Raw genomic sequence first — 144179 nt, 5'->3', positions numbered from 1 at the left:
ATCCATCATGTTGGAAGTACATCGCCATTCTGTCATGCAGTGAAACTTCTTGTAGTAACATCGGTAGAACATTACGTAGGAAATCAGCATACATTGCACCGTTTAGATTGCCATCGATAAAATGGGGGCCAATTATCCTTCCTCCCATAATGCCACACCATACATTAACCCGCCAAGGTCGCTGATGTTCCACTTGTCGCAGCCATCGTGGATTTTTCGTTGCCAAATAGTGCATATTATGCCGGTTTACGTTACCGCTGTTGGTGAATCACGCTTCGTCGCTAAATAGAACGCGTGCAAAAAATCTGTCATCGTCCCGTAATTTCTCTTGTGCCCAGTGGCAGAACTGTACACGACGTTCAAAGTCGTCGCCATGCAATTCCTGGTGCATAGAAATATGGTACGGGTGCAATCGATGTTGATGTAGTATTCTCAACAACGACGTTTTTGAGATTCCCGATTCTCGCGCAATTTGTCTGCTACTGATGTGCGGAGTAGCCGCGACAGCAGCTAAAACACCTACTTGGGCATCATCGTTTGTGGCAGGTCGTGGCTGACGTTTCACATGTGGCTGAACACTTCTGTTTCCTTAAATAACGTAACTATCCGGTCAACGGTCCGGACACTTGGATGATGTCGTCCAGGATACCGAGCAGCATACATAACACACGCCCGTTGGGCATTTTGATCACAGTAGCCATACATCAACACGATATAGACCTTTTCCGCAATCGGTAAACCGTCCATTTACACACGGGTAATGTATCATGAAGCAAATACCGTCCGCACTGGCGGAATGTTGCGTGATACCACGTACTTATACGTTTGTGACTATTAGAGTGTGACTATCACAAAGCGAAAAAAGTGGTCCAACTGAAACATTCATATTTCTTTAGGTACTACACGAATATGTAATAAAAATGGGGGTTCCTATTTAAAAAAAAAAACGCAGTTGATATCCGTTTGACCTATGGTAGCGCCATCTATCGGGCCAACCATTGCGCCATCTGGTTTCCCCGTTCAAGCTAGACGAGTTCCGTTCTTTGTAGTTTTTTCGTTTGATGCTTATTTCGTGTGATACTTGGCCCGGTCACTATCAATGTGTGTGTGTGTGTGTGTGTGTGTGTGTGTGTGTGTGTGTTTGTTTTTGTCGGTGTCCAGGATGCAGCTGTAGAAATTAATGTGAGTCGACTAGGATGAGACGGGCTGAGGACAGTAGATGTAATAATCACTGATCTGCCGGGTGACAGAGTGAGGTATGTGAGAGGCAGGAGACATACCTTGGGTTTGACGGTCCAGAGCTGCCTGGGCAGAAGTTCTACCGGCAGGTGGCTCTAGATCAGCCTCGGCGATCTGGAGTTCTTCGCTATGTCGATCGAGTGGACGGACGGCTCATTCACGCCAGTGATGATCGATGACAACCTGGAACACATGCTATGCGTCCTAAGGCTGTTGCTGAACACGGCTTCCGTATTCGAGAAAATATTGGAAAAAAATAAACAGAAAATAAAGGCAGGTCTCCTTTTTTGGGAATGTAGGTCCGGCCGTGTGACAGAGTGACTCTAGGCGCTTCAGTCCGGAACCGCGCTGCTGCTACGGTCGCAGGTTCGAATCCTGCCTCGGGCATCGATGTGAGTGCTGTCCTTAGGTTAGTTAGGTTTAAGTAGTTCTAAGTCTAGAGGACTGATGACCTCAGATGTTTAGTTCCATAGTGCTTAGAGCAATTTGAGCCATTTTTTGGGACTGTAGGCTTTCTCAGAGAATTTCACTCATGACGTGCTCTCGGATTCTGTCTGTGATGTACCTTGTCATTATCGGGTCCTTTATTTGTTCTTTTCTTAAATTTTTACTAATACACATGTACTACGACATACAGTAGCTTACACTGTTGCAGAATCGTAGCAGCATGATGTTCCCATGGCTGGAGGCAGGTTCAACAAAACATATGACGGCAAAATGGTGCTTGTAATGGGTCGGTGGTGTAAAAAGCTGTTCGCTACAAGAGAAGATGTATTACAGGCTGACACACACTAATGATTAAAAACGTTATGATCACGTGCTTAATAGCGTGTTACTCTACCTGCGGAACGCATTAAAGCAGCAACTCTGCATGGTGTACATTCGACAAATTCGTGGGCACCACATGACTATGCAAAGCTTCATGGGTACGGAACCAGTGTCTGATAACGTCAGAGACGTGTACTGTTCGGATAAGGCGTATTTGGTGGCCAACGCATCCACGAGAGCCCCATATCATGCTGCTCAAACCACTGTAGCGCGATTCTGTTCTTGTGACACGGAAATTTATCCTGCCAGACGGTGACACAACCGTCGGGGTGAACATGAAGCATAATGGGGTGCAGATGGTCCCAAAAATAGCCACAGCTGCCAGAGTGCCTTCGCATACTACCACAGGTCCCATGCGCCCAGGGTATTGTCCCCTGTCGCAAAATACCAGCCCCATTGGCCTGTAGTATGTGGCGCATTTAGAGCAGCGGATCGTTTGGATGGCGTAATATCCAGAAATCATCAACAGCCAGGTACAGCAAGAACCGTGATTCATCCAAACAGGCGATACGATTCTATTGATCCACGGTCCAGTCTCGAGGATCCAACTCTAGCTGCAATCGTAACTAACGATATTATTGGGTCACCATGGGAACACGTAGGGGTCCTCTGTCGCGAAAACGCTCCCCCTCTCCCTTCCACCCCTCCCCCCAGACAAGGTCTGCTGAACGGTGTTACTCGAAACACTAGGGCTTGCAACAGAATGTCTTCAGGCCTGCCAAGATCGCAGCCTACACTGCTTCACACAATAGAAAGCCTCTGACCTCCAAGTTCTGTGATGAGCCGTGGACGTCCAGCACTTTGTCGCCTATTCGCCGTTTCACCGCCCTTCAACTACTGTCCATAGATGCTCACGACAGTAGCACGCGAACATCAAACCAGCATCGCTGTTTCTACACATTCGTTGCAAAGACTTCAGGCCATAACAGTCTGCACTGTGTCAAAGTGTCTTACATTAGTAGATATCCTCATTTGTGGCCCCTACATTCTATAGACTGATTCCACGTGTCAAGTACTTCTCTTAATTAATGACTAAGGTGCTGTATTTACCATAGAGTGCATTTAGACATTAGCTAGTACCCCCTCTTCTCCCTCCCTCAACACAACGTCCGTCCCCCCCTCCATTCCTCCACATTATCACCAACTTTAACACCTAACTAAATTGTAGAATGAAAGACTATTCTTGGAACATTTTTATATTTTAAAATGATAGAAGATGTCTGATATTCAATTTGTGTGTGTATGTGTGGGGAGGGAGTGTTAGAATGAATGACGAAGGAATTCGTGGTGCATCGCAAATGCTACCCATGTGTCCTTCTGACATAAGAAAGCTAACTACTCGTAGTGAGGATAGACACTTGTTTCAAAACTTGCTTCCCCTGGATTACTCCACTCCGCTGTGGCACTTGCTTGACCTGCTCACTGCAGCCCCACTTAAAATCAACCATGTTAAAATGTGTGCACTATTCTTACTATTCGTAAATCGCTTGATTGTTGTACTCCTTACTTCTGAATGGGTAGAAATTGGAAGACTTCAGGCTGTTAATGCTTTGTGTCTAACCACTGCCACCAAGAGTAATAGTAACAATAATACTAACATATAGTAGCCCATATGCAGTTACTGCTCTGTCATGCTGTCAGTTAATTCATTCTGTTTCGAAGTGAGTAATGAAGCAATTTCTGGAGTACTGCAGGTACTATGAAGGTTGTTCGGAAAGTAAGGAACGATCGGTCACGAAATGGAAAGCATAGTGAAAATAAAAACTGTTTTATTTTCACATTTAGCTACCCCTTTCAGGTACTTCTCTACATAGTCGTTGCTCTGACTTAGACAAATTTCGGAGCGTTATACGAAATTTCCAACACCATCGTCATAGAAGGCAGCCGCCTGTGCTTTCGGATAATTCTCTACGCTGGTCTATAGCGCGTAGCCTGCGCCCAGGTGTTGTCTTCGTATCCAGCGTTTCATGTGAACAGAGATGATACTCAGGACGAGCTAATTAGGGCTGTGTTGCGGGTGATCGAACACTTCCCAACGAAAACGCTGCAGTAGCGTCTTCACTGCCCCTGCAGAGTGCGGCTGAGAATTGCCATGAAGAAGGAAGTGCGTGGCAGTTGTGTTAGGTGGGCTGCATTCATTAAGGCGAAGTCTCTCAGCGGTACGTCCTACTTAGCGGGAGATATTGTTTTTCTAGGCAACTTTATTCGCTCACAGTGCGCTCACAACTGAAAAGAGCGTCTTGATGCGATCGACAGGCATACTAGAGGCACTGCCCAAAACATCTGTGAAAAGCCCCGTCGGATTTTCACAGTGGTTTCCATTTCGCGACTGATCGTTCCTTACTTTCCGAATAGTCCTCGTATTTACAACTTGGAGAAGACGTTTTCTATTTAGCATTGGTTCTGTTTAACATCAACGATGTACGTGACAAAGCACGTCATATGTGCGCAGTGGGTTGTGAGGAACCTGTAACCTCGACCGCACTGAAATGAAATGTCATGTGGCGAGGGCCTCCTGGCGGGTACACCCGATCGCCTGGTGCAGGTTTTTTGAGGTGACGCAACTTCAGTGACGTGGGCGTCGAAGAGGTTGAAATGATGATGATGAAGACGATGCAAATACCCAGTTCCTGGGCGGAGAAAATCACCAACCCAGCAGGGAAACGAATCCGGGCCACCCGCTATGACAAGCTGGCGCGCTATCCACTCAGCTACGATGGTGGATTCGATTGCATTAATGCTACTAACTGAGTAAAACTAATTACTGAAGACTTATATGATCAGTATTAGTGCTTCACAAAATTGTGATAGTAATAATGATCTTTTAAGAGTAATTTAGTTTCTTGACCGAAGCATAATCGAATCATTTAGTTCTTACCCCTCAGAAAATTTCATTTTAACCCTCAGGGGTTCAGTTTCCGGGGCTTCTGTTTAGTCACGTCTCATCACAGTTGCGGAAGAGGTACTTACCTGTGGCTTGTTTGTGCCCTCACTGTCCATTTAGTAGGGTCAGTGGCCGTTTATGGCGGTCTCTCTGATCAGCATTCGTTATTGCCGGATGAGTATGTTGCTTGAACCTCCTGTTCACCTTTGGAGCTTGGCGGTATTGGTTTCAAGACTGTCGAGGAGTTCTAGCAGTTCAGCGACATCGTGTAGGTAGCGCTCTGTGGAAGGTACGAAAACATGAGCTCCTGTTCTACGACGTATTAAGTCTCTGAAGATGAGTCGTCCCTCACATAGTGTTTAAAAAAGTTTCGAGATACATCCAGGGAGACATTCGCGCAGAAATCCTTGTTTTTTAAGATCAGGGTTCGCTTCTTCCACGATGCGAAGTTCAAATGGCTCTGAGCACTATGGGACTTAACTGCTGAGGTCATCAGTCCCCTAGAACTTAGAACTAGTTAAACCTAACTAACCTAAGGACATAACACACATCCATTCCTGAGGCAGGATTCGAACCTGCGACCGTAGCGGTCGTGCGGTTCCAGACTGTAGCGCCTAGAACCGCTCGTCCAGCCCGGCCGGCCACACGACGCGAAGTAATTGGTGCAGTGCATGGTGACGCTGTAGTTAATACAAAGCTTGGTCTTTTCATTAAAGAGTATGTACAGGGTTCCAAGCCTCTTGGAAATATTGCTTCGCGCTACTTGTACCTGTTGCTGCCAAGTGAAGATTAGGTCGATTGTGATTCGAAACTACTACACGACTGTAGTCCTTCAACTGGTTGACTGAAGAGATCCACTTTTGGGGTGTGTAACGGAACTGAAATGATGGTGGGTTGACAGTAATTTGGAGCCCGCGCGTCGGAAACGGGCGCGCTGGTGTGAGACTGCCAGGGAGTGCACCCTGATGCCATCTATTGGCGAAACTGGGAATTAGCGCTGCCTGTCAGACAATGCACTAAGCTCTCGGAGTCAAATGTATTCATTTTCTTGGTAATTATAAGTTATTACTGTATGATTTAATGTTATAAGGCGCTAGTAGTAAATTATTATGACTGGTATGAACTCCAGGGTAATAAATATAAATATTCTTAAATACTAAATGATTTCGGTGAAAAGGTGGTAGGGGAACACCCCCACTCTTGATGATACGAGCGTAGCTAGAGGTAGCTGGAGACACAGGGACTGAACAATGGAATGGCTTGGGGAGTGTTGACGTGACCGGACGTGCGTAACTGTGCTCACGCAAAAGTGATTGTGCAACAGCGAAGAGGCGAATATCGTCGCCGTTTGTGGAGTGGAACGCGACGAATGGTAGTCAAAGCCGTCTCTATGCCGCTGGGGCTGATTGTAAGAGTTTCTGCTCCCAGATTTTATGGCGGACGTGCAGTAGCTTATACGGGTGCTACAGCTCGTAGTTCCAGCCGCCATTGAGGGCATGAGGCGTGAAGAGCTGCGTTAGCCACATGCATCTCACCACCAGCACCGACACGTCTACCCAAGGCAAGACTGCTTGCAATTGTTAAGTCGAACTTTGTATACATGTAAAAGGAGAATACCAGTTTTCTTTTATGCAAGTGCAGAGGACAGAATATAGTAATGAGTAAAATTACGACGCATGTTGTTCATTGTAAAGTGTAGTAACCTCAAATATAGTGTAGTGAAATCAGACTGAGGCCACCATCGCCTCTTTCATTTACAATTCTTTTGGTAGTAGAATACTTTAGCGTATAAGAATGTTGAAAAGAGCAATGGTCACACCAGAATGAGTCGCCTATTTATAGTTACTTAAATTTTTCTGAGTAACCTTTCAAGTAAAGTCACTTAACTAATTCTATAGCAATTGTCCAAAGAGTAATATCCAAAATCATTAAATAAGTTGAAGGATAGAATTTCGTTAACCTAAGTTGCATAAATTGTCTTGGTGGTAATTACCAAGCCAACTCACAGAAATTGAGAGAGTATTTGCTTTGTAGAATCACCTAGAATGATCAGAAATAGTAATATTCAGAATTAAGTTTAAATTCAACTCAAGCCGTTTCACTTTGAAACGAGCCAAAAAATTGATTTATTCTTTTGCTCCTTCAGAGCTGGCGACTGTAGTTATAAGTATTTTCAGGAGGATTCGACGGTAAGTCTGCTGCTCTCGTCGTGCTGATAGGATTATCCACTGCTGCTAGCAGTGGTGATTGGATACATAAGCTCACTACCAAGTTAAGTGGGTCAGGTAGGCAGTGTTACCGTGTGAACTGTAGGGCACTGTAGGCCGTGGATCGAACCCGTTCAATCATCACAGCTCTTTGGGAAATAGTCCGGTTAGGAGTGTACTAATCATTAGGTAAATACTGGCGAGTAACGGTCAAAAATGTATACGCAAGTGAATTTAGCAAGGTCCATGTAGCACCTAGTTAATGTGGTGCAATGGCGAGGGTAGGAGTGGAGTAAAAGTGAGCTGAGCTTGTGGCAGCCGTGCTGTCTTCAAAGATTAATAACGTGAATTCACTACTACCTCTTACCATTAGGGCTGAGCTATTTATGGTTAAAATACATAGCAGTAAGCGCAAAGGCGTGACAGCTACAAGTCCGTATTGGTTTTATACATACGGAAGTAGGAAGCGGGTCATTCCGTCAGTGGAGGGGTTAAAACAACCGAGTCAGTTGAGAACATACCCCATTTACTGATGGAAAGATTCGGCGGTTCGGTCGCATGTGGCGACCGTGACAGGACTTACCAAGTTTGTAGAATAATGGCTGCAATAAAAGTGTTTTATATAAACTTTTAGTTTCAAGAAAATTTTAAATTTAAAATTCTGTTGTAGACAAATATACCACAATTGGTAAGTTCAAGACGACAACCTGCAAAGCAGCAAAAGAAAGTCCAATAGTAGGAGTTAAACAAGTAATACTTGGTTTAATAAACATTTCTACTAGGCATGAAATACAGCAGCATAAGATGGAGTCGAGTAGTAACAAGCAAGACGAAAACATTACAAGGTCAGACCCAGAATTAGGGACCATAGATACTGTTGTAGGGTTGGAAAATCTTATAGATGAATCCACACCCACAAGACAGGAGGAACGGGAAGTGAAACCAAAGGTAGTGAAAAGTGAACCCAATGTATCTGTGGATGCAAGTCACAAGGGAGAGGATATGGAATTAACAAGTTTGTTAAATAGGATGATGGTGCAAATTCGAGAAGGGAATGCTAGTTTGAAAGCAGAAATGGCTAGTCATATATCCCAATTGGATGAAAACCTATCTGGTAAAATAAAAGCCAATTTAGATATTTTGAATACGCAAAGCCAGCGTATCACAGAGGTAAACAAATCAGTAAATAGCATTAGGGCAGAAAAAAAAATGTTCAGAGAAAAGTCACAGAAATAGAGAAAAGATTTGATACCGAAATTCAGAGAATAGAGAAATCAGTGGAACCTTTGGTTAGTGAAAAATTAGAACCGATAATTGAATGTAAATTACAGGTAATAGTACCAGTTGTAAAGAAAGAGATTGTTAAAGAAACGGCAGCTGATATTGAAACACTGCACAATACCATGTTGAGTTTTGATGCATCTGTGCAGGAGCAGGAAAATACACTGCATAATGAGATAAAATTGTTAAGTCAGCAAGTTCAGAATCAGACGTTACTTAACTGTAGTGGTATCGCATTGGTAATGCAAAAATCGGAAATACTGAGTAGGGAGGAAAAATACGATCCTCAAAAGAAACAAGGTGGATGGCATCCAATGGATTTTATAAAAAATTGTGAACGTGTCTTACCAACAGACATGTCGAATAAAGAAAATCTTAATTTAGTAATAGACGCTTTAGCAGGTCATGCTAAACGTTGGGGATTGAATTTGGATATCGACAATTTGAAGTTTACAGACTTCAAAGAAAAGTTCCTTGAGGAATTCTGGAGCACACAACAGAGAGATAGGTTGTGGAGAGAATTCGTTGTCGCCAGAATGCCAGAACATGGGCGTGGGTTCATGAAAGAATACTGTGAAGGATGGTTCAAGCGTTTGGAGTATCTTAAAGATCGTAGATCAGAATCGGAGATAGTGTGGGAGTTGTGGAAAAAGCTACCTGACGATTCAAAGCGTTATGTAGGAGGCACTCATCGAACATTCGATGAATTTTTAGAAACAATCGAGAATGAAGATAGGTGGCGTGAAACTAGAGAGTTTCGAGGCTTCAGAAATCAGAATGGAATAGTAAAATGTGGTAGGAATGAACCGCAAATTAACATGATGAGAGGAAGAGGTCGAGGAGGTAACTCTCAGCGAGGGAGAGGACACTATCAGGGAAACGGGATGCATTATCAAAATCAGGAAAACTAAATACCGCGCAGGTCAAGGGCCTAACGCGCGCGGAAAGAAAGAAATGGCCCAAATATAGGGAAGATCGGAGTAGTCAGTACTATAGTAGGATAGTGCGTCGTTCGCCTGAAGAGCAGTTACATAAACGAAACTTTGCGAAGTATAATGCAGGGATACAAACAGAGGAGAGAGAGCAGGGAGGAATTATTAAGGGAAATGAAGTAGGAAAAGAATATCGGTCGGATGTGAAGGCTCACGTGAATGAAATAAGTACAATTCGAGGTCAGAGTGACGAATTGATGATGGAAGAGTCAGAGAAGGCGTTGTTTGTCGGTAGGGATGGCAACTGTGCAGAGAGGCAGGGGCAAGGTAGGAGTGATGTGACTTATGGTAAAAGGTTCGTACGAATAGTCGACGAATCGCATCGAGAAGTAATTAAAGAGGGAAGGGTGGATAAGAAAAAGGGGCATAGTGCAGAGACGCATGCCGATTCAGAAATTACCTCGTATGCAGAATATGTACATCAGCTCAAAAGCCAGCCAGCACAATTAGAAAGATCTTCCACTCAAGTGATTAATTTGGACCCGAATATGACAGTGTTAAAGAGCCATACCGATTATGATGTGTACCTAGTGACAGCAAGAGTACATGACTGTGAAGAAGATTCTTTTAAGGAAATTAGAGAAAGTGTATCTGACCAAGAGAAAGAGTGTTGTGATCCCTGTAGTACTGAAGCAAATGAGTTGAGTGTGACTGGAATTCCATTAGTAGGGGAAAATAATGAAAGTAAGAGTGGCGAATGCACTATCCAACAAAGGGAAAGTAGAGAAATGGATTATAATTTGCAAGAATTATATGAATCCGAAGAAGGTCATATTTCTAAGGAGGAGGAATTATCGTCAGAATCATCAGAAAGCATCCAGGGAGAAAAAGAAGTAGAGGAAGTTTCCGATTCCGCAACCGAGAGTTCAGGAATGACAGATTCGAATGAGAACGAGATGACATTAAAGAGCCTAGACGAAGGACTATTGGAAAAAGTGGTGAAAGAATTTAGGATGGAAAGGAGAAAGAAACCTCCACATGGAATGGTCAGTATAAAAACCGGAAAAATAATATGGCAAGACTTGGCGGTGGAAAAGGATTTATTATGGGAAGATAAAGAAAGTATGAAAGAGGACAATAGGATGCAAACAATCCTGCCCATTAATGTATGTGGGTACGATTTATATGTATTGTTGGATATGGGTGCTCAAATAAGTGCTATTTCGCATGCATTTTTTGAGATGATCAAAGAGCAACGAGGAGTAGTCATGATGCCAGTAACAGGTGTTAAAGTGATAGGGGCGACAGGGAAAGGTAGTAAACCTGTTAAACATCAAGTGATGATGGAATTTAAGATAAAAAACAAGCAATTTTCGAATGCATTTTTAGTAGTTCCAGAGCTCAGTGCCGAGATCATTTTAGGCATTGACTGGTTAATAAAACAGAAAGTAATTATAGATTGTGACAAAGGGATAATAGTTTGTAAAGTTGATAGTGCGGTATTAGAAATACCATTTGAATCATCTAGAGTAATGGAAGAGAACCAGCTGAGATGGGTAGAATTTAGAGATGATCATGATTCAGGAATAGGTCAAAAATTCGATTGGTTTCTGGTGAGGCAGATAGTTGAAGATGGAAATAAGGAGACACTCCTTCGAAATGTAGTGGATAAAACGGAAGGACTATCTGATGCCCAAAGGGAGGATCTATGGCAAATTCTGAAAGAAAATCAGGAGGTATTTTCGGACAAACCGGGACGAGTGATAAATTATGAGTACTGCATGGAGGTAGAGGAGCATGAACCTTTCTTTAAACCACCATATGATGTACCCTTGTCTAAGAAAGAAGCAGTTCAAAAAGAAATAGATAAAATGGTTTCATGTGGGGTCATTGAACGGAGTTCTAGCCCATATAATAACCCACTGGTGATAGTAGGTAAGAAGGATGGAAGTGTACGAATAGTGATAGATGCTCGTACTCTGAATAAAGTAGTGAAGAGGGAGTTGGATCGTCCAGAGAACATAGATAATTTATTGCAGAAGTTTAATGGTGTAAAGTACATGACTAGTTTAGACCTAACTGCAGGATACTGGCAAATCCCATTAAGTGAGGAGTCTAGGAAGTACACGGCATTTTTATTCAATGGCAAATGCTACCATTTCACAGTGGTACCATTTGGCCTAAATACTTCCGTTTCAGTGTTCATTCGGGCTTTAGACAAAATTTTAGGGAGTGAACTTAGTTCGCTAATCACGGTTTATGTAGATGATCTGTTAATTGCTACAAGGACATGGGAAGAGCACATGGAGTTATGCGACAGGGTGTTCAAAGCTTTAATTAAAGGAGGAATGACCCTGAACCTGAAAAAATGCGAGTTTGTGAAGAAAGAAATAAAGTTTTTAGGTCACATAGTAACACCAGAGGGAATTGAAAAGGATCCCGATAAAGTCAAAGCAATAAGAAATTGTCCGGCTCCCAAGAACAAAAAACAACTAAAGTCGTTTATAGGACTTTGTTCCTTTTATCGTAAGTATGTGGATGATCAGGTGTTCAATAGCCCACATCTGAACAACCTACTTAAGAAGAACAGTGTGTATATGTGGACTGAGGAATGTGAAACAGCATTCAACCGGCTAAAAGACAATATGGCTAAAAACATAAAGTTATGGCACCCTGACCTGTGTGAACCATTCCACATGGCAACAGATAGTTCAGATTATGGATTGGGAGTATCCATATTTCAGGAGGTAATGATAGATGGGGAAAAAACTCATAGACAAATAGCATTTGCGAGTAGAACCATGTCTATGTACGAAAGAAACTATACGGTCTCAGAGAAGGAGGCTTTAGCTATAGTATGGGGTTTTAGGAAATTTCAACTTTTCTTATGGGGACATAAGACTGTGGTCCATACAGACCACAAAGCTTTAATATTTTTGAAGGACTGCAGATTGTTACATAACAGGTTGACCAGATGGGCGCTGTTTTTACAACAATTTGATATAGAGATCAAGTATGTTAAAGGGAAAGAACATGCAGTACCGGATGCTTTGTCGAGATTACCCGAAGGATGTGAGACACTAGAAAGTGTAAAGAATAGGGAAGATGTTTTTGAGGTGAATTACTTCAAAAAAGCGGAAGGAAGAGAAAAAATTAGGGAAATATGTCGGAATATGAGAAGATATCAAAGTGATGATGATGCACTCAAGTCGGTAAAGGTCAAGTTTGACAATCCGGACGCAACTAACATAAGGGCTTCATATAAAATACATAAAGGTGTACTGTATCTTCAAAGATTAAATAATCCAGGGAAGTGGAGAGTATGTTGGCCAGAACAACACACTGAAGTGCTGATAGATTATGTTCACTTGGCATATGGCCATTGTGGTGCACGGAAGTGTACCAATAAGTTAGATGAATGCATTACTTTTAACAACATGGCACGAAGGGTAGCACAGAGGATAATATCTTGTGATCTATGCCAAAAGGCGAAAGTAACAAATGCAACTAATCAGGGGCCCATGCAATCAATAAAACCTGATGAAGTATTAGAAATAGTAGCAGTAGATATCTTTGGACCATTACCGAAAACCATGGGGGGTTTTGTGTACATATTTGTAGCAGTTGAACTTTTCTCAAAGTATATAAAAAAAATGGTTCAAATGGCTCTGAGCACTATGGGACTCAACTGCTGTGGTCATAAGTCCCCTAGGACTTAGAACTACTTAAACCTAACTAACCTAAGGACAGCACACAACACCCAGCCATCACGAGGCAGAGAAAATCCCTGACCCCGCCGGGAATCGAACCCGGGAACCCGGGCGTGGGAAGCGAGAACGCTACCGCACCAAAGTATATAAAGCTATATCCCTTGAGAAAAGCTACTGCCAGAGCTGTGTATGATAAAATGGTGTGTGATTATTTTGTGAAAGTAGGGAAGCCAAAGAGAATACTATCAGATAATGGTGTTCAGTTTTGCTCAAAAATGTGGAAGGATGGGATAACTGAGAAACAGGTAGAAGTGGTACATATCTCAGCTTATCACCCATCAAGCAATCCGGCAGAAGGATATATGCGTGAGATAGGTCGGTTATTTAGGACGTACTGCCATAGTAACCACAAGAAGTGGGGCATGTATGTGAGTGAATTCGAAGAAATCATGAATTCATTAACAAACGAGAGCACTGGATTTACTCCAGAAGAAATCCTGAAAAAGACGAGAAGTAAAAGTCTAGTAGAAGACCTACTAGAATTTCCAGATAGAGTTGAATTAGATTATGATAGTAAAAAGAACTTAGTAAAAGACAAGATGAGAAAATAAGCAGATGCAAGAATTCGTCGTCATGACGAAAAAGTAAGGAATCCTAAATTCAAAATAGGTGATCTGGTTCTTGTAAAAACACATGAAAAGTCAAGTGAAATTAATAACGAGATCAGCAAATTTAAATATATGTATAATGGACCATTTAAAATAGTGTCCATACCCAATGTGAATGCTTATTATTTAGAGTACCCATTAACAGGCAAACGCCTGGGAGTAAGAAACATAGTGGATCTCAAAAGGTATGAACCACGAATTCTACCAGATTGAAAATAAATATATAAATAAATATTAAAAGTAAACCAAAATGTAAATAGTTTTGTTTCTTTTGTTCTATGTGAAAGGTAAATGTTCACTAAAATATGTTGCAGTATTCTAATGAAACTTCTACTTTAAGTAGAGACTAAACAGACTGGGAAAGACTGAGCTTCTAAGAAAGCCTTAATAGATGTGTAAATAAGTGTTGTGGAAGAGGTAGAAAAGTGAGGAGGTAAAGTGAAAAGGACGGGCTATAAAATAATAGGCGCATAACGTGTGTTTTACTTGCCTGAGATAAAAGAAGTGTATTTAAAATTTTTGTAAAAATGATGTTTAAAGCGTACTGTGTTTAGAAGTAAGAAAATTGGAAAGAATATATGTAAATCATTTATGTAATGTTTAACAGGAAAGATAGAAAGAATTGGTGTTTAATATTAACTAAGTAATATAAGTACCGAGGTGTATCAGTAAGAAAGGGAAAACCCTTGGTAAAAAGCTTAACGAAAATTTCAGATTCATTATAGGAGAGACTTCTTATTGAATTATCACCGTTAGATACTTCAATAAGAAGTGGGGCATGTGTAACGGAACTGAAATGATGGTGGGCTGACAGTAATTTGGAGCCCGCGCGTCAGAAACGGGCACACTGGTGTGAGACTGCCAGGGAGTGCACCCTGATGCCATCTATTGGCGAAACTGGGAATTAGCGCTGCCTGTCAGACAATGCACTAAGCTCTCGGAGTCAAATGTATTCATTTTCTTGGTAATTATAAGTTATTACTGTATGATTTAATGTTATAAGGCGCTAGTAGTAAATTATTATGACTGGTATGAACTCCAGGGTAATAAATATAAATATTCTTAAATACTAAATGATTTCGGTGAAAAGGTGGTAGGGGAACACCCCCACTCTTGGTGATACGAGCGTAGCTAGAGGTAGCTGGAGACACAGGGACTGAACAATGGAATGGCTTGGGGAGTGTTGACGTGACCGGACGTGCGTAACTGTGCTCACGCAAAAGTGATTGTGCAACAGCGAAGAGGCGAATATCGTCGCCGTTTGTGGAGTGGAACGCGACGAATGGTAGTCGAAGCCGTCTCTATGCCACTGGGGCTGATTGTAAGAGTTCCTGCTCCCAGATTTTATGGCGGACGTGCAGTAGCTTATACGGGTGCTACAGCTCGTAGTTCCAGCCGCCATTGAGGGCATGAGGCGTGAAGAGCTGCGTTAGCCACATGCATCTCACCACCAGCACCGACACGTCTACCCAAGGCAAGACTGCTTGCAATTGTTAAGTCGAACTTTGTATACATGTAAAAGGAGAATACCAGTTTTCTTTTATGCAAGTGCAGAGGACAGAATATAGTAATGAGTAAAATTACGACGCATGTTGTTCATTGTAAAGTGTAGTAACCTCAAATATAGTGTAGTGAAATCAGACTGAGGCCACCATCGCCTCTTTCATTTACAATTCTTTTGGTAGTAGAATACTTTAGCGTATAAGAATGTTGAAAAGAGCAATGGTCACACCAGAATGAGTCGCCTATTTATAGTTACTTAAATTTTTCTGAGTAACCTTTCAAGTAAAGTCACTTAACTAATTCTATAGCAATTGTCCAAAGAGTAATATCCAAAATCATTAAATAAGTTGAAGGATAGAATTTCGTTAACCTAAGTTGCATAAATTGTCTTGGTGGTAATTACCAAGCCAACTCACAGAAATTGAGAGAGTATTTGCTTTGTAGAATCACCTAGAATGATCAGAAATAGTAATATTCAGAATTAAGTTTAAATTCAACTCAAGCCGTTTCCCTTTGAAACGAGCCAAAAAATTGAATTATTCTTTTGCTCCTTCAGAGCTGGCGACCGTAGTTATAAGTATTTTCAGGAGGATTCGACGGTAAGTCTGCTGCTCTCGTCGTGCTGATAGGATTATCCACTGCTGCTAGCAGTGGTGATTGGATACATAAGCTCACTACCAAGTTAAGTGGGTCAGGTAGGCAGTGTTACCGTGTGAACTGTAGGGCACTGTAGGCCGTGGATCGAACCCGTTCAATCATCACAGCTCTTTGGGAAATAGTCCGGTTAGGAGTGTACTAATCATTAGGTAAATACTGGCGAGTAACGGTCAAAAATGTATACGCAAGTGAATTTAGCAAGGTCCATGTAGCACCTAGTTAATGTGGTGTAATGGCGAGGGTAGGAGTGGAGTAAAAGTGAGCTGAGCTTGTGGCAGCCGTGCTGTCTTCAAAGATTAATAACGCCAGAATTCACTACTACCTCTTACCATTAGGGCTGAGCTATTTACGGTTAAAATACGTAGCAGTAAGCGCAAAGGCGTGACAGCTACAAGTCCGTATTGGTTTTATACATACGGAAGTAGGAAGCGGGTCATTCCGTCAGTGGAGGGGTTAAAACAACCGAGTCAGTTGAGAACATACCCCATTTACTGATGGAAAGATTCGGCGGTTCGGTCGCAAGTGCCAGGATATGGTGGTTTATTGAGTTGAAACCGACACGCCAAATCGATGGCCAGTCATCAATGATTGGCAGGCATGCCACACTCGTCTGTTTCTGGTGACTTGGTGTCGTCTGCGTGGACAGTTCGCGTTACTCTTGCCACGTCCGAGATAGTGAGTAAAGCTCTGGGCCCATTACAAATCCCCGTGCTACCCTGACTCTGATAAGTCGTAGTGTTGACGTTGCATCTCCAACTCCGACGACGTATACTGCTGTTCTTAAGCAGGATGCTAGTAGCTTCACATAGAGTGTTCAAATTGTAGCACAATTTATAGAACAGTCCCTTGTGACAGAAGGGTTCGAGATACGTCCAGGGAGACTTTCCCGCAGAAATCCTTGTTCTTTTAAGGGCAGGGTTGCTTCTTCCACGATGCGAAGTGGTTGGTGCAGTGTGGAGGAAGCTTCCCGAAAACCAAATTGTCCTGAAGGGATGATGTGGTCCTCTCTTGGTTCCTGGGTAAAACTGTTCAGGATGACACCATCAAATACTTCGCTCAGTAATGGGAGGAAGCTGGCTGGCCTGTAGGTTTGGGTTCTGCACGACTCTTCGCAGGCTTTTGATCTGCACGATGATAGATTTTTTTCTATGTCGCTGAGTATCTTCTCTTCTTAATGATGTTGGTGAAGATCCTTGGGATGGCGCCATGTGCTTCTTGTGGCAGCTATTTGAGCCTCTGGGTCAGAGGCTTCGTTGCTGGGTACTCGTCTGATCATAGAGCGGAATTCCCGTGGCGTTACTGATAGGTGTTGTAGATCCTCTTCTTCTTGGTCGTAAGCTGCGAATTAAACTGTGTTTTCCTACAGGCAAATGCGCTGAACGTTTTGGGACTCCACTATTGCTTGGAAAATTAGCCTCAAAACCGTTTCCAAGAGCGTTCGCCCTGTCCATCAGTATGTAGGCTGCCCTGTCTGGCGTCTGTAATGTCGGAAGATGTGTACAATTTTTCGTACAGTAGCAGGCCACATCCCGCACTGACACGTCTGCTTGCACAGTGGCGAGTCTTTCTTGCCGTATCACGTCGCGATCGTCAATAAGTCCAGTTTTAACTTGCCGTGTCAGATGATTTACTCTTTTCTTTTCCAGTGAGTCCCTGTAAAGTCTCCAGTCTTCGTTGGTCCTGTTCCTCTCCCAGATCATGGCAAGGGTTTCAGATGGTAGTGACGGGGGTCTGCCTTGGTTGTTCCTTCTCGACGGAGTTGAAGAATCCGAACAGCTGACGACAGATGCGCTGAGTTGTGGACAGCAGCCACCACGCTAGAGTTCGTCCTCTCGCGCGGGCGGCGTCCAACGCCTCTTTTGAACTTACCACCATTTGTGTTCTTGGTACTAATGTGATGCGTCGCTCGCACTGAGTCTCCCGTTTGTACGAGGTCTGTTCAGAAAATTCTGGAACTTTGTCCACAAAATTTTTCTGCTCTTACCCTTTACGTGTTGTGCATGGTCTCCTTCGAAACACACTCCTCCACAATCGATACACTACTTCCAACGCCGTTTCCACTTCTGGAAGCATTCTTGGTACGCCTGTTTCTTTAATCTGGTCTGTCGTTGCAAATCTTAATGCTTTCAGCGGGGTTTTCGGATCTGGACACAAAAAATAAATAAATAAATAAAACAAATATCCGCAGCCACTCAGGAGGTCATCGACAGTATCGATGTCCCGACACTTCAGCTAGTCATGCAGAATTTCGCTATTCGTCTGCGCCACGTCATCGCCAATGATGGCAGGCATATCGAACATCTCATAATTTAAATGCGAATATCTATAGTTACGTTTACATGTTTAATAAAGTGTGTGCACGCCGTCATTTGCAACTAATTTACGTGTTTTTTCATATAGTTCAATTATTGTCACTCTGTGAAAGATGATGATTGGGAGCACTTGCACAAATAATATGTGAACATGTTGCATTGTGATTGGCTCAGAGCATCACCGCATTGACCCAATGTTGATAATAGGGGGCTGGAGCTCTCGTAATTGGATAAAATACGAAAATCTGTAGAAAATACGAAAAATTGTGAAAATACGTAAAAAATTCGAAAATGAGTGAAAATTATCTAACTTTGGGGAAAATACCAAAAATGTGGGAAAATGTGGATAAACATGTAACACCGTCGAAGAATGAGAGTACAAACATATCTGCCAGGGTGTGGTCTCTACTAATAGTATTAATTTGTTTTAACAAATAGACACGGAGTGATATGAGTCAGTGTAATTTGTTATTAACAAACAGACACTACCTGATCCTCCCCCTATGCTGTACGGTTTCAGAGTGAACTCCACCCACTCAAGTGTCCCACAGATGAAGATCAGGAGAGGGTGCTTCAATCTGATTGGTCAAGGGGGGGGGAGGGAGGAGGAGAGGCAAGAGGGGGAGGAGAAAGTGTTTCTCCTGGGTGACCATGATCAATTCCCAGAGGTTCCCCGGGGGGAGGGGGACTACGATTGTAAGTCACCAAAGTGTGCAATTTGACGCCAGATGTGCAACCCATAACCCCCTATCTTCTCAGTGACCTTGAAATAAGAAACTGGTTGTAATGGATTGTGAGTTGAACTGGTACTGATAACCTACTAATGTTGTCTATCCCTTCTACCTCATTTGACCGCAAATCTAAAAAAATGGCTGTGAGCACTATGGGGCTTAACATCTATGATCATCAGTCCCCTAGAACTTAGAACTACTTAAACCTAACTAACCTAAAGACAGCACACAACACCCAGTCATCACGAGGCAGAGAAAATCCCTGACCCCGCCGGGAATCGAACCCGGGAACCCGGGCGCGGGAAGCGACAACGCTACCGTACGACGACGAGCTGCGGACTGACCGCAAATCTTCCAGAACACTTTTATTTTATGATTAACATTAGATCTCCTATATCTTCCAAGTCAAGTCCACTTTATTCTTCTATAAAGTCATTGTACAAGTCGTTCCATGTATTCTTTTCAACTGCGTTTAACAGTGGCATCCCCATTTGACTCTTCGTGCTACCATTTTGTTTTTAATTTCTGTTGTTTTGACTTTTCTGTATGCTGAGTCAATCCTCCCGACAGTAATTTCTTTTTCGATCTCTTCCCATCTTTGCTGCAGCCATTCCACCTTGGCTGCTGTGCAGTCCCTTTCCACTTCTTTCCTAAGGGTTTTATATAGCTGGTAACTTCTCTTCCCGTGAACGTTTTTGTACTTCCTTCTTTCGTCAATCAATCGAAGTATTTCTTCTGTTACCCAAGATTTCCTTGTACGTATGTTCACTGTTGAACATCGCGATCCGTTTTATAGATGTCCACTTCTCTTCACGTGAACTATCTACTCTAGTGTTCGTTATAACACAGTATTCATATCCTTAACGACGTTAAAGCTCGTCTCATCGTTCCCGAGATCTTCAGTATCCCACTTTGTTCCACACTGATTCTCTTAACCTTAAGTCTACTATCTATGTGGGACACTCACCTGGGATTCCATAACATCTCTGGTAGTAGTCGAAGGCACCATGACAGTTGTGGACTTCGTGAATATTACTGCTGGCCAACTGCATCCCTTCACGCTTAATGTCTTCTACGACGGCCATGGCATCTTCCAGCAAGATAACAGTTCGTGGCAGAATGTCAGCATCGTACTCTAGTGGTTTAAAGTGCAGGACAGGGAACTCGTGTTAATTTTGAGACCGCGTAATTAGCCTGGTCTGAACCTGATAGGACACAAATGGAACGGTATCGGACCTAGCTCTGCACTCACAGGCCCGTAATTTTCGGGAGATGTGAGTCCTATGCGAGGGCATCTGTTACCATATGCCTCCGGTAACCTAGCAACGACTTGTCTAATCCATGCCACAAAGAATCAGTGCTGTGCTGCGTTCGAGAGATGGATCAACAAGCTGTTAGTTAATCAGGGGGCCACAGTGTCTTGCCCCACCAGTATGTCAGCTGTACTGGAGAACACTGACAAGAAAAATAAACGGAAACGTCCTGATGATGGTTAACACCATCCAAACACGTGTGTGTAAAGAGAGAAAAACGAAAAAAATATGCTTTGCTCAAAGTAGACTCCTCAAAAATGCAGATCTACAGGGTGTATCTACACTCCTGGAAATTGAAATAAGAACACCGTGAATTCATTGTCCCAGGAAGGGGAAACTTTATTGACACATTCCTGGGGTCAGATACATCACATGATCACACTGACAGAACCACAGGCACATAGACACAGGCAACAGAGCATGCACAATGTCGGCACTAGTACAGTGTATATCCACCTTTCGCAGCAATGCAGGCTGCTATTCTCCCATGGAGACGATCGTAGAGATGCTGGATGTAGTCCTGTGGAACGGCTTGCCATGCCATTTCCACCTGGCGCCTCAGTTGGACCAGCGTTCGTGCTGGACGTGCAGACCGCGTGAGACGACGCTTCATCCAGTCCCAAACATGCTCAATGGGGGACAGATCCGGAGATCTTGCTGGCCAGGGTAGTTGACTTACACCTTCTAGAGCACGTTGGGTGGCATGGGATACATGCGGACGTGCATTGTCCTGTTGGAACAGCAAGTTCCCTTGCCGGTCTAGGAATGGTAGAACGATGGGTTCGTTGACGGTTTGGATGTACCGTGCACTATTCAGTGTCCCCTCGACGATCACCAGTGGTGTACGGCCAGTGTAGGAGATCGCTCCCCACACCATGATGCCGGGTGTTGGCCCTGTGTGCCTCGGTCGTATGCAGTCCTGATTGTGGCGCTCACCTGCACGGCGGCAAACACGCATACGACCATCATTGGCACCAAGGCAGAAGCGACTCTCATCGCTGAAGACGACACGTCTCCATTCGTCCCTCCATTCACGCCTGTCGCGACACCACTGGAGGCGGGCTGCACGATGTTGGGGCGTGAGCGGAAGACGGCCTAACGGTGTGCGGGACCGTAGCCCAGCTTCATGGGGACGGTTGCGAATGGTCCTCGCCGATACCCCAGGAGCAACAGTGTCCCTAATTTGCTGGGAAGTGGCGGTGCGGTCCCCTACGGCACTGCGTAGGATCCTGCGGTCTTGGCGTGCATCCGTGCGTCGCTGCGGTCCGGTCCCAGGTCGACGGGCACGTGCACCTTCCGCCGACCACTGGCGACAACATCGATGTACTGTGGAGACCTCACGCCCCACGTGTTGAGCAATTCGGCGGTACGTCCACCCGGCCTCCCGCATGCCCACTATACGCCCTCTCTCAAAGTCCATCAACTGCACATACGGTTCACGTCCACGCTGTCGCGGCATGCTACCAGTGTTAAAGACTGCGATGGAGCTCCGTATGCCACGGCAAACTGGCTGACACTGACGGCGGCGGTGCACAAATGCTGCGCAGCTAGCGCCATTCGACGGCCAACACCGCGGTTCCTGGTGTGTCCGCTGTGCCGTGCGTGTGATCATTGCTTGTACAGCCCTCTCGCAGTGTCCGGAACAAGTATGGTGGGTCTGACACACCGGTGTCAATGTGTTCTTTTTTCCATTTCCGGGAGTGTAAATTCCTTTTACAGACTTTGAGCTCAGGTTCCTTACACAAAAACAAGGAAAAAAAATCCAGTAAACATGAGCTCTGAAATGCAATTTTAAAGACCGACTGTTCAGTAGAAGAGCTGTGTTGCACAGTAACGAAGATGAGCAAATGCTCATAGCTTTTGAATTATGCATATCAGGGTCCATTTTTGCTGGACGTTTATTTATGGTTTTGGTCCGTATTACCTCCTCTAAATATGCGGGAAGCAAAGAGATCGCAGTAGAAGAGAAATGTTTCACAGTGTCGAAGATTAACAAGTGCTCACTGGTCTTACGGTATGATTTTTAGAGCCCATGTTTACCGGATATCTTCTTCTTGTTTTGCGAAAGGAACTGTCCTCAAAGTCTGTAAGGAGACTACGAGAATGATGGAAGCTGAAGAAATGAATTAAAAAATGTGGTGTCACCGCCAGACACCACACTTGCTAGGTGGTAGCCTTTAAATCGGCCGCGGTCCGGTAGTATACGTCAGACCCGTGTGTCGCCACTATCAGTGATTGCAGACCGAGCGCCACCACACGGCAGGTCTAGAGAGACTTCCTAGCACTCGCCTCAGTTGTACAGCCGACTTTGCTAGCGATGGTTCACTGACAAATTACGCTCTCATTTGCCGAGACGATAGTTAGCATAGCCTTCAGCTACGTCATTTGCTACGACCTAGCAAGGCGCCATTATCATTTGCTATCTATCTTGTGATGCATGTACCGTCAGACCGATGTTCACCAATTATGGATTAAAGTTAAGTATTCCAGAAGCTACGTACCTTTTTTGCTAGTATAATTACTTTACCTGTTCCAGACCTCACGCCAGCCTGCGTGAGTTTAAACGCGTGCCTTTCGGCTACCTCCTAGTGGCTTGGCTGTCTTGCCAAGTCACAATATAAAATTTGTTCGACAGCTGGGACTCGAACCCGGACCCATGTTTACTGGACGTTCTTTTCTGGTTTAGGTCCATATTACCTCCTTTAAATATGTGGGAAGCAAAGAGCTTGCAGTAGAAGAGAAATGTTCCACAGTGTCGAAGTTGAACAAGTGCTCACAGGTCATACGGTATACTTTTTAGAGCACATGTTTACTGGATATTTTCTTCTTGTTTCGCGAAAGGAACTGTCCTCAAAGTCTGTAAGGAGACTACGAGAATGATGTAAGCTGAAGAAATGAATTAAAATTTGTGCTAGAGCTCGGATTCGAACCCAGGTTCCCTTGTTTACGAGTCAGATATACTAACCGTTACACCATTACACCACAGCCCCACTGGGAGCACCATTGCTGCACGAACTACTAAAGTCGATTGCCTTCCTCAACACAAACTTCAATTCATATCCTAAAGAGAATTTAGTTACAGCCTATATTTACTGAGATAGGCAACCCAATATCAAATGTTTCGTGTTATTTTACGAGAGAATGTGTGTTTCCATAACAAACAGAGTAGAGTCCTTCTAGTGTGAAAACTAAATGTCTGCAATATTCTGGTGGTATTCTCCCTCTATACTCACTCGAGGAATGGAAATCTTTCTGTCAGAGGAGTTCGCTTGGCCTGTTCGAAGTTGAGGTCGTTCATGAGCAGCCACACCAATTCCTGTGTCCACGTTGTTCCTGAAAAGAGGACACAATAATTAGTGAACTTGCGACTTCTGCACTACATTTATTTATCTTTATTGCTGGTACATCACGTACATAATTCATTGGATCGTTTTGATTTTGCAAAGTATTTATGGAATTAGCTGTTAAAAATGTATACATCATAACATTCTATTGAGCTTCCAGCCGCGTCAAGTGGTTTGCATCCTCGAGGTTTCGGCCGAGTACTCCTCAGCCGTTGTCAAGTGGTGACTGTCTTTTGGTTGCTGCTACCGTTCTTATCCCCCCATGAACCATGGACCTTGCCGTTGGTGGGGAGGCTTGCATGCCTCAGCGATACAGATGGCCGTACCGTAGGTGTAACCATAACGGAGGGGTATCTGTTGAGAGGCCAGACAAACTTGTGGTTCCTGAAGATGGACAGCAGCCTTTTCAGTAGTTGCAGGGGCAACAGTCTGGATGATTGACTGAGCTGGCCTTGTAACACTAACCAAAACGGTCTTGCTGTGCTGGCACTGCGAACGGCTGAGAGCAAGGGGAAACTACAACCGTAATTTTTCCCGAGGGCATGCAGCTTTACTGTATGGTTAAATGATGATGGCGTCCTCTTGCGTAAAATATTCCGGAGGTAAAATAGTCCCCCATTCGGATCTCCGGGCGGGGACTACTCAAGAGGACGTCGTTATCAGGAGGAAGACAACTGGTGTTCTACGGATCGGAGCGTGGAATGTCAGATCCCTTAACCTGGCAGGTAGGTTAGAAAATTTAAAAAGCGAAATGGATAGGTTAAAGTTAGATATAGTGGGAATTACTGAAGTTCGGTGGCAGGAAGAACAAGACTATTGGTCAGGTGAATACAGGGTTATAAATACAAAATCATATAGGAGTAATGCAGGAATAGGTTTAATAATGAATTAAAAAAAATAGGAGTGCGGATAAGCTACTACAAACAGCACAGTGAACGCATTATTGTGGCCACGATAGACACGAAGCACGCGCCTACTACTGTAGTACAAGTTTATATGCCAACTAGCTCTGCAGATGAAGAAATTGATGGAATGTATGATGAGATAAAAGAAATTATTCAGGTAGTGAAGGGAGACGAAAATTTAATAGTCATGGGTGACTGGATTTCGAGAGTAGGAAAAGGAAGAGAAGGAAACATAGTAGGTGAATATGGATTGGGGGGAAGAAATGAAAGAGGAAGCCGCCTTGTAGAATTTTGCACAGAGCATAACTTAATCATAGCTAACACTTGGTTCAAGAATCATAAAAGAAGGTTGTATACATGGAAGAACCTTGGAGATACTAAAAGGTATCAGATAGAATATATAATGGTAAGACAGAGATTTAGGAACCAGGTTTTAAATTGTAAGACATTTCCAGGGGCAGATGTGGACTCTGACTACAATCTATTGGTTATGACCCGTAGATTAAAACTGAAGAAACTGCAAAAAGGTGGGAACTTAAGGAGATGGGACCTGGATAAACTGAAAGAACCACAGGTTGTACAGAGTTTCAGGGAGAGCATAAGGGAACAGTTGTCACGAATGGGGGAAAGAAATAGAGTAGAAGAAGAATGGGTAGCTCTGAGGGATGAAGTAGTGAAGGCAGCAGAGGATCAAGTAGGTAAAAAGGCGAGGGCTAGTAGAAATCCTTGGGTAACAGAAGATATATTGAATTTAATTGATGAAAGGAGAAAATATAAAAATGCAGTAAATGAAGCAGTCAAAAAGGAATACAAACGTCTCAAAAATGAGATCGACAGAAAGTGCAAAATGGCTAAGCAGAGGGTCCATACAAGGGCAATGCACTTGAGGACAATATTATGGAGATGGAAGAGGATGTAGATGAAGAAGAAATGGGAGATACGATACTGTGTGAAGAGTTTGACAGAGCACTGAAAGACCTGTGTCGAAACAAGGCCCCGGGAGTAGACAACATTCCATTAGAACTACTGACGGCCTTAGGAGAGCCAGTCCTGAGAAAACTCTACCATCTGGTGAGCAAGATGTATGAGACAGGCGAAATACCCTCAGACTTCAAGAAGAATATAATAATTCCAATCCCAAAGAAAGCAGGTGTTGACAGACGAAAAATTACTCAACTATCAGATTAATAAGTCACAGCTGCAGAATACTAAGGCGAATTCTTTGCAGACGAATGGAAAACTGGTAGAAGCCGTCCTCGGGGAAGATCAGTTTGGATTCCGTGGAAATGTTGGAACATGTGATGCAATACTGAGTCTACGGCTTATCTTAGAAGAAAGATTAAGGAAAGGCAAACCTATATTCTAGCATTTGTAGTCTTAGAGAATGCTTTTGAAAATGTTGACTGGAATACTCCCTTTCAAATTCTAAAGGTGCCAGGAGTAAAATACAGGGAGCGAAAGGCTATTTACAATTTATACAGAAACCACATGGCAGTTATAAGAGTCGAGGGTCATGAAAGGGAAGCAGCGGTTGGGAAGGGAGTGAGACAGGGTTGTAGCCTATCCCCGATGTTACTCAATCTGTATATTGAGCAAGCAGTAAAGGAAACAAAAGAAAAATTGGGAGTAGGTATTAAAATCCATGGAGAAGAAAAAAAAACTTTGAGGTTCGCCGATGACATTGTAATTCTGTCAGAGACAGCAAAGGACTTGGAAGAGCAGTTGAACGGAATGGACAGTGTCTTGAAAGGAGGATATAAGATGAACATCTTCAAAAGGAAAACGAGGATAATGGAATGTAGTCGAATCAAGTCGGGTGATGCTGAGGGAATTATATTAGGAAATGAGACAGTTAAAGTAGTAAAGGAGTTTTGCTATTTGGGGAGCAAAATAACTGATGATGGTCGAAGTAGAGAGGATATAAAATGTAGACTGGCAATGACAAGGAAAGCGTTTCTGAAGAAGAGAAATGTGCTAACATCGAGTATAGATTTAAGTGTCAGGAAGTCGTTTCTGAAAGTATTTGTATGGAGTGTAGCCATGTATGGAAGTGAAACATGGACGATAACCAGTTTGGACAAGAAGAGAATATAAGCTTTCGAAATGTGGTGCTACAGAAGAATGCTGAAGATTAGATAGGTAGATGATGTAACTAATGAGGAGGTATTGAATAGGATTGGGGAGAAGAGAAATTTGTCGCACAACTTGACTAGAAGAAGGGATCGGTTGGCAGGGCATGTTCTGAGGTATCAAGGAATGGCCTTTTTAGTAGTGGAGGGCAGCGTGGAGGGTAAAAATCGTAGAGGGAGACCAAGAGATGAATACACTAAGCAGATTCAGAAAGATGTAGGCTGCAGTAGGTACTTTGAGATGAAGAGGCTTGCACAGGATAGAGTAGCACGGAGAGCTGCATCAAACCAGTCTCAGGACTGAAGACCACAACAAGAAGAACCGTCCTTACACTGCTACGCTGCATTCTGTGATGGCACTGGTGCTCGTTACAGCTCCGTATAAAGTAATCTTCTCGTTGCGCGCCTATCGTACCTATTTCAATCTTCTGGTGGCCGGATTCCAAGCCATGATTAATCCCGATGGCTTCTTTTATGACGCTATCTCAGAAACAATTTGTCCGTGTAATAACATACGTCTCATCGAATGCAATGCGATGTCCACTTTAAAGATCATGCTCTGCTACCTCCGATTTCTCAGGGTAGCGCAAGCGAAAACACCTCTTGTTCTACATAGCGCTGTTCAATAGTACGCACAGCCTGACCGACATAAAACTGCACTCGCTCATACGGAATTTTATACACTCGTGGCATTCTGAGGCCCACATCGCCTTTCACAGGTGTCATGAGTTGTAGAATTTTTGCTGGACTCCTGAAGAGCGAGTCGATTTTATGGTTCTTTAGGAAGCAGGTAGTCTGTTACTGTGCCACAGAACGGCAAACGCGTTTCTTTGTGTCCTCCTCGAGGTCCGTCTGCTTACATGTTACCCGAGAGACTGCTTGCGAAATCTGGCGGTTGTTGTAGGGGTTTCTCGTGAATACTTTCCGTGAGTGACTCAGTTCCCTAGACTGATGTTGAGCATCTAAGAGGGCTTGCGCTCGATGCACCAAGATCCCCAGAACAGAACATTTCTGCGACGGATGGTGGTAGCTGTTAGCGTGCAGATATCGGTCCGTGTGTGCGGATTTCCGATAAACACTGCGACTGAGACACCAGTTTGCTTTACGGCGGACGAGGACGTCAAGGAACTAAAGCACTTCCGTACGAGCTCTGGTTTCCCTTATTTTATTATGATGATAGTCTTTCCCTATCTAGGTCGGCGTCAACAAAATATTTTCGCGTTCGGAGGAGAAATTTGGTGACTGACATTTCGTGAGAAGATTCCGCCGCAGCGAAAAATGCCCAAATCCTGTATTATATCAGTTACACTCTTTCCCCTATTTCGCGATTATACAAAACTTTCTCGATGTACTCCGTTAATCGTGTCTGGTAAGGATTCCACACCGCTCACCAGTAGTCCAAAAGAGGATGGACAAGCGTAGTGTAGGCAGTGTCTTTAGTAGATCTGTTACATTTTCTGAGTGTTCTGCCAATAAAACACGGTCTTTGGTTACCTTCCCCACAGAATTTTATGCTTTCTTTCCAATTTAAGTTGTTCGTAATTGTAATTCCTAGGTATTTAGTTGAATTTACGGCCTATAGATTTGACTGCTTTATCGTGGATGACCTCAAACATTTCATTATTTAGGATCAACTGCCAGTTTTAACACCATACGGATATCTTTTTTAAATCGTTTTTCAATTTGTTTTGATCTTCTGATGAGTTTACTAGACGATAGACAACAGCGTCATCTGCAAGCAACGTAAGAGGGATGTTCAAATTGTCGCCCAGATCTTTCATGTAGATAAGGAACAGCAAAGGGCCTATAAAACTGCCTTGGGGAATGCCAGAAATCACTTCTGTTTTACTCTATGACATTCCGTTCTAATGACGCTCCCTTGGCCACTAGAAAAATTATTAAGTATTCCTGATAAGAGAAAAAAGAACAAACAGACAGGCAGCCTCGAAACATTCCGCTGCAAAATTAACTACTGTTCCCTGCTCTTACCAGGTCCTCTTTCCTTCCTAGTATTAAAAAATTTAAATAAATCTGTCTTTTGGTGTTACTTTTGAATGTGAAAATAGAAATTGACCTTTTCATCAAAAATAAAATATTTAGTGCTGGGGATCTTAATTACTGTCTCCTTCGCTGAAAAAGAGTGAATTATTAATTTTTCAGTAATGCGTGGCGTCTCTGGGGTGTAATCGAGTGCACCCAAGGTTAAAGTTCGTCTTAGCAGCCAGCGTAAGAAATTTCAAGATCCGAGTCGTAATGTTGCTATGAACAATTCTTGAGGCTGTTTTTGAAGAGCAAGTCAGACGGATATGATTCTGAACAACTATAATAGTCTGTGTCGGTAGGGCAAATTCCACAAATTTTCGCTTTTTATAAAAGGGAATCTGTTCATTCCAAAAGACTGTGCTATTAAACAGGGATCGCACAGTACTACCTAGCATTTAAAATCCTAAGTCTTCTTCATGCTTGCGCTTTGTATAGTAATTACTAGGAGAGGAAAGATGAGCATAAAAAAATGTTCAAATGTGTGTGAATTCTTAAGGGCCCAAACTGCTGTGGTCTTCGTTCCCTAGACGTACACACTACTTAAACTAACTTACGCTAAGTACAGCACACACACACACACACACACACACACACACACACACAGATGACGCAGGACTCGAATCTCCGGCAGGAGGGTATGAGCATAATATTCACTTCAGAAATGAGAAAAATTTTACGTTTTAAGGTAACATTTATTATTTCATAAAAACGTTCTGTGGTATCGATAGCAACGATGCCAAGGCATAGGTACAAGTTCATAAGTTGGCACTACTACGAGACACCGACGACAGCGCCCTCTAGCAGGCGCTATTGAGATCTACGAGCTCCGCTGCAGATTCTGCCCATTAGAGATGGGCAAACTGAAACACGTAACTGTTTCGAAACAAATGAAACAGTACAATGTAATGTTTCGATACGCTGTTTCGAAACAGTGAAACAGTTTGTGTTTTGTTATCTAATAAACCTACAAATTTTATCATATTGAATGTCTACTGTATAAGTGATGATGATGATGAGTCCCATGCTTCTTTACAGAGCGTAGGGGGACGATGCGGGAGACCCGCACCGCCTCACTGGGCAAGGTCCTAGTGGAGGTGGTTTGCCATTGACTTCCTGCGACCGTAATGGGGATGAATGATGATGATGAAGACGACACAACGACACCCAGTCATCTCGAGGCAGGAACGTATGTCCATATAAACACAAATGAGATGCGAGAGCGCTAATCATATCGCAGAAAGTATGGAACTATTACTTAGGCGTCTTGGCAGTTTCGTATTTCCTGCAGCAAATGCGCTGGTTTCGTGTCGTGTGACTTTCATACTATTCAATTGGCTGAGGACAGCCGTAGCTGAAGACAGAAGAACCACCACGAACGGAACTGGAGGTGGGAGCAAACTGCAGACACAACGGATATGCTACTGGGATTCCCACATTCCATTAGTATGGGTAATATACCCATCCTGCTAATTTCCATTCACACAAAGGGAATCATTGTGGATAATAGTGACTATAGTCTCACAAATAATGCCAAATAATTCGAATAAATAACAAAATATAACAGAAAAAATTTTCTCTTTCAAGCTGTTTCGAACCGTTACTATAAATTCACCATGCTTGCCAGCCCTTCCCGTTCACCATTACACTATCAGTGATATGTCAAGCAGATTGCTTGCAAATTATACCTACATCAAATTTATGTATATGTCTAATAACTGTCACTCTACGCCTTTTTTTATTCGAAATGTTGTAGGCTTACTTGCGTTTCTTAATATGATTACTGTACATGACCAGGGAAACGTATGTTATAAAAAAGTGTAATTTAACTGAATGATTTTCACACATTTATTATTTTCGATGTGAATAGTATGCGTTGTTTTATTGTTTGGTTAGTGTTTATAAAGCATTTGTTACGCCATTTCGGAATAGGACAGTCAGCTAGAAACGAAGCTTTATTTTCGGGTATCTTAAGCTTCATGCTATTGCTTGTCAAAAGGATTTCGACACTCTTGAAAGTGTTTCACGAAATGGTATGTTGTGTTTCAGTACCTGTGCCGAGCCCGAATCTCGCCCGACACAGAGCGGAGTGAAACACCACTGTTTCGAAACAGTGAACCACAGCCGTTCCGAAACACTGAAACAGTTCCACGTATCGATACACTGTATCGAAACAAAGAAACAGTGGCCAAGTTTACTGCCTATTTGATCAAGAGCAGACAGCTGGGACACTTCGCCAGCTTCGCACCTACGTACTAAGTTATGTATGCCTCTGTGAATATTCATGCACCAGTAAACCACTTTTACTCACTCGCAGTACCGACGTGTTTTACCTCACCTGCTCCTATTCGCTTCCTTCATTCGGCCAACCTTTCAGTTTTCAAGAGAAGACCCACGCGCCGCTTTCCAGGCGGGATACAAAACGTTCTTCTCAGTGCTCAACTATTACAGTATATATTCAGCCTCTTACAACACGCCAGGGTAGTGTAGTCCTGGACTCGGGTAAGCGCGTTGGCCCCGGATCGAATCCGCCCGGCAGATTACCGGCCAGCCTGGATGTGGTTTTTAGGCGGTTTTCCAAATCCCGCTAGGTGAATACCGGACTGGTCCCCACGTTCCGCCTCAGTTCCACGGCTTGTAGACATCTGAACACATTCGCACTCTTCCATGGGTTACACTAGACGCAGACAGTTGGGGTACACTAATTCCTTCCCAGGGGGTACGGCCACCCCTTAACATTAACATGCCACATCCAGTTAACCAGCAGACCCTGCAAGTCGGGATTGGTGCTTAGAAAGAGAGAGATTCAGCTTCTTACAAGAGCGTATATTGACAAAATTTAATATTTTCTGATATCTCGCAGTAATAGCGGCTGTCGTTCCTTTTTTATCAACAGAAGTACACCTCCTTTGTAAATACGCCCTTCTGTAGTCAAGTCTACTATCAGCAAAAAATCCTTAATCAAGTTACAGAGTAGACAAATTTGTTAAAAATCGCGGAATGCTATGAAGCCAACGATGTTATTAACGAGGCGTGTTTTTTAAGTAAGTACCGTTTTGAAATTAAAAAAGATGTGCTAAGATACGTCAATAATTCTATTTTTACATGAAAACCTGTACCTTAATCTACTTTTCTACATAATTTCCGCCAATATTGAGTCACTTGTCATAACGTTGTACCAGTTTTTGAATACCATCCTCATAGAAGTCTGCCGCCTGACTTGTTAACCACTGCATCACCACTGTTTTGACACCGTCTTGAAGACGATGACCGCCCAGGTGTTTCTTCAAGTGCAGGAACAGATGGTAGCCACTGGGGGCAAGATCGGGGCTGTACGGAGGATGATCTAGAGTTTCTCATCGGAAAGATGTGTTGAAATCTTTGGTCTGATTCGCCACATTCGGTCGGGCATTGTCTTGCAGCAAAACGATGCCCTTGCTCAACTTCCATGGACTGTTGCTTTGATTCTGGTGTGACGTAGGCCACCATTTTCTATCTCCCGTATCAAGCTGGCTTAAGAAATTATCACCGTCATTGTGGTACAGCTCAAGGAAAGTCAAAGCACTGTCTAAACGTTCGGTTTTGTGCACATCCGTCGACATTTTCGGTACCCAACGTGCGCACAATTTTCGGTAATTCAAGTGCTCGGTCACAGTGCCGTACAAAACACTACGAGAAACATTAGGTAAGTCATCATGCAAGGAGGAAATCGTAAAGCGTCTGTTTTCTCTCACCTTATTGTCCACTTCCTGCACAAAACTTTCATTAACGACCGAAGGACGCCCACTCCGTTGTTCATCATGCACATTTGTGCCGCCATCTTTAAATTCTCTCACCCACTTTCTTACCATTCCATCACTCATAATGTTTTCTCCGTAAACTGCACAGATCTCACGATGAATATCTATCGCCTTTAGGACTTTAGCAATAAGAAATCTTATAACAGCCCGTACTTCACAGTCGGCGGGACTCACGATTATCGGAGGCATCTTAAACACTCAGTACACAACGTAAACAAGGAAGGATCAGTGCGTAGATTCAGGTACAGGCTTTCATGTAAAAATAAAATTATTGAGAAATCTTAGCACGTCTTTTTTAAATTTCAAAACAGTACATACTTAAAAAACACGCCTCGTACAATGCTGCGCTCTTGCAAGGCCCCAGGAGTAGACAACATTCCATTAGAACTACTGACAGCCTTGGGAGAGCCAGGCCTAACAAAACTCTACCATCTAGTGAGCAAGATGTATAATACAGGCGAAATGCCCTCAGACTTCAAAAAGAATATAATAATTCCAATCCCAAGAAAGCAGGTATTGACAGATGTGAAAATTACCGAACTATTAGTTTAATAAGCCGCGGCTGCAAATTACTAACCAGAATTCTTTACAGACGAATGGAAAAACTGGTAGAAGCCGACCTCAGGGAAGATCAGTTTGGATTCCGTAGAAACGTTGGAACACGTGAGGCAATGCTGACCCTACGACTAATCTTAGAAAATAGATTAAGGAAAGGCAAACCTACGTTTCTAGTATTTGTAGACTTAGAGAAAGCTTTTGACAATGTTGACTGGAATACTCTCTTTTAAATTCTGAAGGTGGTAGGGGTAAAATACAGGGAGCGAAAGGCTATTTACAATTTGTACAGAAACCAGATGGCAGTTATAAGAGTCGAGGGACATGAAAGGAAAGCAGTCGTTGGGAAGGGAGTGAGACAGGGTTGTAGCCTCTCCCCGATGTTACTCAATCTGTATATTGAGCAAGCAGTAAAAGAAACAAAAGAGAAATTCGGAGTAGGTATTAAAATCCATGGAGAAGAAATAAAAACTTTGAGGTTCACCGATGACATTGTAATTCTGTCAGAGACAGCAAAGGACATGGAAGAGCAGTTGAACGGAATGGACAGTGTCTTGAAAGGAGGGTATAAGACGAATATCAATAAAAGCAAAACGAGGATAATGGAATGCAGTCGGATTAAGCCGGGTGATGCTGAGGGAATTAGATTAGGAAATGAGACACTTAAAGTAGTAAAGGAGCTTTGCTATTTAGGGAGCAAAATAACTGATGATGGTCGAAGTAGAGAGGATATAAAATGTAGACTGGCAATGGCAAGGAAAGCGTTTCTGAAGAAGAGAAATTTGTTAACATCGAGTATAGCTTTGAGTGTTAGGAAGTCGTCTCTGAAAGTATTTGTATGGAGTGTAGGCATGTATGGAAGTGAAACGTGCACGATAAATAGTTTAGACAAGAAGAGAATAGAAGCTTTCGAAATATGGTGCTACACAAGAATGCTGAAGATTAGATGGGTAGATCACAAACTAATGAGAAGGTATTGTATAGAATTGGGGAGAAGAGGAATTTGTCGCACAACTTGACTAGAAGAAGGGATCGGTTGCTGGGCCGTATTCTGAGGCATCAAGGGATCACCAATTTAGTATTGGAGGGCAGCCTGGAGGGTAAAAATCGTAGAGGGAGACCAAGAGAGGAATAAGCCAAACAGATTCAGAAGGAGGTAGGTTGCAGTAGGTACTGGGAGATGAAGAACCTTGCACAGGATAGCTGGCCGGTGTGGCCGTGCGGTTCTAGGCGCTACAGTCTGGAACCGCGTGACCGCTCCGGTCGCAGGTTCGAATCCTGCCTCGGGCATGGATGTGTGTGATGTCCTTAGGTTAGTTAGGTTTAAGTAGTTCTAAGTTCTAGGGGACTGATGACCACAGATGTTAAGTCCCATAGTGCTCAGAGCCATTTGAACCATTTTTGCACAGGATAGAGTAGCATGGAGAGCTGCATCAAACCAGTCTCTGGACTGAAGACCACAACAACAATTTACAAGTGAGAGGCCTTCCGTTGATTCCGATACACAATGTTCCTCCGTAGTCGTGCTCAACTAAATAGACTCTTGTACAGTATTTCACTGGTAAATACACAGAACATTATTACTGGGGAACGTCTTTCGAGCCATCGCATCACCGAGGAAAGACTCATGTCACATTATCCGTCATGAAGTGATATTATCTGCCAGTTACTACCTACTGTGACCTTACCGCCAGGAAATCAAGAATCCAGTCGCGTACCTGAGACGATATTCGATAAGTACGCAATTTCAATACAAGCCGCTTGTGCCGCGCAGTGTCAGAAGACTGCTGGAAATCTAGAAATACGGAATCAATTTGAAATCTCTTGTCAATAGCACTCAACACCTCGTGTGAGTAAAGAGCTTGTTGTGTTTCACAAGAACGATGTTTTCTAAATCCGTGTTGACTGTGTCTTGATAGACCGTTGTCTTCGAGGTACTTCATAATGTTCCAATACAATAATGCTCGAAAATCCTACTGCTTATCGACATTAATAATATTCTCTGCATTGTCTCATGTAGTGAGGTCATGTGCGTTGTTTGGTGGTGACCCGTCTGTCAGATGGGGATGCTACGCCCGGTCACCCGCTCCCTGCTATTCCAGAAGACCAGACTATTTGCTGCCACAGGGTTTCAAGTCTCTCCCTTCCGTTCATCCGTAGCAGCGCAAACCCAACACTACACTCCACAAACACGCATAGGACACAACTCTCCCAAATATGGAAGGGAAGGGGCCAATGTGCGTGGAGTATTGAACACTGCTTCCGACAGGCGGCTGGATCTATACGTGGGGTTTGCCAGTGAACAATACCATACGGCATCCACATCCTGTACATTCCAGATTTTCACTCTGCAGCGGAGTGTGCGCTGATATGAAACTTCCTGGCAGATTAAAACTGTGTGCCGGACCGAGACTCGAACTCGGGATCTTTGCCTTTCGCGGGCAAGTGCTCTACCAACTGAGCTACCCAAGCACTTGCCCGCGAAAGGCAAAGGTCCCGAGTTTGAGTCTCGGTCCGGCACACAGTTTTAATCTGCCAGGAAGTTTCATCTTGTACATTGTTTTCCAGTGACACTTTTTGGTCCATACTTCGATTCCACGCGTGATTAAGATCCAGTGGAAATACAGTAATTTCTGAATGATAACGTTATGAATGAAGAAGTGCTATGATAATAATAACAACGCATACTTGCAATGTGACGCTCTACGAAGAATCGTATGTGGACGTTATGAAGCGGAAACTGAAACTATTATTCCGTAGACTCATTAATGGACGAAAACCTTCATGGAAGTGCAACAAGTAACGGATTCAAATGGCTCTGAGCACTATGGGACTCAACTTCTGAGGTCATCAGTCCCCTAGAACTTAGAACTACTTAAACCTAACTAAGGACAACACACACATCCATGCCCGAGGCAGGATTCGAACCTGCGACCGTAGCGGTCTCTCGGTTCCAGACTGTAGCGCCTAGAACCGCACGGCCACTCCGGCCGGCAAGAAGAAGTGATGGTATCCCGTCTTTCCGTGGGCTATTCGGTATTGCAATAATAGAGAATTATTCTAAAGGTGGTTCTATGAACCCTCTGCGAGACAGTGAAGCGTGGTTTGCAGAATATCCAGTTGTAATCCAGGACATGGAGGCAAAGACAGCCGATCAGGGACTTTGAACCATGGCCTCTCCTCTCCTTGGCAGCAAAAATTTTATCCACCACCAGGATTCGAACCGGCATGCTTCTGCGTTGAGCACCACGGCAAAGTAGCGCGTAACCGACTTCCACTACGAAGATGTGTGCTGGATATCAGTATCTTAACTATCCCACTACGTTACAATAAATGCAAGTACCACACTAAAGGTGAGCCACGAGTGCTTGGAACCAGTAGGTAGTTACTGACCATATAAATGAACTGTAAATGTAGTCAGTCGTTGCGGGTTCTTTTTCTTCTTCTTTACTTTAATGGCTGTTACGTTTTCATTAGAAATATCACAAAGAGAAATGATGATGCCCCGGCTAATTGCCATAAAATTGTCAGAAAGCTCTATATGCAAAGAAAATGTTAAGAGGGCTAAGGCAAAACCATCTCCACTGGTACATTACTTAGTAATATATTGAATGACCGCAGCACGCACTGGTGAGTTAGAGGAGATATACAGGGTGGTCCATTGATAGCGACCGGGCCAAATATCTCACGAAAAAAACATCAAACGAAAAAACTACAAAGAACGAAACTCGTCTAGCTTGAAAGGGGAAACCAGATGGCGCTATGGTTGGCCTGCTACATCCCGCCGCCATAGGTCAAACGGACATCAACTGAGGTTTTTTTTTTTTTTTTTTTTAAATAGGAACCCCCATTTTATTACATATTCGTGTAGTACGTAAAGAAATATAAATGTCTAAGTTAGACCACTTTTTTCGCTTTGTGACAGATGGCGCTGTAATAGTCACAAACGTATAAGTACGTGGTATCCCGTAACATTCGGCCAGTGCGGACGGTATTTGCTTCGTGATACATCACCCGTGTTAAAATGGACCGATTACCAATTGCGGAAAAAGTCGATATCGTGTTGACGTATGGCTATTGTGATCAAAACGCCGAACGGGCGTGTGCTATGTATGCTGCTCGGTATTCTGGACGACATCATCCAAGTGTCCGGACCATTCGCCGGGTAGTTACGTTATTTAAGGAAACAGGAAGTGTTCAGCCACATGTTAAAAGTCAACCACGACCTGCAACAAATGATGATGCCCAAGTAAGTGTTTTAGCTGCTGTCGCGGCTAATCCGCACATCAGTAGCAGACAAATTGAGCGAGAATCGGGAATCTCAAAAACATCGGTGTTGAGAATGCTACATCAATATCTATTGCACCTCTTCACAGGCAGTCAGATTCCTCCCAGAGAATGTAGACACAAAAGCTCCATATTTATAAGTCACATACAGTCGTTCAAAGATCCGTACCAAAAGACTGGAAGGTTGTGCCAGTCACACCAGTACCCAAGAAAGGAAACAGAAATAATCCGCTGAATTACAGACCCACATCTCTAACGTCGATTTGCATCAGGATTTTCTAATGTATCACTGTGTTCGAACATTACGAGTTATCTGGAAGAAGACGAGCCAAAACAGATACAGAGGGTATCGTTCTTGTGAAACACAACTAGCTCTGCAATTCAAGTATCATGTCTGTGGCACTATCTCCCCTATTTTGTGATAACACAAAAGGAGCTGCCCTTCTTTGTACTTTTTCGATGTCATCCGTCAGCCCCACATGATGCGGATCCCACACCGTACAGCAATTCTCCAGAATAGGGCAGACGAGCGTATTGTAAGCAGTCTCTATGGTAGACCTGTTGCACCTTCTGCCATTGAATCGCAGTCTTTAGTTTGCTCTACCTACAATATTCTCTCTGTGATCGTTCCAATTTAGGTTATTCGTAATTGTAATCACTAAGTATTTAGTTGAATTTACAGCCTTCACGTTTGTGTGACTTATCGCGTAATCGAAATTTAGCTGATTTCTTTTAGTACTCATGTGAATAACTTGACACTTTCCTTTATCCAGGGTCTATAACCACTTTTCACACCACAAAGATATCTTATCTAAATCATTTTGCAATTCGTTTTGGTCATCTGATGAATTTATAAGACGGTAAATGACAGAATCATCTGCAAATAATCTAAGAGGGCTAGTCAGATTGTCCCCTATGCCGTTAATGTGCCGAGTGATCAAAAAGTCAGTATAAATTTGAAAATTTAATAAACTTCGGAATAATGTAGATAGAGACGTAAAAATTGACACACATGCTTGGAATGACATGGGGTTTTATTAGAAACACCCCATATTGCTAGACTCGTGAAAAATCCCTTGCGCGCGTCGTTTGGTGATGATCGTGTGCTCAGCCGCCACTTTCGTCATGCTTGGCCTCCTAGCTCCCCAGACCTCAGTCCGTGCGATTACTGGCTTTGGAGTCACCTGAAGTCGCAAGTGTATCGTGATCGAGCGACATCTCTAGGGATGCTGAAAGACAACATCCGACGCCAATGTCTCACCATAGCTCCGGACATGCTTTACAGTGCTGTTCACAACATATTGGGGGATTGAAGAATAAAATTGATGAGCTTCTGCTTTGTTTAGAAGATATAGAAACTGAGAATGTAATAGATGTACTATGCCTGTCTGAGCCTCACAATGTCACTGATATGCAAAAGGTTAGCATCAATCGGTACAAATTAGCTGCACATGTAAGTAGAGATAATATGATGAGAGGAGGAGTTGCCATATACGTCAAAAGCTTCCACAGTGTAAAAAATTTAGAAACTAAAAAATTTTGTGTAGAGCAACATATGGAAGCTTGTTCCACTGAACTAAAACTAAATGATGGCACTTTCATAATTGTAACAGTGTGTAGGTCCCTCTCAGGGAATTTTCAGCTATTTCTAGAAAACTTGGATGCTTTGTTGTGCTATCTGTCAGACAGGGGGAAGCAAATTATCATTTGTGGGGATTTCAATGTTGATTCCCTGAAAGAGTGTAATAGGAAGAATGACCTTGTACTCAGTTCTTTCAATTTGAGCTCCGTCACTGACTTTCCTACTCGGATAACAAAGAACAGCAGGACATTGATAGATAACTTTTTTATAGACCAAGATAAGTTTAAGGACATAAATGCTTATCCTGCTGAGAATGGTCTTTCAGATCATGGTGCACAGCTAGTTACAGTACATGACATAGCTCCATGCAGTATATCAAATCAGAATTTCAAAGCAGTGCGTTCAATTAACAATATAAATATTGCAAACTTTAGGGAAAGCCTACAGCAGCTAGACTGGGATGAAGTGTGTTGTGTCTAGACAAGACAGCCTAGACACAATGAGAGGAAGCCGAAAGGCACGCGCTTAAACTCACGCAGGCTGGCGTGAGGTCTGAAACAGGATACGTAATGAATGCTATAAAGAAAAGTACGTAGCTTCTGGAATACTTAACATTAATCCACATTTGTAGAACATTGCTCTTGATGATACATTAACAGAATCTCAATATCAATTGAATACGGCGCCTTGCTAGGTCGTAGCAAATGTAGCTGAAGGCTATGCTAACTATCGTCTCGGCAAATGAGAGCGTAGTTGTCAGTGAACCATTGCTATGAACGTCGGCTGTACAACTGGGGCGAGTGCCAGGACGTCTCTCTAGACCTGCCGTGTGGCGGCGCTCGGTCTGCAATTACTGACAGTGGCGACCCGCGGGTCCGGCGTATACTAATGGACCGCGGCCGATTTAAAGGCTACCACCTAGCAAGTGTGGTGTTTGGCGGTGACACCACAAAGTGTATAAGGAACCCGATGCAAACTTGAAATATAACTTATTTCACGATACATTTTTAAGGGTATTTGATAATTGTTTTCTCAAGAAAGTAGTTAAACATAATTCCAAGAAAACATATAAAAGACCTTGGCTAACTAAAGGAATAAGAATATCTTGCAGCCGTAAAAGAGAACTGTATCTAACAGCAAGAGGGAGTACTGACCCCGAAATTGTTCAATGTTATAAAAACTATTGTGCGGTACTAAGAAAAGTTATTAAAAAGTCCAGAAGCATGTGTATCATGTCTGAGATCAGTAACTCTGATAATAAAATTAAAGCAATTTGGAATATTATTGAAAGGGAAACAGGGCAACCAAGAGCACAGGAAGACTCTAGTGCCATAAAACTGTATAACAAGTGTACTAACAAACAATCACAAAATTGAAAATATTTTCAATAATCATTTTTTAAATGTTGTGGAGAAAATAGGATCTAGATCTTCACTAGAGGAGGCAAGGCTACTAATAGAAGAGGCCATACCTGTGCAGTTTGAAACAACTGTATTTCCACCAACCTCTCCCACTGAAATCAGTAAAATAGTAAACTCACTGAAAAGTAAAAGCTCTTACGGAATTGATGGCATTTCCAGCAAGGTACTTAAAGCTTGTTCCCCACAGATAAGTAGGATTCTCAGCCACATATGTAATAGCTCTTTGGAGCAGGGTGTTTTCCCCGATAGACAGAAATAAGCCATTGTAAAACCATTGCATAAAAAGGGGGATACGTCGGATGTCAACAACTACCGCCCAATCTCTCTTCTGACAGCTCTATCAAAAATTTTTGAGAAAGTAATGTATTCGAGAGTAGCCTCCCATATTTGAAAAATAAAGTACTAACAAAATGTCAGTTTGGTTTTCAGAAAGGCTTTTCAACAGAAAATGCTATATACACTTTCACTGATCAAATATTAAATGCTCTGAATAACCAGACATCACCCATTGGTATTTTTTGTGATCTCTCAAAGGCCTTTGATTGTGTAAATCATGGAATTCTTTTAGAGACGCTACATCATTATGGTTTGAGGGGGGCAGTGCACAAATGGTTTAATTCATACTTAACTGGAAGAATGCAGAAAGTTGAAATAAGTGGTTCATGTAATGTTAAAACAACAGCTGATTCCTCAAACTGGGGGGCTATCAAGTACAGGGTCCCACAGGGTTCGGTCTTAGGTCCTTTACTGTTCTTGATATACATTAATGACTGACCATTCCACATTGATGAAGATGCAAAGTTAGTTCTTTTTGCTCATGATACAAGTATAGTAATAACATCCAAAAACCAAGAACTAAGTGATGTAATTGTAAATTATGTTTTTCACAAAATTATTAAGTGGTTCTTAGCAAACAGACTCTCTTCTAATTTTGATAAAACACAGTATATACAATTCCGTACATTAAATGGCACAACTCCAGTAATAAATATAGACTTTGAATAGAAGTGTGTAGCTAAGGAAGAATTTTCAAAATTTTTAGGTGTGTCCATTGATGAGAGGTTAAACTGGAAGCAACACACTGATGGTCTGCTGAAACGTCTGAGTTCAGCTACATATGCTATTAGGGTTATTGCAAATTTTGGTTATAAGAATCACAGTAAATTAGCTTACTATGCCTACTTTCATTCACTGCTTTCGTATGGCATCATATTCTGGGGTAATTCATCGTTGAGTAGAAAAGTATTCATTGCTCAAAAACGTGTAATCAGAATAATTGCTGGAGCCCACCCATGGTCATCCTGCAGACATCTATTTATGGATCTAGGGATCCTCACAGTTAACTCACAGTATATATATTCACTTATGAAATATGTTGTTAATAATCCAACCCCATTCAAAAGTAATAGCAGTGTGCATAGCTATAACACCAGGAAAAAGGATGTTCTTCACTATGCAGGGTTAAATCTGACTTTGGCACAGAAAAGGGTAAATTATGCTGCCACAAAAGTCTTTGGTCACCTACCAAACAGCATCAAAAGCCTGACAGATAGCCAACCAACATTTAAAAATAAATTAAAAGAATTTCTAGATGACAACTCCTTTTACTCATTGGCTGAATTTTTAGATATAAATTAAGGAAAAAAAACAACTCAAACATTAGTGTCATGCAATATTTTGTGTAATGTAATATCTTGTACAGACATCTTTTATTAACCTGACACGTTCCACATCATTACGAAGTGTCATATTCATGATCTATGGAACAAGTATTAATCCAATCTAATCTAATCTAATCTAATCTAATCTACTACAGCTGTTGTTGAGGAATGATGGTGGACATATTGAGCATTTCCTGTAAAGAACATCATCTTTGCTTTGTCTTACTTTGTTATGCTAATTATTGCTATTCTGATCAAATGAAGCGCCATCTGTCGGACATATTTTGAACTTTTGTATATTTTTGGTTCTAATAAAACCCCATGTCATTCCAAGTATGTGCGTCAATTTGTACCTCTCTATCTACATTATTCCGTGATTTATTCAGTTTTCAAATTTATACTGACTTTTTGATCACCCAGTGGAATAGGAGCAACAGAGGGCCTATAACGTGTCCTCGGGGAACGCCGGATATCACTTCTGTTTTACTCGATGACTTTCCGTCTATTTCTACGAACTGTGACCTTTCTGATAGGAAATCACGAATGCAGTCGCACAACTGAGGCGATATTGTACATGCACACAGTTTGGTTAGAAGACGCTTGTGAGGAACGGTGTCGCAAGCCTTCTGGAAATCTAAAAATATGGAATCAATTTGACATCCCCTGTCGATAGCACTCATTACTCCATGAGTATAAAGTGCTGGTTGCGTTTCACAAGAACGATGTTTTCGGAATCGGTGCTGACTATGTGTCAATAGATCGTTGTCGTGGAGGTAATTCATAATACTCGAACACAGTATATGTTCCAAAACACTACTGCAAATCGACGTTAGTGATATTGGGCTGTAATTCAGTGGATTACTCCTATTTCCCTTTTTGGGTATTGATGTGACTTGAGCAATTTTCCAGTCTTTAGGTACGGAGCTTTCTGTGAGGGAGCGGTTGTATATAATTGCTAAATACGGAGCTATTGTATCAGCATACTCTGAGAGTAACCTGACTTGTTTCTCATCTTGGCAGTTGTTCCTGATTGGAATTCTGGAATATTTACTTCGTCTTCTTTGGTGAAGGAGTTGCGGAAAACCGTGTTTAATAACTCTGCTTTAGTGGCATTGTCATCAGTAACTTCACCGTTGTTATCGCGCAGTGAAGGTATCGATTGCGTCTCGCCACTGGTGTGTTTTATATATGACCAGAATCTCTTTGGGTTTCCTGCCAGATTCCGAGACAAAGTTTCGTTATGGAAGCATGCGCTATATTTCGAACTTCTGGAAAACATTGCCAATCTTGGGGACTTTGCGTTCTTTTAAATTTGGCATGCTTTTTCCTTTGCTTCTGCAAGAACGATCTGACCCGTTTCGTGTTCCATGCGGGATCAGTAGAGGAAATTTATTCTGTATTTGGATCACTGTTTAATTCGCGACTATGTTGCAGCTGATGCCACTTCCAGACTTTCCAAGTCACGTGATCGCAATGCCACTTGACTACATTCTACGTCTGCGTCATTGATCCGCAAGTCGCCAGACGGTCTGTGGGGGAGGGTACTTCCGTTACCATTGACTGATTCCCCCTTGCCGGCCGATGTGGCCGAGCGGTTCTAGGCGCTTCAGTTTGGAACCGCGCGACCGCTACGGCCGCAGGTTCGAATCCTGCCTGTGTGTGATGTCCTTAGGGTAGTTAGGTTTAAGTAGTTCTAAGTTCTAGGGGATTGATGACCTCAGATGCTAAGTCCCATAGTGCTCAGAGCCATTTGAACCATTTTTGATCCCCCCCTTCCTTTTCCCCATCGCCCGTGGCCCGTGGGAAGACAGATTGTAAGCCTCTTTATTAGTTCTAATTTGTCCGATTCTCGTTCTGGTCATGGATGTACCTACAGTCAAGCTCATAAATTAAGGATAACGCTGATACATTGTGAAACAACGCTCTGGTGGGCGGTTTGCGGGTTTAAATCACCTCGGGGTATGACAATGCGGTGCATTTGACCTGCGGTCGTCGCACGGTGGCGCTGGCAGCAGCCCACATACGCAGAGGTATGTTGGTGTATGTCAGAGAACGATGCAGCGAGTAAGTCTACAGACGTTTCCAGACATGCTAATGGTGACTGTGTGTTGAAAATGTCTCAAAGAACACAGGTCATAGCACGGGCCCTCCGTGTGTCACAAAGTGTGATCTCAAGATTATGGCAACGATTCCAGCAGACAGGGAACGTGTCCAGGCGCTACAGTACGGGGCGTCCACAGTGTACAACACCACAAGAAGACCGATATCTCACCATCAGTGCCCGCAGACGGCCACGGAGTACTGCAGGTAGCCTTGCTCGGGACCTTACCGTAGCCACTGGAACAGTTGTATCCAGACACACAGTCTACAGACGACAGAACAGACTTGGTTTATTCGCCGGGAGACCTGCAAGGTGCATTCTACTGACCCCTGGTCACAGGAGAGCTCGGAAAGCCTGGTGTCAATAACACAGTACATGGTCATTGGCACAGTGGTCCCAGGTTAAGTTCACGGACAAGTCCAGGTATAGGCTGAACAGTGATTCTCGCCGGGTTTGCATCTGGCGTGAACCAGGAACCAGATACCAACCCCTTAATGTCCTTGAAAGGGACCTGTATGGAGGTCGTGGTTTGATGGTGTGGGGTGGGATTATGATTGGTGCACGTACACCTCTGCATGTCTTTGACAGAGGAACTATAACAGGTCAGGTGTATCGGGACGTCATTTTGCACCAGTATGTCCGCCTTTTCACGGGTGCATTGGGTCCCAACTTCCTCCTGATGGATGGTAATGCACGGCCCCACTGAGATGCCATCGTGGAGGAGTACCTTGAAACAGAAGATATCAGGCGAAAGGACTGGCCTGCCTGTTCTCCAGACCTAAACCCCATCGAGCACGTCAGGGATGCTCTCCGTCGACGTATCGCTGCACTTCTTCAAACCCCTACGACACTTCAGAAGCTCTGACAGGCACTGGTGCAAGAATGGGAGGCTATACCCCAGAAGCTGCTCGACCACCTGATCCAGAGTATGCCACCTGCATATGGCTGCGTATGTGTGCATAGTGATCATATCCCATATTGATGTCGGGGTACATGCACAGGAAACTGTGGCGTTTTGTAGCACATGTGTTTCGGGACGGTTTACTCAACTCATCAACAATACCGTGGACTTACAGATCTGTGTCGTGTGTGTTCCCTATGTGGCTGTGCTATTAGCGCCAGTTTCGTGTAGTGCCACGTTGTGTGGCACCATATTCTGCAATTATTCTTAATTTATGAGCATGAGTGTAGGAGGAAGTAATATGTTCCCAGAATGAAATTTTCACTCTGCTGTCTGGTGTATGATAACATGAGACTTCCTGGCAGATAAAACTGTGTGTAGGACCGAGATTGCCGGCCGCGGTGGTCTCGCGGTTCTAGGCGCTCAGTCCGGAACCGCGCGACTGCTACGGTCGCAGGTACGAATCCTGCCTCGGGCATGGATGTGTGTGATGTCCTTAGGTTAGTTAGGTTTAAGTAGTTTTAGGGGACTGATGACCACAGATGTTAAGTCCCATAGTGCTCAGAGCCATTTGAACCATTTGGACCGAGATTCGAAGTCGAGAAAGGCAGTATATGAGGAACTGGCGGAAGTAAAGCTGTGAGGAGAGGTTGTGAATCGTGCCTGGTTAGCTCATTCGGTAGAACAACTCCCTGCGAAAGGCAAAGGTCCTGTGTTCGAGCCTTGGTCCGGCACACACTTTTGATCTCACAGGAAGTTTCAAGTAATATTTTCATCGACCCTTCCGGGAAAGCGCTCCCTCGAAATTTCAGGGGTGAATATTTCCGTGATTCGCAATGCCTTCGGAGTACCCCAAGGCAATGTGACAGGACCGTTACCATACATATTGTAAACAGTAACGGTACTATCACACTACCCCTGGCTACTCCGGATATTTAAACTCGTTTTTTTTCTCTAAGTGACAGTGTGTGACTACGATTTGCATTTAAAAAAAGAGCGAACTTTTGAAATAGCGCGCCAGCCGGAAGAGGGAGCTCGCTGCGGCCAGGCTACAAGTCACCCGGAGCGGCAGGTGTAGACATTACCAGAATGAGATTTTCACTCTGCAGTTGAGTGTGCGCTGATATGAAACTTCCTGGCAGATTGAAACTGTGTGCCGGACCGAGACTCGAACTCGGGAACTTTGCCTTTCGCGGGAAAGTGCTCTACTTGGGAGGTAGGAGACGAGGTAAAGCTTTGAGGACGAGGCGTGAGTCGTGCTTGGGTAGCTCAGTTGGTAGAGCACTTGCCCGCGAAAGGAAAAGTTCCCGAGTTCGAGTCTCGGTCCAGCACACAGTTTTAATCTGCCAGGAAGTTTCAATCTGCCATTAGCCTCGTTTCAGTCTGATAGTTAGTAAATGAGCAGCAACTAGTGAAGAGATCAGGTGCACAAACAGCTCGTCGGATTACTGCCAAAGTGACAATGAAGACCTTGAAGAAGAACGTTTGTGTGTGTGTGTGTGTGTGTGTGCGTGAAATTTCGGCACAGACTTGACAAAATGTGCTAGGCCAAGCATATGGGAAGGATTGTACGAGTTCGACGCAGTGCTGTGAGTGAGTTCATCGTTTCCAACAGAACAGAATGACGGTCGGAACAGATTCCAAGCCTGGACGACCCTCTACATCGACAGATGATGACCACGTCGAGAGAGTTCGTGCTGTGATCTATGGAATTCGTTGTCTAACTGTTCGGCAAGTTTCTGACGAATCCTAGCGCACGTGAGCGATGCTATGCGCACGAAGAGGCCTATTGTGGAGAGACATGAGTCACATGTTGCACGACAATGTGCAGGCTCAAGTGCCGCTCCTTGTCCGCAACTATGTAGCAAAATTTCACATTCCCGTTCAACCCCGTCCACCGTATTCTCTTCACCTAGCCCCAGAACACTTTTCCCGAGAATGAGATTGATGTGTTGGTAAATGTGCCAACACCTTGTAGATAGAGGAGACCGAAATGGAAGCTATCTAACGCAGACGGGCGTGAATTCTGGAACAGGATAAGTAGTGAATTCTAATAAGAAAAGTATGCAGCTCCTCGAATACTTAACTTTATTCTATCCTTGTGGTACATCGCTCTTGATAATACAAATAAGACTATCTTCAGATACGGTTAATAGCGCCTTGCTAGGTCGTAGCCATGGACTTAGCTGAAGGCTATTCTAACAGTCTCTCGGCAAATGAGAGAAAGGCTTCGTAAGTGTAGTCGCTAGCAAAGTCGTCGTACAACTGGGGCGAGTGCTATCCCGTATCTCGAGACCTGCCTTGTGGTGGCGCTCGGTCTGCGATCACACAGTGGCGACACGCGGGTCCGACATGTACTAATGGACCGCGGCCGATTTAAGCTACCACCTAGCAAGTGTGGTGTCTGGCGGTGACACCACAGAGATTTTCACTCTGTAGCGGAGTATACGCTGGTATGAAACTTCGTGAGTCATGCTTGGGTAGTTCAGTTGGTAGAGCACTTGCCCGTGTAAGGCAAAGGTCCCGAGCTCGAGTCTCGGTCCAGGACACAGTTTTAACCTGCCAATAAGTTTCATTAAAGCGCACACTCCGCAACAAAGTGAAAATCTCATTCTGGAAACATCCCCCAGGCTGTGGCTAAGCCATGTCTCTGCAATATCCTTTCTTTCAGGAGTACTAGTTCTGCAAGGTTAGCAGGAGAGCTTCTGTAAAGTTTGGAAGGTAGGAGACGAGGTACTGGCAGGAGTAAAGCTGTGAGTACCGGGCGTGAGTCGTGCTTCGGTAGCTCAGATGGTAGAGCACTTGCCCGCGAAAGGCAAAGGTCCCGAGTTCGAGTCTCGGTCGGGCACACAGTTTTAATCTGCCAGGAAGTTTCATATCAGCGCACACTCCGCTGCAGAGTGAAAATCTCATTCTGGAAACATCCCCCAGGCTGTGGCTAAGCCATGTGTCCGCAATATCCTTTCTTTCAGGAGTGCTAGTTCTGCAAGGTTAGCAGGAGAGCTTCTGTAAAGTTTGGGAGGTAGGAGACGAGATACTGGCAGAAGTAAAGCTGTGAGGACCGGGCGTGAGTCGTGCTTGGGTAGCTCAGTTGGTAGAGCACTTGCCCGCGAAAGGCAAAGGTCCCCAGTTCGAGCCTTGGTCCGGCACACAGTTGTAATCTGCCAGGAGTTTTCACACTTTTCCCTGTTTCCCAAACTTAAAGCAACGTTGCAAGGACGTCATTTCCAAATAACAGAGGAGATTCAGGACAATGCGATACGAGTCTTGCGTTCCATGACAATGTGCGTTCCGGGAGGCTTTCCGAAAATGAAAGAAACGTTGGGAACGGTTTATTATTAGCAGAGGCGACTACTTTGAGGCGACAGTGCTTAAAATGTTGTACGACAAGGAACGAAAGTTTAGTTAATACTTCATTTTGAATACACTTTATATATCAAATGCCTTCCTGAAGTCAAGCAATACGGCACCAGCCTATCTGCTGGGTAGTGGCCATAATGTTTTGGTCCCTCAGTCGTATACCGCGTGTTTCCGTGCAAAATTTAAGAGGACATAGAGGATGCTGCAATCAACAATTTGGGGTAAGAGAAACCAGCTTACGGAGATAATAGGAATAAAATGACATTACTGCGTATTTTATTATTTACATGAGCTACAGTTAACTGCAAGTATCGTCATTGACAGAATGACGTACTGTTTGTACTGTATCTTACAAAAGTTGATGAAACTGACGGCCATCAACATCAATGCAAGCATGACATTGGCGAAAAAGATTGTGACGCATCCTGCAAATATCCCTGGTGTGCTCCTCATGTTGCCAGGTCCCTCGTTTCTTCTTTCCAATGAACCAGTCACCCGCATTCGTCGATCGAGAGAACCAAACACTTATTGTGAAGGGTGTCTGTTTCGGAAATCGTTTTTTGTACAGCCTTTCAGCAGCGAGAGTACTGCAACGTAGTTTCCCATACACTAGCTGCATATCACTGAGTTCTGCGAGACTGTGCTGGTACTGCTCCATCGTATTGCACTGTACGTACACTATGTGATCAAAAGTATTCGGACACCGCCGTAAACATACGTTTTTTATATTAGGTGCATTGTGCTGCCATCTGCGACCGGGTACTCCATATCAGCGACCTCAGTAGTCATTAGACATCGTGAGAGAGTAGAATGGGACCCTTCGCGCAACTCATGGACTTCGAACGTGGTCAGGTGATTGGGTGTCACTTGTGTCATACGTCTGTACGTGAGATTTCCACACTCCTAAACATCGCTAGATCCACTGTTTCAGGTGTGATAATGAAGTGGAAACATACAGGACAAAAGCGTACAGGACGACCACGTCTGTTGACTGACAGAGACTGCCGACAGTTGAACAGGGTCGAAATGTGTAATAGGCAGACATCTATCCAGACCATCACACAGGAATTCCAAACTGCCTCATGATCCACTGCAAGTACTATGATAGTCAGGCGGGAGGTGAGAAAACTTGGATTTCATGGTCAATCGGTTGCTCATAAGCCACGCATCACGCCGATAAATGCCAAACGACGCCTCCCTTGCTGTAAGGAGAGTAAAGTTTGGACGACTGAACAGTGGAAAAACCTTGTGTGGAGTGACGAATCGCAGTACACTATGTGACAATCCGGTGGGAAGGTGTGGGTGTGGCGAATTCCCGATGAACGTCATCTGCCAGCGTGTGTAGTGCCAACAGTAAAATTCGGAGGCGGCGGTGTTATGACGTGGTCGTGTTTTTCATGGAGGGGGCTTGCACCCCTAGTTGTTTTGCGTGGCACTATCAGAGCACAGGCCTACATTGATGTTTCAAACATCTTCTTGCTTCTCACTATTGAAGAGTAATTCGGGGATGGCGATTGCATCTTTCAAGACGATCGAGCACCTTTTCATAATGCACGGCCTGTGGTGGAGTGGTTGCACGACAGTAATATCCCTGTAATGGACTGGTCAGTACAGAGTCCTGATCTGAATCATTCAGAACACCTTTGGGATATTTTGGAATGCCGACTTCGTGCCAGGCATCACCGACCGACATCGATACATCTCCTCAGTGCAACACTCCGTGAAGAATGGGCTGCCATTCCCCAAGAAATCTTCCATCACCTGACTGAACGCATGCCTGCGATAGAGGAAGCTGTCATCAAGGCTATGGGTAGGTCAACACCATATTGAATTACAGCGTTACCGATGGAGGGCGCCACGAACTTGTAAGTCATTTTCAGCCAGGTGTCCGGATACTTTTGATCACAAAGTGTATCTGAACAGCAGTGAGTGATCAAAAATGGTTCAAATGGCTCTGAGCACTATGGGACTTAAATGCTGTGGTTATCAGTCCCCTAGAACTTAGAACTACTTAAACCTAACTAACCTAAGGACAGCACATACATCCATGCCCGAGACAGGATTCGAACCTGCGACCGTAGCGGCCACACGGCTCCAGACTGTAGCGCCTAGCACCCCACGGCCACTCCGGCCCGCAGTGAGTGATCGGTCTATCGTTCATTCATAGCGGGTTCCGTCATGAGACATTGTGAATACGATACAACAGAGCCACCTTCTGGACAAGCAAGTAAACAAAGTCTGTATCAAGACTTCCTAGTAATCAGGCTTATCATCATTGTTTCCTTGTAAGAAATAAATAATGTACGAGTGCGTGTAAATAAACAGCACAGTACGTGTAAACCTGTTCAAATGTTATAAATAAACTGGAAAACAGTAATGGTAGACGAGGAGGTTGACAAGTTAACTTGGATATCTCCTTAAGCTGGCCTCTCCGACCCCAGGTTCCCTACCTCAAATTGTTCAGTGGAACATTCTCTGTGTCCTGTTATACCGTGACGTCTGTTGTGTTGTTGTATTCTAAGGCGCCATGTATACTGTTTGTATATGTATACGTGTATGCCGTCGTTGTCGTCTCTTCTTTCCCTCGTCGATATCAGAGCATGAGAAATGTTTATGTTTGTGTTTACCTATTTGCTGTCGAGAACATACAACTACACGGCCACGGTATCACCTGATTCCGGAATAGGTGGCTTAATATAGTATAAAGATAGTGGGTTTCGGTGCAGCCTTATTTAAGTTTGATATTAATCTTCACTTAACCTTTGAGACTTTAAGAACAAGCTTCTCTTAATCAGGCCCAAAACTCGACTTGTAACGAGAGCACTTACGATCGGTCTGTCACAATATTAATAATACGTAAGGCTCTACACCAGTATAAGAAAATATCACTGTTCATGAAATAACAAAATATACGAATAAACTTCTTTATATTTTTCCTTTTATTTACTCAAATGCTTGCAAATGTTTATTTCGCGCCCACAAATCATCCACACCTCGATATAGAGCGTAAACGTGTGCATGAAAAATAGCACACTGTTTCTGCTGATAACCACGTATGAGCTTTTGGGTTGCTAGGCTACTTCGATCAACAGGATTTATATTGGATTTTGAAAATGATCTTTCTATCCAAACTTACGCCCTCCACAATGGCTCATCAAATACCCTTTCGCGATAATTAAGTATTCGCGTAAATTGTATTTTCGCGAGTTTAAAGCAAACCATCGGCGGCGCGAAAGCGATGCCGCGACACACCCGCGACGCTTACTATCCTCTCCCGAAACTGATCTGCATACAGCTACAACCAATTTCAAGGTCATAATTCACCCTACACGATTGTGTGCAATTGAACTGCGTCAAATCAATTATTTCTGGAATCGTAATCGCTGATCTCGACATTGACCGTCCATAAACGCACATAACACTCCTCTTTTTTTCTAAGAGTAAACGAATGACGTCACGTCATCTACATAGTTACTAAAATATTATTCCAAATGATCTCAGACATTTATCATCATTATATTTTAACGTTAATTAGAAAAAATATGATTTACTATCGGAAAGTAACACATAACAGCCAGCCACGGTGGCCGAGCGGTTCTAGGCGCTTCAGTCCGGAACCGAGCGACTGCTGCGGTCGCAGGTTCGAATCCTGCCCCGGGCATGGATGTGTGTGATGTACTTAGGTTAGCTAGGTTTAAGTAGTTCTCAGTTCTAGGGGACTAATGACCTCAGATGTTAAGTCCCATAGTGCTCAGAGCCATTTGAACAATAATACATAACAGATTGCAAATCGCACGTAACTAAATGACAGTTTTGCATAGCGTCGGGACTTAATCATGCAAATTTATACAGGGTGTTACAAAAAGGTACGGCCAAACTTTCAGGAAACATTCCTCACACACAAATAAAGAAACGATGTTATGTGGACATGTGTCGGGAAACGCTTAATTTCCATGTTAGAGCTCATTTTATTACTTCTCTTCAAACCACATTAATCATGGAATGGAAACATACAGCAACAGAACGTACCAGCGTGACTTCAAACACTTTGTTACAGGAAATGTTCAAAATGTCCTCCGTTAGCGAGGATACGTGCATCCACCCTCCGTCGCATGGAATCCCTGATGCGCTGATGCAGCCCTGGAGAATGGCGTATTGTATCACAGCCGTCTACAATACGAGCACGAAGAGTCTCTACATTTGGTACCGGGGTTGCGTAGACAAGAGCTTTCAAATGCCCCCATAAATGAAAGTCAAGAGGGTTGAGATCAGGAGAGCGTGGAGACCATGGAATTGGTCCGCCCCTACCAATCCATCGGCCACCGAATCTGTTGTTGAGAAGCGTACGAACACTTCGACTGAAATGTGCAGGAGCTCCATCGTGCATGAACCACATGTTGTGTCGTACTTGTAAAGGCACATGTTCTAGCAGCAAAGGTAGAGTATCCCGTATGAAACCATGATAACGTGCTCCATTGAGCGTAGGTGGACGAAACTAAAATGTAACACCCTGTATAAGGAAATCCCCCAAATCTCAATTTCTCCATACCAACTGACAGATACCAATAAGATATTCAATACCTCCTAGATCAATCCCGACCTGTAATATTATACAATTTTACGCGCTCTTACAGAAACGCCCTGTACGGATGTAAATGTAGACAATGCCCGAGATGGACCTGCGATGTGACGTACGGTAGTTGGTTGCCGAACCGAGCCTCACTGGATAGTGCGTGGGCCTCTGTGCTCCAGATGCTGTGCCACGCCGTGACTGCCCCTGCGATAAGCGGCGGACCGCCTATCGTCTGTGGGCGGCCGAAGGTCCCCGGGATGGGCAGTACTAGAGCAGTGCGCGTGCGGGGAGCTAATGCGTACGTAGCAGGCGGCGTCACCCACCGACAGCCACGCCCTCCAGCAGGTAAACGCCGCCGCTGCGGTACTTAACACGTCTATGCACTTCGAGAGACACTTTACGGTGTGTGAAGGTGGCGCGCGCTGCACATGGATTGTTTTAAAAAAGTAGCGGGAATTTTATAATTTCGCGTGTTGCATTAGTCCGATTCTCGCTATGTTTTCATTATTGTTGTGGTAAACATCTCCGCAAAGTCTCGGTACATTAAAAAATACCATTATACAATAAACAGCTGTACCACTATTTTTTTGGGGTTCCGTAAGTGAATCGGCAAAAACTGATCACTTTTTTTTTACAAAGGAACCTCCCCATCGTACCCCCCTCAGATTTAGTTTTGAGTTGGCACAGTGGATAGGCCTTGAAAAACTGAACACAGATCAATCGAGAAAACAGGATGAAGTTGTGTGGGACTACGAAAAAATAAGCAAAATATACAAACTCAGTAGTCCATGTGAAAGACAGCCAACATCAAAGATAATGTGACCTCAGGAGCGCCGTGGTCCCGTGGTTAGCGTGAGCAGCTGCGGAACGAGAGGTCCTTAGTTCAAGTCTTCCCTCGGGTGAGAAGTTTAATTTTTTATTTTCAGACAATTATCAAAGTTCAAGCACTCACACATAATCAACTTCGCTCTCCAAAATTCCAGGACATGTTCAGATTTGCTTGGACATATGCAGGATTTGACGGTCTACACAGGGAAAAATTTGAAAACGTTAAAAACATGTGTTTTGACAGAGCGCAGGGAAAACTGTGCGACTGTGAAACTGTTGCATTCATTTGTTGCATTTTTGTGACAAACTCTTATGTTTTCATCACTTTTTTGGGAGTGAATATCACATCCACAAGAAAACCTAAATCGGGCAAGGTAGAAGAATCTTTTTACCCATTCGTACCCAAGTGTACAAGTTAGGTGGGTCGACGACATATTCCTGTCATATGACGCACATGCCGTCACCAGTGTCGTATAGAATATATCAGACGTGTTTTCCTGTGGAGGAATCGGTTGACCTATGAGCTTGCGATCAAATGTTTTCGGTTCCCATTGGGTTCGTTGGTTCGTTTTGGGGAAGGAGACCAGACAGCGAGGTCATCGGTCTCATCGGATTAGGGAAGGACGGGGAAGGAAGTCGGCCGTGCCCTTTGAAAGGAACCATCCCGGCATTTGCCTGGAGCGATTTAGGGAAATCACGGAAAACCTAAATCAGGATGGCCGGACGCGGGATTGAACCGTCGTCCTCCCGAATGCGAGTCCAGTGTCTAACCGCTGCGCCACCTCGCTCGGTGGTTCCCATTGGAGAGGCACGTCCTTTCGTCTACTAATCGCACGGTTTTGCGGTGCGGTCGCAAAGCACAGACACTAAACTTATTACAGTGAACAGAGACGTCAATGAACGAACGGACAGATCATAACTTTGCGAAAATAAAGAAAGTAATCTTTTCACTCAAGAGAAGACTTGAACCAAGAACCTCTCGTTCCGCAGCTGCTCACGCTAACCACGGGACCACGGCGCTCCTTAGCTCACACTATCCTTGATGTTGCCTATCTTGCGCATGGACTACTCAGTTTGTATATTTTGCTTATTTTTTCATAGTTCCGCACAACTTCTTCCTGTTTTCTCGATCTATGTGTGTTCAGTTTTTCAAGGCCTATCCACTGTGCCAACTTAAAACTAAATCTGAGGGGGGTGCGATGGGGAGGTTCCCTTGTGAGAAACGGGTCGTTGCTATCAAGTTGAAATTTATGTCACATTCTCAGGTCTGTACACCTCTGATGGTGTCTGCCCCCGGTAACTGAATGGTCGGTGCGACAGAACGTCAATCATAAGGGCCCGGGTTCGATTCTCGGCTGGGTCGGAGATTTTCTCCGCTCAGGGACTGGGTGTTGTTTTGTCCTAATCATCATCATTTCATCCCCATCGACGCGCAAGTCACCGAAGTGGCGTCAAAAAATGGCTCTGAGCACTATGGCCAGCCGGTGTGGCCGTGCGGTTAAAGGCGCTTCAGTCTGGAACCGCGTGACCGCTACGGTCGCAGGTTGGAGTCCTGCCTCGGGCGTGGATGTGTGTGATGTCCTTAGGTTAGTTAGGTTTAATTAGTTCTAAGTTCTAGGCGACTGATGACCTCAGAAGTTAAGTCGCATAGTGCTCAGAGCCATTTGAACCATTTTGAGCACTATGGGACTTAACTGCTGTGGTCATCAGTCCCAGAGAACTTAGAACTACTTAAACCTAACTAACCTAAGGACATCACACACATCTATGCCCGAGGCAGGATTCGAACCTGCGACCGTAGCGGTCGCGTGGTTCCAGACTGTAGCGCCTAGAACCGCTCGGCCACTCCGGCCGGCGAAGTGGCGTCAAATCGAAAGACTTGCACCCGGCGAACGGTCTACCCGACGGGAGGCCCTGGTCACACGACATTTACATTACCCCTAGTGATGTAATGCTAAGCTTTTAAGTCAGTGGTTCCAAATCCCAATCCTTCTTAGACCATTACCCCTGAGTGCAATCAGACATTAGCTAGTGCGTACTGCCCCCCCCCTTTTTCCACTACTCAATATTATCACCAATTTAAGCACCTAACTAAAGTGTAGAATGAAAGACTTTTCTTGGAACACTTATTTTTAAAATAATGAAAGATGTACGATATTTAGTTAAGGTGTGTGGGAGGCGTGGGATGGGGGAGTGGGGAGGGGGGAGGTTAGAATGAATGGCGAAGGAATTCTTGGTTCATCGCAAGTGCTACCCACATCTTCTTCTGAGATAAGAAAGCCAACTGTCCACAGTGACAGCAGACACTTGTTTACAAAACAAACGTCCCCTGCTTTACTCCGCTACGTTGCGGCACTTGCTTGACCTGGTCACTGCAACCCCATTTAAAATCAACCAAGTTAAAATATGTGCACTATTCTTACTGTTCGTAAATAGCTTGATGGCTGCACTCCTTATTTCTGAACTGACAGAAATTTGAAGACTTGAGGGTGTTAATGCGTTGTGTGTGACCACGGCCTGTAATAGTAATAATAACAATAATAATAATACAGTGTACAGCGCTATAGTAGCCCATAGGTAAGTTACTGCTGTGTCGTGCTGTCAATTAATTCGTTTAGCTGTTTCGGAGCGAGTAATGAAGCAACTGATGGACTTCTGAAGATTCTATCTACAACATGGAAAACACGTTTTCTTGAGATATTTAGCATATGTTACGTATATGTCTCATTTTTATCATCAGCGATGTGTGGGACAAAACACAACATATGTTTGTATTGTGTGGACTATGTGAGAAACTTGTAAATTCCACCGCATTAATGCTATTAATTGAGAAAAAGTAATTATTGATAACTTATATGATCAATATTAGTAACTTACAGAAATGATAATAATAGCGACATTCTAAAAATAGTTTAGTTTCGTGACTGAAACAGAAACGAATCGTTTTGTTTTTACCTCCTAGACAATTTCATTTTACCCCTCAAGCGGCGATACCCCCAGCTTGCGAACCACTGATCTAAGTCATTGCGGTCAAAAGATACGGCAATTTATGTCACTTGTTTTGATACTCGCAAACTAACTCATTAAAACCTATAGGATACTTCCTCTTGACGTAGGATCATTAAAGTTAGCGAAAAAAACGTCTCACATACAAGTAAAGAAAAAGAACATCAGAAAATTATTAAATTGTAATTGTATGACACGCAAAAAATATGTCGCTTATCATTTGTTATCCGACTTCACACTTGAAATTAAAACTTCGTCGAAGGTCTTGGAATCCCTGGGACCTATATCTTGCCAATATCAGTGTCGACAGCTGCCAAAAATCGTCGATATCCTCCGTCCCGGAATGGACGAACTGTCTATGTATACACAATTAAGTTTGTACGGAGCCCTGTGTGCGGGAGCCCGACCCGCACCTGGCCAATTTTTCATTAAAGACCTCGATTTCAGACCAATGTCAGACAATTTTAGGGTCTCAAAAGCAACTAAGGTATGCATTCTCCCAGTTGCAATACCAATAGACTGTCAACAGTATAGTCCGAGATAGTTTATAACTTACAATTGATACTGCAACTGGAAAAATGCGCAGGCCGGTGTGGCCGAGCGGCTCTAGGCACTTCAGTCCGGAACAGCGCGACTGCTACGGTCTCAGGTTCGAATCCTCCCTCGGGCATGGATGTGTGTGATGTCCCTAGGTTAGTTGGGTTTAAGTAGTTTTAAGTTCTAGGGGACTGATGACCTCAGATGTTAAGTCCCATAGTGCTCAGAGCCATTTGAACCATTTTTTGGAAAAATGCATAGTTGAGTTGCTTTTCAGATCCGAAGGTGGTCTGATGGACCGACATCAGAGTTTTCAATAAATAATGGTGATTCAGCTGTGTATTTTGTGATGGAATTCCTAACCTTTGTGAAAGCTGTTCAACATCACCATCACAAAATATTTCCACGTATACAGTGTTAGCCGTATAGGATATTTAATCCGTTGTCAGCTGGCAAAGAAGTTACATGTGTTTCGGCAGTACGGGCGATCATTGCTTGATACACAAAACGCGATGTCTTGACTGACAAACTCATCACCGTCCAGCCCAAACCGCCAACGACAGACACTTGACATTTGCGCAGGGTGTTGATCTTGTACGGTAGGAGTCGTTCAAGAAGAGATTTTTCGGAATTCAGTGGATGAAAGAGTTTTCGAAAATACGTTGCTGTTACGGCAGTTTTATAGCTAGATCTACGAAAACTGGTATTTGGTTTCTCAGACAAAAATAAAGAAAGACGAGTTTCAGGATTTTTGGAAATTTAGCTCCTATGGGGGGAGGGGGAGGTAAAACAGTGGGTATTTTTTTTTGAATAAACCACTAGTAAGGAACTATCAACGTACCTTTAAAGCTTACGTCTATCACAATTGGTAGCTGACTTACCGGTTACAAATAAAAAAATAAGTGTTTCGATGTTCTGGGAAATACAACTCCTAATTGGGGGAAATTGGGGATGGAATGGTTTATGAATAATTTCCTTATGAAAGCCGTTTTAAGGCTAAATCTATTAACTTTTTAATTTGGCTTGTCAGTTGGAAATAAGAAAACACATGTTTCACTAAGTTTGGAAATTTAGCCACTAGAGAGGAGAAGTAGGGTGTGGTAGTTTTATGGGAATACTTCAGCATGCAAATATTTTTGAAGCTCTAACTATGAAAATCTGTTTTTCGCTTCTCTGCTAGAAATAGAAAAACACAAATATCACTGTTTCTCGAAACTCGGGCCCTAATATGGTGAAATCTGTGCCACAATGTTTTATGAAAACATTTGATTGTGAAAGCATTTTTAAATCTATGTTAATTGGTACTTGCTTTCTCTTTCAGAAATAAAAAAATCCGTGTTTCACTGTTTTTGGAAATTCAGCCCGTAATGGGGCGAAACAGGGGTGAAAATTTTTAAGAAAATATTTCGTTATATTAAAAAAAAAATTAAACCTAAATGTAAAAGTTGGTATACCCCTTGTTGGTTGGATGTAAAGAACTACCTTAGGGGATGAATGTTTCTATAGAAATATCACAAGAAAGCAAAAGTCATAATTAATAAAAGCCTTGGGCTCCAGCTACGAGAATCGCTTTTTGCTCGGAATTAAATTCGGAAAAAACCATGCTTCTACGGCCTTAATTAGCTTAAAAGTTTACACGATGTTGCAATTTTTGAACAACATAAAAATTCGATTAAAGAACAAAAAAAAAAAAAAAAAAAAGTGGGACTGTACAGTCTACGTGAGCGAAGCAGAAAGCGCCATGCGAGTTGCATTACAAAACACAAAACTGTATCACCACATTTTTTATTGACAACATTGATTTCGGTCAAACATCATACACTATTCGGGTATCAAGGGCAGCTCAGTTATGCACTCTCCCGGTCGCAGTACCAATAGAGTGTCAAACGTATAGACTGAGACAGTCTCTAGGTTACAGTTGGTATAGCAACTGAAAGAATGCATAGCTGAGTTGCTTTTGAGGCCCGAAGATGGTCTGATGTTTGATCGAATTTTATGTTTTCAGTAAAAAATTGTGGTGCAGCTGCGTTTTTTATAATTCAGTTAATAATCTCCCTAAAAGCTGTTCAACACCGCCTACAGAAAATGTTTCTGTCTGTATGGTGTTAGGCATATGAGATATTTAAACTGTTATCAGGTAGCAAAAAACTTGCGTGTGTTTTTGATAGTATGGGCGATTATTTACCCATACATGCTATAAAAATGGGTGTGCGTGTGTGTGGGTTTTTCGTATGGCCTCCTCAACCTATGGACCGATTTCAATCAAACTAGGTGTACGTATACCTCACTGCCAGGCGTCAATTGTCGTGGGGGTAAGAACCACATACTTATCAAAGGGATGGGGGCGGGTGTGAAAAACAAGCGTAGTCCGCGACTCATGTGTTCCCAGAATTCATTCATCTTGTATTTGAGAATGACAGCGACTAGCAAGAAACTTTACGCATAATTTCAAAAATTTCAAATCTTTACGAAATCTTTTTCTCGCTGAGAACTCCTGCTAAGTAATGAAACGAAAAATGTTTATGGCTTAGTACTTTTTCGCTGCTTACGCAGTAAATGTACTGCATGAGGCATGAGGTATTACTTCTTTACTACTAATTGCATTCGCGAGACATTTTACAGACAGTATGCACATATATCAGTGAACAAAAGTGCAAAATTACATCATTGTGCGACAGACAATTCAGTAGACATGAACTCATAAGCAGCGAGATGCTTGAAAAACTCCCGCATCATGCATGATGAGTAAATTTATTACTTCTTTGCGATTAACTCCGTTGGCTATAAATTTCTCAGACAGTATCCACATGTGCCGCTGAAAGTACCTACAACATTACACAGTTCCGGAGATGTGAGGTCATAAACAGTGAGATGCGTGAAAAACCGTCACATCGCACTTGGTTTTTAAATTTATTACTTCGTTAATACTACCACCATTGGGAACACATTTTGCAGACAGTATCCACATATACCGCAGAATGTAGCTACATAATTATACCATTCTACTCCACAAAGTTCAGGAGATATGACGTCACAAACACAAAGCACAAGGCGAGATGCTTCGTGGCACGGGCGTGGACGCACAGCTATGAACAGTTACCTGGGCAACGCCGTGTTTCTTCGCTAATTGCTTATAAAATGGATCAGAGAATATGTAGTAAATTTTACTATAAGTACTCAATAAAGTACAGCAAACTTTTAGAGCCGTTAAATACTCCTTTTGAAGAATATGTTACAGGTAGAACTAGGGATTACGAGTGCTATAAGCGTTTAAAAGCAGGGCCTGAGGACGTTGAAGATGGCGAGCGACCTGCATGCCGCGGCACGTCATCAGCCGATGAAATCTTGCAAAATGTGAAGGAAACCATAATGCACGGCCGTTTGAAAACGGTGAGAGAAGTCCCTTAAACGGCCTTAGTTTCATAAACATACACTCCTAGAAATGGAAAAAAGAACACATTGACACCGGTGTGTCAGACCCACCATACTTGCTCCGGACACTGCGAGAGGGCTGTACAAGCAATGATCACACGCACGGCACAGCGGACACACCAGGAACCGCGGTGTTGGCCGTCGAATGGCGCTAGCTGCGCAGCATTTGTGCACCGCCGCCGTCAGTGTCAGCCAGTTTGCCATGGCATACGGAGCTCCATCGCAGTCTTTAACACTGGTAGCATGCCGCGACAGCGTGGACGTGAACCGTATATGCAGTTGACGGACTTTGAGCGAGGGCGTATAGTGGGCATGCGGGAGGCCGGGTGGACGTACCGCCGAATTGCTCAACACGTGGGGCGTGAGGTCTCCACAGTGCATCGATGTTGTCGCCAGTGGTCGGCGGAAGGTGCACGTGCCCGTCGACCTGGGACCGAACCGCAGCGACGCACGGATGCACGCCAAGACCGTAGGATCCTACGCAGTGCCGTAGGGGACCGCACCGCCACTTCCCAGCAAATTAGGGACACTGTTGCTCCTGGGGTATCAGCGAGGACCATTCGCAACCGTCTCCATGAAGCTGGGCTACGGTCCCGCACACCGTTAGGCCGTCTTCCGCTCACGCCCCAACATCGTGCAGCCCGCCTCAAGTGGTGTCGCGACAGGCGTGAATGGAGGGACGAATGGAGACGTGTCGTCTTCAGCGTTGAGAGTCGCTTCTGCCTTGGTGCCAATGATGGTCGTATGCGTGTTTGGCGCCGTGCAGGTGAGCGCCACAATCAGGACTGCATACGACCGAGGCACACAGGGCCAACACCCGGCATCATGGTGTGGGGAGCGATCTCCTACACTGGCCGTACACCACTGGTGATCGTCGAGGGGACACTGAATAGTGCACGGTACATCCAAACCGTCATCGAACCCATCGTTCTACCATTACTAGACCGGCAAGGGAACTTGCTGTTCCAACAGGACAATGCACGTCCGCATGTATCCCGTGCCACCCAACGTGCTCTAGAAGGTGTAAGTCAACTACCCTGGCCAGCAAGATCTCCGGATCTGTCCCCCATTGAGCATGTTTGGGACTGGATGAAGCGTCGTCTCACGCGGTCTGCACGTCCAGCACGAACGCTGGTCCAACTGAGGCGCCAGGTGGAAATGGCATGGCAAGCCGTTCCACAGGACTACATCCAGCATCTCTACGATCGTCTCCATGGGAGAATAGCAGCCTGCATTGCTGCGAAAGGTGGATATACACTGTACTAGTGCCGACATTGTGCATGCTCTGTTGCCTGTGTCTATGTGCCTGTGGTTCTGTCAGTGTGATCATGTGATGTATCTGACCCCAGGAATGTGTCAATAAAGTTTCCCCTTCCTGGGACAATGAATTCACGGTGTTCTTATTTCAATTTCCAGGAGTGTAGATGAGATTAAAATCGCATCGTTGGAAACGGTCAAAAATCGAGTTCGAGAAGTTTTCTAGGATTGGAAAAGGGGTTGGCATATGTGTGAAATATCTATTGAAGGCTATTTTGAAGGGGATAACATTCATGCAGAGATAAAAAACTTCCTCTCTATAAAGCAAAAACTCTCAAAAACTCTCGATTTTCCTTAACATGTGAGTACGCTATACAATACTGTAATTTTATTTAGGTACTATGTTGAGCTGATACTGTTACACTATGTGATCAAAAGTATCCGGACACCACCAAAAACACACTTTTTCATATTAGGTGCATTGTGCTACCACGTACTGCTAGGTACTCCATATCAGCGACCTCAGTAATCACAAGAAAATGGTCCATGTCGCTCTGAGCACTATGGGACTTAACACCTGAGGTCATCAGTCCCTAGAACTTAGAACTACTTAAACCTAACTAATCTATGAACATCACACACATCCATGCCCGAGGCAGGATTCGAACCTGCGACGGTAGCGGTCGCGCGGTTCCAGACTGAAGCGCCTAGAACCGCTCGACCAGACCGGCCGGCAGTCATTAGACATCGTGAGAGAGCAGAATGGGGCGCTCCGCGGAACACACGGACTTTGAACGTGGGTAGGTGATTGGGAGTCACTTGTGTCATACGTCTATACGCGAGATTTCAACACTTCTAAACTTCAGTAGGTCCACTGTTTCCGTTGTGATAGTGAAGGGGAAACATAAAGGGACTCGTACAGCACAAAAGCGTGCAGGCCGACCTCGTCTGTTGACGGACAGAGACTGCCGACAGTTGAAGAGGGTCGTCATGTGTAATAGGCAGACATCTATCCAGACCATCACACAGGAATTCCAAACTGCCTCAGGATCCACTGCAAGTACTATGGCAGTCAGGCGGGAGGTGAGAAAACTTGGATTTCATGGTCGAGCGGCTGCTCATAAGCCACACATCACGCCGGTAAATGCCAAACGATACCTTGTTTGGAGTAAGAAGCGTAAAAATTGGACGATTGAACAGTGTAAAAACGTTGTAGGGAGTGACGAATCACGATACACAATTTGGCGAGCGGATGGCAGGGTGTGGGTATGGCGAATGCCCTGTGAACGGCATCTGCCAGCATGTGTAGTGCCAACAGTAAAATTCGGGGAAGGTAGTGTTGTGTTGTGGCCGTGTTTTTCATGGAGGGGTCTTGCACCCCTTGTTGTTTTGCGTGGCACTATCACAGTACAGGCCTACATTGATGTTTTAAGCACCTTCTTGCTTCCCACTGTTGAAGAGCAGCTCGGGAATGGCGGTTGCATCTTTCAACACCTGTTCATAAAGCACATTGTGGCGTAGTGGTTGCACGACAATAACATCCCTGTAATGGACTGGCCTGCACAGAGTCCTGACCTGAATCCCACAGAACACCTTTGGGATGTTTTGGAACGCCGACTCTGTGCCAGGCCTCACCGACCGACATCGATACCTCTCCTCAGTGCAGCAGTCTGTGAAGAACGGGATGCCACTCCCCAAGAAACCTTCCGGCACCTGATTGAACGTATGTCTGCGGGAGGGGAAGCTGTAGTCAAGGCTAAGGGTGGGCCAACACCATATTGAATTACAGCATTACCGATGGAGGGCGTCACCAACTTATAAGTCATTTTCAGCCAAGTGTCCGGATGCTTTTGATCATATAGTGTATGAATGCTATGAGGCAGGCGTGGCTCGTAGTCAAAGGTGCTCAGATGGGGCCGCAGCGAAAGTTGTGTGAAAGTATATTTTTCAACATTATAGGTGTACACTGGCTGACAAAGAAAGTGAAGTACTTGGAAGTCAGCGATGGGATGTCTGTGTAACTTCGTATACGTTGTGTAAGTTCGTATACGTAAACACCGTCGGCGCGTATGTACGAGTTCTGTCCAAAAAATTCCGGAACTTTGTCCGCAAAATTTTGCTACGCTTACCTCTTACTTATTGTGCATGGTCTTCGAAATATACTCCTCCACAACTGATGGAGCGCTCGCAATTCCGTTTCCACTTCCGGGAGAAGTCTTAGTACGCCTCTCGCTCGATGGCGCGTACCGCCATTGCGAATTTTCTTTTATCTAGTCTATCCCTGCAAATCTTCGTCCTTTCAACGGGGTTTCCAACTTTGGAAATAAAAAAAGTCCACAGGAGCCAGGTCTTGAGAGCACAGAGGATGAGGCAGCACAGTGATTTTGTTTGTTGTGCAACAGTCACGCACCAGCAGGGATGAAAGTGCGGGTGCGCTATCGTGATTCAAGAGCCACGAACTGTCTCGCCACATTTCATGCCGTTTCCTTCTCACATTCTCTCGCAGGTGCCGCTACATGTCCCGACACTACGATCGATTAACAGTTTATCCCTGTGGCACGAATTTGTGATAAACTATTCCTTCAAAATCAAAGAACACTTGTGCAGGGCACTACACCCCTCACCTGACGAGTTTTTTTTTAAATCTTGGAAAACGTTTCCTGACCCATTGTGAAGACTGAACCTTGGTGTCAACATCATAAGCGTTGATGCACGTCTCAATGCCAATTAAGGAACATTTCTTTCTCAGATTAAAAGGAAGGTCAGCGTTGGTCGTAATATTGATGTTTTATTGATAGCAGAATATCATCATCAATATTACGACCAACGCTGACCTTCCATACATGGTCGTTGTGCACACAGCACTCCACTCCATGAAGTCGCCAATCAGTTTCTTTCTCATCTGCGTGATTCAATTGCTCTTCACGCATTGCGAAGGCAAGGTCTTCCTCGTCCTGACTCATCAACCGTGGGATGAACTCGGCGGCAACGTGATTCATTCCAAGATGCCGTGTCAGGATTTCGTGACACGATCCAGCTGAAATGTTACATTTTCTACCATCTCTCGGACAGTCAGTCTTCGATTGGCACGCACAATTTCTCACACGGGCGCCGTCGGTAGACGTCCAAGGCCGTCCTAAACGAGGGTCGTCTTTAACCTCCGTCCGGCCACTTTTAAATCGTTTATGTCATTCGTAACACCGAGTACGGCTTGAACACTCATCACCGTAGGCTTCCTGCATCATTTGGTGTCTCTGTAAAGGTTTTCTTGGGTTTCACGCAAAATTTAATGCAGACGCATTGCTCCTCTAACTCTGCCATCTCGAAAGTTGCAGATTGCGCGACACAACGTTATACTCAATACAGCGCTGAACAATAACTAACAGACGTACAACAATGAAGGTTTTGGGAGTTACACATTAAACACAGGCGTGTGCAGGGATCCGACCACATTTCGCTGCAACGCACCATTGCTGCGAAATTACGATGTTCCGGAATTTTTTTGCACAGGCCTTGTATAAGAGGAGGCGGACAGTGCCAGATACTTACTGATGACTGTGAAGGACAAGGAGATGCCGTATACTGGTCTGAGGCTTCGTTATCAGGAGCGTTGTCAGAGTGTAGCATAATCCGGTATTGGAAATTACCGTCCCATGCCTAGATGACTAACAACACAAACAGCTGGTTTTGGAGCGTGTGATGACCTCACCCCATACGAAAAATAATTATCAAAATCTGAACTGTGAAGTTACCCAAAATTCTAGTTAGAAAAAAAAATATTTGTTGTACTTCTCAATTGGTCACAACCCCACTTCATTTATAAACTGAAGATCCGAATGCCCGCATCTCGTGGTCGTGCGGTAGCGTTCTCGCTTCCCACGCCCGGGTTCCCGGGTTCGATTCCCGGCGGGTCAGGGATTTTCTCTGCCTCGTGATGGCTGGGTGTTGTGTGATGTCCTTAGGTTAGTTAGGTTTAAGTAGTTCTAAGTTCTAGGGGACTGATGACCATAGATGTTAAGTCCCTTAGTGCTCAGAGCCATTTGAACCATTTTTGAAGAACCGAATGTTTACGAGAAACTGCTCTGAAAATAACCCGAGTCAACAAAATTGTGTATGTAGGCCTACTCTCTGAAACTTCAAAAACATCACAGATAATATCTGATAGAATTTTGAGAAGGTGACAAAATTACGTGAATCACACAAAATACTGTTAATAACTGCATGAACACTGGGGGGATTCACCATACATCTACCCACTTCTGTGTATAACCAGCATCTCTCAATACTACGACTCGTAGCAATACAAAATCAAAGCGTTTAACACTGTGTAAACATTCCCCACGTGTTTTTGCAACTGGCATATGTGATTCGCGCTCTAATAACCCTACCACAACAAAGGTCAGCATTTAATAACGATCGTGGTGCTGCTCACGCTGCTAAATACTGCATTTTCGGGCAACAACAAAGTTATATTATGTGGCAGGTGTCATTAGAGCACAGTTAATAAAGTCATTTCATGTAATAGTCAAGAAACTAGGCACTCATCTTTTTGTGTTTCCCACGCTGGTCTCGTCATAAAATCATGGCTCAAGCGTTGAAAATCTAGGTGGGTATGATTCCAAGCTCGGATGCAAAAAGGCCTAGGTTTTATTCTGCTATATTAAGAAGTTATGTAGATGCGCTTCACAAACTATCCTTGAAGATTACACTTTTGCTGGACAATGGTGATGTAAAAAAATACTCAGCACTCCGAAATTGAGTTACACTTCCTTTTAATTGCTTTTATTGCAATATCACGTAAACACAAAACATCACTTCACAAAAAAAAAAAAAAAAAAAAAAAAAAAAAAAAAAAAAAAAAAAAAAAAAAAAAAACAACTTGAAAATATCTTCCTCACAGTCACTGTTAAAGTTCACATTTTATAAGCGAACTACGTTATGCGTCTTTCCAACATGACGTCCAACACTTGACTTTCTCAAGGTCCGGCTCCCTAACAACTTAACAACTAACCAACTATCGCTTACGCGCCCAAAAATCAGAGTTACAAGTACGTCAAAGATCATAGTGACAAAAGAAAGAATACACATAAGAATAATATCATTGCAATATAAACATATCGATGTGTCAAAAGTGAAATCAAATCTGAATGTTGTCTCAGAAACATGTAAACTACTTTACAGAAACACAGTAGAATATTACTGGTATCGAGAGGTTCAGATGAGGTACCATAATGGTTACGTAATTCAAGTACCATTACAGCGCTCATGACAGGAAATGCACCAATGGTGAAATAGTAGCTTTTATGTCATTGGTAGGATTTCAGCGCAATTATGGCGTTCGCCGTAATTTACGGGCGCAACTGTATTTCGCGACAAAATACTCTTATTAGTCACTATCACATTGCTGTACTCATAACGATACACAAAACCACCTAAAATAACGCGGCTACAATAATTTTGACATGCAAGGAGAAAGAGTTGTAATGAGAGGAAGAAGCTAACATTCACTGGTGTTTCAACATTGACTACCGTGCAAGTGTTAGTCCACTAATGGTACTTTTATTTTCGATAGCATAAAGCAAACAAACAAGCAGAGAACTGATTTGAATCGAGTCCATAATTCTAATACTTTTAATGTAGAAAGAAAGTTTTTAGATCAGGGGATAACGTTCGGCGAAATATCTTAACTTTTTGTTGCGTACGAAGCGTTGCGCTGGGCAGCACGACGTCGGCGGGTTACGATGTTGTGAGCAGGACACAGGCAGTTCCACTTGTTAATCTTCTCCTGCGAAACGCGAACTAAGTTTCTGCACAGCTGTGTCAGTAACCCAGTGTCGATTAACACACCACGAGACGCTGGTATGCGACCGTTGTTGACATGTCCCCTCTTGCAAAGCACATTACGTAGACAGCGTTCGTTTACATACTTCGTGCACTGTCCATGACGCTTTCGTCCATAACTACACAGTTCGTCACATTCATAGAGGCGTAGCCACAAACACACAGTTCATAGAATTCTTTTTTTACGTGATTCATACTGTAAACAATGCCCACTCTGTTCTCGCAGTTAAAACTTCTGCAACGTCATTGAAATTCATATATACTGCACAGATAGTTTCAGTCCCCACTTTCGTTGGATGATGACAACAGCTCCACCAAGCTCTGTTCGTGTCGGTCGCAACAAAGTCTCGTTTCCTGCACTTCTGCAGCCCAGCTTATTTGCCCCTGAAGTAAGCTGGCGATGGCATTACGCACCGGCGTGGTACAACGAATCGACATTCTCATAGTTCGGCATCACTGTCCATACAATTCCGGGTGCTTTTCATAAAAACATAGTTTCATTTTCCTACCTCCGATTCACTTTTTTTCTGTAGGGTCGATAATAATTTGCGAGGCGGGAGAGAAAGATCACTGAAAAATCTTGGGCGGTGCACATGCGGTGTAGCGTAGGTAGTTTTTGTAGGCCAATTTGGGGTACTTTCCCGACCTCACACACCACAACTATCCATTACCAAATTGTTCAGGCGGCCGGTGTGGCCGAGTGGTTCTAGGCGCTACAGTCTGGAGCCGCGCTGCCGCTACGATCGCAGGTTCGAATCCTGCCTCGGGTATGGATGTGTGTGACGTCCTTAGTTAGGTTTAAGCAGTTTTAAGTTCTAGGGACTGATGACCTCAGCATTTAAGTTCCATAGTGCTCAGAGCCATTTGAACGATTTTGAACCAAATTGTTCATCTCGACTTCCTTTACATCACTGTGGCCGTTCTAAACAGTTTGCACCTCGTACAAGAAGTGTCACGAAACTCATCAGCCGGCCGCTGTGGCCGAGCGGTTCTAGGCGCTTCAGTCCGGAACCACGCGGGTGCTGCGGCCGTAGGTTCGAATCCTGCCTCGGACAGGGATGTGTGTGATGTCCTTGTTTGGTTTACGTAGTTCTAAGTTCTAGGGGACTGATGACCTCAGATGTTAAGTCCCACAGTGCTAAGAGCCATTTGAACCATTTTTGAAACTCATCATCCGGTAAAGTGACACGTCGGAAGAAAAAAATGTCGGGTACGGCTTTTCTGCCATACACCCCCCAGACTGAAGCGCCTAGAACCGCACGTCCACACCGGCCGGCAGGCAAACAACAGCGTACGCATCAGTTCATCCGCACTATTGATACTTTCGATTCCTTTTGTCCTCGTAGCTTCTTCTCGTAGGCCTACACGTGGCTTGGGAAGCAGACGCTGAACGATTAATTTCCTTAGTGGCAGAGCGGCTTTTTTTGTGGGACAAAAGTCTACAAAATTGTAAGGACACAGGGTGACCATACATTTCCAACTGGAACTTGAATTGTCCAAACATGTAATATTTATTTATTCATTTAAAAATACATACATTTAACATTGTCTTCTCTGATTATAGTATATGAACACTTAAGGGGACCACACCCTGCCTATCTAACCCATGATAATTTAGGCAGGTATTTGACCCATTTCTGAGAAAACTATTTGCTGCAGAATATTTTTACTGTATGTTACATGATGCTAATAGAGTCAACTCTACTAAACTCTACTTTATCCATTTTATTGTTTTTAAGAAATACGTTTTTTAAATTCACTAACAAAAAAAGTTAAGTTTTTTCTGCAGAAAATATTGTGTGTGAACTTCCTTATGGGGTAATATTAATTAATGTAGTACTGGAGGTGGCTTCTTATGTTATGCAGAGTCTCTGAAAATTTCATTCATTTATCTATGATAGTTTCTGATATACTGGGGCATATGTACTGAAAATTTTAGTTTGTGGGAAATTGAATTTAAAGAAAAAACTTTTGAAATTTGTTACTTACAGTTAATTAAAACTGTCCTGCTGCATATGGTGGCCCTTCTTTGGCCTCTAGCAGGTCTTCCAACTTCTTTTTCACCTTCCTGGACATTTGTCTTGCTTTCTTGGCCATATTAGATGCAGACCTGTCTGCATCGGCTATCCTCATTTTATCGCAATGTTGCAGCCCAGTGATCATATTTTCACTAGGATTAATTCCCAGCTTTTTCAGTACCCAACACTTTCCAATATTACCACAATTGAATGTAATAACAGCATCATGAACTCCTAGTTTCATTGTATGCATGCCTACAAATACAGTTTTAGGAACGCGTCTCCAAATTATGCTGTTGAAACATTCATTTGGGTTCTGTGTCTGCTCATGCAGACATTTCCTTAGAGGGTCAGGATGAATGGCTCTGAGCTCTACGGGACTTAACTTCTGAGGTCATCAGTCCCCTAGAACTTAGAACTACTTAAACCTAACTAACCTAAGGACATCACACACGTCCATGCCCGAGGCAGGATTAGAACCTGCGACCGTAGCGGTCGCGCAATTCCAGACTGTAGCGCCTAGAACCGCTCGACCACCACGGCCGGCGCTCTGAAAATAGGTTTAATTGCTGTAATAACAGCATCAGGAAGAGAATGCTGGTGAGAATAAGATTCTCCAGTTACCTGAGCCCTATTGTATTTGCACCACCTCTTGTACAGGAAGCTTTCTAAACTTGTTTCCTCAAAATTGTTGTTTCTTGAAAATGTCTTTACGTTTCGTCATCTTCAATAAACACAACAAAACACACGTAAACAAGCACTGCAAACGTAAGTATAGCAACTACTCGCAATCACACTTGAACAAAACTAACCGGGGGTTTGAAAGTCCGTTGTTTACAAACAGCAGAAACAAAAGAATACCGACCGTTGCATTCTAAGGATAGCCAACACACTCGGGAGTAAAAACAAATACCTAACGTGCAATTTAGGGGATATAAAACTCTAAAATATATGCAGAAAAGTGGGTGACAAAAAAATGGGCGCGGGACATAAACACGCTTGGTAGGAAAATGCTCTTTAAATGTTCGAAAAAAATTTTTTTCAGCAAAATCCTTTTCAGAGTACGTAAATACAACCTTAATCTATCGAAATATGATGAAAACGGAAAATCGATTTTCTCGACCTGAACCACGGTGTGGTCCCCTTAAGACTGTTGTGCTCTGCAGCTTGGTCCTTCCTTATTATATTTTTTTGAGGTTCCCACTTTTTCGAGGAGGATGGTCTCTTTTCTAGTGACATCCCAAACCTGCTGGGAGTTGTAGTCAGAGTTACTTTTTATTTTCATCACACTTTCCACTGTCTCTGCTGAAAGCCTACTTTTTTCAGACGACCTATAGGTTGACACTGAACACTCTTTCGCAATCTGCGTTGGTTCCTGTAATAGCGAAAATGAACTCCACGAGCCTTTTAAATTCTGCATTTAAACCACAACCAGCCTTCATACAGCACTGTAGGACAGTGTCCCATTTTTTATAAGGACACCAAGTATTCTTCAGTTACTGACTTTATGGTGCAGTACATATCAGGAATAATGTTTCGTCACAATGGCGTTCAGTTATATTTTCGTACAGTTCAAAGCATGTCCGCCTCGTTAGCTGAGTGGTCTGCATGACGGCTGGCTGTGGTCTACCGGCACGGTAGCTCAGCGTGTTCGGTCAGAGGGTTTAGCTACCCTCTGTAATAAAAAACTGAGTGAACAGATCAACGAACGACCTGAAAGGGTGTCATCGGAAGTCCGCCCCGAAGTAATTCAGTGGACAATATAGAACAAAATGAGGTCACAAAAAAAGTGGTCAGCGCGGCCGAATGCCGTGGGACCCGGTTTCGATTCCCGGCTGGGTCGGAGATTTTCTCCGCTCAGGAGCTGGGTGTTGTGTTATCCTAATCATCATCATTTTATCCCTATCGACACGCAAGTCGCCGAAGTGGCGACGGGTGTCCCTAGCCATACGACATTTGATTTCTGTTCAAAGCATGATTTAAATTATTCATATGTTATAACAAAATTTAAGAGCAACTTCGTTAGTTCAAGCATGTCTGTAATAAATCGTCTAGAGCATTTTTTTAACTGTAGGATACATGCGTAGTAAAATGCCCTGACTGTTTCCTGAATCTGAGTTTTGTTTCGAACACTATTCTGTGCTAATGTGCTCTGCAGTATCAAGACTGTACATCGAATAAATGTATTCACTTGCCTGTCTTCTAACTTCTGAAGTAGATTGTTATATTCTGCTGCTACTTCAATTGCAGAAATATCTTCCCTCTGAATTCTTGTAAGAAAATTACTGAACAAATTAAGTTGTGCATGAATAAACCAACCACAGTTCACTATATTGCTGTTCAAAGAACTTTTTAAAGTTAGTGGTATTACTTAAAAAATAGCTCTACAACGGTTCAAACAGTTTTAGGATACGCTCCGCCACAGAAAAGAGAGAGATCCACCGAGTCTTCCCATGCTGCAACTGTTGTGGACTGGCAAGACAGCCAATCCACAATGACGGGTAGCCGAAAGACACGCGTTTAAGCTCACGTAGGATGGTGTGAGGTCTGGAACAGGTCAGGGATATGAGACTAGCAAAAATAGTACGTATCTGTTGGAATACTTAACTTTAATCCATAATTGGTGAACATCGGTCTGACGGTACATGCATCACAAGATAAATAGCAAATGGTCTGACGGTACATGCATCACAAGATAAGTAGCAAATGATAATGGCGCCTTGCTAGGTCGTAGCAAATGACGTAGCTGAAAGCTATGCTAACTATCGTCTCGGCAATTGAGAGCGTAATTTGTCAGTGAACCATCGCTAGCAAAGTCGGCTGTACAACTGGGGCGAGTGCTAGGAAGTCTCTCTAGACCTGCCGTGTGGCGGCGCTCGGTCTGCAATCACTGACAGTGGCGACACGCGGGTCCGACGTATACTACCGGACCGCGGCCGATTTAAAGGCTACCACCTAGCAAGTGTGGTGTCTGGCGGTGACACCACAGCAACACTTGCTGATACTGGATTCCAATCAAGTCACAGAATTCTTTCAGCTTATTGACACATGCTGTGTAAATGTATTGTTTATGTCAACAGGTGTCGTCTTTGCCATTGCAGATTTCAGTGCATTACGAATAATATGTGCAGCACACGCTACTGTCAGCATCTCCTTCTTAAATGTCTTTTACAGGGCAGAGTGTACATTGTTACCTTGACCTGTTTTTGCCAGAGAGCCAAGATTGACAGGTGCACTATCTGCAACAACATAACCAATAATTCTTTCTTCCAACATGCAACACCTTACACAGATTGAACTTGTTCTGCAACAGTCTCGGCAGTCTCGTTTGGAAGAATGCAAACTCGCAGAAGCCTTACTTTTACATTTATATTCATGCTGTCAGTCATGATGTAAAATTTGCAGAATCTAATCAGAACAGGAAGCATCTTCTTGCCTTTCCTATTTGCTGAATCACTTGCCAGTACTCCGAAACTTGTTGACTTAATCTGTTCTATAAATCTTTCTTCGTAACAGCTTCTGATTTAGTCCTTGCAACAGGGATTCGCTGATCACATGACTTTTTGAGAAGAGTGTTTGTACAGCACATACTTCTAAACGATTGATTGTGTGCAGCATTATGATATGATATCACGAGTTCCATGTAAAGCAGTTTCAGCTCCTCTGAACACAGCTGCTTTGGTCTAAAGAGCATTTCTAACCTAGTTTTGGGACCCGAACGTTAAGTTGTTCAAATGGTTCAAATGGCTCTGAGCACTATAGGACTTAACTGCTGAGGTCATCAGTCCTCCAGAACTTAGAACTACTTCGAACTAACTAACCTAAGGACATCACACACATCCATGCCCGAGGCAGGATTCGAACCTGCGACCATAGCAGTCGCGCGGTTCCGGACTGAGCAGAAATACGAAGTTTTATTAGTTCAGGAAAAGCATTCATTAAGTACAGGGACCATTATTTTCAAGTTTTGTTTTATTACCAGGACCAATTTCAGATCAGTAGTGTTGCATCAGATGCAGTTTTCGTATTACATAAATCCATGCAGTTTTGGTTTGATTTAAAGTTACTGACAGTTTACATTCTCGCAACTAAATTACATTTTCGCAGTGAGAACAGTTCAGTATGAGGAAAGTGCATATACGACGCGTTAAAATGCACGTTAACATGCCATTCCTATTCTTACAGTTGTGCTTGAAATTACTGTCAGTTGTGTAATTTCGATCATATTTCAAACGTACATGTTGCAGCACTTTTTTGCTGTTACAATGCCTGCAGAAAAACCAGGAGTTCTCAATGTATTAATAACTCTCCATTTCTTGCTCGGTATTCTGAAGGCACATTCTACGTACCCTCGTACGCTGTAAAGACAATAACTCAAAATTCTCTTTACAGCTGTCGAAAATCCCCTCCATATGGTCGAAGAAAACGGCCTTGCAGTCCAAAAGCCTCGTCCGTCCACAAAAAAAGGTATCTTGGGGCTTACTTCTGTGGCAGATGTAGTTCGTCGAATGTTGATAAATTCATTCGAAAGTACTGGAAGAGTTTCTCGGGATCACTACAGAATTCTTGAAATACAACGTGAAACGCCCGCATTCGTTCTTTTTTAAATTAATGGGATGAATCAACTGCATTCTGCTTTTTTTTTTGCCTTCTTTTTAAACGACTATAAAGCAAAGTCCATGCAAGCACTTCATTTTACGGCTCGCTCGGATCGCACTGGAAGAATTGGAAGGAAGAAAATGATGAATTTGCCGTGACCGTCGTGCACAATAGCTGCCGGATAAACGTGGAGCCACCGTTACGGCGAACCTTGTACTCGGTGCCGTTTAGAGGGCTGCCGCACAAGTGTGAAACCAGAAACAACGCCAACCTGACACACTGAGAACTTGGGTCTTCACCCTTATAATTAACATAACTGATAATATTCATGTGAAAGACCTATCATCTATGGACAAACCATCATAGCCGCTGGCTTTCATTGTTTTGTTTAAGAAATCCAACACCGATTCCTAGGCGTTATTGTCACTGATGCGGAAGGCACATCGGAGTGACGAGCGCTTCTAGTTCAATTGGCTCTGAGCACTATGGGACTTAACATCTGTGGTCATCAGTCCCCTAGAACTTGAAACGCCGGCCACGGTGGCCAAGCGGTTCTAGGCGCTGCAGTCTGGAACCGCGGGACTGCTACGGTCGCAGGTTCGAATCCTGCCTCGGGCATGGATGTGTGTGATGTTCTTAGGGTAGTTAGGTTTACGTAGTTCTAAGTTTTAGGGGACTGATGACGTCAGCAGTTATGTCCCATAGTGCTCAGAGCCATTTGAATCATTTTTTACTGTGTAGCCATGTAATAAATGTGCCATCCACAGAGCAGAGCCAACGAGAAGCCGTTAGTGGCGCATTTATTACTGTGTGTTGTTGAAAATATTCCATGAAAATGTCAGCTGCTACTGGTGATGAGCACCGTCACATTGTTCATAAAATTCTCATTCATTTTTAAAATATTTTGATTTCAGACATAATTCGATATGTCTGTACTCATCTGAAGCAACTTTCTCCCCCAAGACCTCCATTATGCCTCCCACTGGTATAGCAAAAAATGAATTCATGTCCAAGGTTACCTTTAGGCTTGCTGATAATATTGTAATTCTATCAGAGTCGCCAAAGGAGTCGGAGGATGAGTTGAATGGGATGGATAATGTCTTGAGAAGATACTTTAAGATGAACACAAACAAAAGTAATGCAAGGCTAATGGAATGTCCTCGCATTAAATCTGGCTGTGACGAGTGAGGGAATTCGAGGGTGGTTTGAAAAGTTGTCGGAATAACCGTGAGAGGTCAGCGCCAGCGCAACGAGTTGTTCACGTGATATGCATTCGACTGTTGCCTGTGCCGGCTCTGTGGCTGAGCGGTTCTAGACGCTTCAGTCCGGAACCGCGCGACCCCTGCGGTCGCAGGTTCGAATCCTGCCTCGGGCATAGATGTGTGCGATGTGCTTAGGTTAGTTAGGTTTAAGTAGTTCTGAGTTCCAGGGTACTGATGACCTCAGATGTAAAGTCCCATAGTGCTCAGAGCCATTTGAACCATTTTTGAACCACTGTTGCCTGTAAACACGTGCCACGTCAGCGCTCTTGGAAGAGAGCTGTGGCGGTGACGTGACTCTGTTGTTCCCTCGTAGTGACGTGCGAAGATGGAATCGAGATTCGAGCAACGAGTAAGTACTTCGTAAAAAGGGATATGAAAGCAAAGGACATTCATGCCGATTTCCAGAATACACTGGCGACTCTGCTCCTTTATATTCTACTGCTGCAAATTGGACAAATGGTTTTATATTTGGTCGGGAGAGCTTAGATGATGATCCGCGCACTGGTCGGCCAAGATGTGTCAATACTCCAAAAATCACTGCAAACGTGCACAAAATGATCATGGACGATCGCCGATTGAAAGTGCGTGAAGTCGCTCACACTTGCCAGGTGTCATCTGAAAGGGTATACCATTTTTAACTGAAGAATTAGAAATGAAAAAATTATCTGCAAGATGGGTGCCGTCAGTCTTGACGCTGGATCAAAAACGCATGCCGTCGCCACGGCCAAATTACACGATCTAAGGTATGAATTGTTGTCATACCTGCCTTACTCACCTGATATGGCTCCGTCTGACTTCCATCTCTTCCCAAAACTCAAAATTTTTCTTGGTGGACGAAGATTCACTTCAAACAAAGAATTTATAGCCGGAGTTGACAACTATTTTGCAGTCCTGGAGGAAACTCATTTTCGAGATGGGATCAAGGCACATGAACATCGTTGGACCAAGTGCATTTTCTACAAGGAGACTACATTGAAAAATAAAAAAATTATCCAGTGATGTAAGTACTTTTTTCTATTCTGTTCCGAGAACTTTTCAAACCATCATCGTACATTAGGATAGGAGGTACTGAAAGTAGTACACGAGTCTCACTATTTGGGCAGCAAAATAACTGAAGGCCGAAATAGAGGACATAAAATTCAGCCTGTCAATAGCAAGAAAAGCATTTCTGATGAAGATAAATTTCTTGACATCGAATATGAATTTAAATGTCAGGTAGTCGTTTGAAGAGACATTTGTCTCGAGTATAGACTTGTTTCGGACGTGAAAAGTGGACCACAAACAGTTCGGCCAAGCAGAGAATATAAGTTTATGAAATGTGGTGGTGCAGAAGAATGCCGAGTATCAAGTGGGTAGATCGAATGACAAATAAAGAATTACTGAATTGAACTGGGGTAAAAGCCGGCCGCGGTGGTCTCGCGGTTCTAGGCGCGCAGTCCGGAACCGTGCGACTGCTACGGTCGCAGGTTCGAATCCTGCCTCGGGCATGGATGTGTGTGATGTCCTTAGGTTAGTTAGGTTTAAGTAGTTCTAAGTTCTAGGGGACTGATAACCACAGCAGTTGAGTCCCATAGTGCTCAGAGCCATTTGAACCATTTGAACTGGGGTAAAAAAGAAATTTATGGCACAACTTGACCCATCGGTTGATAGGACACATACTAAGGCATCGAAGGAACCGTCAGCTGGGTAATGCAGGATGTTGTGGAATGCAGTATGCAAGTTCAAATGAATTTAAGTCGCAGTTGTTATGCAGAAATGGAGAGGCTTGCACAGGAAAGCATCAAAGTAGTCTTCGGGTTTGATTCTCTTGACGAGGTTGAGTGTGTCACAGGCATATTTTTAGATATTTAGGAGGCCTGAGGTGCTGTTGACCACAATATTATACTAATTAAGCAGGAATCGTGAGGAATAACAGACGTAGCAAATGAATAGTGCTGATCGTACCTAGCAGACAGGGTGCAGAGGGTAAAGATATTATACCTCAAATAAGGCTAAACTTTAAGTGAACACTTATCAGAATCAAAATACATTAGCCGGCCGCGGCGGTCTAGCGGTTCAGGCGCTCAGTCCGGAACCGCGCGACTGCTACGGTCGCAGGTTCGAATCCTGCCTCGGGCATGGATGTGTGTGATGACCTTAGGTTAGTTAGGTTTAAGTAGTTCTAAGTTCTAGGGGACTGATGACCAGAGATGTTGAGTCCCATAGTGCTCAGAGCCATTTGAACCATTTTTGAACCAAAATACATTAATACCTCCTGGTTAGGGCGCATACTGTTTATCATGCATATCAATGACTTTCCTAACACTGTTACTCATGAGGAAAGAGTTACCTTTCCTGATGACTGATGTAGTGTGTGCAGCGACAGGGAGTGAGAACTGAATGAACTTTTAGCTCTAGCCTTTAAATGACGTCTTTGCAAACAGTGTTGATCAATAGGGATAAACCAAATGCCGTAGTACCGTTTTAAACAAACTGGCCTAGTATTCGAGAGGAAGTAGGCTCCAATATTCAATTGGCCATTTAGATTTATGTTTTCTGTAGTTTCCCTAAACCAGTTCAGGCAAATGATGGTACGGCTGCTACTGCAAGGCCACGGCCGGCAACACGTCCCAAACTTATCAACCCAGATCCTAAGTATTGAAACATTCCAGTGCGTGTCGCTTAACAGTCATCATACTTGCGATGCACCTTGCGTACAAGCTGTTCTGGGTCGTAATTCTGGTAGCTTCCAGCTATGACCTTCTGAATGTACAACTTTTAAGCAGTCGCTCTGCCCCACTGCAGAAAAGGAAGCTGACTATTCACGCTAAGTGTAGACAGTTGTTTCAAAACGTTGCTACGTCTAGCCATTCCTCTCCCTAGCGACACTTGCTTAACCCAGTCCGTGCACACCCCTTCAGTATCAATCAAGTTAAAATGTGTGCACCATACTTATTTCTGGTATTTTGTGGGAACTGCCTAGAACTCGGAAACAGCATTTTCATGATATATTTAAATATATGTTTCATATATGTCTCAGTCATAAATGTATGCTAGAAAGTATGTTTGTAACAGGTGAATTATGTAAGGAAGGTGTTATGCATACATTAGTTTCACAAGCTGTAATCTCCACCACATTGTATCACGTGATAATTCTGGCATTTGAAAAACTGTAATTATTACTAATTTATTTAATCAGTCCCCCCCATGAACCATGGACCTTGCCGTTGGTGGGGAGGCTTGCGTGCCTCAGCGATACAGATAGCCGTACCGTAGGTACAACCATAACGGAGGGGTATCTGTTGAGAGGCCAGACAAACGTGTGGTTCCTGAAGAGGGGCAGCAGCCTTTTCAGTAGTTGCAAGGGCAACAGTCTGGATGATTGACTGATCTGGCCTTGTAACAATAACCAAAACGGCCTTGCTGTGCTGGTACTGCGAACGGCTGAAAGCAAGGGGAAACTACGGCCGTAATTTTTCCCGAGGGCATGCAGCTTTATGATTAAATGATGATGGCGTCCTCTTGGGTAAAATATTCCGGAGGTAAAATAGTCCCCCATTCGGATCTCCGGGCGGGGACTACTCAAGAGGATGTCGTTATCAGGAGAAACAAAACTGGCGTTCTACGGATCGGAGCGTGGAATGTCAGATCCCTTAATCGGGCAGGTAGGTTAGAAAATTTAAAAAGGGAAATGGATAGGTTAAAGTTAGATATAGTGGGAAATAGTGAAGTTCGGTGGCAGGAGGAACAAGACTTCTGGTCAGGTGACTACAGGGTTATAAACACAAAGTCAAATAGGGGTAATGCAGGAGTAGGTTTAATAATGAATAGGAAAATAGGAATGCGGGTAAGCTACTACAAACAGCATAGTGAACACATTATTGTGGCCAAGATAGATACGAAGCCCACACCTACTACAGTAGTACAAGTTTATATGCCAACTAGCTCTGCAGATGACGAAGAAATTGAAGAAATGTATGATGAGATAAAAGAAATTATTCAGATAGTGAAGGGAGACGAAAAATTAATAGTCGAGGGAGACTGGAATTCGAGTGTAGGAAAAGGGTGAGAAGGAAACGTAGTAGGTGAATATGGATTGGGACTAAGAAATGAAAGAGGAAGCCGCCTGGTAGAATTTTGCACAGAGCACAACTTAATCATAGCTAACACTTGGTTTAAGAATCATGATAGAAGGTTGTATACATGGAAGAACCCTGGAGATACTAAAAGGTATCAGATAGATTATATAATGGTAAGACAGAGATTTAGGAGCCAGGTTTTAAATTGTAAGACATTTCCAGGGGCAGATGTGGACTCTGACCACAATCTATTGGTTATGACCTGTAGATTAAAACTGAAGAAACTGCAAAAAGGTGGTAATTTAAGGAGATGGGACTTGGATAAACTGAAAGAACCAGAAGTTGTACAGAGTTTCAGGGAGAGCATAAGGGAACAATTGACAGGAATGGGGGAAAGAAATACAGTAGAAGAAGAATGGGTAGCTCTGAGGGATGAAGTAGTGAAGGCAGCAGAGGATCAAGTAGGTAAAAAGACGAGGGCTAGTAGAAATCCCTGGGTAACAGAAGAAATATTGAATTTAATTGATGAAAGAAGAAAATATAAAAATGCAGTAAATGAAGCAGGCAAAAAGGAATACAAACGTCTCAAAAATGAGATCGACAGGAAGTGCAAAATGGCTAAGCAGGGATGGCTAGAGGACAAATGTAAGGATGTAGAGGCTATCTCACTAGGGGTAAGATAGATACTGCCTACAGGAAAATTAAAGATACCTTTCGAGATAAGAGAACCACTTGTATGAACATAAAGAGCTCAGATGGAAACCCAGTTCTAAGCAAAGAAGGGAAAGCAGAAAGGTGGAAGGAGTATATAGAGGGTCTATACAAGGGAGATGTACTTGAGGACAATATTATGGAAATGGAAGAGGATGTAGATGAAGATGAAATGGGAGATACGATACTGCGTGAAGAGTTTGACAGAGCACTGAAAGACCTGAGTCGAAACAAGGCCCAAGGGGTAGACAACATTCCATTGGAACTACTGACGGCCTTGGGAGAGCCAGTCCTGACAAAACTCTACCATCTGGTGAGCGAGATGTATGAAACAGGCGAAATACCCTCAGACTTCAAGAAGAATATAATAATTCCAATCCCAAAGAAAGCAGGTGTTGACAGATGTGAAAATTACCGAACAATCAGTTTAATAAGCCACAGCCGCAAAATACTAACACGAATTCTTTACAGACGAATGGAAAGACTAGTAGAAGCCGACCTCGGGGAAGATCAGTTGGGATTCCATAGAAATACTGGAACACGTGAGGCAATACTGACCTTACGACTTATCTTAGAAGAAAGATTAAGGAAAGGCAAACCTACGCTTCTAGCATTTGTAGACTTAGATAAAGCTTTTGACAATGTTGACTGGAATACTCTCTTTCAAATTCTAAAGGTGGCAGGGGTAAAATACAGGGAGCGAAAGGCTATTTACAATTTGTACAGAAACCAGGTGGCAGTTATAAGAGTCGAGGGACATGAAAGGGAAGTAGTGGTTGGGAAGGGAGTAAGACAGGGTTGTAGCCTCTCCCCGATGTTATTCAATCTGTATATTGAGCAAGCAGTAAAGGAAACAAGAGAAAAATTCGGAGTAGGTATTAAAATCCATGGAGAAGAAATAAAAACTTTGAGGTTCGCCGATGACATTGTAATTCTGTCAGAGACAGCAAAGGACTTGGAAGAGCAGTTGAACGGAATGGATGGTGTCTTGAAGGGAGGATATAAGATGAACATCAACAAAAGCAAAACGAGGATAATGGAATGTAGTCGAATTAAGTCGGTTGATGTTGAGGGTATTAGATTAGGAAATGAGACACTTAAAGTAGTAAAGGAGTTTTGCTATTTGGGGAGCAAAATAACTGATGATGGTCGATGTAGAGAGGATATAAAATGTAGACTGGCAATGGCAAGGAAAGCGTTTCTAAAGAAGAGAAATTTGTTAACATCGAGTATAGATTTAAGTGTCAGGAAGTCATTTCTGAAAGTATTTGTATGGAGTGTAGCCATGTATGGAAGTGAAACATGGACGTCAAATAGTTTGGACAAGAAGAGAATAGAAGCTTTCGAAATGTGGTGGTATAGAAGAATGCTGAAGATTAGATGGGTAGATCACATAACTAATGAGGAAGTATTGAATAGGATTGGGGAGAAGAGAAGTTTGTGGCACAACTTGACCAGAAGAAGGGATCGGTTGGTAGGACATGTCCTGAGGCATCAAGGGATCACCAATTTAGTATTGGAGGGCAGCGTGGAGGGTAAAAATCGTAGGGGGAGACCAAGAGATGAATACACTAAGCAGATTCAGAAGGATGTAGGTTGCAGTAGGTACTGGGAGATGAAGAAGCTTGCACAGGATAGAGTAGCATGGAGAGCTGCATCAAACCAGTCTCAGGACTGAAGACCACAACAACAACAACATTTAATCAGTATTACAGTCTTAGAAATAATGATAATAATAATGTTTTTAAAAAATTCGTTTCGTGTCAGAAACACAATGGAACTCATTTATTTTAACCTTCAGAAAATTTCCTTTTACCTCTCAAGGGGTAGCTACTCCCAACATGGGAACGACTGTTGTTGTCGATGTCGTCGTCGTCGTTGTTGTTTTTGCGGTGTAGTAGTAGTATTAATAGTAGTCCTACTCATCTGTGGATGACATGTACAACCGTATTGGGCATGTCGTGGTATTACAGTTTACGAATAACAAAAATAGCGTAATTGATATGCACAGAAGACATTAACATACTAAATAATACTCGGATAAGACAAAGGATAATGAAAAAAAACTAAGCTTGCATGTCATGGAAGATCATAAACTGGCTATGGCATCGATCTATAATTATATTACGTGTCTCTGTCTCACTTTTATATTAATTTTTATGCGGTGTGTATATGCCTCACATGTAAGTGAACACATGTAAGAGGATAACAAAGGATCAGGATATATCAAATGAATTACCGAAACACAGTGTTTCTATATTAGAGGGAATGGTGAGGGTTTATTTATAGGAAAAAGTCAAACACGTGGGAACATAGACAACAAAATTTTACAGCAATTTTATCGGATAGAAATGCAAATTACAAGTATGAACACATTATTACAAGGAGTTACTGCTTGGAGGTTCCTTAGAATATTATTATAATGGAGCTACAAGAGTACAGAGAATGTGAACTGCATCAGAGTATTAAGATTCCAAACAGACACCACAAGAATCATATAATTTATACACATTCGCACCATAACGAAAGTGGGAAATGATTTCTTTTACCCCTACATACTATTAAAACAAGCAGAGAAGGAAAGAAGAGGTCAGTAGCCACCGTTGTTGAAATTGCATGCAGTTTCAGTCATTTCGTCCAAAATTGAAAAAAGGATTTAAAAGGAGCAATTCTGTATGGATGTTGCGATTCGTTGGATACAGACTTTCAAGGGCTACAAAAACCGTGTGAGCGCTATACAAAAGCTATGAGATTATGGACATGTGGTACATGGTAGGTAAAGGCTAGTATGCTAAACACAAAGGATGATCATTCGGAAACGGCATAAAGTCCACGAGAAATTCCCCACACAACACCTACATTATTAAGCAAACAAATTTAACAATAACTTGAGCTCACAATAATTGTTAAGGCACTTAACTCTGAAGACATGATATGATGAGCCGAGTTCACACGAAGAAGGGACTATCAAACTGCTCTCCCACACAAAACTAATTAAAATGCCCTCCTGTCCAAACTGGTATCTAATCAGAACAGATTGCACTCTTCTACAGACTTAAAGTTACATATTCCAATACGTGAGCCCACACTGGAACAAGGCAGCTAGGAGCCCAGCCGAAACGGTCCCACTTTCAAATTGCGGTGGTGGGGAGAAAGGACCGTTGTCTCTGACTATCTATATCACGGCAATAATCTGAACCCAGCATTTATCAATGGCTAAACTACCTCACTGTGTTGTTGACAAAAACTTTAGACAACACTTCCTAACTGTGACTGTCCGCAAAAACATGTCAATTGCAGACCCACTCATGTTTACTCACTCATGATTAAATATAGAATTAGATATGGACAGAGAAGAACGTTTATTGTCGTCGTGAGGAAGCTGTGAGATCATGAACACGTGGTGGAATGGTAGACAAAGGTCAAGATGCTAAATACAAAGGATGATCACGAAAATAAATCAACAGAATGGTCCATTCCTTCTCCAGAAGCCACTGGTAACACGCGTACAGCAACGTCGTCAAATTAAAAGAGAAGCGTTCGATGATAAACGTTTTTCATTCCAAAGGCGGTAATGTTGATGATAGAGGAGTGAGATGGGGGATGGGGATGGGTGGGTACTATAGTCTGATTAAAATTACTTGATGTTTGACACTTCACGCGATGGAGCTGATTTCCTCCATCCAGAGCGCCCAACCTCACGCCCAAATCGTTCCCCCTTGCCAAACTGCCACAACAATTGATCAATTCATTTCCTATTTTTGTCCGGCATTCTTTATTGATTTGTTTGAATTCCCAATCATGGGTCCGGCACTATTATTTCGTACTTCAAATGGCTCTGAGCACTATGGGACTTAACATTTATGGTCATCATTCCCCTAGAACTTAGAACTACTTAAACCTAACTAACTTAAGGACATCACACAACACCCAGTCATCACGAGGCAGAGAAAGTCCCTGACCCCGCCGGGAATCGAACCCGGGAACTCGGGCGCAGGAAGCGAGAACGCTACCGCACGACCATTTCGTACTTCATCACACATGATAACCACACCAAAAACAACACACACATATACACACAAAGATGCTAATGAAATATAGACGTTTCATACACAGCAACAACCAAACACCACTGGATACATCCTCATAAGACGCAGTTCAAGTCCAGCGTCACATAGCCTATACAGTTATCATAAACACCGGACAGGCTGCATTAGATGAGCTTCGCACGAAATTGCGTGAAAACATAGTGAACAAAATAGCTTCATTCACGTCGCAGCCTAGTGCATGAAGCTGACGTGCAAAATGTCGTAGATTGAAATTTCAGCAAACGTAGCAGCAGTCTTTGTTATTTCTAAATCTAATCAAAAGAGTCTGGTTATTGTTTTCATTTAATTAATTGGTTTAAATGTAAATCTTTATTTCTAATTCATTACCAAGTCATTTTCATCGTCGTATTGACCTTTTTTATTTGCTCGTTTTTTTCTTCCTATCCTTCTTATTTCGTCTGGAAGCTGCCTATGTCGCCTATAATCTGCATCGAAGTGGCAACGAGGGCTGCTGTTCGGTTGTGCAACGCCGGCAGCTTGTCTAGCCGGTGTGAGGATAGTTTCAGGTAACCAGCGATAACGAGAAATTACAGTTTGCTTTTAGCACTGCAACTAATTTTTTTCTGTCCAGAGTTTGCTTGTAGACGTTAGCTTTAATAGCCGTGAACAAGGTGATCGCTATTTTCGTTCCGCCGGAGATTGTTGACGGCCGTTTTCTCGGATACACTGCACATCGCGAGGTTGCAGTTAGGTTAGCAGATGAGGACTACGAAGCGAGAAGTCTGACACAGTTCATTTACTGGCCACTTAAAATAAGCTGTCCACACTGCATCTCGCATTTCCGTCATACACTATGTGATCAAAAGTATCCGGACACACCAAAAGACATACTTTTTCATATTAGGCGCATTGTGATGCCACCTACTACCAGGTACTCCATATCAGCGACCTCAATAGTCATTAGACATCGTGAGACAGCAGAATGGGGCGCTCGGCGGAAATCACGGACTTCGAACGTGGTCAGGTGATTGGGTGTCACTTGTGTCATACGTCTGTACGCGAGATTTCCACACTCCTAAACATCACTAGGTCCACTGTTTCCGAAGTCGCGGTGGTCTAGCGGTTATAGGCCCTCAGTCCGGAACCGCGCGACCGCTACGGTCGCAGGTTCGAATCCTGCCTCGGGCATGGGTGTGAGTGATGTCGTTAGGTTAGTTAGGTTAAAGTAGTTCTACGTCTATGGGACTGATGACCACGGCAGTCAAGTCCCATAGTGCTCAGAGCCATTTGTTTCCGAAGTGATAGTGAAGCCGAAACGTGAAGGGCCGCCTACAGCACAAAAGCGTACAGGCCGACCTCGTCTGTTGACTGACAGAGAAGGCCGTCAGTTGAAGAGGGTCGTAATGTGTAGTAGGCAGACATCTATCCAGACCATCACACAGGAATTACAAACTGCCTCAGGATCCACTGCAAGTGCTACAACAGTTAGGCGGGAGGTGAGAAAACTTGGATTGCATGGTCGAGCCGCTGCTCATAAGCCACACATCACACCGGTTAACGCTAAACGACGCTTCGCTTGGTATAAGGAGCGTAAACATTGGACGATTCAACAATAGAAAAACGTAGTGTGGAGTGATGAATCACGGTGCACAATGTGGCTATCCAAATGCCCGGTAAACGTCATCTGCCAGCGTGTGTAGTGCCAACAGTAAAATTCGGATGCGGTGGTGTCATGGTGTTGTCATGTTTTTCATGGAGGGAACTTGCAGCCCTTGATGGTTTGCATGGCACTATCACAGCACAGACCTACATTAACGTTTTAAGCACCTTCATGCTTCCCACTGTTGAAGAGCAATTCGGGGATTGTATCTATCAACACAATCGAGCACCTGTTCATAATGCACGGTCTGTGGCGGAGAGGTCACACGACAGTAACATCCCTGTAATGGACTGGCCTGCACACAGTCCTGGCCTGAATACTACAGAACACCTTTGGGATATTTTGGATCACCGACTTCGTGCCGCGTCTCACTGACCGACATCGATACCTCTCCACAGTGGAGCACTCCGTGAAGAATGGGCTGCCCTTCCCCAACAAACCTTCCATCACCTCATTGACGTATGCTTGCGAGAGTGGAAGCTGTCATCAAGACTAAGGGTAGGCCAACACCATACTTAACTCCGGGATTACCGATGGAGGGCGCCACGAACTTATAAGTCATTTTCAGCCAGGTGTCCGGATGCTTTTGATCACATAGTGTACATAGCTGCAGCCACTTCAAACATTAAATGTATTCGCAATTTGGAACAAGGACAACCACCAGCTGTAGAATGGAATGACGACAATGAAAATTTGTGCCGGACCGGGTCTCCAGCTTATCGCGGGCAGTCGCCTTACCATTTCTTTTTTTTTTTTTGTAAGTCGCATTTTGTCCGTTATCGTTCGTTGCATTTGTTCGGGGCCATTCATCATTGATTCATTTACTCCGTTATTTTGTTACAGAGGACGATTAACCCTCTGACCGAACACACTGAGCTACCGTGTTGGCAGCCATCATGCTATACGTGCAGGAGTCACGGCCAGACCCAAATTTCCATATGTCATCAACCACTCATCTACGACCTGTACTCGTATACCCATTATCTATATTCCCACACAGGTCAGACATTGTAGTCGAAAGTCGCTTGCCTGGTATCGGCACAGAAATAGGATATTACAGTGCCTGTGTTATTCTGATAATAACACAGGTACTGCATTATCGTACTTCAAACGTTTCTCCACGTTACGCAGTAACAGCATTTGTAAAGCAACTCGACATGTCTGTCTCCTACAGCCGACAGTATCAGGTAGCCGATGTGGCAACACTGTAACGGCAAGCGACAGGCGTCAACTATCAAGGAATTCTAAACAGTCTATAGCTAATACCCGATTACACAAAGGGGTAACGCCCCTGGAAAGATTAGCAACCACTAGACTACAACAACAGTATGGCAGAAGTTTGTTCCACGATCAAGAATCAAGAGTCAAGAATTTTATTGACCATAGATCATTTTACAATGATATTGGCTTCGTCATACAGGATGTACTAGTACATACAGAATAATAAAATAAACAAGTGTCAGTACATTACAGTATACATTTCAAGCATGACAGTGTACCAAATTACACCAGGATAGCTTCTAAAAGTTAATGCAATAAGCTATACTATAATCTAATATAATATACTATTGTACTGTTTATTGAATACACTATGTAATTACATACGATTAACCACAGGACACAATAATATATTTAACTACAGACAACTTTTAAATGCTAATATCCTCCTCAGTCATCTCAAAGAATTCTTTAATGTCATAGAATGGATGATCTGACAGCCAGCTGTACCCCTTAACTTAAAAAAAAATATAGCCATAAACTGAACGTGAATTGATGGTTTATTGAAATTTTTGAGTGGGTTAACTTTGTGGGAATTTCTTCTTGCTAGTCTGTGGCGCGGTATGTCTAAATTACCCTTAGCCCTGGTGTTGTGTTCATGTATTTCCCCTCTGGAAATAAATTCTGAAATATCATTTTTAATACACAGTACAGATACATAGATGTATACATTTATAATTATGAGTATTCTGAGTCTGGAAAAAAGTGGACGACAGTGCTCCCTATGGCCTTTTTTACATATTATGTATAAGACTTTTTTTTGTAATTTCAAGATGTTCTTGATGTGAGGGGAGTGCCCCATATAATCGGACCATATGAAATATGTGACTGGAATAGCCCAAAGTATGTCACCCTAAGGTACTCTAAGCTCACTACTTCCCTTAGTTTCAAGATAAGGTATGCCACCCGAGATATTTTTTCACATACGTGACTTACATGATCCTCCCAATACAGTTTAGAGTCAATGTGAATACCTAAGAGTTTTACTTATTGCCTACTTCATTTGATGTTCCCATTAAAAGTTGTTGGGTTTGATCAGGATTGCACAGGAGCTTATTGGCTGCAAACCAGTCCAGGGCCTTATCAAGTGTTTCTTTTGTTAGTTTATTCAGATCTGAAATGTTCTGATGTGTGGTAAGTAGTCAGCATAACACACGACAGGGTGCGCTATGTTTTAGGTAAATCATTAATAGCAACAACTAAGAAGAAGGGTCCAAGTATAGACCCTTGTGGTACACCTGTGCTGATTTCCATTACGCAAGAATTTACATTTCTGACTGAAACGAATTGTTTTCGGTGACTTAAATAAGAATTTACCACAGCTAAAGTGCTCCCTCTCACCCCATAAGACTCTAGTTTCCCCAGTAGTACGTCAACATGATGCCGATGTCAGGGCATCTTCTCTGACTGTACTCTCCCTGGCTGCACATGTCGGTCCCTGTTGACAATGGCGTACCGCTGCCCAATAGATACGACGCATCGGCTGCTGATCGCGCCCATCTTGTGTGGACACTGAGTCCTATCTTGAGCTGCTGCTGTAAGTGCGTCGCAGCCGAAGGTGATGTTACTCGGTAGGCTGTTTACTGTGTAAGGCTGTGCCGTCCACGGCTTCCCTCGCAGTCACAGAATTTGTGCAGCGAAACACACCAACGTGGACTGGTAAGAAATTTAGTTTTACTGTGTAGTTTCTGCGTAAACAGTGCAGATGATTTTTTCCCATCGCACTTCCTCAGCTATTTGTCGGATCTATTCCACTCTCGGACATCCCTTTCAGTTTTTACCCTCCGCAGCTCCGACAAGTGCCGTGTAGGCTATTCTGTAATGCCTTAACACATGTCATATAATCCCAACCCTTTTTTTATCAGTGTTTCCCCACATGCACCTCATCGCCGATGCGAAATCTTCCTCAATCCTTATCGGTCGATCCCGCGTCTCCATGCAAATGCATGTCTGCATCTTTTCGCCAGTTAGGGAGTAAATGCATATTTCGGAGGTCCCATCGATATAACTGCACCAATTTAGACATTTACAATGTACATTGCGTCATTTTTCTGACCTCAGTGCATATATTGCTATAACTTCATGTTAGCATCTTTTATCAACGTTTTCTCCTGTGAATTACGCCAAAACTGCAGAACGTGAGGATTTTCGCGAATTTTGCTGTAGTCTATAAACTTCATAGCGAGCTCAAGCGCCTTCGGTCGGTTCGGTAGATGTCCGTGAAAGTCAATATACCGCCTGTTTCAAAATGAATACCAGGATTTTAAGGCTTTGTAGCATTTATTATATTCAGCTTACAATTATAAATAGTACACAAAATGAAAGGACAACTGAAACAGTTATGTTTGTATACAATCCTTGCAAAGGGAAGAGTACGGGGCGACTAAGAGTGACTGAAGAACGTGCTGAGCGAGTGATACGTTCTTTCACGCGTAGCTCCAAGAAACCAGTTCTGAAGGCTAGTCGTGAATTAGCAATTCTAGTGACGTCTTTGTGGAGACACAAGGAGACCCTTACAACTACGTCATCATCGTAGAATGACATTACGTTATTACTTACTTTTTACCTAAAATAACGTTGTTCAGAAGTGCCTTTTTAGCGAACATTATTAGTTACAACTTAGTTATTAATTTAATGACACACTCGATAAACCTACTACTTACTAAGCGTATGAAGCAAGTATGGCGACAAAACAACATAAAATTTAAACATATTTGGTTTTCAAGCAAGAGCCGTTTTGGCGCTGGAACCTTGGGATATTTTCGGACACTACCTGAAGTATTCCAGTACATAACTTCAGTTCCTTTTTTTTCTAAAATTCGTTTATTACTGCGTTCCACGAAGTCGACACCTGTCTCCGTCGGAAAATTTACGGGTCTCAGTTCAGTAACTAGGTGTAGTGCACTGACATCCTCATTTCTGTGTCACTGCGGAGAATCTGTATTAACTTGCCATGCAAATCAAATTGTTTAAATACACTCATATTTTATTAGAAACGAACAGTACAATCCCATCAGTCATAATTTTCGAGATTTGATCGATTTCTGCTTGAATACTTATATGGTCTTCGTCTGATGTTTGTGCTTTATGGTTCGGTTCAGTGACTGCGTTCATTGATTCAGAAGATTAAGGCGACAGAACAAGGGACAGGATCAGTAAACGAGATTTCAGTTTTTGTAAAGCCACACGCGGGATACCACCGTCGACACCTTGATATATGCATACGAAGTTTTTAAAGAATTCTGAAATCCAAATACGGAGGTTTGGCTTCTGAAGCGACGCAGTATCATGCTTCGACTTACGTAGTGGTACGGAAGATACAAACAGAGCAAATTGCAGTCTCTTCTTGTGGTCGCAATTCATAACCTTTTTTCAACACATAGTTTTCGTCATACAGTTTGGATTATGGATCCCTTTGGAGCACGCAAAGACATTCCTTGAGACGATTCTTCGAGAACAGAACTCGCAGATAATTAAAAAACTACCAATACAATCGTCTCACACAACTTATACCTGCAAGGTAAATACCAGAGATATTTGTGCAAAACGCTTTCAATCAAAATACGCGCCTCCTTAAAAGGTATTTTGTTGTGACGGAGCAGAAAAGCCATTCAGCGTCAGTTTCACGAACAATTTTTTCCACCCCTTTTCCGTAAGAAGTCAACCGACCGAATTATGCGAAAAATTAGTAGCTTCAAAATAGCAGTGGAATTTTCTTTTATTTTATTTTCAAATAAATTTGTGTGTATCATTTATCTTTTTAAGTACATTAATACGTAATTTTTGATTCGTTGATTTTCACATTCGTGTCACTCTCGTCTGTTAATTACTGCCTGTGCTCACTCAGAAGTTATCTTTCTCAAATAACTAATGACGGTTCCATGCATATATCTTGGGGCCCTTTCCAAGGGCTAATTGATCAAAAACGAGTTACCTTTCTCATTTGTAAAGATCTCCAAAACAATGACGGTGCTAATTCGCCAAGGTTTTGGAAAAGAAATCTTTCTTTACCTTTCAATGGTACACTATGTGATCAAAAGCGTCCGGACACCTCCAGAAACATACGTTTTTCGTATTATGTGCATTGTGCTGCCACCTGTTGCCAGGTACTCCATATCAGCGACCTCAGTAGTCATTAGACATCGTGAGAGAGCAGTACACGGCGCTCCGCGGAACTCACGGACTTCGAACGTGCTCGGGTGTCACTTGTGTCATACGTCTGTACGCGTGATTTCCACACTCCTAACCAACACTAGGTCCACTGTTTCCGATGTGGTAGTGAAGAGGAAACGTGAAGCAACACGTACAGCACAAAAACATACAGGCCTATCTCGTCTGTTGACTGACAGAGACCACCGACAGTCGAAGAGGGTCGTAATGTATAATAGGCAAACATCTGTCCAGACCATCACACAGGAATTCCAAACTGCATCAGGATTCACCTCAAGTACTATGACAGTTAGGCGGGAGGTGAGAAAACTTGGATTGCATGGTCGAGTCGCTGTTCATAAGCCACACACCACGCCAGTAAATGCCAAACGACGCCCCGCTTGGTGTAAGGAGCGTAAACTTTGGACGATTGAACAGTGGATAAACGTTTTGTGGAGTGACGAATGACAGTACACAATGTGGCGATCCGATGGCAGGGTGTGGGTATGACGAATGCCCGGCGAACGTCATCTGCTAGCATGTGTAGTGCCAACAGTAAAATTCGGAGTCGGTGGTGTTATGGTGTGGTCGTGCACCCCTTGTTGTTTTGCCTGGCACGATCACAGCACGGGCCTACATTGATGTTTTAAGAACCTTCTTGCTTTCCACTGTTGAAGAGCAATCCGGGGATGGCGATTGCATCTATCAACACGATCGAGCACCTGTTCATAATGCACAGCCTGTGGTTACACGACAGTAACTTTCCTGTAATGGTTCAAATGGTTCAAATGGCTCTGAGTACTATGTGACTTAACTTCTATGGTCATCAGTCCCCTAGAACGTAGAACTACTTAAACCTAACTAACCTAAAGACATCCATGCCCGAGGCAGGATTCGAACTTGCGACCGTAGCGGTCGCGCGGTGCCAGACTGTAGCGCCTAGAACCGCTCGGCCGCCATGGCCGGCTCCTGTAATGGACTGGCCTGCACAGAGTCCTGACCTGAAGCCTATAGAACATCTTTGGGATGTTTTGGAACGCCGACATCGTGCCAGGCCTCAACGACCGATGTCTATACCTCTACTCAGTGCAACACTCGTGAAGAATGGGCTACCATTCCCCAAGAAACCTTCCAGCACCTGATTGAACGTATGCCTCTGGGAATGGAAGCTGTCATCAAGGCTAAGGGTGGGCCAACACCATACTGAATTCCAAGACTGGTGATGGAGGGCGGCACGAGCTTGTAAGTCATTTTCAGCCAGGTGTCCGGATACTCTTGATCACATAGTGTATTTCATACAAACGAACTGAAAACCAAGACATTGTACTTGATACGACTACACACTTCACTCATAAGTGGATGATGAATAGGCTTGTCCGTGCTGGATCGACATGGATTCTATAATCCGTACTTGTGTTCAGCTTGTTCTGGGCTTTCTCTGTCTGCCTGGCGGTCAGTAGCCGTTACGTCACGCGACTATGTGATGTTTTCTGAGAACACATTCAGCCAAGAAAATCGAAGTAAACGATCTGTCTACGATAAGTAATCAATGACTTTATCATGCTAATATTTATGCGTACTTGAAAATTTTTTTAGAAATTTGTCTAAAATCCATATAGCAGGAAGTGAGATAAAGAAGGATCAGTGAACTCGTAAAAGTGAACGGATCCCAAAACGAAACGACCGTCACTGAACTAGTTCCCAGAGATGAGCGTATTTGCGGATCTCCATTCCTGATCTATTACCTCAGAAAAATTGCCGGCCGGGGTGGCCGAGCGGTTCTAGGCGCTACAGTCTGGAACCGCGCGACCGCTACGGTCGCAGGTTCGAATCCTGCCTCGGGCATGGATGTGTGTGATGTCCTTAGGTTAGTTAGGTTTAAGTAGTTCTAAGTTCTAGGGGACTGATGACCTCAGAAGTTAAGTCCCATAGTGCTCAGAGCCATTTGAACCATCAGAAAAATTAGTAGAGGTAATGGGAACCGTACCCAGGTCCTTTCGCACCGATGGCAGCGACGCTAGCCATTTTTTTCCTGTCAAAACGTTTTTAAGAAAATTAGTAGAACTGAAACACATCACAATAGCACCACAGTACGTAAAACATATTATGAATTATTGCGTACGTTGTAAAATATTCACACTTCAGTCTTAAGTAAGGAAAGCTGTGGGAATACAGTTACACATTTTCTGATTGAGAATGGAACGACATCGGGATGTAGAACATTCTGTTAGTGTGATATATTTGGGAGCCATTCTTTTCGTATTCGCTAGCTTCTGCCTGACAACTTGCATTTGAAACGATGTTTTCGATCTCATATTGCAGTGCAGATGTATTATTCCACGTATGAATGATCATATGGAATTGATTTTTAGACTGTATGACACAACACGATGGGCATATAGCGTACTACTTGTGAATAAGCGCTGGAAAATAGCTTAAGAGATAACTATACAGCCTACCATGGATAATGTTTTCTTTCACAAAACTCTTAGAGGCTGTGGTTCTACATATGAAGAAAATATTGAAGTAATGAGAAGGCTTTTACTGAAAATATTACGATAAAGAAAACTGAATGTTTACTCAGTAAACAACACGCAACCAAATTCCATCGGCCGTCCGATGGAGATATTGGTTTCAACACAATGATATCATGTAAGGCCTATATCATTTATGGTCTAAGAAACGAGTTAACAATCAAACAAACACAGTAAGGTGAACCTGAGAATGTGTCTGTAAATATGCTCCGCTAAGACCCGTGTTACATTGTAAAAGAACATGGTGAAATATTTTTATATCAAACAGCTCTGTATGCGGAGAAACACTTAAACCAACAAGAAATGAAGATCTTGAGAAACTAGAGAAGGTCAAAAGAATAATTTAAGGAAAATACTGGGAGCTAAAAGAAACGATAACGCTGAATATAGGTTAAGACTAAACGGAGAGCTATACTTGAAAACTGAAAAACTAACTGATGTAATAAGGAAGAGGAGACTACAGTTTTTTGGACATATATTCAGAATGGTTAACAACAAACCAAGCGGATATTCACATTAGTCAATAGCTACAAATCTAAGCCCGTATGGTTCATAGACACTGCAAAGGACATGGAAAACGCTGTAATGACAATAGACACAATGAAAAACAGAACACATTTCCGAAAGGCAGTTCAACAGGCAGAATTTCAGGAGCAAAGAAAACAACTAGACAAAAGTGGACTCAAGAAGAAAGGGAACAACACTCTGAAAGGATGAACCAAATAGCCAAAGTTGATTCATCGAACCCTCCAAATGGGCTATTCGAAAGAAGAAGACGGCTTATCGACTTTTTGACGGCGTGCTAGGGTGCTTATATCTATTATAAAATTTAGAGCGCGGTCGTAGCTTTTATGAAAGACGAGTAAATCCCAGATTATTTAAGGAAAGAACGACAGTGCATAGGACCGCTTCACAAAATACGACCGCGAAAATGTAGGAAGCGATAAACTTTCGTTTTAGCATTTTGTGGGGGATGTCAGCCAAAACGTTTCGGGAATTACCTTCTCAGTTTGTCAGAAGTCGCTATATGCTCTCATTTTGAAATATTGGCTGAATGTACTCTGGGTAATTTTCGCATCGCCAGCTACGCTGCCTCACGATAGACACGCAGTTTCTAACTGCAGTACTTGTCTGGCGGTGTTGAACCTTTAACGTAACATTATACCTCTTAATGAGTCGATTACGACAACATTTTAAATTTTAAATTGGTCAAGAATTCTATAAAATTCTGAAAATCAAGAATCTGTGTCCCCGGACGGCGTTGGATATGCAATCTGCAACTGTGCCTCACCATCATAAACCGTGAACCGTGTTTGCCATTCGAGCATTATGCTATCAAATTTCTTTGACAAAATAAATCGATCAAGTATTCATTATACTTCTTTGACAAAGATCTCTGAGGTGGCGCAAAAAGGCGTATTACATTATCGTCAAATATTTTGTCACAGTGGCGCAAAAAGGCTATCTATGACATTTTCAACGATTCCTTAATCACAAGAGTTTTCCCTGAGGCCTGCAAACTGGGACAAATTGAGCCACTGCCTAAAAAGGACGTTGCCACAGCACCCTCTGACTACCGCCCCATCTGCATTCTCCCTGCACTACCAAAAGCTTTTGAATATATAGTCCGTGACCAGCTCACCATATACCTAATTACTAACAACCTACTAGACGAATACTAATCAGGTTTCCTTAAACATCGAACAACATACGCATTGATAAAGGTGAAAGATGACCTGAAACTTGCCATGTATCGACAAGAAGCGACTACAATTTGCTTCTTAGATTTCAACAAAGCATTTGATACTGTCGACTTCGACATCTTACTTGCCAAACTTAGCGGTCAAATTTCTCACCAAGTGCAGTGCAATAGTTTCACTCATACATGACGTCTCGTCAGAAACGCATCCTGTCCGGGAGTATAAAATCACAATGGCGGCAGATAGTGTCAGGCGTTCCCCAAGGCTCTGTATTATGTCCTATACTCTTCTCTCTGTATGTCAATGATGTGTCATCGGTTCTGACCTATTGCAAATATCACATGTATGCTGATGACCTTCAGTTGCAGCTAAGTGCAAAACCAATCAGAAGAAAGCTATTGAAAATTTCAATACTGACCACGATGCACTATCAAAATGGGCACTGAACATAGGACTAAAACTCAACCCATCTAAAACCCAAGCGGTATTTGTTGGTCACTCTAAGCTCACCAGCCCAAAACATCGGGAATCCGTACCATCTCTAATCCTAAATGGAACAAATATCAACTTCTCTCCCTCAGCAAAGAGTTTGGGAGTAATAAAAGACGAAAATCTAAATTGGTCAGAGCATGTAACTGCAATGTGCAAAAAAGCATCGGCATCCCTTCATGCCCTACAAAAATATAAAAAACTCTTCCCTTTCGATCTGAAAAAGAAATTAGTACAAACGCCTATACTCTCAATCTTTGACTACAGCGATATTATCCTACAAGGTCTCTCTCAGGAAAATTCGCAACATCTGGAACTGGTCATGAATGCGTGCGTCCGACATATCTGTGACATTCGATTTTTTGATCACATTTCACCAGCATATACACAACTGTCCTTGCTGCGCGCAGACAAACGCAGAGATTTCCATATACTCCGTCTCATCTGCTGTCTTATAAATATACACTGTCCCTCATATCTCTCCTCGTCTTAACGCTCATGTCTGAACAACATGACAGAAACACACGTTCCCATCATAATAAAATCCTCTCTGTTTCACTACATCGCTCAGACACCTTCTCGAAGTCCTTTACAGTAGCAGGAACCCGACTCTGGAATAACCTCCCTCGTTATATTAGAGAACTTAAAAACATGTCAGGCTTCCAAAAACAGTTAATGACGTATCTACTTAAGCAACAGTAATGCCTTCCTCTGTACATGAAGGCACTTCAACCCATTACTTCCTCCTTTCCTACTAGATCTTCCTCAGTTCCCAGTTTTTTCTTAACTGATGACACCTCCTTAAATCTCCCTTCCCCAAATCTCGCTGTACCAATAAACAGCCACTTTATACACCAATATACTAATGTACATCTGCACAAATCTTCATTACTATTGCCAATTTTTCTAATGGTTACCATTACTATTTCATTTTTTCTTTAACTGTTATTATTATTGCTTTTATCATAATTTTTATGTATAGCAGCTGTTATAAAAATACTGCCAGTATTTACTTTATCAGGTCTTAGTCATTACTCTTTAATTCATATTGTCGCTAGATTAGTCTATTTTTATTCGAACTACTGTCATGGTGTAACTATGATGTGCAAAAAGGTGCATGTGTGGAACGCTGGTCCGATGTAAGAGAGGGACTGATGGCCCTAATCTGATCAGGTTAAATAAATAAATACATTATTGTCAAATATTTCGTCAGAGTTGCTTCCGAGTGGGCGACGAAACCTTGTTACTGCGCTCTGCAGTTGTGTGTACTACGACTGCATTATGTTTACATTTGGAAGGAAAGAAGGAAACATAGTTGGGTGAAGCTCTGGGTTTCGTAGCTGCCGCGCGGTTAGAGGTGCGACGTCACGGATTGCGCGGCCCCTCCGGCCGGAGGTTCGTGTCCTCCCTTGGGCATGAGTGTGTGTCACGTTCTTAGCGTAAGTAAGTAGTATGTAAGTTTTGGGACCGATGACCTCATCAGTTTAGTCCCTTAGGAATTCACACACATTTGAACATTTTTTTCATGGCTAAACAATAAAACCATTCAACAAAATTTGTTACGTGAGTTGTAAGTCGAGAACGTATATTTATATGAAAATTACGTCCGTATCAACGAAGGTACGTTTTTGCATGTACTCAGGAAAGTAGTTCCTCATATTCCGAAACGGAATACTCACCTAAGAAATGCTGAACCTGCAAAAGATAGGAATTTAGACTTCCTCTTGCAGTAAACAAAATGCGATTGCTCTCTTTGATCAAATGTAAAGCGAGGCGCTAGGTTTGATCACATAAATTTGTCGAAAGACAATATTTGATAAAAGTTCCCTATTACATCACGTCAAATATTTTTGACAAACCAACTTCGCCAAAAAAAAAAGTTGATAGCGTAATACGGGCCTTCGTAACGCAGCAACTTATCGGCCGACCGACCCGCCAACTAGTTTCGCGTCAGTCTACACACGTCCCGACCGACTGCACTCGGTGACTAGAGCGTCGCTCTGTTGCTGTGACTTTTTTTTTATCCTAACAAGTAAGTTCATTGTGTTGTGACTTGGCAAGACAGCCAAGTCACTATGAGAGGTAGCCGAAAGGCACGCGCTTAAGCTCACGCAGGCTGGCGCGAGGTCTGGAACAGTTAAGGGAATTAATAGTAGCAAATAAAGTAGGTAGTGGATGTAATACTTAACTTTAATCCATAATTGGTGAACATCGGTCTGACGGTACATGCATCACAAGATAAATAGCAAATGATAATGGCGCCTTGCTAGGTCGTAGCAAATGACGTAGCTGAAGGCTATGCTAACTATCGTCTCGGCAAATGAGAGCGTATTTGTCAGTGTAGCATCGCTAGCAAAGTCGGCTGTACAACTGGGGCGAGTGCTAGTAAGTCTCTCTAGACCTGCCGTGAGGCGGCGCTCGGTCTGCAATCACTGACAATGGCGACACGCGGGTCCGACGTATACTAACGGACCGCGGCCGATTTAAAGGCTACCACCTAGCAAGTGTGGTGTCTGGCGGTGACACCACACATTGAGTTTATGTTCTACGATATCCCATTTGGTTTCACATAGAAACAAAAACGGGGGTCTGCCTTGGCTGTTTTAGAGGTAACAAGGTCAAAAACAAGGTCAAAAAGCTATGAGAAAGCTATGGGCAAAGAAGTGGGTAAAGTAAGGAAATAATTCACCCTAGTTCAGTTACTTACGCAGCTGGGCAGCGATAATTTTCGTAATTATCTAAGAATAGATGAATCATGCTTCCGGAGCTGCTGAACATCGTTAAACCATTCTCAACGAAAAACAATACTTTCCGTAGAGAGGCTGTTTGCTACATTAAGATTTCCGTACAACGGCAGAAGTTAAGAGAACCTCAAACTGAGTGCTGTTGTATAGCCACAATTATTAACTAAAATGACTCCTGAACTGCGACATGATTTATAGTTAACTGAGGAAATATATCAAGATAAAGCAAAAATAGAACAAAAGTAATTCGTGTAAACTTATTAATTTATCTATGTATGTTGCATAAAATCTGTACATTTTAAAACTCATTTCAAATTCGAAGGAGAAAGATTATACATGGAGGTGGCGCATATCATCTAATAAATATACAGATGCATAAGAAATGAAGCATTTAGCAATTGTTAGAACGGTGAAATTATCCCACAGTTTGCTCTTCTTATCAGTGGGCTTGGATATGGGCTGGAATTTTTGTAACACACGTAAATGAAGCAAGTAAATTTTTTGAATTAACGGCCACTGAATGTCGATATTTCGGTTTTTGGATTTCATTTCCTGTAAGTTGTTGTTGTTTTGGTCTTCAGTCCAGAGACTGGTTTGATGCAGCTTTCCATGCTACTCTATCCTGTGCAAGCTTCTTCAGCTCCCAGTGCCTACTGCAACCTACATCCTTCTGAATCCGTCTAGTGTATTCATCTCTTGACCTCCCTCTGCGATTTTTACCCTCCAAGCTGCCCATCAATACTAAATTTGTGATCCCTTGATGCCCTAGAACACGACCTACCAACCGGTCCCTTCTTCTCGTCACGTTGTGAAACAAACTCCTCTTCTCCGCAATTCTATTCAATACCTCCTCATTAGTTATGTGATCTACCCATCTAATCTTCAGCATTCTTCTATAGCACCACATTTCGAAAGCTTCTATTCTCTTCTTGTCTAAACTATTTATCGGCATGTTTCACTTCCATACGTGGCTACACTCCATACAAATACTTTCAGAAACGCCTTCCTGACACTTAAACCTATACTCGATGTTAACAAGTTTCTCTTCTTCAGCTACGCTACCCTTGCCATTGCCAGTCTACATTTTACATCCTCTCTGCTTGGACCATCATCAGTTATTGTGCTCCCCAAATAGCAAAACTCCTTTACTACTTTAAGTGTCTCATTTCCTAATCTAATTCCCTCCCGCGCTAATTCGACTACATTCCATCATCCTCGTTTTGCTTTTGTCGATGTTCATCTCATACCCTTCTTTCAAGACACTGTCCATTCCGTTCAACTGCTCTTCCAGGTCTTCGGCCAATGTGGCCGAGCGGTTCTAGGCGCTTCAGTCTGGAACCGCTTGACCGCTACGGTCGCAGGTTCGAATCCTGCCTCGGGTATGGATGTGTGTGATGTCCTTAGGTTAGTTAGGTTTAAGTAGTTCTAAGTTCTAGGGGACTGATGACCTTAGATGTTAGGTCCCATAGTGCTCAGAGCCATTCGAACCATTTTCTTCCAGGTCCTTTGCTCTGACAGAATTACAATGTCATCGGCGAACCTCAAAGTTTTTATATCTTCTCCATGGATTTTAATTCCTACTCTGAATTCTCTGAATTTTTCTTTTGTTCCTTTCCGGCAAGTATCCGAAATAAAACCCAAAAATAGAGGTAAAGAAGGTCGACGGAGTTTTATTCTTTCCATGTGTCACACTAAACCGAGTCCTACAAACATCGCAGGCTTTAAGTTTTTCCGGAAACAGTGGCAAAAGACGAACTTCTGTCGGGCTGTTGGCACGACAGCGCTACACACGGCACTGTTGGACGGGGGGTGGGGGGCGAGTGTAGGCCGTCGGGTGGTCCTACCCAGCCGACATCCCGACAAGGAAAGTTCGTCAATCGGTCGATCCTATTTGTCGGTCGGTGTAGGAGCCTTAATGTAGACTGGTCCAAAACATTTGACAGTGTAATGCGGGATTTTCGCAGGGCAGGGCTGCGACGTGTGAAGTGAACCGATGAATGTTTGACTGGCGACGTTGTCAGACACTTTGCTTGTCCGTGCCACGACACAGCCGAGGAGAACCGTAGCGGCGGAATAATTATCCAGGGCTGGTGCGAATAGTCGCTGCGCCAGTAGACTGACCACGTAGCTGGTACAGCGGGGGCCAGCCTATTCCACGGTAAGTGCTGCGACTCATCCGAAGCACTGCAACCGCCCGTCGAGAACAACTCTCGTTCAAATTCCTGTTGCATCTGGACAGACAACGGAGGACTCCGGATCATCCGGTTTGCGAATTATCCGTGTGTAGTTGGGTCATTTTCGAAAAAGCAACAAAAAATAAACAGAGCTTGGTGATGCATCTGCTGCATAGCATGATGACTACGTTCGCTCCATATGTAACGCAATTCTCGTTGTAGAAACTAATACTGCAAGGTAAAATTAGACAAACGGTACTAAATTACACAAAAGAGAGACGAGGGATGTTCTAACTCATACTGTGTGCATGTAGCGTACAAAAAAATATAAATGTCTGAGATGGAGAGGGGGGGGGGGAGGAGGTGAGGTCAGCTAACTGCTTAAGTCTTACTGGAGTGAACCACGCTTAATATGAAAGTGAGGGGACCAAACATTTTTCCGCGAGTTAAAATACACATATGCATGCGAAAAAGGAAAAAAAACGGTACTCTAATGTCGAATTCCCGTCAAATTTTATTCCAGTTAAGTAATTACGTTTCTCGCTAAAATTAACTGTACTTAAATACCCTACGTTGAGGGTAAACAGAACTTACCGATACGGGATGGCTGCTCTCACATAAAGCAATAGTATCACAGCAGACAGAGGGATCAGTGTTAGAAATATCGTCTTCCTCAATATGTACATAGGGACTCACACTGACGCTACGTGAGAGTTACATACGAAAGTCCTGTGTGACCGCCCCCCCCCCCCCCCCCCCCCCACTTTTCGTAACTGAATTATAGTCAGTTTGCTTACTCTGCGTCTTGTAGACTTTGCCTCAACTGGTTCTTCTCCGTCAGTCGCTAAACAGTGCATAAATATGTGATACGGGGGTTTAAATGCTTCAGCATAATGAGAATCATAGAATTGCAAAATTAAAAAGATTTCTAGAGCCAAACTATCGTAAACATTAACAAGAACCTGGGTCATTAATCAGTTTCCGAGCGCCATAAAAAAACGCAAAGTGCTTCACAAGATCTTACTATCCCCATGGTATCGCAGAAATGTTCTTAGAGGCACATTTAACAATTAATTCCGTCTTTAAGCGAAGTTGCACTTGTGTATACCAGTGGTTTCCAGCATTTCTCAGGCCATTCGACTTGAGTGTAATTAGGCTTTAGTTAGTAATCCCCTCCCCCCTCCCCCCCCCCCCCCACCGTTTTTGGCCGCTCCTCCCTCACATTAACATCTGTTTTAGCACATAACTAAAATTTAAATGGTACTTTTCTTGGAACATTTTTATTTTGAAAATGCTGGAAGGATGACGACTTAGTGTGACGCATGACAAAGGAAATCGCGGTCCATCGCAAACGCTACTGGCAATTCCTACTAAGAAAGCTAACTATCCACAGTGAGTGTAGACACTTTTACCAAAATACTTCCCCTTCATTACTCCTTTACATCAATAAGCAATGAGAATAAGTAAAATCTGTAATTAGCATTTCCTGATGAACTGAGGGTACTGAAATTATTAGTAACAAGTTCTCAGTGCAGGTAACATCAGCACGGTTGGAGCTGTGTGTTGGTATTTCAACGGTAAATAAAACTAATAAACTATTCTCTCTCTCTCTCTCTCTCTCTCTCTCTCTCTCTCTCTCTCTCTTGTTGCTGCTGCTGCTGTACGACCAGGCTCTTGCACGGCCGGCCGTTATCACTGTGGCTATCTGGCCCGTCGTTTGACGGGTCACTCCCGTTACAAAATATTGCTATACTGTGCATTAAAACAGAGGAACAAAATTGTAATTAAAGTGTGTGACGTAATACGTGTGCATACAGAACAGTGTCAATTTCTGTATTAGTTTTAAGAAGATAGGTGTGACGTGTAGATACTGCAGCCTAGGATAGGTTTGAAAGTGACTGAAAGACAGTTGGTGAAGCGAAATCGAACGGTTCAGTTCATACACAATGTACTGTCTGTAGTTCTTTTCGTAAGGACTTCTGTTTATCCAAAGTGAAAATCCGTATGCTAAACACAGCAGCCGCCAACCATGCCTTCTTGTTTGCCTTATGCTGGACTGTGGATGCTGTTACATGTCTTAACAATCGCGATTTTAAAATTTCCCCATGAAGAAATAAGGCTAACATCTGTCCAATATAGTAATTCATTCCTCTTGACATTTTCACCTCAGAACATGACTATACCTTAAACGATAGTGCTTCCGGAACGAAGCGATAAAATGAGCCAGTTTCGTCGGCGATGAAGAAAACTGTCGAGTCAGTTGTTAAGAGTACTGAAAGAAATATAGGCTGCAAGCAGTCTGTGGTAAAATCCGTAAAAGTTGGTTACCTTCACAGCTAACATATTAACACTGTATAATTCCTAGCTTCTGGAATGTTCCAGCCTGGATTGTCATAAAGCTCAGTACCCACTTGTTTTTCAAATTTATAGTCTTTCCAGCAATAAAGAGCCTGATGTAGGGGCATTGTGGGATCTAGCTTGTTTCAACTAAACAACGTAATCTCTGTATCTTCGTGTTTAGGCGTCTCGTACGTACTGTTTTCCAGTCAAATATTGCTATGATTCGATCCGTTTTTCTCATCGTAATTTCGTTATTAATACTAGTTACAGATTCCCATTTTTAATCAACTACCTTACACAGCTCCCTATTCATATTAAACGAAATGTCGCTATGTTCGGCCGAAAAAAAGAACGGTAGCCTATCCACATGTAAAAACACAGGATAAGATTTAGATAGGAAATTCACTGACTGAAACAAACAGATCAACAATTTAGAGAAATCTGAAACTGAATTCGAAAATGTCTTAAACAACAGCAGTATACAAAGACGGCGGTAAACTTACAGCAGTATTATGCGGACAGTATGAAAAGCCAAACTCACGTACCAACCGACCGACAGATCGGCCGGCCAGTTTCGTGTGCACCCTACACACGTCCCGGCCGATTTCACTCGGAGATTCCAGTGCCGCCCTGTTCCTATCGGTGGCTGCGAATTGTTCATAGCAAACACACTGAGGTTATGTTCGACGAGATGTCACTTGGTTTTGCACAGCATAAAGAATAGGTTTTGTCTTGGCTGTTTCAGACGTGGCAAGACCAAAATCAGCTGAAAGTAAGTTCACGCACATTGTCACGTACGGAGCTGGCAGCCGACGATTTTCGGAATTATCTAAGAATGCGTGAAACATGCATTTCGGAGCTGCTGAACACCATCAAGCCATTCGTAACGAAAAAGAATGGCCATGAGAGAAGCTGTGAGGAAAGACTGTTATCTACATAGTTAAAAGGACCTCAAATTCAGTCCAGTACATCCTCAAAATTTTTTTATTCAATGCGATTCCTGAAACCGGCAACGTGATTTATAGTTGCCTGAGGAAATACCACGGTAAAGCGAAATAAATGAAAGGTGTTCGTGTAAATTTATTATTTTATATCCATAAAAAATATTTGATGTTTGGCATGTAAATGAGAAAGTTTAGTAAAAATTTGAAATTAGGATTAAAATTCATAAGGTGTCGCTAAGTATTCTCACTATCAGACTGTATGTTTAATTTGCTCTCCATTTTAACCAGATACTAGTGTCTTCGCGCCTCTCATTGTTCATGACATATTTCCTGAACGACTAAAGTCTAGATCATGGTTTGTATATCTACCGCTCATAGATTGGCAACGCGTCAGTGCTCCGTCTACGGAAAACTGGCGTATGACCTGATGGTCCCACGCCACACATTTACGCTCAATGGACACTGAAGTTCCACCTGGCGAAGTCAACGTCACCTGTCAACTGAATAATAGTGCATATTTCGGCTGTTTATCTGGCCATAATCACTAAACGAGTTGTACGATACATCTGGAGTATCATATCGTAATGCCCATGTACAGAATTTAACGATTCTCATAATCTTTTCCGTGCACCTCCTGATGGAGGGAGATGTGATAGGGACCGAACCTATTTCGATGGAGAATGCGTAGGACACGCGTGACTCACGCCACTTCCTCGTACGACTGCTCGGAACCCAATGTGAGGATCAACTGCAACAGCAGCAAGAATATTAATTTTTTTCCCCCCTCTTCTTTCGTCACCTGTTTCCTTCTGTTGTGTGACGCGTTACACTACCACTTTAACGTAACTGGTTGAAGAGGTCGATAAATAATTGCCGAGATGGTTGACGTCTATTGGGATATCTTGCCGCATACGCCGTACAACAACGAAATGCATTCTTCCTACTGTCTCCGTACACCATCAGCATACCGGCATTTTTTGCATTGGTAAAAAATGGAAATGAGCGTATGGTGTCAGTGGCCGGGAGTTCCCAAACGGGAGGTTCGGCCACCAAGTGCGTCTTACTGAGTGCGACGCCACATTGGATGAAATGATGACAGCATAACAGCCAGTACCTGAGGAGAGAAAACCTCCCTTCCCAGCCGGGAATCGAACCCGGGCCCACGCATTCGAACGCGCTGACCTTTCAGCTATTGGGGCAGACTGCATTGGTAAATCCCATCGTCCACTCACAACCAACTGCTTGAAATGTCACAAACTGACTGTGAAATTGGAATGCAATCGAGGAACACGCAAGAACACTGTAAGTAAACGTATCATACCTAGCAGCTACGCAGACCGAATGGCACAAACAAGTGACTGTACGGAAACAATTCAAAATAGTGATCTTGTAAAAGACTCTGACTGAAATCCTGCAGCAAACAACATTGACTTTCTAATTTACCCTACTTTTAATTATTGTCAGTAGGCATTATTCCATTTAAAAAAGTGTTTCACCAATTTTTATTACAGTTTGTTTATTGGATAACAATGCGAAACCCTGACTAGCATTCTATTCTGTGAAAACGGCAGATAAATAGAACTTTCCTGTCCGCAGTATTTGGTATGGTGATTCACCCTGTACAAACTGTCCATTCTCACTGCCGTACAGTCGTTAAGTGATAGATAAAATAAATCTGACTAAAACTGACTTCAAAATTAGTCCATTCTGTACGTGCAGTTACAGATGTGATCATTGCTGTGTGCTGTCTCCGTATCACAAACATATCACCACTCCATCGGCGCTGTCTCCCACCTATCAATCACGAAAGTACAAAACGTGCAGACATGCTTATTACGTCACACTGAGCCTTTAACTTGAGACCGAAAACACAAAGTTTATAATCTGCATTAGATGCATCGTGGATGATGAACTAAAATTGTGATTTAATTTGGCGCATTATTTAGACACTACAGGCGATCAGTCACTTTATGAATTTGATAAGATTTATTTTATTGTACCACTAGCTGAGTACCCGGCTTTGACTCTGTGTGTTTGTTTTCCAACCTATCAGTCGATCTGCTTCCTTCCCCCCCCCCTCCCCCCCTCCCTCTCTCCACCACCCCCCTCGGTGTCTGTCCCCGCCTCCCTGTCCTCCCTTCTCCCTTCAATGTTTCCACTCTCACCGCAATAGAAGGCTGGTGGTTCTTACCCCTACAGTATTTCGTACCAGATAGCAACTATTCTGTGGCCGAAATCGTTCTAGGGGGCTAGGAACTGCTTTTTACACGTGGATTTGCTCGCATACGCACATGCCAAATATATTTCACACACGTTTAACATTTCATACGTATTTGTACACATCTTCAACCTGTGTCTAGTGAATTTCGTCTCGTCTGCGAAATGTGTTGTGAATACTTAGAAGTAAAGTAATAAGTTAAAACGTCATGCCTCATGTGGCAATTTTAATGCTTGAACAACGACAATGTACAAAGCGATAAACTTTTTTCTTTTCTTCATTTTGTGCAGGTCGTCGGGGAAAAGAGTGTTGTAGAGGTTTGAAATTAAGTTTTTTTGCAAGTCTGTAAGTGCTCTCAATCTAAAATACTGGATGACTGATACGAGTATTCCCGCATCATGGGCTACACTGCTTTTTTACCCCCAACCACTTCGATAGGCGGGTGGTTCTTACCATCACAGTGACTTCTTCCATACTGCAAATGATGTGTGTGCCAAGTTTGCTTGCAATGGGTCTAGTGATTTAGGGGGAGATGTGGAACATACATGATGTTGTTGTTGTCTTCAGTCCAGTGACTGGTTTGATGCAGCTCTCCATGTTACTCTATCCCGTGCTACAACCTACGTCCTTCTGAATCTGCTTAGTGTATTCGTTTCTTGGTCTCCCTTTGCGATTTTTACCCTCCACGCTGCCCTCCAATACTAAACCGGTGATCCATTGATGCCTCAGAACATGTCCTAGCAACCGGTCCCTTCTCCTAGTCACGTTGTGCCACAAACTTCTCTTCTCCCCAATTGTATTCAATACCTCCTCATTAGTTATGTGATCTACCCATCTAATCTCCAGCATTCTTCTGTAACACCACATTCTGAAAGCTTCTATTCTATTCTTGTCTAAACTACTTATCGTCCACATTTCACTTCCATACATGGCTACGCTCCATACAAATACTTTCAGAAACGACTTCCTGACACTTAAATCTAGACTTGATGTTAACAAATTTCTCTTCTTCAGAAACGATTTCCTTGCCATTGGCAGTCTACATTTTACATCTCCTCTACTTCGACCATCATCAGTTATTGTTCTCCCCAAATAGCAAAACTCCTTTACTACTTTAAGTGTCTCATTTCCTAATCTAATACCCTCAACATCACCCGACTTAATTCGACTACATTCCATTATCCTCGTTTTGCTTTTGTTGATGTTCATCTTATATCCTCCCTTCAAGACACCATCCATTCCGTTCAACTGCTCTTCCAAGTCCTTTGCTGCCTCTGACAGAATTACAATGTCATCGGCGAACCTCAAAGTTTTTATTTCTTCTCCATGGATTTTAATACCTACTCCGAATTTTTCTTTTGTTTCCTTTACTGCTTGCTCAATATACAGATTGAATAACATCGGGGAGAGGCTACAACCCTGTCTTACTCCCTTCCCAACCACTGCTTCCCTTTCATGTCCCTCGACTCTTGTAACTGCCACCTGGTTTCTGTACAAATTGTAAATAGCCTTTCGCTCCCTGTATTTTACCCTTGCCACCTTTAGAATTTGAAAGAGAGTATTCTAGTCAACATTGTCAAAAGCTTTATCTAAGTGTACAAATGCTAGAAGCGTAGGTTTGCCTTTCCTTAATCTTTCTTCTAAGATAAGTCGTAAGGTCAGTATTGCCTCACGTGTTCCAGTATTTCTACGGAATCCCAACTGATCTTCCCCGAGGTCGGCTTCTACTAGTCTTTCCATTCGTCTGTAAAGAATTCGTGTTAGTATTTTGCAGCTGTGGCTTATTAAACTGATTGTTCGGTAATTTTCACATCTGTCAACACCTGCTTTCTTTGGGATTGGAATTATTATATTCTTCTTGAAGTCTGAGGGTATTTCGCCTGTTTCATACATCTTGCTCACCAGATGGTAGAGTTTTGTCAGGACTGGCTCTCCAAAGGCCGTCAGTAGTTCCAATGGAATGTTGTCTACTCCCGGGGCCTTGTTTCGTCTTTCAGTGCTCTGTCAAACTCTTCACGCAGTATCATATCTCCCATTTCATCTTCATCTACATCCTCTTCCATTTCCATAATATTGTCCTCAAGTACATCGCCCTTGTATAGACCCTCCGCGCAGAGGAAATAAACTGGCTCCTCCCACGCGCCTGCGGCGCTAAGCGTTCGCGCTGGCCGCTTACCTCGCCGCTGGCCGCGTTACCACTGCGACGCCGCATGATCTGCGCCCGGCCTTGAGTAACACTCGCTGTGAGACTTACCTAACGCAGCTCGCAGCTGGACACAGGCGAGCATCAGTAGCCTTGCGGGAGTCTGGACCGTGAAGAAATGCCGTTCTCGCTGTCGTGAGTACCGTCTTAAGTTTGTCGTCTTGTTGTTCACTGTTCGAAATCATGTTGTGGATACAGTGTGCTCGTATCAAAGACAGTTGGGATATATTCTCTGTGATAAATGAAAGTTGCCGTTCGCGAGAGCGTACAATACAACGGTAGCGAAGGAAAGATCGAAACAATATGATTGTTGTTGTTGTTGTTGTTGTTGATTGTTGTTTTGGGGAAGGAGACCAGACAGCGAGGTCATCGGTCTCATCGGATTAGGGAAGGAGGGGGAAGGAAGTCGGCCGTGCCCTTTGAAGGGAACCATCCCGGCATTTTCCTGGAGCGATTTATGGAAATCGCGGAAAACCTAAATCAGGATGGCCGGACGCGGGATTGAACCGTCGTCCTCCCGAATGCGAGTCCAGTGTGCTAACCACTGCGCCACCTCGCTCGGTCTCGAAACAGTAGATGGCGAATGTTTACCGCACCAGTGAGAGAGAACCAGCATGTCATATACCAGTAATTAGGAAAGTAATTTGAAGACTTTTTAATAAAGAAAAAGCTATTGTTGGAATAGGAAAAATCATAACCAAAAACTGGCTTTTCACTTGATTCGTTACTTTGTATTACGGCGTAATACGTCAAAAGATAAGACTTTTTTTTGTTGCAAAATCTATTTTTCCTGATTGGAAGAGCCCTGGTAAGAGTAAAATATCTTTGTCTTTGCGAAAACCAAATATGTTAGTCACAAGTTAAATTACAAATTAACTCCACTTCTGCTCGTCCAAACAAACTAAATTTCTGTGGATCTGGCTCCACCCAACCCCAGGAGCCGGAAATGAACACTGAAATTACGAACACCGGAAGAAAGCTGTCTACTTCTCAGCATTCCGCTGTCGTCGACGAGAGCTCAACTGAGCGATTGCAAGCAGACGGCGAGTGAGGCCGCCAGCTCTCGTCGACGGCAATTCGTCCTCTTCCTTAAGAGGAAGTGTTGGTGGAGGTTATTGTCGCATTTGGAGATTTCCTCTTTTTTTTTTTTTTTTTTTTTTTTTTTTTTTTTTTTTTTTTTTTTTTTTTTTTTTTGGGTGATGTGATATATGTGCTGATCTTTTGTTAGGTGCTATTTGTTGTGTTTTTCTTTCTTATTCTCCTACTGCAGGAGTAGCGACTTGGGTCTTTTGTATTTCTCCCTTTTTCTCGTATTGCCCAAGGGTGTTGATGAGTTCATTTTGCGGAGTTTCGCGCCGTGGCGTAGAAAGCTTCTGCCAGGGCACGGAAATGCCTTGATAGTGGCTGAATGCTTCATGGCCGCAGTCCATCGGTTTCCTTAAATAGCTGTCTGTTCCCCAGGAAGAGGCGTGCTGCCTCGTAGAAACTCGTGACCGGATGTAGGCGCGGTCTTGAGACGCGGCCAGCGACCTTCTGCTGTTGCCTGGCGAGATAGTTTGCTGGTCCGCAGCTTTCGGTGCACTTCCTGGCAGACTGGAGGCGTCCTTGAAAACGCCGCATGGCTGCTACGGACCGGGTGAGTTTTTCTTTCCGTGACGCGCGCGCTGTAGCTGTCACGTGTGTTGCGGCTGGGGCCCCCGGACAGCATAGCATGCATCCTAAATACACAACTGGCCATTACAATTGCTACACCACGAAGATGACGTGTTACAGACGTGAAATTTAACCGACTGCTGTGAGATGCAGATGATTAGCTTTTCAGAGCATTCACACATGGTTCGAGCTAGTGGCGACACCTACAACGTGCTGACATGGGGAAAGTTTCCACCCGATTTCTCACACACAAACAACAGTTGACCGGCGTTGTCTGGTGAAACGTTGTTGTGATGCCTCGCGTAAGGAAGAGAGATGCGTACCATTACGTTACCGACTTTGATAAAGGTCGGATTGTAGCCCATCGCGATTGCAGTTTATCGTATCGCGACATTGCTGCTCGCGTTGGTCGAGATCCGATGACTGTTAGCAGAATATGGAATCGGTGGGTTCAGGAGGGTAATACGGAACGCCGTGCTGGGGCCCAACGGCCTCGTATCGCTAGGAGTCGAGATGACAGGCATCTTATCGGCATGGCTGTAACGGATCGTGCAGCCACGTCTCGATCCCTGAGTCAACAGATGGGGACGTTTGCAAGACAACAATCATCTGCATGAACAGTTCGACGACGTTTGCAGCAGCATGGACTATCAGCTCGGAGACCGTGGCTGCTGTTACCCTTGACGCTGCGTCGCAGACAGGAGCGTCTGCGATGGTGTACTCAACGACGAACCTGGGTGCACGAATGGCAAAACGTCATTTTTTCCGATGAATCCAGGTTCTGTTTACAGCATCATGATGGTCGTATCCGTGTTTGGCGACATCGCGGTGAACGCACATTGGAAGCGTGTATTCGTCATCGCCATACTGGCATATCACCCGGCGTGATGGTATGGGGTGCCATTGGTTACAAGTCTCGGTCACCTCTTGTTCGCATTGACGGCACTTTGAACAGTGGACGTTACATTTCAGATGTTTTACGACCCGTGGCTCTACCCTTCATTCGATCCCTGCTAAACCCTACATTTCAGCAGGATAATGCACGACCGCATTTTGCAGGTCCTGTACGGGCGTTTCTGGATACAGAAAATGTTCGACTGCTGCCCTGGTCACCACATTCTCCAGATCTCCCATCAACTGAAAACGTCTGGTCAATGGTGGCCGAACAACTGGCTAGTCACAATCCGCCAGTTACTGCTCTTGATGAACTGTGGTATCGCGTTGAAGCTGCAGGGGCAGCTGTACCTGTGCACGCCATCCATGTTCTGTTTGACTCAATGCCCAGACGTATCAAGACCGTTATTACGGGCAGAGGTGGTTGTTCTGGGTACTGATTTCTCAGGATCTATGCACCCAAATTGCGTGAAAATGTAATCACATGTCAGTTCCAGTATAATATATTTGTCCGACGAATACGCGTATATCATCTGCATTTCTTCTTGGTGTAGCAGTTTTAATGGCCAGTAGTGTAGCTAGGGGAAGTACTGTGATATTTCTGTTTTAAAGGTCGCGACTGGTACTACGTCCTCAGTTTACTTTGAAACAGCGCTTGGAGGTTTTCGGAATAGTTTCCAAAATGCGACTGCAAGAGATAAAACATAAGATTCATGTTGCTTTGAGCAAAAGATGTTATTTCGCTGTTTCAAAGCTAAGGACACTGAAGGCAGAACTCTCCTGCCAGAGGCGACATAGGATTGTTGTCCTCAGTCCGAAATTGATTTGGTTAATCTCCTAAAATTTTTATCGTCCCTCCACTCCTTTCATTATCAAACTCACGACTACTTACGGGGAGGTTTACTATCTTTTGGCCCGAAAAAAAGCACGTTCTTTGAGAAACTTTTTCTCGGTATGTCATAGATATTGTCAAATTTGGTCAAAATGTTTATTGCTATTTCCTCTACAAACTGGAATTTTTTCGATCGGAAATATCGGAGAGCAAAGGCGGAGGTGCCGTCGGAACGAAACAAATATTCGCGGTAGACCTCCACGCGCAGTATGTCACAGGTCAGCCGGCTCGTCTGAAATCAAAATTGATTTGACGTTAGCGAAGTATATTAGATTCATTAGGAGTTTTACCTCGCTTGAGTTATTTGAATCATAGGAAACAAAATGGCAGCCATTTGAAAAAAATAGGGTTCCATCGATTTTTCGAGTTCGTCGACCAAGTAAAAATATTTATAGTTGATGGATCGGAATAAAAGTGGTACAACTCCTAGACTGTTTAGTTAGCTTCGTCGGAAACTAAGGATCATGCCAATCGGTTCAGTAGATTTGAAGTTACCATACCGCGCTATAAAGTAAGTCATTTCGAAGAAACGTGTTTGAAGTTTTGACTACATACGAATGCAATATTAAGCAACTTATGTCCAATCTGCTATTCCGGGTCCATAAACTAGTCCTTCCTCTTCCTCGGCTTTCTGCTCGACCTGGGCCATACTGTGCTGCTTCAGAGCCGTTCGTACGGCCGGTGACAAGCGGTTTTCGGCCGCATGATTCCGATGGTCGTCCGAATGCTTGGCGAACTGCGTCGAATAGTGTCTCAGGGTGACGTCCAACGTTGTCATGGTCTTCAGAATTGAATACCCTTCGTTGAAGCTGCTCATTACCAGGAAAGCTACAATCTCCAGAGTCTTAGCACCAGAATGCAAATGCTTGGGGGCTAACTTCCAAACACACGAGTGCAAACTTTTATTTGAATTTTGTGTGTTTCCTCCCGGCACCGGTGCAATAGCTGGTCCTTCGAAAGAAAAAAAATTGGCGCGTGAAAAAGGCCGATTTCAGGCAGGTGCATTTTTTGTTCAACCGCGAATAACAAACATTTCCGTTCCGTATTCGGAAAAACTGTTTCAGGGGTGGATTCTAAACACTTTTATGGATTCAAAAATGTAATTTAAAAAAAAATCGATTTTTTTAACCAAAAGGTAGTAAACCTCCCCTTAATGCATCAGGACGTATACTATCAACCGATACCTTCTTTCATTCGAATTGTGGGATAAGGCTCTTTTTTTTAGATTCAGTTGCTCTTAAATGGTTATCCGATCCACCCATATAATTAGCATTCTTCTGTATCACCACATTTCAAAAGCTGCTATTCTCATCTGGACTGTTTATCGTCTGTTTCACTTCCGTACAAGGCTACACTGCAGACACCTATGTCCAGAAACGATTTACAAACATTTGAATTTATATTCAATGTCAGCAAATATACTTCGCAGGTGTGCGCTTTCTCTGTGCAGAATCGTATAGGTATCTCGTAAATGCAGCCGTCGTTAAAACGGTACGAGGCAGCTAACACTGACGTTGGTGCTGACGGGAAATCCAACGTCACGAGCTACAGCGCCATCGCCACACGGGACGTACTCGTGCACGTGATTTCACGCTATCAGCTCTGCCGACCCAGTTGTTGACTTCATTTGGTTCACAAGCCATACAGCCTGTTTACGAAAATGGAAGCGCGTAGAATTCATACGTTCGCTCTATTAAAATGCGCATTTCCTGCCTTATCCATCTGCTAGTCACGTTTCTCTGTCTGGGATACATAAATAAAAACATCAGTATACATTCCCTTGTAATAGGAGCAAAAAGAAACATCAGGTTGTAAAAGCTCACAAATTGAAAACTCATTCCTGACAGAGAGCGCGGTTCTAACTTCAAATATTACGCAATTATTCCTATCACCCTATCAAGAAGGTCCCACAACCTTTTAGAAGAAACGGAGATGGAAAAAATTTGAATGCAGCAGCACGCGAATCTGCTATCCACCGTCTTTAACGAGGTGCCTCTACCAACAAAGATACGCTGAAGCGTTCATAAAGTCTCTCCTCAGTGCCGCTTGATTGTTCGACTGCCTGGGTTACTTCCCTCAAAGTGGACTCTCCCAACATTACACTGTTTCGTTTCTCAGCCAGCGTCAGTAGTACCTTTGGTGTGCGTGTCGTTACGTGTTGATGTAAACGTTTAAGTTTAGTTCCTTTGTTCCTTTTTTGTCTCTGTTAAAATGCTAACCATTGAAGAACGTGTGTTTTTAGTTGAACAAGTGTTCAAAGCTGGCGGTAAATACACAGTTTCAGTTCATCAAACATGTAATTCAGTTTTCCTGGAGAAAACACTCCCACATAGCGATGCTGTGCGAGATTTGATTAACAAATTTCCAAGTACGGGTGCAGTGACAGATTCACCGAGAAGGGGTCGTCCTAGCGTTTTGTCTGAGGATAAACTACTCGATATTTCTGGTAAAATGTCCAAGAGTCCGAATAAGTCAGTAATAAATGTGTTAAGTGAAATACTGAACGGTTATTTTCAACAAGATGGTGCAACCGCGCATACAGCTCGCGTTTCTATGTCACTGCTTGTTGATGTTTTTGGTGATCACATAATTTCACAGGGACTTTGGACTACACGATCGCCTGACCTAACACCACTTGACGTTTTCTTTTGGGGTGCAGCAAAAGCAACTGTCTATAAAAACAGTCCAAAATCCATCGAAGAATTGAAAACTGCAATATCCACTTTCACAGCTTCTTTTACAGAAGAAATGTTACAGCTTGTGTTTGGAAACATGATTAGACGAATTGAATTGTGTTGTCAACAACGGGGGGGACGCTTTCAACATTTAATGCGAAAACTTGTAAGTAAAAATGAATATTCAATAAATTAATAATTTGTATTTCACGGAGTTTCATTTCATCATATTCACTGCGGCATACGGCCGCGCGGCTATCATACCGCACTGCGGAGAGTGTTTTTGAACACCGCGTACAATAACCGACCTGACATTTTATGTTCTGGTCTACTGAAGACTTTAACCGCTGATATGTCATTGACATATCATTGTAACTAATCTACTAAGAACGAAATATTTTTGATGAATCTCCGACGTTTCGTTGCCTTATAACGACGTACTTTCGTAACACGCGAGTTATAACCGGAAAATAACTGAACACAAAAATACCTTAACCACCAATATGGCGTTTCCCGTCACTATAGTGCAATAAGTCGTACTAATAACGACGCACTCCCAAGAGATTCAAAGTATTGGTGCTTAGAAACACCATATAATCACGTGGGGTAAATTGTAACACAAAAACTACCAATTATAGGCTTCAATTGAGCACGACAAATACAATATGGCGTCTCGCAAATTCAGCTCGTGACGTAGAACGGTGCTTGTTTCTCATTGGTTCTACTTCAAGCGGAACGTTGCCGAAATATCGCGGAATTTGCGTGTTTCACGAGAGGAATAGCTTTTCAATGTGAAATATCAGGAAATGCCATCACAAAACTTGAAAAGAGCCACGACAGCTGTCGCCCCCATGTTTGACTGTTTTGTTTTAAGATGATTTAGAGTGCAACTTTAACAAATTTAAGGTTCCCTTCATTCTACGAGTATAATTCCACATCCGCAGATATATTACTGCTTTTGTTGCTAAACAGTGTACTTCACGTTTCACATCAGAACAACACAATGATTAGAGCTGGTCGCAAAATCTCTCGTGTGGCGGGAACGGAGAGACCGACCGATCGCACGCAATAGCGAGGTCGCTGACAAGACTGGCAGCGATATTTCGCATGTGTGGGGCACCATTCAGAAAACATACGGTATAATGACAGCAATGGTCCATTAGATCTACATTTTACGTAAACGGCAAAGCTTGCTATGTGGCACCAGCTGAGTGCCAACCAGGCAGTTTTAAACACATTTAAGTCAAAACATCTCTGCATATTCGTGCTTTTTTACTTGTTAGTATTTGTAAACGTCATGTAATATAATGCATCGTGTCGAGTATAGTAACGTGTTACATGATGTAATGTCGTATAACATGACACCAGCCATCATGTCATCCAACATGACATTTCTCATTTCGGGAAATATCAAACAACGCGTCATTAAAGTTTAATCCCACACTCTAGAGGCACAAATCTCTCTCTGTACTTGCATCCCTTACCATACATGTAATAGAGCGTGGGTTTGAGGAAGAAATAGTCCTCTCGGGAAAATAAATCATCCCTCCCACATCCAAAAATCAAAAAAATGTTGTAGCGTTCCCCCTGGAATAATCGCATCCCCAGAAAAACTTCTTTAAGTTATTTCATGTATATTCAGCCATATTCTATTATACACTGAAGAGCCGAAGAAAATGGTACACCTGCTTAATATCGCGTAGGGCCTCCCGAGCCCGCAGAACGGCGCGGCAGGGACTCGACTAATGTATGAAGTAGTGATGGAGGGAACTGACACCATGAATCCTGCAGGGCTGCCCATAAATCCGTAAGAGTGCGTGGGGGTTGAGATCTCTTCTGAACAGCACGTTGCAAGACATCCCAGATATGCTCAATGTTCATGGCTGGGGAGTTTGGTGGCCAGCGGCAGTGTTTAAACTCAGATGAGTGTTCCTGGAGACACTGTGTAGCTACTGTGGACGTGTGGAGTGTCGCACTGTCCTGCTGGAAGTGCCAAAGTCCTTCGGAATGGACAATGGACACGAACGGATGCAGGTGATGAGACAGGATGCTTACGTACGTGTCACCTGTCTCTGCCGTATCTAGACGTCACAGAGGTACCATATCACACCAACTGCAAACGCCTCACACTATTAAAGGGCCACCAACAGCTTGAACAGTCCCCTGCCAACATGCAGGGCCCATGGATTCATGAGGTTGTCTCCACACCCATACACGTCCATCCGCTCGATACAATGAGAAACGAGACTCGTCCGACCGGGCAACATGTTTCCAGTCATCAACGGTCCATTGTTGGTGTTGATGGGCCCAGGCGAGGCGTAAAGCTTTGTGTCGTACAGTCATTAAGGCTACACGAGTCAGCCATCGTCTCCAAAAGCCCGTATCGATTATGTTTTGTTGAATGTATATTTTAAATACGACAGTATGCCATCTTAGGCACTGTATAACATTATAACACTTGATAATGGCAACTTAAAGCCGAAATCATGATCGTGTAAATGTAACACTGGAAATAAAGAAGTCTAACGGCAGTACTGACTTTAAAGTTTTGTTGAATGGTTCGCACTTGTTGATGGCCCAGCATTGAAATCTGCAGCAATTTGCGGAAGGGTTGCACTTCTGTCACGTTGAACGATTCTCTTCAGTCGTCGTTGGTCTCGTTCTTGCAGGGTCTTTTTCCGGCCGCAGCGATGTCGGAGATTTGATGTTTTACCGGATTCCTGATCTTCACGTTATACTTGTGACATGGTCGTAGGAGGAAAGCCCCATTCTTCGCTATCACGGAGATGGTGTCCCACCGCTCGTGCGCCAACTTCAACAACACTTCCAAACTCAATCAAATCTTGATAACATGCCCTTGTAGCAATTAACAACTGCACCAGACGCTTGTTGTCTTATATTGGCGTTGCCGACCGCAACACGGTATTCAGCTTGTTTACATATCTCTGTATCTGAATACGAATGCCTATACGAGTTTCTTTAACGCTTCAGTTTATATTGCTTACTGTGGTTGGCGAATCTTCTGGTTTCTGGCGTAGGATCAGAGATTTCAGCCTATAAATTACGAAGTGTAAGTGTGCCGACACCTTGCAGTTAAGATATCTCTCTGCACTTGGGAGGTAGGGTTAATTCGTACAGAAGAGCGAATGTCTAGATGTTTTGATTTAAATGTCGTTGAAGCTGCCAGATAAGTCGAAAAGATAGTTTGCTTCTTTTGCATCCCTAACTCTGCCAAGGACGTATTCGCGTTTTTTGTGCTATGATAGATGATAGCATTTTTGCCGGCTGGAGTGGCCGTGCGGTTCTAGGCGCTACAGTCTGGAACCGATCGACCGCTACGGTCGCAGGTTCGAATCCTGCCTAGGGCATGGATGTGTGTGATGTCCTTAGTTAGGTTTCATCAGTTCTAAGTTCTAGGCGACTGATGACCTCAGAAGTTAAGTCGCATAGTGCTCAGAGCCATTTTTGATAGCATTTTTAACTCTTTTACTCAACCATAATTTTGACATAGCCATCGACGTAAATTTTTTTGCTATCTCGGGAGACGACCGGTTCAGTATAGGCTTTTTATTGTCTTTCGAACCATGTTGCTTATATCGTGGCAACAGATAATGCTTTAACAAAACGACACGCCGATCATTAATTACATATATTTGACTACCTTCGTACAAAATTTCAACCGATTCGAACAAGTTTGAAACACAGGTGCAGCGCGTAAAAAACCCAAAAACGCTTTTTGCACGTAAAATCCGAATAAGGGAATTTTTTATAGCGAGTTTTCAATTTTGTCGTAAGAATGCATTTTTCTCTATTTGTTAAACTACTCTCTGAAATCCTTTTGTCGTCTGACGGAATTACAATGTCGATGGGAAACCTCAAAATTCTTATTTCTCCTCCTCGAACTTTAATTCGGATTAAGGATTACGCACTCGCTGTCCCAGAACATGGACACCATTTTTTCAGCACTGGCGGTTACCCGAAATTTTTTTGGTGGCGGTGAATCTGTGTGCTTCCATTGAGCTGACTGGTGCTTTGTTTCTGGATTAAAAAATGGCATCCACGTCTCATCCATTGTCACAACCGACGAAAAGAAAGTCCCATTCATGCTGTCGTTGCGCGTCAACATTGCTTGGCAACATGCCACACGGGCAGCCATGTGGTCGTCCATCAGCATTCGTGGCATCCACCTGGATGACACTTTTCGCATTTTCAGGTCGTCATGCAGGATTTTGTGCACAGAACCCACAGAAATGCCAACTCTGGAGGCGATCTGTTCAACAGTCATTCGGCGATCCCCCAAAACAATTCTCTCCACTTTCTCGATCATGTCGTCAGACCGGCTTGTGCGAGCCTGAGGTTGTTTCGGTTTGTTGTCACACGATGTTCTGCCTTCATTAAACTGTCGCACCCACGAACGCACTTTCGACACATCCATAACGCCATCACCACATGTCTTGTTCAACTGTCGATGAATTTCAATTGGTTTCACACCACGCAAATTCAGAAAACGAATGATTGCACGCTGTTCAAGTAAGGAAAACGTCGCCATTTTAAGTATTTAAAACAGTTCTCATTCTCGCCGCTGGTGGTAAAATTCCAGCTGCCGTATGGTGCTGCCATCTCTGGAACGTATTGACAATGAACACGGCCTCATTTTAAAACAATGCGCATGTTTCTATCTCTTTATAGTCGGGAGAAAAAAAATCGGAGGCCTTAGAACTTGAGTGCACCTCGTATAATGAAGTCTTACCTGAAAGAAGCTGCATGAATATTCAGTCACCCCCCTGTGGGTTCGGGGGTTAGAATAGGCCCGTGGTAATCCTGCCTGTCGTAAGAGGCGACTAAAAGGAGTCTCACATGTTTCGGCCTTATGTGATGGTCCCCTCTCGGGTTTGACCTCCATCTTTCTAAATTTATCCGAAGAGCGAGCCAATTGGGAAGGGCGCCTTACATGGTGCACTGTATCCGTCGTGCAATTAGACCTTTAGCCGGATTTCTCGTCGTTGCAATGGTGTCCCGCTCGTTTTCGATCTCTTGGGCGAGGATACGTCCCTGGGTGCGATTACCACGCTGCACTCTGCAGTGTTTCTTTTAACTGCGACGACGACCTTGGACATTTTTGCACCTAAGATCCAGCACGGTAGCCGGTCCGTTGTGGTGGGGCCGCCATGTACCCTCTTGGTTGTAGCCCCCTGACAACACAGGGATCGCTCTACTGATGCCTGCGCCGTTAACTCCCCACGTATGCCAAGAAGTAGATGCCTATCCTCCTGGGGTATCGGGACTCCCGGCAACAGCCATCCTGCCAGGTGGCCTTTGCTGTGGCTGGGTGGCGCCCGTGGGGAGGGCCCTTGGTCGGAGTAGGTGGCATTAGGGCGGATGACCCGTAGTGAAGCGTGGTACATAATCTCTCGCTGGTGGCCAGCCGCCAGCAGTCTCTAAGCGTTCTCGGGCTCAATTTAATGCTCAGAAGTATGATCCGAAAACGTTCCCCTCCCTGGCCACGCCGTGGGAAGAGCGTAAGTCTCAGGATGGAGGTAACAGTTATTCGCCCCGATTCTTAGTTTGCACGAGAGCTGATGGGGAGTCTTTTCTCTCCACAAAGCCTCAGTTCTTCGTCGAGCATTTAGAGGACAAGTTTGGGGAGGTGGAGGGCTTGTCTAAAATGCGCTCTGGGTCAGTACTGATACAAACGGCATCCTCCGCCCAGTCGCACAGGTTACTTGCTTGTGACAAGTTGGGGGATGTTCACGTTACTATTACACCACATAAGAGTTTAAATATGGTCCAGGGTGTTATTATCCATAGGGACCTCCTTTTGCAGTCTGATGACGAGCTGCGCGCCAACCTAGAGCGCAGAGGTGTACATTTCGTCCGGCGCGTTCATCGGGGTCCGAGGGACAATCAGGTTGCTACCGGTGCCTTCATCTTGGCCTTCGAGGGTGATACGTTACCGGAAAAGGTCAAGGTGATGGTCTACCGATGTGACGTCAAGCCCTATATCCCTCCCCCGATGCGGTGCTTCAAGTGCTGGAAGTTCGGCCATATGTCTTCCCGCTGCACTTCCAGCCTCACATGTCGAGATTGCGGACGCCCATCTAATCCCGATACTCCATGTGCCCCGCCTCCCATCTGCGTCAACTGCGGGGAGCACCATTCACCTTGCTCGCCTGACTGCAAAGTCTTTCAGAAAGAGCGTAAAATCATGGAATATAAGACCCTGGACCGGCTGACCTATACTGAGGCCAAAAGGAAATATGACAGACTCCATCCTGTGAGAATGACATCTTCTTATGCAGCTGCTACAACAACTGTGCTAGCCCCATCAGTTTCGAGACTTCCAGCCAGCTCGATAAGCAGTAAGACTCCTCCTGCCCCCTTGCCCGTGGTGGGCTCTACCCAACCGGTTGCTCCTGCACCACCTACTCAGGAGCAACCTCCTCCCACCAGTCGGGGACGTCCGTCCCCGCTTCTCAGCCGGAGAAGCGTCTAACTTCTTCGGCTACTCTCGCCCGTAAGAGTTCCCTTGGGACCCTCCCTTCCCAGGGTTCTACCAGCGGGAAGGATGACGGCCACCAGTGGCATAAGTCCTCACCAGCGGCCGGGCGTAGGGCTTCACGATCCTCCTCTGTCCCGGAGACTGAATCGGTGAAGCCCTCTCAGCTGGTGAAACCCAAGGTTCAGCGAGAGAAGTCCAAGAGAAAGACCTCTAAGGCCAAAGAACTTGCGGTGGCACCAACCCCACCGCACCTTTCGTGCTCTGCGTCTGAGGATGAAGTCGAGATTCTAGCGTCCGCTGAGGACCTTGATCTCGCTGGTCCCTCAGACGCCATGGATGCCTCTCGTACGGGTACTGAACCGGTGGCAGTGAGTGAACAAGCGGCGTAAATTGCTTTCCCAGTCCTTTCACGCCTTTCTCAGCCATGGACAATATCATCCTCCAGTGGAACTGCGGCGGTTTTTTCCACCATCTAGCTGAGCTCCAACAACTTATCAGCCTTCACCCTTTCTTCTGCATTGCTCTTCAGGAAACTTGGTTTCCAGCAATGCGAACCCCCGCCCTCCGTGGCTATCGGGGTTATTATAAGAACCGGGCAGCTTATGAAAGGGTGTCTGGTGGCGTCTGCCTCTATGTCCTTCACACTCTGCACAGCGAGTCTGTCCCTCTCCAAACACCTTTAGAGGCTGTCGCTGTTCGGGTGTGGACGCCACAGGCTGTTACCATCTGCAGTCTTTACCTTCCACCGGATGGTGATGTCTCGCAGCATGTCCTGGCTGCGCTGATAGCCCAATTGCCCCCACCTTTCTTGCTATTGGGCCACTTCAACGCCCATAACCCTCTGTGGGGTGGGTCAGTGGCAACAGGTCGAGGCGCCATTGTTGAGCATTTATTGTCGCAGCTCGATCTCTCGATTTTAAATGATGGTGCCTTCATGCACTTCAGTGTGGCGCATGGCACATACTCCGCCATTGACCTTTCAATCTGTAGCCCTAGCCTCTTACCGTCTGTCCAATGGAGTGTGCATGACGACCTGTGTGGTAGTGACCACTTTCCGATCTTTCTGTCACTACCACGGCGTCACTCTTCTGGGCGCCCTAGCAGATGGGCTATGAATAAGGCTGACTGGGACTTGTTCTCCTCCACTGCCGCTCTTGAGCCTCTCTCTAATGACGACATTGATGCGGTGGTTCAATCGGTCACCACCGGCATCGTTACTGCCGCCGAATCTGCCATTCCCCGCTCCTCTGGGTCCCCTCGGCGGCGGACTGTGCCTTGGTGGTCGCCTGAGATCGCTGCAGCGATTACAGATCGCCGGCGGGCGCTACAGCGTCACAAGCGACATCCCTGCATTGAACACCTGATCACCTTCAAACGGCTGCGTGCGCGGGCCCGCCGCCTTATCCGCCAAAGCAAGCAGGAGTGCTGGGAGTGGTACGTGTCCACCATTGGCCTCCATGTCACTCCATCGCAGGTCTGGGCCAAGATTCGACGCGTCTATGGCTATCGACCACCTGTCAGCGTCCCTGCGCTCTCACTGAATGGAGCAGTTTGTACTGACTCCGATGTCATTGCAAACAACTTAGCAGAGCATTTTGCTATGAGTTCCGCTTCTGCGAATTACCCCCAGGCCTTCTGCTCCATTAAGGAGCGGATGGAACGTCGGAGCCTTTCGTTTCGCACCCACCATCCAGAATCGTACAATGCTCCATTTAGTGAGTGGGAATTTCGCAGTGCCCTCGCTGCTTGTCCTGATACCGCTCCTGGACCAGATACCATCCACTGCCAGATGCTGAAACACCTCTCAGTGGACTGCCAGCGACGGCTCCTCGACCTTTACAACCGTATTTGGGTCGAGGGTGAGTTTCCGTCGCAGTGGCGGGCAAGTATCGTTATCCCAATTCTGAAACCAGGCAAGAACCCTTTGGAGGTGGACAGCTACCGCCCCATTAGCCTCACCAACGTTCTTTGCAAGCTTCTCGAACGGATGGTGAGCCGGCGCTTGACTTGGGTACTGGAGTCTCGGGGCCTTCTGGCTCCATCTCAGGGTGGGTTCCGTAAAGGCCGCTCCGCCGCCGACAATCTGGTGAGCCTGGAGTCGGCCATCCGTACCGCCTTTGCCCGCCGTCAGCACCTGGTCGCTGTCTTTTTCGACATGCGGAAGGCGTACGATACGACATGGCGTGATTACATCCTTTCTACGCTTCATGGATGGGGTCTTCGGGGCCCTCTGCCGATCTTTATCAGAAATTTTCTGTCGTATCGTACCTTCCGCGTGCAAGTCGCAGCCTCATATAGTTCCACCCACGTCCAGGAGAACGGTGTGCCACAGGGTTCTGTTTTAAGTGTTGCCTGTTTTTAATAGCCATTAACGGGCTCGCTGCGGCCGTGGGAAATTCTGTCTCTGCTTCCCTGTATGCTGACGACTTCTGCCTTTATTACAGCTCTACTGGCATTGCAGCTGTTGAACGTCAGCTACAGGGTGCTATCCGCAAGGCGCAGTCTTGGGCTGTAGCTCATGGGTTCCAGTTTTCGGCAGCCAAGACCTGCGTAATGCATTTCTGCCGGCGACGCACTGTCCACCCGGAGCCGCGGCTTTATCTTGCCGACGAACTTCTTTCTGTGGTGGAATCTCTCAGGTTTTTGGGGGTGGCTTTCGATGCCCGGTTGACTTGGCTTCCTCATATCAGGCAGCTTAAACAGGCGTGTTGGCGGCATCTAAACGCTCTGAGATGCTTGAGCCACACCCGCTGGGGCGCCGACCGATTTACCCTGTTGCGGCTCTACCAGGCGTTAATCCAATCCCGTCTGAATTATGGGAGCCTGGCTTATGGCTCAGCATCCCCCTCTGGGTTGCAGGTGCTGGACCCAATACTACACAGCGGGATCCGACTTGCCACTGGTGCCTTCCGCACCAGCCCTGTGGACAGCATCCTTGTTGAGACAGGTGTCCCTCCACTGCGATTACGACGCCAACAATTACTGGCTGCTTATGCTGCCCATGTTTTTAGCTTGCCCGGGCATCCAAATTACCGTGTCCTGTTCCCGCAGTCGGTCGTCCATCTGCTGGACCGTCGGCCCCGGTCGGGTTGTCCGATCGCCGTACGCGTCAAGGACCTTCTCTGCGGGCTTGGGTTTTTCCCTGTTCCACCTCCTTTCCAGGCGCCTCTGCGTACACCCCCGTGGTGTGTTCCTCGCCCTTGCCTTCGGCTCGACTTGGCACAGGGCTCGAAGGACTCGGTCCCTCCAGAAGCCTTCCGCCGCCGCTTTCATTCCATCCTGGCCACGTATCAGGGCTCTGGAATTGTTTACACTGACGGTTCGATGGTTGCTGGTCGTGTCGGGTTTGCGCTAACTCTAGGGGACCATTCCGAACAACGGTCCTTGGCGGCTGGCTGCAGCGTTTACACTGCTGAGCTAGTCGCCATCTTTCGAGCCCTAGAGTATATCCGCTCCTGCTCAGGTGAGTCCTTCGTTATCTGTAGCGATTCCCTAAGCGGTTTACGAGCTCTCGACCAGTGTTTTCCTCGTTCTCGTCTGGTGTTGGCTATCCATGAGTCCCTGCATACTCTTGTGCGTTGCGGCCGCTCTGTGGTCTTTGTGTGGACCCCCGGTCATGTCGGTATCCCGGGCAATGAACATGTTGACCGCCTGGCGAAAGAGGCCACGAGTAAACCATCTCTGGATGTTGGCCTCCCAGAGACTGATTTGTGGGCAGTCCTCCGCCGAAAAGTTTTTGCACTTTGGGACGCTGAATGGCGCGATCGGATCACACCCAATAAACTCCGTGCCATTAAGGGGACGACGACTGTGTGGCGGTCATCCATGCGAGCCAACCGCAGGGACTCAGTCGTCCTTTGTCGGCTCCGCATTGGCCACTCCCGGCTAACACACAGTTATTTACTGCGCCGGGAGGACCCTCCTGTATGTCGCTGCGGGGCAGCTTTGACAGTGGCCCACATTCTGTTGGCCTGCCCCCTTTTAGCTGTGGTCAGGCAGACATTTGCGCTGCCTGATACGCTCCCTGCCGTTTTATCTGATGACCCTGTTATGGCTGCCTTAGTTTTACGTTTTATTAGGGCAGGGAGTTTTTATTCTTTAATCTGAGTGTTTCTGTTTTATTTTATTGTTTTGTGTTGATGCTGGCCTTTGGGCTACGGTTTTAAACTAAGTTTTTAATGTGTTTTCGGTGGTTACCTTTTCCCTTTTTTTGTTCCTATGGTCGGCCAACCACCGTCACACTCCGTGTGATTTTATTTCGTTTTGTCTGGTCCTTGTCTATGTTTCTTTTGTTCTGTGTCGTCTGTCTCCTATTCTGTTGAAAATTTTTTTTATTTTCTGTGGGTATTTTTAGTATTTTGGAAAAAGGGACCAATGACCTCTGCAGTTTGGTCCCTTTAATCCTTAAACCAACTGACCGAATATTCAGTCAGATATTAACTTTGCAGAGACTGGCAACATGCTCTAAATGTTCAGAAACGTAAAATGTTGCACTTCACAATACGAAAAAACGTATTCTATGACTATGTCTGAGTCACTATTGGAACCGGCGAACTCGTATAAATATCTGAGTGTTCCACTTTGTATGGATATAAAATGGAATGATCATATAGGCTCAGTCTTGGGTAAAGCAGGTGGTAGACTTTATTGGTAGAATACTGGGAAGTGCGAACGATCTACAAAAGGAGATACCTCGTGTGACCTTTTCTAGACTACTGCTCAAGTGTTTGGGACCTGTACCACATAGAACTAACAGGGGATGGTCAGCATATACAGAGAAGGGCAGCACGAATGGTCACAGGTTTCTTTAAATCGTGGGAGTGTCACAGAGGTTAGCACACTGGACTCGCAATCGGGAGGACGACGGTTCAAACCCGCGCCTGGCCGTCCTGATTTACGTTTCCTATGATTTTCCTAAATCGCTTTCTGTCAGGATGGTTCCTGTGAAAGGGCACGCTCGACATCCTTCCCGACCTCTCCCTAATCCGATGGGACTGATCGGATTTTGCGCATGAACTGATCTCCTGATTAGGTCCCATAAATGTTAGATTGGATTCATGATGGGTGATGTGCGAGGCCAAATCATTCGCTCGAACTGTCCAGAATGTTCCTCAAACCAATCGCGAGCAACTGTGACCCACTGACAGGGTGCATTGACATCCATAAAAATTCCATCATTGTTGTTGGGAACATGAAGTCCATGAATGGCTGCAAGTGGTCCCCAAGCAGCCGAACAGAATCGTTTCCAGTCAGTGACCAGTTCACATGGACCAGAGGACCCAGTCCATTCCATGTCAGCACAGCCCACACCATTGTGGAGCTACAGTCAGCTTGCACAGCGCCTTGTTGACAATTTGGGTCTGTGGCTTCGTGGCGTCTGTGCCACACCAGAATCCTACCATCATCTGTTACCAGCTGGAATCTGGGCTCATATGACCATGCCACGGTCTTCTAGGGTCCAACCGATACAGTCACGAGCCCAGGAGAGCCGTTGAAGGCGATGTCGTGCTGTTAGCAAAGGCACTCGCGTCAGCTGTCTGCTGCCATAGCCCATTAGCGCCAAATTTCGCCGCAATTTCCTAACGGATACGTTTGTTGTATGTCCCACATTGTTTTCTGCGATTACTTAATAGAGAGCTACTTCTCCGTTCCTATACACAAACGCCGCTGCTCTCGGTCGTTAAGTGAAGGCAGCCGGCCAATGCGCTGTCCGTATTGAGAGGTAAAGCCTGAAATTCGGTATTGTCGGCACACTTCTGACGCTATGGATATCGGAATATTGAATTCCCTAACGATTTCCGAAACTGAGTGTCGTATGCGTCTACCTCCAGCTGCCACTCCGCGTTCAGAGTCTGTTAATTCGCGTCGTGTGGCCATAAAACGTTAGAAACTCACATGAATCTCGTGAATGCAAACGCAGCTCTGCCAAAGTACTTCCCTTATATACCTTGTTTAAGTGATACTACCGCCATCTGTATATGTAGCTATTCCATAACTTTTCACACATCATTGTAAGGATTTTCATAAGTGTAGACGTTACGATGATGACTGAAAATCCCGTAAGATGAAATGCCAGCCTTATCGGTGACGAGGTACCAGGTAGTCATAATTAAAGTAAAAGTACCTAACAGAGGTCCAGTGTGGGCTGTAATTATAGTATGGAAGGGGAACGTGGTAGATATGCTAATGCGTTAATGCAACACCGATTTACGCTAGGAAAAAAAAAAATATTTCCAATTTTGGTCAACTGGTGCTAATCTGGTGATGTGAATACGATAAAGATTATAGAAATATTTCCATATGTAGTGAATTAGGAATGGGATATGTGCTGAAAAGAACAAATAAGTGAGAAAGGCATAATGCTGATTTTGTCATTATCTACCACTTACACAACGTGTTCATTATGAGCACTAGAGACATCGACGAAATGTTCCGTCCGCAAAACGACGCAATCGACAGTTGCTCGCAGCATTCCAGTGGGATCTGAGAAAAGTGTTTGTTGTATACCAGTCTTTAGATCAGATAAAGACCGAATGTGTTCCTGATAAACGCATTTTTTTGGATGCCCCCAGAGCCAAATCACTCATGGGTCAGATCAGATGATCTTGCAGGACGTGCTTCTGGATAAATTCTGCAGATAACATGAAGGTGGAAGGTTGCACGAAGCAGATCTTTCACTGGGTGAGCGACAGGAGGTGTTGCCGCCATCTTGCATGAAAATAGTGCTTTCCACGTAGATGCGCTCTGCCGATGCAAGAATCACATGCTGGGCAAGGTCTCGATGACATGTAGATGTCATGTACATCTGACAGCCACTGTGGTAGTATTCGCTTCGAGAAAAAAGGATCGAAAATAAAGGTGATTGTGAATCCACACCAGTCAGTCATATACGGCGATGCACAACGCGCACTTGAACAGTACTCCGGCAGTTCTATGTATTCAGTGCCTCTTCACTCAATAGGAAAAATTGCCTGGCCACATGTCATCAACTTCATTTCTTGCCAGAAATAGACGAGCAAATTCAGAACATTGGTGCTGATCATGAGGTTCCAGATGCAGTTGTACAGGTACCAGTGTACAAGGTGCATTCAAGTTCTAAGGCCTCCGATTTTTTTTCTAATTAACTACTCACCCGAAATCGATGAAGCTGGCGTTACTTCTCGACGTAATAGCCCTGCAGACGTACACATTTTTCACAACGCTGACGCCATGATTCCATGGCAGCGGCGAAGGCTTCTTTAGGAGTCTGTTTTGACCACTGGAAAATCGCTGAGGCAATAGCAGCACGGCTGGTGAATGTGCGGCCACAGAGAGTGTCTTTCATTGTTGGAAAGAGCCAAAAGTCACTAGGAGCCAGGTCAGGTGAGTAGGGAGCATGAGGAATCACTTCAAAGTTGTTATCACGAAGAAACTGTTGCGTAACGTTAGCTCGATGTGCGGGTGCATTGTCTTGGTGAAACAGCACACGCGCAGCCCTTCCCGGACGTTTTTGTTGCAGTGCAGGAAGGAATTTGTTCTTCAAAACATTTTCGTATGATGCACCTGTTACCGTAGTGCCCTTTGGAACGCAATGGGTAAGGATTACGTCCTCGCTGTCCCAGAACATGGACACCATCATTTTTTCAGCACTGGCAGTTACCTGAAATTTTTTTGGTGGGGGCGAATCTGTGTGCTTCCATTGAGCTGACTGGCGCTTTGTTTCTGGATTGAAAAATGGCATCCACGTCTCATCCATTGTCACTACCGGTGAAAAGAAAGTCCCATTCATGCTGTCGCTGCGCATCAACATTGCTCGGCAACATGCCACACGGGTAGCTGTGTGGTCCTCCGTCAGCATTCGTGGCACCCACCTGGATGACACTTTTCGCATTTTCAGGTCGTCATGCAGGATTGTGTGCACAGAACCCACAGAAATGCTAATTCTGGAGGCGATCTGTTCAACAGTCATTCGGCGATACCCCAGAACAATTCTCTCCACTTTCTCGATCATGTCGTCAGACCGGCTTGTGCGAGCCTGAGGTTGTTTCGGTTTGTCACACGATGTTCTGGCTTCATTAAACTGTTGCACCCACGAACGCACTGTCGACACATCCATAACTCCATCACCACATGTCTCCTTCAACTGTCAATGAATTTCAATTGGTTTCACACCACGCAAATTCAGGAAACGAATGATTGCACGCTGTTCAAGTAAGGAAAATGTCGCCATTTTAAGTATTTAAAACGGTTCTCATTCTCGCCGCTGGCGGTAAAATTCCATCTGCCATGCGGTGCTGCCATCTCTGGGATGTATTTACAGTGAACGCGGCCTCATTTTGAAACAATGCGCATGTTTCTCTCTCTTTCCAGTCCGGAGAAAGAAAATCGGAGGCCTTAGAACTTGAATGCACCTCGTAAAACAGACAGCAAAACGTTTCGCGCTGTTGACGGTGGGATGGACATTTCTCGTGACATTGCCTGAGCACTAGCTGCATGGTCAGTTACAGCAACAGCAACCTCGCCAATGAGTTAATGAGTTCCTTCAGGTTAGAACACGCGCCCCCCCACCCCCGCCCCCCCCCCCACCTCTTCCAGGTGCCACACCAAGCTCACCCTTGTTTTCGAATTTCATTATCATCTTAAAACCATTAAATGACATCGGACCTCTGCTCAAGACGTTTCAGTCGGCGATTCCTTCTCAATTCAGCACTGTAACTGCTACCGTCCGCATAAAACAGTTTCGCTAACAGTGCACCGTCTCCCTTCTCGATAGCCGTACTGTTCACTCCCGTTATGGCTTGTCAAATGACAGCGAGGATGTCGTACCATCACACACACTTGTAACGTGGCAATTTCTCGCTGAAACTCTCAACGAACATCTTTGAGGTTGATACGCAAATTCTCTTGATCAAGAAGTCGTTGAGACCACTGCTCTGTAATTTCAAATCGATTAGCACTGCCAGTGGATGTTTTTTCTGCATTTGGCGGTGGGTCTGAAGACTTTATCTGGTGACTTCAGTTTTATATTTTATGGAAAGAGCAGTTTTTTATTATTTTTTATTGGTTGTGACAATGATTTTATCAGATGGTCTGCCTCATGTGCCATGATGTCCATATGGTTTTATAAATGTTAATCCACGTTTCAGATCTGATGATGGCACCTTCAGAGTGCTGAAACCGGTCATCTAATAAACGATTGAGGCGATCGTGGCTTTTCAATTATTTTAAAAACAGAGTGATCGCCCCACGACACACTGCAAAAAAGTTTGATAAGCTCCACGATGTACTGTTTCGCATAAAGTTACGCGCCATGACATTCGATTTTCTCATCACCTCTTTACGCACATATGATTCTATATGCACTCCTTAGATGTGGATACCTACCTGAACGTCCTGCTCAGTTCGTAACTTCCAAGAAATTGGCCTTCGATCTTGATGGTGCGAATCTTTGTGATCACTATGGCGCGCCATTTTTCATTCGGTATTCATCGTGCAAGTTAATGGTTTGTTTCGAACATTTCTTGAGTGTCGACAACATATCTTTTGCGAAGTGTAGTACAAACAACCCATAGGTCAATCTCTGGACCTCCCGGACACTTCCTTTCTGTCGCCCTCCTGACACACATGAGCAGTCAGCAAATAATATTTTTCCTGTCACAGATGTTCACACTTTCAAATGAGCTTTACCAAAGACTGAATCTGCGACCGGGCATTCAAGGTGTTCCATGTTAGTCACGCCTCCAGCTCGTTGCGATTTTGGCAGTCTATCTTTCCGTGTGCGTTCTACATCTAATTAAAAATTTATGCAGTCACTGGCAGTGTCTGCGTTTCATCCTCCGTAGTCACCTGTGCCAAGGTTACCCTTGTCAGATTATTAATGGCTCCTTCTAAGACACCAGTTGGTAACTTCCACCTTCAAAGCCAATAAATCTCTTTGCTATAGGGTCCATTTAGTTCCATCCATAGCTGAAAGGTCCATCATATTAATGTCTATGCGAGTAGCGTAGTAGTCATTTTTATTATGCTTAACTGGGCCACCACTATTAATATTAATTTAAATAAGACGTATTCCGTTGCACGACGGTATCCTTGTTTTGAATCAATTTGCATGATTTGTTGGGGTAGTTCCTCATTCTGCTGGACTCCAGACTGTGTGTTAGTGTATCCTAGGGTACGCGCTGACCACAACGAGCATACTTTACATCAGCAACAATAATTATTGCTGTACCTACAGGAATTAAGGTATTTGACACACCACACCACAGTGTACAGCACCTGGTGGCCGCAACTGGAACTAATGTTCTCTAACGTAAATGGGTTCCGCATTAACGCATTAGCATGCGTATCTTGTTTCGCTTCGCTGCCGTACGATAATTACAGCCCACACTGTGCCTCTGTGTGTAACTGCACTGTAATTATAACTACGCGGTACGTGCAAGAACTGCAGGAACGCAGCACCTTCCCTAACACGTGTTGTCTGAATGTTATTCTTGGCTGAAAGTCTGCCTCATTTAATACCTACACCCGTTTAATATGATACGCATACGGGTTGTCATACAGAATGTTCCAATCATCATGTGATTGGCGCCTTCCCTTCACGCAGTTCTCCTCGTACTGGTTTTAACGTGAGAAATGTGTGTTTTCGAGAGCATGTAGAAGTAATGCCGTCTGTTGGTGTATTGTGCCATCCTGAGATTCAACTTTCTTGCTAAACACCACGCAAAAACTGACCCTTCGCAGCATACAGTTTAACTTGGTGGCACATTGTTTTCGCTACGAGCAACAGCTACAAGTCTTCCATTGTCGCAAGATTCGCTACCTACTGAACTGTTGCCTCGGGCTCAAAATATCAACTCACGTGATACGATACCACGAGATACAAGGAAGTAGATCTGGATGAGCACAGATATGGACCAACCTGAGGATTTATTATATGTTGTAAATCCATTTAAAACTAACGAAGAATTGGATAAGTCACAGTGTTTTGTACGCAGAAGTAAAATACTCGTCAGTGAAGTGGATGGAGAGTTTATGGTTCAAGTCAGTCTTGATAATTTTGGCAGAGATAAAGTGAGTCTACTTTTACTAATTGCTAATTTAGATATTTTGGAGGAAAATGACGTGGATAGGTCAAGTGAGGACCTCTGCCGTTAGTCAATCATCAGTGCGTCTGCATTATGTGAGAAAGTGAAACAATTACAGACAAATGATAGAGACGCAGTGGAAGTTTTAAGACTGCAGTTCATAGGTTGGTTTAATTTGAGTGGTCAGTTACCACTAACGCAACTCAGGCGAGCCGTTCTGTCCAGATGACCCGTACACGTCATCTGGCGACGAGAATTCCGAACTCCCTGCGCTGCATCATTTCCTGTGTCACTTTGCTTGCTTGTTCGATAACTTTTCCTGCATGTGTAAATTTTCTCTTACAGTTGGTACTCTTTTTGCTATTTAATATCTGTGCTCCCGTAGTTCATAAGTAAGCTTTAGGATTTATTGCCATTCTTAAAACTGAGGCGTTCATACAATGTGTGGCCTTACACTATCTGCATCTCAAATGAGCGTCTCTGGCGCAAACGTTCTTGCACAAGTAGCTGTCTGTCGGGATTACGTTCAGCTCAACATAACATTGGCGGGCTGTGTCCACATTCACGTATTAGGCCATACATGTAGTGCATGTCCGGCATTTGATACATTGACATCACTGTGACGTGATGAAAGTAACCCTACAACAGGACAAACACAATCAGGCAAAACGAATCATGACCAACTGTAAACTAAAAGGTCAATTCATATAGGCTCTTTTGACGTAAATTACACAACCAGAACTCACTAAAAGGAATTCCTTTCGAACGTCCCTGACGAAGGATTTTTTGGGCTCAAGCTCACACGAATTTTTTGTAAATTTTTGATGTCAAGAATATCTTCCCTAGAGTTTGATTTGTGTTTTTTACGTATCCTGAAAATCTGCAGGAACCCCCATCTGTGCAGAACTTCAGGCATAGGTACCTCTCACATTGTTGAACTCAAAATACTGTACGGCAGTGAATAGAGTGAATTGGGGCCCGCCTTAAGTCACCAGACTCCAAAGCCGATCAGCAAACACTGGAATGACAAATTAATGCTTTGTGCTTTATTGCAAGGTTACTGTTTAATTTCGGTGACTGTTTCCACATCTTTTCTGTTTATATCCATCCTTTGTATTAAAAGGAAATTAGAGGTCTGAGTCGGTTCAAGGTAATTGGCTCGAGGCTTAGTGTCTACACATGGTTCTTCTACTTCTGATCTAGTAAGTAAATTACTAAAACTTTTGAAAAAGTGGACTCGCTTTCAAGAGAGGCGGATATCAAACTCCGGGAGCTCTAGGCAATGAGACTTCGTGGGGAACGTCACCAGATATCGAAACTCAGTTCATGACGACGCCATAGATTGAGGTGGTGAGTGATGCCTGTGCAGGTTCCTAGGGGAGTTCATAGGTCATATGAAATGAATTTTGGAGCAATACGTGTGGAATCAATACTGTTCTGCCCTGTCCACACTAGACTTGCGATAAGTAAAACTCGAAACATGGAGAATGTGATATTTGGTGGAAAAGACAGGAATTTCATTATTTCCTGTCTTTCATTTTAACAGCCATTTCGGAGCTACCGCGACAAAGAACATGTAGATTGGCAACATTAGTCCACTGAATAACTTTAGGCAATACCAAAGCAGGGTTTGCGTCAACTGAGCAGGTAACGAAGTGTGCTGGTTTTGTTTAGACTTGTTTCAGATTTTGCCAGAAACTATAGTGTTTCGTTTGAATCTGCTATCCAGCTTTGATTTCGCATTAGCTTTTTTCATGACACGCGGTTAGTCTTTCTCAGCTCTCGCTATCTTCCATGAATAGTTGGCTAGCAGGTGACAAACAATATTCGAAAATTTGTGCCACAGAAACTGCAAGTTGTCCAGAAAGCTAAATGTTCACCGCAGGCCGCGCGGGTACTTGATCAACATTTTATTTTTGAACTACTAAGCAGAAATGCTTTCGCACGTATCATACATAGCCTTCTGTTGGGGACCAGTAATCAACATAGCTACAATAATCCTCTCGTTGCCTGTTCCCACTGAATCGAAATGTTCGGGCATTCCTGCCGAAGCAGACCTAATGCGTTTATTTCCCGTATTTTTATAACCATTTACCTTCGATCACTTTGCCAATACTAGCTTGTAGTTTGCCTGTAACGAAGTCAGCGCCACCTGGAAGTGAAACACTAACATCATCTCATTGCTGTTTTGTTCCTTCTGTCTCACCTTCATTTATAACTTCATCTTATCGTTTTCTTCTTTCGGTCATTTACATTTCTCTTCATACCTTCCTTCTATTTTGTCGTTTTTGTCATTTCTTTTATACTGTCATTCCAGAGTTTTCGTTTTGTTCGATTTTTCTTCGTCTTCTTTATTTATTTATTATTTCCTTTCCTGTCCTTTATTTCCTTTTTTTCCTCTCTTTATTTACTTTATTTTCTTTACTTTTTCTTTGTTCTCCTTGACCGCTTTTGACCGCTTTTGACCACTTTTGACCGCTTTTGACCACTTTTGGTATCTTTGCTGCCAGCTCTGCCAGCTCTGCCAGCGATGATCTCCTCTATGAGTCTTACTTTCCTTTTTCCTTTTCTTTGCCACTTTTTTTCCTTTATCCCCCATTTTCTTTCCCTTTTCTTTCCTTTTTTTGACTTAATTATTTTGTGACCCTTTCACCTTACCTCCATCCAAATTACCACCTCAAGTTACTGTCTATTGATTGGTCTTGGTATTTGGTGTTTACTATTCTTTTCAGTGCTGGAAGGGTAGTAGTACAGACTCATTTATTAGAAGTAGTATGTACAACATCAGCATTGTTTTCTTTTAGACAGTGCCAGCTCATGGAATGAGTGTGAGAAACCAGCCATTTTCTGGGAAACCTGGTCCCCATATTGTCTTTCGTGAATTTTCCCATTTCTGGCATTAGACACACATACAATTAGATGCAAATGGCATCGCTGTTTCGGGTTCCAGGTGCGCCATGATCAAGCTAGTGCTGGTGGTGAACACGGCCGGGAAGGTGCGGCTGAGCAAGTTCTACGACCCGCGGCCGGCCGAGCCCCAGTCGCAGCAGCGGCTCACCCGCGGCCTGCACTCGCGCCTCGCCGCGCGCCAGAAGCACAACTGCAGCTTCTTCGACGTCAGCGACCTGCTGGGCCCCGACTCCACGGCCGTCTACCGCCGCTACGCAGACCTGTTCGTCGTCTTCGTGGCCGACGGCGCCGAGTCGCCGCTCGCCACGGTGGACCTCATCCAGGAGTTCGTGGACGCCGTCGACCGCTGCTTCGGTGTGGCGTGTGAGCTGGACTTCGTGTACCACGCGGACCAGGTGCACCACATCCTGAACGAGGTGCTGCAGGGCGGCCTGGTGTTGACCGTAAACTCGGCAGAGATCGCCGGGCACGCGCTGGAGCAGCAGGCCGCCGAGGACCGCCAGACGAGGCCGCTGAGGGCGGCGGCCGCCCAGGTGCTCAGCTCCATACAGGAGTTCCACGTCTTCCACAGTACGTGACACCCACAAGCGGACCGCTCCATCCATTGGTTTGTCTTCCAGTGTCTGAAACCAAAACCCTGCAGCAGCCATCGAGGACTGCATATTCGGGCCTCTGAGGGTGGCCACTTGTCCAGGTGCTCAGTTCCATACAGGAATTCCATGTCTTCCACGGTGTGTGACCCCCCCAGAAACCAACAGCTTCATGCAGCCGATCGTCTTCCAGTGTCTGATCTCAAAACTCTGTATAAGGCTGACAAGGACTGCCGGGTCAGGTTGCTGATGGCAGAGGAGTTCAGTCTTCCCCTGTGTGTGACCTCAGAATCCACCAGCTGAGTCCAGGGGTTCAAAGTCTTTCACCGTTTCTGGACCCAAAACCCAACAATAGGCTATCAATAAGCGCCAGACCGTTCCCAAAGACTGGCAGCTGCCAGGTGCTATACTCCAAGCAGGAGTTCCACATTTGCGACAGCACCTGACCTCAAAAGCGGACAGCTCCAACCAGCTGTCCAATGTCCTTCAGTGCCTGACCTCAAAACTCAACAGCAGGCTGACCACCACCACCACCACCACCACCACCGCCGCCGCCGCCGCCGCCGCCGCCGCCGCCGCCACCACTGCCACCTAATTTTGTTACAAAGTGGGTCTAACAGAAATTTAATAAGTAGAAACTGGGGAGGGATTTGTTTCCTGCTGCCTCTCGCACAAAATGCATCATCTCAATTTTTAGAAACTGAATCATTACTTAATGAGTAAAGCTGAATAAAACCGAATTCTTCATGTATCATGAAATACCGCCTGCAGCAGCGAACATCCCAGTAAACTGAAACCATGCACGCTATGCCCTATTGTCATGAGGTAGAAAACTTATTTGTAACTCCATTATACATGGTAAATACTATATGAACACGACCAACATTTTTTAATGTTCTTCCAAAATGTTAGACTGAACGAGAAATACTCCAAGTGACGATTGCACAATCTCATTGCTCTTTCTGGTGTTATCCTTCTACTCTCGTAACGAAAATAATATACGTAATTTCATTTCCGTTGTAATGAAATTCGAGAACACTTGATGACTGCGCCAACAAAAAGAAAATACAAATCAACTCAGCGCATCTAGTACTAAAACGGACATGCACAAGATACAAGTTAGCATTTCAACTGTGTAGTGCGTAATACAGTGAAATAAGTACATTAATATAGGATGCACACCAATGAGGAAATTTGTGCCTTATACGACACTGAAATTGTTTTGAGTGTGTGTATGCGTTACTTCAAGTGTCATATGAATATGCAACAGTGTTTTTAAAGATTACCTACCTTTGCTCTTACAGGTATCTTTAGTAAACTCTAGTGTTGCCGTGTGAAGCAATATCCGCCTTTAGTAAACCAATGTCATTACTCCTATCTGACAGTGAGCCAGAAGTAGCCTTCTTGTATTCCTAACTAGAAATTTTTGTTAAACAAATATTTGATTTTTTCACAGTCCATGTTGTGAAACTGCAAAACTTGATATCATACACTGCCATGAAATACCTTTGTGGTGCAATGTAATAAATATTTTATCAGTATCAGATAAATGTAACTTTTATTTACATACTCTCTCTCTCTCTCTCTCTCTCTCTCTCTCTGTGTGTGTGTGTGTGTGTGTGTGTGTGTGTGGTTTTTTTTCGTTTGTGTTTGTTTGGGGGGGTGAGGGGGAGAACGGGGGAGAACAAGTCGCTATTTCTGAAGGTCCATCAACCACGTTACTTCTACAAAACTCGATGTGACCACGTAACACCATACCAATTGATAAGTAACTTTCATAAAATCATATGGATGTATAATCAACTTCTTCTTCTGAAATTAAGAAAGCTATACATTCGTTCAAAAATATTATGTCGTTTCGATGATGTTTCTAACACAATTCTTTAGTTTTGTACCCATATAATCAGACCAGTTTTACCTCAAATATGCAATGCATCACTAACTCGATGCAGTTTTCCGGAGATACTGAAATATGCCTTTCTTAAACCCTTCTTTAAGAAAGGTGATAAGAGACCTGATTCACTGCAGATATTCTTGGCTTAGCACACATTGAATAATGGTAAACCAGTTAGCAAAGGCATTGGGTCGGCTATTGTGGAAATAAGTGTCGCAAAAATGTTTCTATAGATGGACGGAGCGAACTCCGCCGTTGTCGTGCAGTTCCGCTATGGTATGTACTTTCTGTAGGGTAGTCTGTTCAAACTGCGCATTTTCGAAGAAGGTTGTGTACATTGCGATGCCAATGAATTGGAAACTGTTTCGAAATTAATTGTATAACCAATAACTCGGACTAAATAAAGAAAAATTACCTGCTGTATTTCATGTCGGCTATTGTTGTGCTTTTTGATCGATGTCACAGGCAATCACCTGACAAAAAACAGTTGCTATCTGAAGTTTTCAGATATCTACAGATTTTCAAAGCTTTTGAAATCACTGCTAAACAGCAAGTATCCCGATGGCACTACTAAACTAACTCGCGCGCTTACTACTTACATGCGAGGTGCAATTGAACACTGCTCCGAAATAGAAATCACTTATCCCTGACAAGCCTGCACTCTGGAACTATGTAATATCGTAAAACAGACACCCACCATAAATGGAAGGTACAGTACAAAATTCCTTGATTCAAAGGTGAGATAGAAATGGCCAACGATTTCGAAGAACCATGGTGAAACTACACTGGACAAAGGATACGCAACGCTGCTAATGGAGGTAGAACAATTGGAAAATTAAAAAATAAAAAGTTCCGAAACAGTGTAATTGCGGAACATTGTACACGTCTGCGTCCATTCCGTACGGAAAATTAACCGAAAGGGCCTATCTCAGAGATGAAACCAGGTGCATAATGAAAGTACACTTCTGTTCAGAAAAAAAAAAAAACAGAATACGCTGAACGACCGGGGACAGGACACTTACATTCATAGGCCATGTATATTAGTATGTTCTGCAGAAAGGACTAGCATTTGAGCGATGTTGCCTGCGGTTTCAATGCCAACAATGATAATGCGGCGCAATGCACCTGCCAGTAACTTGTGCCTGCGGCTATCGTTGGCGCCATAAACCGGAGGTAACGGATCACTGTGACGTGCAGGATGCCTCCCAGAAGTATTCGCGAACCGTATCGTCGAATAAGTGAGTTTGAAAGAGGGCGTATTATTGGCATGAGAGAATTTCCCAGGAAATTGTTGCTAGCGTGGGGCTGTTTCAGCAGTGCAACGATGTGTGCAGAATGGTTCATGGAAGGCCGTAGAAGACGAGAAGCGTCACGCCGCATCATACAGGGCACCGCCCTCCCCTCCCCTCCCCTCACCACTGGGAAGATAGACATCTCATCCGAATGGCATTGCAGGACAGATCTGCGTTCTCCTCGGCTCTGGCGCAACAGTGGAATATTATCACACACCGTACATTATCACGGGTGATAGTCACCGTTTACTGCAGTATGGGTTACAGGCGTGTCGCCCACAGCTCCACACACCTATGACGAATGTGCAAAAACATGCTAGATAGCAATGGTGTATGGAACGACATCACTAAGGACAGGAATCCAGGTTATGTTTGTTTGAAAATGATGGCCGCATTATGCTTCGCCGCAGACAGGAGCAGCATCATCATCAACAGTGACCGCATTCGCACAAAACGTTTAGCGCCAACTCAAGGCCTTTTTGTGTGGGGTGCTACTGGGTACAACCACAAATCACAGTTGGTGCATTGCCCAGGGTACTACGACCAGTGTGATCCACGTGAATGACGCTCTGCGATACGTAGCCATACCCTTTCTGCACAACACCCCAGGCGCCATTTTTCAGCAAGACAATGCACGACAGCATGTTGCTGCACGAACACGTGCCTTCTTAGAGTGACAGGATGTCAGCCTTTTGCTCTGCCTCACCAGACTTGTCGCCAGTCAAAAATGTGTGGGATATGGTGAAACGGCAGGTGCAGCACTGTGACCCAATGCCAATCTTCAGAGATGAACTTTGGAGCCACGTGAACGCAGAATGGATGGCTATACCACAGGACGCAGTTAGCGCCTTATATGCGTCGGTGCCGCCACACGTGGGACAAGTTATCATGACCCATGGGAGACTCTGTGCCTACTAGGCAACAGGACACACGCTGAAACGATGTGACTGAAATCAAGCTGTTCTGTTTCTTCTGAACATGTGTGTATTTTAGACACTGTAGAGAGGGTACGTGACGAGGGAAATACTGACGTGTTTGTTGCTTACAAGGGAACCTCCCCATCGCACCCCCCTCAGATTTAGTTTTAAGTTGGCACAGTGGATAGGCCTTGAAAAACTGAACACAGATCAATCGAGAAAACAGGAAGAAGTTGTGTGGAACTGTGAAAAAAATAAGCAAAATATACAAACTGAGTAGTCTATGCGCAAGATCAGCAACATTAAGAACAATGTGAGCTCAGGAGCGCCGTGGTCCCGTGGTTAGCGTGAGTAGCTGCGGAACGAGAGGTCGTTGGTTCAAGTCTTCCCCCGAGTGAAAAGCTTAATTTTTTATTTTCAGACAATTATTATCTGTCCGTCCGACCGGCCGATGCGAGGTAACTGCGCCGTAGTATGGGGACGCTACACCTAAACAAACATCGAAACACGACGTCAGTGGGCCACAGCGCACGGAAGAGAGTATTCCTGCTAACGAGGCTCCCTGACTGGCAGTTGACTGTTCGCTACTTTGGTCGGGAGTGGATTAAATACGTGAGATGTATTCCGTGGGCAATATGAATCCAGCAAATATAGCTTGCGACTTCAATAACAAGGTCAATGAATAGTTTCCGAACTGTAAGGAATCGGAAAGTTCCTTAAGGGATCGAACGATTGTCGAACATTTGTATGATTATTTCCTATATTTGTTGATAAATAGTACGTGTGGTAATGATACCTTGCACTTCCTTTCGTCCACTAATCGCACGGTTTTTCGGTGCGGTCGCAAAACACAGACAATAAACTTCTTACAGTGTACAGAGACATCAATGAACGAACGGACAGATCATAACTTTGCGAAAATAAAGGAAGTAAACTTTTCACTCGAGGGAAGACCTGAACCAAGGACCTCTCGTTCCGCAGCTGCTCACGCTAACCACGGGACCACGGCGCTCCTGAACTCATACGATCCTTGATGTCTGAGGGGGGTGCGATGGGGAGGTTCCCTTGTTAGCTCTCCTCACGCAGCTGGCCACGGTGGCCGAGCGGTTCTAGGCGCTTCAGTCCTTAACCACGCGGCTGCTACAGTTGCAGGTTCGAATGCTGCCTCGGGCATGGATGTGTGTGATGTCCTTAGGTTAGTTAGGTTTAAGTAGTTTTGCCGCGTGGTATTAGCCGAGCGGTCTAGGGTGTTGCTGTCATAGATTGTGCGGCTGGTGCCGGCGGAGGTTAGAGTCCTCCTTCGGGCGTGTGTGTGTGTGTGTGTGTGTGTGTGTGTGTGTGTGTGTGTGTGTGTGTGTGTGTGTGTGTGTGTGTGCGTGCGTGTTCGTGTGTTCGTCCGTCCGTCCTTAGTATAATTTAGGTTAAGTAGTGCGTAAGCTTAGGGACTGATGACCTTAGCAGTTAAGTCCCATAAGATTTCACACACTATTCTAATCTAGTTCTATGTCTAGGGGACTGATGACCTCAGAGGTTAAGTCCCATAGTGCTTAAAGCCATTTGAACCATTTTTCTCCTTGCGCCGAAGAACTGTTGCCAGCTAATGTAACACACCACAAATTGCCGAGCAAAGTAATAGATGCACAACAGACCGCTTGCATAATGAGGCAACGTCTGCACACAAGAACGCGCACGTGTACATGCGTTCTTTCTAATAAATTTAGTGCATGCCCATTTGTTCCCGTGCATCACCGATCGTGCACGGGGAAAGATGCATTACGCTGACATAAATTCAATTTCTCAACTGCTTACCACTTCACCACGAGCTTTACGTTGGTGGAATGCGTAATATCCTCAATGGTACTCGAAACCGGTGGCGTAGAAAAAGAAAATATCAACAAAAAGCAGCTGTTGCGTTCTTATTTACCTCGCGTAATGAGACTAACAAGCTACCGCAGATTTGCATGAACGTCTCTGTAACGCGCTTTTATGAAACATTTATACTTCTGTGCGACGATTTCAATCACAGCAAGTGTTCGGTAAAAATCAAGAGGTGCCTAAGTTGCCGAAAATAATTTGAGAATTTTGGCAGTGATACTGGTAAACGCTTATGTTGCACCACTTTTCTTTTAACATTACACAAAAACAAGGTCAGCTTTCAAACGAAAATTTTTATTTCTTCAGATAAGTATTTCGGCGTTTCACAATACCATAATCTGAAGATTGGAACTTCGTGAAACCACAAAACTAGTCATTTGAAGAAATAAAAAATTCCGTCTGGATCTTACCTTTTTTCTGTATAATGCGTAACATGTATTTCTCGCCGCACCCGGACTAGCTTCAGTGCGCTTCCCAAGTACCCGTATAAAAATTTAAAGTAAAACAAAAAATGAATGTTTTCTTTTTGGATACCTCCACTGGAGGACTGGATATGGTGCGTCACTTCCAAAACAAACTCATTTCTCTGCGTCTCTTGGCGCCTATAGCAGGAAGTCCAAAATGATGTACTGCCGCCCATGGCGTAAAGACCAGCAGCAGCACGCTTCCCAAATAACACTGCGACTGTTTTGTTGTTTGAAAACAGTGACCGTTCAGTGTACAGCGTTGTTAATAAAGGGGGAACGTTACTACCCAATACGTGATTTTGTCGTCAGTCTGGAATATTTTTCGTCCGTAGATACTTTCTAGATCCAAATTATAGCCAATAAGACAATGACAACACTTGCAAATTTGGTTCAATTACCTCTCAAACAGTAAAGGTTACATTAGCCCCCTTCCCCTAAATGAGTATGCGACGATTAATTACTTGTGCTAAACTTCTGAAGACCGAAAAACCACGGGATTTTTGACCTTTTTTCAGGTTTTCGCTAATAACTCAAAAGCGATACATTCTACAGCGAATTTTCAAAGGCATAAATTTTCCCACAGAATGACTTATTTCGAATCAGCCGTTTACCCGCGAGTGATCGTCAAAGATGGGTAATCTTTACCAGCTTGTTGGCGGGAAAGCGAATTCTGCTCAAGTTCTGATGGGTGTTACCGAAAGAACGGCTACTCCAAATAAGTGTTATGCACAAAAGTTGCAGGGCACCAAATTCTACTGAGAAAGGGCTTCTAAATTTTAAAATTCAGTCATTCCTTTGCAAAGATGCAAATCAAAACGTGTAATACTATACATATGTATGTCTGTTCTGCCGGGCATGTCCACGTGGAGACAGTACACTGTTGATACAACGGCCGTAAGTACCACATGTCGAAGGAAAGTCCAACGCCAGCCACAATCGAGCATCGAAATAATTCGATGGGGAAAGCCGAAAGAGTGTGACGGGCCAGGACCTGAACCCCGGTCTCCCACTTAACGCGAGCAGTTGCCTTAACCGCATCGGCAATCCGACCAAAATTCTCAATGCGTCACGCACTGTATTTAAATTGCGTAGTTGTTGACACTTAGCGCGTTGTAGCTGTTTTTCTCCAACCGGAGCGCTCAAGGTCACACACGAACTGTTCGCTGTTGCCAAACTGCCATAACATATGGTCAGCTCACATTCAATTTCTTCTCAGGCATTGATGTACACAGCAATAAGCACACTACCGGATCCCTCCCCACAAGTAGCGATGAAGTGTAACATATACAGTTATTCTAACCAGATAGCAGCTTACATTAGATAAGCTTCGCATGACATTGCTTGAAGCCAAATTTTTGAAGGCTGCACTTAATCGCCACCAGACTCAAAAATACAACTTCTTGCACTGCAGTAGCACAGCGTAATGGTTAACAAATAAACCATACATGTGGAAGGGTGTAGGTCCGAACTTTGTCAAATGTAGTGATTTCTTTATTTTTCTAAAACTAATCAACAGTGTTTATAATTTGTATTCAATTAGTTGCTTTAAATGCAATTTTTCTTTATTTCAAAGACTGTCATATCATTTTTATCATCGTAATGA

General features: G+C 43.9%; 1 protein-coding gene across 3 annotated transcripts; it reads left to right on the top strand.

The window, feature by feature from the left end:
• Positions 1-53207: 53207 nt before the first annotated feature.
• Positions 53208-137622, top strand: LOC124551154 (AP-3 complex subunit sigma-like). 3 transcript variants are annotated; one of them, XM_047126121.1, is made up of 3 exons: positions 109059-109090; positions 110417-110591; positions 135582-137622. In XM_047126121.1, exon 3 carries the CDS (start codon positions 135589-135591, stop codon positions 136117-136119), a length of 531 nt encoding a protein of 176 aa, XP_046982077.1. In that variant the 5' UTR covers positions 109059-109090; positions 110417-110591; positions 135582-135588; the 3' UTR covers positions 136120-137622. The 3 variants fall into 3 exon arrangements, with proteins under 3 accessions (XP_046982076.1, XP_046982075.1, XP_046982077.1); XM_047126120.1 differs by lacking the exons at positions 109059-109090; positions 110417-110591 and adding an exon at positions 53208-53269; XM_047126119.1 differs by lacking the exon at positions 110417-110591 and having other exon boundaries at positions 108986-109090.
• The last annotated feature ends 6557 nt before the right edge of the window (positions 137623-144179 follow it).

The sequence above is a fragment of the Schistocerca americana genome, chromosome 9 (genome assembly GCF_021461395.2).
Source record: "Schistocerca americana isolate TAMUIC-IGC-003095 chromosome 9, iqSchAmer2.1, whole genome shotgun sequence".
Classification (NCBI taxonomy): Eukaryota; Metazoa; Arthropoda; class Insecta; order Orthoptera; family Acrididae; genus Schistocerca; species Schistocerca americana.
The sequence above is the reverse complement of the archived record's forward strand: the minus strand, read 5'-3'. Positions and strand labels throughout refer to the sequence as shown.